At 38.9% G+C, this 144,179-nt stretch overlaps 2 protein-coding genes across 4 annotated transcripts; one reads left to right on the top strand and one right to left on the bottom strand.

Annotated features, from left to right (window-relative positions):
* Window positions 1-53,092: 53,092 nt before the first annotated feature.
* Window positions 53,093-134,706, bottom strand: ctnna1 (catenin (cadherin-associated protein), alpha 1). Of its 3 annotated transcripts, none has more exons than XM_041989502.1 (18): window positions 134,474-134,706; window positions 131,998-132,115; window positions 130,386-130,581; window positions 123,533-123,699; window positions 119,400-119,519; window positions 118,022-118,291; window positions 108,729-108,932; window positions 88,741-88,821; window positions 88,350-88,502; window positions 80,240-80,332; window positions 79,185-79,341; window positions 78,203-78,403; window positions 75,694-75,845; window positions 71,901-72,011; window positions 70,190-70,371; window positions 65,791-65,896; window positions 56,009-56,143; window positions 53,093-54,908 (listed from the first exon to the last, which is right to left on the bottom strand). In XM_041989502.1, the coding sequence occupies exons 2-18, from the start codon at window positions 132,100-132,102 to the stop codon at window positions 54,621-54,623; spliced, it is 2,721 nt and encodes a 906-aa protein (XP_041845436.1). In that variant the 5' UTR covers window positions 132,103-132,115; window positions 134,474-134,706; the 3' UTR covers window positions 53,093-54,620. The 3 variants fall into 3 exon arrangements, with proteins under 3 accessions (XP_041845436.1, XP_041845435.1, XP_041845437.1); XM_041989501.1 differs by having other exon boundaries at window positions 134,492-134,706; XM_041989503.1 differs by lacking the exon at window positions 134,474-134,706 and adding an exon at window positions 134,401-134,439.
* On the top strand, window positions 93,710-96,611 carry lrrtm2 (leucine rich repeat transmembrane neuronal 2). Its single transcript, XM_041989504.1, has 2 exons — window positions 93,710-94,315; window positions 94,975-96,611. Exons 1-2 carry the CDS (start codon window positions 94,312-94,314, stop codon window positions 96,609-96,611), a joined length of 1,641 nt encoding a protein of 546 aa, XP_041845438.1. The 5' UTR covers window positions 93,710-94,311.
* Window positions 134,707-144,179: the final 9,473 nt, after the last annotated feature.

The following is a 144,179-nucleotide window of genomic DNA, read 5'->3' as shown; positions in this document are numbered from 1 at the left end:
TGCAAATTGATTTTCTTGATTATGTATTCTTACACAACATGGACCATATAACATGGAAACAGGCATTTTTTACCCTGACTTCTGTTACAGGAAAGTAAGCAGAGTTTTACAGATAACGCTGCATTATTCAAGTGTCTCACACATTCCCAGTGTGACAGTGAGTCAGCATGGATGAAAGGGTAATTTATTTAAGTTTTAAAATGACCAAAAATATATATCCCATGGTAAAAGGTAATGAAAAAGGATGATCAGTGCACCTGCTGCAGTTGTGCATGAAGTAAGACACGTGTGTCAGTAGGTTAAAAACACAACAGGTTCTATGACATTTTAGGCATCAAAGCTATGAATAAATGTTTTTCATTTCTCTGAGTGTGAACTTTAGAAAACATCAAATATGTTATTTTTTTCATTATTAAATCTATAAATCAGAAATATTACTTTATGCTCAGTCTGGGGATCCTGGTTAGTATGCAGGTCCTACATCAGCTGATCTGGAGGCTGTTCTCTGTATGTGGATTGATGTATTTCTTTCAAACAGTTGATGGATTGTTTTTCACAGCTACATATCCATAAGGTCATACCCAATGAGGATTATGGTTAATTAATATAAAGAGGATTAGGTGATACCAGGTGCAGTTATTAAAAAAAAATCAGCCAGTCTGAGAAAAACGTCCTACCATCTATATCATCTATAGGAGGATGAATATTTAGCTGGATAGCTAGAACCTCAGCTGGGGTCAAGTCTGCCACAGCTGCTTCAAATTATTCCTTTGAGCTTTTAGAGGACGGAGCTTAGCACTTGTTTTATGGCACCATAAGCATTAGGTTACAAGATAAAAGGGCCATAACCATGGGTTGTGGATCAGTGGATTGAGTGGTCGTCCTCCAGTTGGAAGGTCCTCCAGATTGTCTATATGCTCATTGGTGTATGATTGTAGAGAAAAAGGACTGCATGAGTGAATGAGAAACGCAGTGTAAAGCACTCTGTACTGCTTAGACAAGGTTAAAGCGATGCTATTCCACTTCCGACCATTGAAAAGGATTTTTGTGTGTCTCTTTAACCTGTTAAGGGGTCCCTGGTGTGCTGGAGTTTGCTTTGAATGTTATGAGTAAAAATGATAAAAAATATGGAGATCTTTCACAGAGTGAACGCACGAAGGCTGCGATAGTGAACAACTTAAAAAGATAAACATTTGTCACTTCTCATTGCTTTTGGAATTTAATTCCCCTGCCCCATTTCTCTTAATCTGAGTCTCTTACTCAGATGTCTTCCTTAGTTTTATACAGTTCTTCATCTTGATTTATCTGGCAGGTTTTTTTCTTATGATGTATTCTTTCTCTTTTTCTGTTTTATAACTTTGTTTTCTGCGCTGTTGAGGAGAAGTTCACCATGAAAATATTGATTTTAGTAGAAGGAAGGGGTGTATTTATGTAATTTCCTGATCACTTAAAATGAAATCCACTTTCACTGTGTAGTGAGAACATTTGCTTTCTCTTCCATTATCCCTCAAAGGATAGAGGTTGTGACACTGACAAGGGATTCTATTTTTGGATTCTTGTGAATGTAGAAATGTAACTTTTTTTTTACAAGTTTGTCTTTGTATTGACCCTGAGATGGACTGGTGGCCTGTCCAGGAGCATGGGTTGTAGCCTAGTGGTTCCAGATGTGGGCTGAGGATCCAGGTTTAAGTCCCCAGTCAACAGAGGTGAACTGTGAGCCCTGGAGCAAGGCTTTTAATTCCTCCACCTGCTCCCCAGGAGCTGAAACATGTCAGCTCTCTTGTATAGAGATGGGTAAAATGCAGAGCCTTGTTTCCCAATCAGGATTAATAAAGTAAAAATTATAATTATTATCTATATGTGTCCCCCACCTCTACAACTCTAAATAAGACAAAGAAGGTGTGGAAAATGGCTGATCTATTGTGACACTTTCAATTAATTAATATTACAATTGTAAAGGCTAACAGACATGCAGCAATGCTGCTACATAAACACTTAGAGTTAGACCATGTTGTCCCAACTTAGCTATTATGTCAAAAACAAGGACTGAATCGAGACATTTTTCGGATTTGAATTAATGTGCACAATGAGGGCAAATTATTTGGAATTAATACCTGAGGTCTGTTAGCACTTTTATATCTGCTCCACTGAGTAGGAATATGAAAAGTCAAGACAATCCAATCATTTTATGGCTCCTGTGTGAATGAATTTATTGAGCAAATGTGTTTTGCTATGTTATATTTTATCAAAGGAAATAAGTCAAGAACTTTGAAACTGTACAATTAAAATGTGCTTTATATGAAATAAAGGTCAGACACTGAGAGGAACAATCACATGAACACAGTTAATATTTTGCTGGTGTAAAGGTAGTTTATAGGGTGGAAAATGTCTTTCTGCAGAGCAGCAACTAACTTGGTGAGTTACTAACAGTCCCATGTGATCAATGTCATTTAAGCTAAGCTGCTATTATTTGCATCATTAGAGTCCAATGACCTTACGACCAGGGTTAAAACGTTATTAGCCAAGAAACAAAGACACTAACGCACATGGTGGATGGACAGTCTTTAACCCCACAGAGGAGGCACCTTCAGCGCTATCAGCCCATTAAATGGACATTATCGCCTGTTATCACGGCATAGATATGCCAAGAAGGTGGCTTTCTGCTTCTCCCTGGAAGCTCAGACAGGCCTCATCATCTGTTGAGATCCGTGATAACTGGAGGGAATGTAAGCTGTCTTCTGTAGTGATACCGAGTATATGAGGGGACGATGTTCTTGAATTTAACCAGATGTGAATTTTTTCCAAATCTATATAGGAGGTTGTTTTCCAAATTAAACCAAACAGTGACTAAAAATATAAAAGAAAATGTCAGAGGCGGTGAGTTCAAAATGTTTCATTTATGTTTTTACGCAGTATAATTTCTCTTTTGTCTATTATTAAAAATTCTCGAGGGTTGTTTGTTTATTTGCAGCCTTTCATTGTTATAGGAAGGTTGGCTGCCCCTGGTGAGGTTCCTAAATTATGCATTTGATATGTCTCTGTTTGATGTGGGGATTACATGTACATCATGGGCTGCTCTGCTCTGTTGTTTGGTCTGCATCTCCCCAAGTGGAACTAACTCCCTATACGAATTGTAATCTTATGTTTTAGATGTTTTTGTATAAATTAAGAGTGTACATTTTATGGAGGTATTATCAGTTGTACTTGGAAAAAAAAAAGAATTTTATTTCTTTATTTGTTGTAATCATTTTGTTTGTGCAGTGTAAAAGGTTCCTGGTTTAAACCAAAAGTTTTCCTTGTGGCTGTGTGGGGTTTCTCCAGGTATTTGGGTTTGATGCCACAGTCCAAATAATTGAATTTGGTTTCTTGAGTCAAACTCCTGAAGCTTTCTTTATGCCACCATCATCTCTTCCACCTGCAAATGCCATCTTTATCGCTGCGCTCAGAGGTGATAATGACCTGAGCCTTCAGCGAGATGCACAATAGCCCCTCCTAGTCACATTTATGAGACTGACAAGAGCAAATGTCCATCTAATGGGTTAATAATATCTGAATCATGAGCAAATCCATGTGCAAACAGGTGGCACCAAAGCTGTTCCCCAGCCAGTCCCAGAAATGAGTGGCTCGGGTGGAAATGGGACTTTGAGAGAAAAATTCCTGCCGTGCCTCGAGGCTCTGACCACCTGCAGCCTTTATACACATCAAGGAGCTGATGAAGCTCTGCTATGACAAATCCTGCAGGCAGCAGGTATCCATCAAAGTGCTGGTGTCAGACATCTTTGTATCCTTTCCTATTTCCTAAGTTTAAATTATGGGACACTGTGGTGTAAAAAATCATTTCCAGACTCCCTCGGTAGCTAGAGTACAGAGTATGTATTGAGCTGTTATTCGACTTTCATATTATTTTATTTAATTAAACATTTTTTTTATCCCCCCCCCACAAGACGCATCTTATGATATGTAATTATATGAAAAATACTGTTACAACTTTGAATTTATTACAGTTGCAATGTTATTACAATTGCAAAAAAATGCAATGTTGGAAATTTATGAAAAAGTAAGAAGAACTGCAAACATCTACATAAGGTGTGTTGCTAAAAGCAATGTCCCTAAAAAGTAGAAGATGATGCATTAACCCCTTTATGAAAGAAACACAATGTCTCCTGTTGTCTTCATTGTATCACATTATCCTAATCCTGGAGATCTGAAAAAAAATCCTGCTAATGCTCTGCATAATGGGCACCAACAGAAAGCTCTTGTGTACTAGATAACCGCTGAAAATGGGGAAGACTGCATGTACTGAATTTGTCCCGAGCACTTCTCACTACAACTAAATGAGGTGAAATATTAAATAAACACCCTGTGTAGTTACTTATTTTCAATAGCATATTCTGAAGCGAGCTCTTTATTGCGAGCTGTGAAATATGTCTGCAGAATTTGAAATTCAAATTAGTATCCTTTGAAGATGAAAAAAAAAGAGAAAAAGATCCTCTTATGTTTGAAAGAAGTGGATGTGTCCCAGTGGGGACTGTGTGGTGCAATAGAGTGATTTTCTGTAGCCAGACAGCAATACTGGGTGAAACAGGTGCACCAAATATGCTCTGCAAGCGGATAATAATTACAGAGTTCAAGGAGAGCAAGTTACAATCCAGACCAATCGAACTGATGAGTGTCGGATATTGAAGATGCGGTCTTAGAAGCGGGCAGAGTTATCGGGAGGATGAAGACTTCTCGCTCTGATTGTGCTTTTGTCTGATAGAGTTGGCTCCAATGCCTCCAAAGGAAAACAAGATTAAAGCTAAGTCAATTTTGTTTTACAGCTGGCAGCATAGACACGTTTTCCTCTGGCCTGACACAAGTTGAGTCGCTTCTATAGAAAAGGAGCTATTTTCTGTGTGCTCATTTCGCATGGCTCCTGTGCTTGCACGGCGGGCAAGAGTAGAAGCTCAAAGTTACAGCGAACAGGAAGTTTATGAAGGTATATTACTGCCAACCATATCTGAATTTCCCTTACAGGTTTTATTCAGCCGTAGGGTTGAGCTCTGCCAGGATAAAAGATAAAGAAAACTTAATTTCCGGTGTGGAACTGCCATATCTTTATTAAAACATGGGATTTCAGTTGGAAATAGAAGGGAAAAACTAAAGTGAAAATTATACATGCAGGTTTCCATGTTACCAGTCTGTGAATACAATGGGCGTTTAATAAGAGGTTTGGGGATTTCTAGGCCAGATAGTGATTCATAATAGACTCCCATTTTTTTGTCACTCTGAAAAAAGGCACCCTCCTGACCTGAGATGTTCAAAGAAATATTTAGAGCCAGCAGAGGAACAATGCATGAGAGAACATAATAATTAGCTACTCAAATGTCACCATCGCAGAGGAGCAAGCAATTTAGCATGCAGACATAATGTCACAAACTCATTCTATCTGGAACCGAAGCAGAGAGAGAAAAAGATATGATATCCAAGTATCATCCTCCGAGAAACAGTCATGGAACAAAACAGTATCTGCAGGGGATGTGACCCCCTGTACAACCCTCCCGTGAGAGGTTCCCCAGCCTCTCTGCCTCCCAGAGGGCAGCAGTCTGTAGGCATGGCTAAGCTTTGACCGTTCTCCGGGGATCTTAGCCCCCTGCTGCTGCTGTACGAACACTCATCCACTGGAGAATTGCTGCCCTGTGAAGCAACAATCAGCCAGAAGCTCATTTACAATCAGAGCCACACAAGCAGTGACTCTATTACAAAAATATAGAGGATATAATGTTATTGGCATGTGTTAGCAGCGGGGCACTGCGTTCTCTGTTCCATGCAAATCACATGTTTAAAGTCAGGACTCAATGTCGACATGTGTGGCGTCTGTCCTGTGTGATGCAGAGTGCTATCTAATAGTACAGCTCAGCAAGCAGCACTTTAGTTTCCAAGCAGTGCTCTCTTAATTCAATTCTCCGAAGGATTCAGTAAAGATAATGTTTGCGATGATAAGCCTTTACATTGTGCGAAATGTGCTGTGTGTTGGTGTCTTTGTGTGTTTGTTGTTTGGAGTGGAGGAGAGGGGGTCGTACACCTTGCCTGGTGAGCTTGTAATGCTGTTGTCAAGGCCACAGACACCTCCACAGAGCACAGAGGATGAAGGCTGACGCCTCTCTCCCGCCATTTCTAAGCAGATTATTTCTCCTCTGTATTGAACTCTTCCTGTGTACTTGTTGAGCCGCCACCTGTGCGCACACGCAGATAAAAAGTCGCATCAATCTGTAAAATTCTAAGCAAGGTTAAAATGTCCCAGTCAACATTAAATGAAAGCCTGTTTCGTGTCCGCTGCTGAATCCAGGAGAGGCACTTTGTCACATCAAACCAGAGTCTTGGACATCAGACGATCACACTAACCATCGTTATCCCATTAATTGGCTACGCCATGAATGGCAGCCTCCGTTATTCCCCTCACGTATTAAGTAAGCAACAACACCAGATCCATAGGGATGGCCGTTACATTCTGTCTAGAAATGGGAAGACTTTACCACATTGGATTACAGTCTGTCAATCAAAATCCTCTTGCATGTTTATGCGAAAAACAGATAAGAACACAGCACTTAAGTGGATAGATTTTCCAGTGAAGGACCACAAGCAGATAAATCTGTCACAGTACTGTGAAATGATGCAGCCCTTTTGAGTGTAACAAGAGTAAAAGAAAATCTTTTTTTTTTTTAAATTGATTGAATGCCAGTTATGAGAGATGCACTTAGAGATATCCAATCAATATCTATTGTATTTTTACTAAGTACAAGCTGCCCCTCTACTTCTCCAACTATCATGGATGAGTCTTCTCACATTAACTCAAATTCAAAGACATTAATAGAGTCAGCCTCAGAATAGTACCTCAAGTAATTTTAATCAAAAAAGAGATCTGACTAACACTGAAAAGTTGCCTTCAGACTAAACAGCACGCTTAAAATAATTCCTCAAAAAGCTTATTTCTTTTATCTGTACAATGAAAAGCTGTGCTGCAATATTTCAATATGGTTCTAAAAAACCAATGAAGAGAGTTCTGAAGTGATGCTTTCTCTGGCTGTAGAAGTTTTGGTAACACTTCACTAGAGTTTGTCAGTTATTTATTTATAACAAGCTTACTCAATTGTTCAAATGGTGTCTTAACACATCCTTGACCTTTTGGGTATTATATAGCGAAATAGATGCGACCCTTGCATGCTCCAGTGGTTTAGGAGACCAGGGCTGGTACATCTATGCTCCCTACACGTCTCCATGCTGGGGCCCCAAGGCAGCAGTGTTAGCACCAAATTGACAAAGCAACTAGATGTGACAGGGGGAGTGATAAAATTGCATTTTGTAAGATCAGTGTTTTCCCCTCCTCTTGTGTCCCTCAGCACTTCAAAAAAAATTAGATCATTGCTCAATTTAAAGCAATATGATTGATCTTAGGCTGCACCCACGTTATCCACTGGTTGAGATGAGATGAAGGAGGATGAAACCTGGAGCCTCTGGGGACAGAATATGTAGGTCTGATGTGCTTGTAGCCACGGCTCGGCGATGCAATTTCTGTTGTATTTTTGAGAAAATTCACTTCATCTTTATGACTCGGTGATTGTAACGTGTGTCAGAAGAGTTTATGCTTTTATCTGTTTCTGTTCAGGTAATTTCTTGCTTTCAGGTGCAACATTTCCTTCTTTTACAGGTGATAACTACAGCAAAGCAATCCTGAGAGCAGGGAGCACAATCATTTTAAAAGAGACTGAAATGTTTGCTATCGGCATCAGATGGGTGCATAATCTGTGCAGCAGTCATGTGCTGCACCACAGTTATAGATGCATTCATTACAATGGAAAAAATGTGCTTTTGGGGGAATAGCCTATAAAACCCAATGGTTTTGCAGGGATTCATGGCTTTTTTTTTTTTTTTTTTTTTGTCTTTTTTTTCAGGACAGTGGCTCCTAGGACACATCTTTTTGATTGCACGAGAGATACAGCCCTTTGGCCAAAGATGAAATTTATCAATGCTCCTGTTTCTCCCTCCCATCCCTAATTTCTTGGGTGCTACAGCAGAGGATAGATTGCAGAAAGGGTCTGTGAAGCATGAAGCCCCTGCTGAATACTAGGTCACTTAACAAGCTCAGATCACACAGATACAGTGGCCTGGGGTTCATATGGGTGCACACCTACTGCTCAGCAACACAGGTTGAAATATATGTGAAAACACCTTCCCGTGCTGCCTCTGCAAACTGACACCCAAGTTTTTTTTTTCGGTTTTTTTTTTCCTTACCAACCATCCTGCAATTATTCTTTAACTAGAAGCTGCACTGGCACTTAAAAGGTGCCATGTTTTTGCATCGCTTAAATGTGTAATGATGTAAAAGGGCAAGAACCTCCTGCCTTCACTGATGAATTCTGGCAAAGTCTGATCATGTAAATTATCTGTTCCTTATGCAAATTCACATGTAGTTAATAGCTGCTGATTGCTGTGCTATTACTGATTGTTGGTGTTTAACATGATCGCAGTAAAATATTGCAGACTTCCATTTATTTTCTACCACAACTATGTTTGAATAATCACATACCAGCGCAATTGCTTTAATATCATGAGCCCTAATAAAAAAGAATAATGTGGTGAATATGATGTCCACACACTCGCCTTGCTCCAAGACAAAGAACAAGGCCATTTCCCTTTGCAGTCACATTTTCCATGACTGTGAGCATGCATGAGAAGGATGAAGTAGCATTTGGCTGCTCAATTAATTTTAAAGGTTTTTACACTATTAGGCACAATTTATCCAGCGGCTGTGACATTCTCCTCCTTTCTTTTTTGTTTTCTTTTTTGTTTGACTATTTTTTTAACTCCTTTTTTATGTACTTGCAAAATTCTTCTATTTTAATTTGTGCATTAAAATGCAGGTTGGTAATCTCATGGTATTAGTCGAGTCTGTTTTTTTTTATGAGAGCACAACTATAATTTTCCTGTGAGTCTTTAGAGAAGACCACAACATGGCCAGAGGTGTGTGTTCATTGTTTGCTCACTTGTTAAAATTTTAAAATTTCATTAAGGCACTGAATTTCATAAAAACCTGGTGCAGAAATGAAGAAAGAACAAAGAACTTCTTAGCGCTGTTAGAGTAAAGAACTGCTTTTGGAGGAAATTCTCTCCAAGCTAAATGGCCAAATGTTATCAATCCTGTTTGAATAAAAAACAATCGAGGCTTAAAAATAACTTTGGGTTCCGGTTAAACCCAAATAAATATCCATTTAAGTTGCCACAAACTACATGTATTTTATAATCTTAGCTTTTCTCACAGTTTCATGTTAGCTTTCACTAATCCACTTCAGTCATTTTTCCGTGCATAAACATTATCACACGGAACATTCTCATGTATTATGGAGCAGACATGGTGACAGTAGTATGTGAAGCATTTAAAATGCTACTTTGGTTTATTTAAAATAAGGTTGCAGGAAAACATATTAGTTGTCTGTGTTTAAACCAAGGGAAACTGTGGTCAAGAGCTAAGCTAACAGCTACTCAAAATGGGGCCACAGGCGCAAATGCCACCTAAAATAACTCCAATGAACACCATATTTTGGTTATTTACAACCTAACACTTTTGAATTAAAACAGTTTTCAGCTCAGGACCTGAAAGATTGGAAAACTGTCACTTTCTCTCTTTTTTGCTTTACTTCCTCTGACAATGTCCTGTCCGGTTTTTTTGCTGAATCAGACCTTGTGTGCATCCACAGTAGTTAGTGTGTTGAGATCCAGTTGCTGGCGGAGCCATAAAGCACAACGTAGCTGATACGTGATGCTCTGGATTGGAAAAACAAAGTTGTGAAGTTGGCTTTTTCAGCCTTGGGATGCTGCATGAGATGTGCTCAATAAATGTCAGTGTGACATCTAAACAAGTCAGAAACACAGATGTTTTAAGCTCAGAAATATATGTAGGATTGCTTTGATATTCCAGACGCAACAAAACAAAATGTGTGTCACATTCATATACAGAGGCGAAGAAGAATTATATAAAGTGAGACAGATTTTTTCGTTCTAACAACTTGTAAATTAAATCAGTTTGTGAATAACAACAAGTTGTTACAGACTTCCATCCAGGTGTGTCACTTTGCTTTCCATTCGGGTTTGGATTCAGGTCAGAGTAAAGTCTGGGTCAGGTTCCTGCTTTCAAATGATAGTAAGGCCCAGGTGGTTAAAGGTAGTATGCTTCATCTTTTGGGTTCATCTATGAATTTGTACGTGACTTCACCCCCCTGCCTCCAGTGTTGGCATGGTGGTTGGTAAGGCCATTGCTGTGCGTTGACTAACTTGTTTCTGTCAGTCTGCCCCAGGACTGCTGTGCCTACACATGTAGCTTACAATCACCAAGTATTCAATAAGGAGCGAATGAATATAATGCACATGCTTTGAGTGTCATCAACAGTAAAGGGCAATTTATTATTATTATTATCATTATTATTATTATTATTATTATTACTGGTAGCAGTAGTGGCAGTAGTCGTAGTATTTTAATTCTAGCACTCATACATGCAGGGTTATTCCTTACACAGACAGCTTAAGCCTGAGTATTATTATTGCACGGTGCCAAAGTCAAGAGAACAGAGGAAAACTAGACTGAATGTAGGAATGAATGTTTCAGTTTGTCTCTTTTTTGCAGGGTTCTGTAGCCAATAAATCCCTTATCCAGAAACTATCCAACCAATTATCTAACTAATATTACTGGCACAAAAAGAACAAACTTGTGGCAATGCTGCAGGACCTCAGGCTCACCCGTCATAGTCTTTAGCATGAGCAGCAAAGCCTCAGTGATTTAATTGATTTTCACTATGTAGCCTTAAAATTATTTTCACTGTGTTCTTTGGCTTCTGCAGCTGCAGCACAGCCCCCATGCGAGTATTTTCCTCCAAAGCAAAAGGATAGAATGAGTCATGACCGGGTTAATGAATGTCAGAGAGAGCAGTGATAAAACACGTGGTGTAAGCCCACCAATCCTTCTGCACAGCAAAATGTCTGTGGTTTAGGGTAATTACTGTACTTTCTATTAGTGTCAGTGTCATGCTTATATGGTAATTGATCCCTAAATTACAATTAAAGTAGCCAAATGTGTTATAAATCTCATTAGGTGAAACTAGATGATTAATAATCAATTTCTGACGCTTGTTATACAAAACAGCAAATGCTTGACTTGCTTTGCCTCTGAGTCAGAAATTGTACTTTTTTTACAGTAAGTCATTACCCAGTAAAGTAAAAAAGAAACTAAAACAAATTCATAATTGGATAAGCTCAGAGGTCTCTGCCACTCTTTGTTTTAGCTGTGTTATTCTGAGCAGTGTTCATCAGTCTCAACAGTATCAACAGTGTCATCAGTATCATCAGTATCATCAGTATCATCGGTATTATCGGCATCATTGTATCACCGGTATCATCGGTATCATTGGTAACATTAATATCATCTGTATCATCGGCATCATCAGTATCATCGATATTATCGGCATCATTGTATCACCGGTATCATTGGTATCATTGGTAACATTGGTATCATCGGTATCATCGGCATCATTGTCTCACCGGTATCATCGGTATCATTGGTAACATTGGTATCATCGGTATCATCGGCATCATTGGTATCATTGGTATCATCTGTATCATCAGCATCATTGGTATCATCGGTATCATATGTATCATTGTATCTTTGGCATCATTGGTATCATCGGTATCATCTGTATCATCTGTATCATCTGTATCATCGTATCTTTGGTATCATCGGTATCATTGGTATCATTGGTATCATTGGTATCATTGGTATCATTGGATCACCATTTTTCTTCTCTGTGGATTTTCTTTTTTTTTTTTTTTTTTTTTTTTTCAAAAAGTACAGTTGGGTCGACAGTTGAAAACTGGAGAATTTCAGGAGAAAGTCCGAACAATTTGTTCTGGTATTTTTGTGCAGTTGCTGTTCATACAGACTTCACCGCAGGAAGCTTTCTGCTGAGGATGCACTCTACCGACTGCAAATGTGAGGGAGGAGGTGTGGAGGAGGAGATGGTCTTTAAAGAATGCAGAAGGCATCACGTTATGCTGGATATACTCTGTGGAAATCTCTTTTTTTATACACATTGAGAATGGCAAATGAGGCTCCTTATTATGTTAATATGAGTTAATGTACATGTGTCTGTATGCATCCACAGCAGCAGAGAGCACTCGTAAAGCAACATCCAGGCCAGGAGAAAGGATCAACTCTGACATGCACAGTGACAATAAAAGAAAGACTTGTTGACACATCTGCACATTGGCTCACCTGCTGATCCTCCGGAGATTTTCCCAGGAGCCTGGATGGAAAATCTCCACTTATAATCCAGAACATCTCTAGCTTCTCAGCGCCACATTTTTTTCACATACAATATTTCAGTTCTTCAGACATGTACAGTGATACTTTTATCCCTTTTTAATATTATTTGACGTTTTATTTGGTTTATTTATTTTTATCTATTCTATAAAAATAGTTATAAAATAATATGTTGTCGTATTTATACTTTGTAATTAATATTGTCATTGTAGTGCTGATGGAGCTTTGTTGATGTTATTTTTGTGTTTCTTTTGGGACTTCAGATGGAAATTAGCATCTTGCTAAATCTGGCATATTTGCAGAATTACATTATACATTCATCAGTATGCACTGTCCCATGCAAATGTTTAAGCCATGTTTCTATGGTCTTTCCAGTCATATCCTAGATGTACCATCATTAACTTAAATATTTAACTGAGGCCTATGGAGTCTGTGATGTAGCTCGCTGGGTTTCATGCAGTTTGCTCTGACTACTGCAGGCTGACCTGGGAAGACCTCACTGGTATGTTCAATGCTGGGAAGATTGTCAACTGTCTTAAAGAGTTTCTGCTTGTGAAGAATTATTCTCACTGTAGATTGATGCATCAAGTTATTTTTTAAATGACTATCCCAGATTGATCAGCAGCAGCATATGCCACTTTAAGATCTTTGCCAATGCTTTTCCTATTTTGCATTGTGTTAACATAAGTCTGAATACTCCAGACCAGCAAACTGCCAACATTTTTTATTTTGCAGCGGTAACACCAGCTGATGATCAACTAAATAAGTGAATTTGAACAGGAAACGCCTGGCTGTGATTAATCCTCTTAATTCCTATAGAGGGAATAAGAGTTTACTTGAAGTAGAACTCTGTAACTTTAAGACCTTACAAATACATATTTCTGTATTGTTTGTGATGGCACAGTGACATTTCTTATGCACATTTCTGGAAGCAGGATTGCTCTGTGGTGTCCTGAGGCTGAGAAACCACATTTCACAACTTCTTACATCCGGGATGCTGCATCACTTGACAACAGAGTTTCGCTTTACGCACCACATCAAACGCTTGAAACTGGATATCAACTCACTGGCTGCACTGTGGCTGATTCATCAAATAAATGCAAGAGAAATGCATTGACATGAAAGAAAGAAATGGACAGAGCAAGAGAAAGACAAGAGTCGACATCGGACTGACTTTTACTAACTGGATGGGTCTCAGAGTGCAGGCAGGATGCAAGATGGATGCTGAATTAGGCGTCGAGCTTGCTGAGAATATTTGCCAAAGTTCAGTAGAGTTTGTTTGTCTGGGATTTTAATATAAATAATCAAAGGGTATAGTATGTAATGTGTTGTTATTCATCTTTGGATGGATTTACCAAATTTCCAGATTCTTATTTCCTCAAATGTAAAACCTTTGAACTAAAGAGGGTGTATTTTCCTCTCTGAATATCTCTATATAAACATTTCTGCTACACCATTATATGTTCATTTTTGTTGCTGTGTTCATGTGTTTGGTCATGCTTGCCTCACATTACAGCTTAAAGGACGAAAATAAAAATATATATATATAACAGCAAGATGGCCAGCACCTCGGGGTGAATTAACCGTTTGATTAAACCACTTTAGAAACAAAAATACTTTAAATGAACCCATTTAAAAGATGAGGTGCTGCGTTTCACCAGCTAGCCCTGGGGTTATAATGTCACAGCCATCAAAGAAGCAGCAAATGTGTAAAATTCACATCAAAATATAAAGAAAATGCTATCTATCAGCAGCACATGTGGGCATACCAAAAGAGGATACATATTATTTATCACATCTCATGCTGTTAGTGAAATAATAAAATCAAACGCAACATGCTTCAGCAGCAGGTACCACATTTCACCCACAGCTTTGGTTGATGCAGGGCAGCCGTTGCATTTGCAGTTGTGTCTTCCTGCTAGTTTTGCTTTTCGGGTCTGCAGGGAAGCAAATGCTACACTGATTCATGCTGTACCTGTCGCCAAGAACTGTGACAGCAGCGGGATGATTGCAAGGGTGATTTGGTTCCACAGAGTCTTGTTTATTCACAGCCATTTAGCCGAGCATGTCTTCAAAACCTCAAAAGGATAATTTAGCAGTTTATGTTGCTGTACGCTCATGGAGCGGCACTCCAGAGCAATAACGAATCTGTTGTTCTGGTGGCTGAAATGTCATGAGATTAGAGATATCTAGTCTGGTCTGATCTGGGCCCAACAAGTTTTCCTGAGGAAATGTTTTCATTTTAGTTAATTAAAAACTAAATTAGTGCATGCTTGCTGCAAAACTACAAGCCTTTCTTTTCTTAACTTCACTCATAAATTCTTTTTTCCTACTTACTTGAGATATCACATTTCATTAGCAAGAGCCTAAATCCTAACAGCTGAGCCTTATAATGGGAAATGGCCTCTGTCAAGTGATAATGCAATGAAGGGAAAGATTAAAGGATAAATCCAGCTTCTCTCTGTTATATTCACAGTTCTTTGCCTTGGTTAGTCTAAAGAACCAGTTACAACTGGAGTACCAGCAGCGACCTAAATGGAAATAAAATTGTTGTGATGCAGCTTTGCCAGGTGCTGTCAAATCAGCACACGGTGGCTTACATGACGCAGAGAAGCCGCATGTCACTGCCAAATATCCTCTTCATGTACATAATGTGAGGTGGTGGCTGGGTAAGAAGAAAAACACATTTCATTGTCATATAATGTCTCATTTCCAGAGAAAACATAACAATACGAACACACTGTGCAGTTATTTACAACGTGCTGCATGTTAATAATAATTTGGAAATGTTATATGGCTGAAAACAAAGAAAGTAAATATTCATCTTGCACACTATCTGTTCTCAGATTGTGGGCTTGGTGTCCAACCTCAGGGGAGCCCCAGAAACCCTCCCCACCCCTGACTCGACTAGTAGAGAGAAATGTTAAACAGAATGGAAATCTTAACACTCGCAGCCCTCCCAGATTGCTACTGGAAGCCTCTACAGTACACTGGGTAAGATATGCAACCATGCATTGATAATGAGGGAGAGGGTGAGACAGAAAGTGCAACATAGGCAGGCAAATACAAGACAAGAGATTCAACATTCATTCTTATTTAGCCCTCCAGAGGTTTGGGGCATCAGCTGTGGCCTCTGTTCGTTTGATGTAGCCATTGTGATGTAATAAATGACTGTCATCTGAGAAATTTTAAGTAGATCTAAGATGTGAGAAGTAAGAATAAGTGGACGCAATATGTGGGATCATTTTCCACAGAGAAGGAACTAAACAGAAGAGAGAGGAAAAGCTGAGTAGCATCCATAAAACAATTATCATAAACAGGCATGACATGCCTTGTAGAGCTGACTGACTCCACACTACTGGTAGCAGGGGGGTTTCAGAGGGAGTACGCTCCGCAGATGACTACATTATTTATAGATGAAAGAGGATCTAAAACAGAGTGATCAATGCACAGATGAGACCAGAAGCCAAATGGCTGCAACCTGGGTGGTTGAGCGAACAGCAGAATAAGATGTGAGAATAAGGCGGGCAGGTGCACGGCTGTTTTAATGCCCCCGTTTCTCCCTCCCTTTCCACTAAAACAAACCAGCTATTTAACAGCCACCTTTATCACTCCAGCCATGGCGGGAAAAAGAGTTCAGTCTTGTCCTCATTTAGCAGAACCACTAAATGAGCCGGCATGACCGCCGAGGAGTTACAACCATGTGGGAAGATCCATCAGGGCAGTTTGCCGCCGTGTTTCCGCATTTGAACACATTCCTGCACACAAGCACCCTCACAAATCTTTTGTTATCACCAACTGTGTTGCACTGTGAAACCAGCCCACCATGTGTGATACGGACCGCTCGTGCTAGCCAGGGTGGTCCAAAGGGATAGGAAGTGGGACCTTGGAGAGTACATTAACCCACACCGATCTGCCAAATACAGCAGCAATTTCACACCTGAGTGGATAAAAACATGACCATTCATTTAAGCTGGTGACAGGAAAAAAAAATAAAAAAATCTCTCGGCTTGAATTCAACCATAGAGTATGAGACATATGTTTGCCATCATTCAAGAGAGCAGCTGGAAAAGATAGTACATTTATTTCAATGTAATCATCTATCCAATCATTTAGTTGTTTTCTCCAACTACTTGTCTTCTAACAAATGTCTGCAGTGTTCAGTTGTCAATTCCCAGTTTAGAGTGATCAAACGGTATAATGATTTACTTTAAGTAGCCATGTCTGCTGTGGGAGCTAGTGAAGAATAAAATAAAAGGGATTACAGATAAAATTGATTCCTGATTGTGATCACAAAGCAGCTAACAGTTTAAAGAAAACGTCTGTAAATGAAGCCGAATGGTAGTTCTCGGGAGCCATGGTGATGATGTACAACTTAAACACACTGTTGTACCAACAACATTTCCTTAAGTGCAGCCGGGGAATCTTGTGTCAGTGAGAGTAAAGGGCAAGTGTCAAATCACATTGGAATAATATGTGATGCAGCTGTTTTGTTACCTTAAACCACCCTAACATGGCTCCATATTAAACATTCTTTTCCCAAGAAAACATGCAAATGCAATCATGGCATGCAACTGTTTCTCATGTAGCCATTTTCCTGCAGAAACTGCAGTGGGTGTGTTTAATGTGACAGCTTTTGGAGGGCTGGTAGATTTAATGCTGTGTCCAATGAACTAGAAATACAAAGCTGGATGGCTCCAATTTGTTGTTCTATCTTTTTCCTTTCCTCAAAATTTTGATGTGCAGCGCTTATCAGAACCTCAGCAATGTGAACTCCGAGTTGACACCACAGGGGAGGAGTTTTTAGATCCTTTGATGTGAGATTTCTGGTGAACAAGGGCGAATGTGATGTACATGCGAGAAAAGACACCAATTAAAGAAGGAGCCACACTCCCAGAGAAGTCACACCATTATTTCTTTGAGACCCACTCAAACTTTGACAAAGGGCATGAATCAAACCAAACCCTTAGGCAAGGGCAGGAAAGAAAAATTGTGTATGTGTTTGTGTGTACAAGTGTAGACTGTATCCGGCACAGCTGAGCTTTGAGGCTGGGCAGCAACAAACAAGATAAGACAGTCAGTGAAGGAAGAGAAGGGGAAATTTCAGGGATCTTCAGCAAGAAGAAGCTCTCGAGCCAGACAAGGTGATATTCTCTAAGCCATAAGGCATGAGGACAAGCTCACACTGAGGATTTTGTAGCTGTTTATCTAGTTTTTTTCCTCGTTACTGGTTGTTTGCAAAGGTGTCAACAGTGCCATGATTTAAGGTTTGACAAATAATTTACCTGAAAATTCTGTTTTTCATGATAAATCCAACCTGAACCTGCCATATAAAAAAACAGCTGCAACCTTTTTGATGCAATGAAAGCAAGATTATTTTATCAGTCTTTTCAGTGGGAAAGCTAAACATGCTAAAACCAAGAAAGGATGTTTTTAATGAATTTAGAACTTCTGTAAAGCACAGAGATGAACTGAGGCTCTGAGCCCATCAATAGGCCCTTCTCTATTCAAGGAACGCAGTGTTTGATTATTCTCAAAATTAGCTTATTGATCATTGAAGTGACTATTAAATGTGAGAGAACTTAGAGAGACTCCAATAAGATGGTCAGAACATTTTTTTTAGCAGTGCTTGTTACAATATCAAAGAATGAAGGAGGGAAGACAGTAGAAGCTGTAATAGTGGGGGCCAGGGTGCAGTATTGGGGGAGCCTTATTTTTGGGCGTCCATCATGGCTTTGCAAGTCATGTACATGCGTGTATTAGTACACAGCATGTCAAATAAAAAGTAACTGCCAAAAACATTCTGATACTACTGTATGCAGCTGATTCAGTCAGAAGCATCTCATTTACGGAAAGTTTTGTTAACAACAACGAAAAGTAGTCCTGACTTGGGATGCTCACAGCACACAACAAACCAACACAGTGATTAAATAAATGGACTAGATCACCTGCGTCGCTCTGAAAACTTTATGCATTAAATGAACAAACACACAACTCTGGCAAATAATGTTATTATTTTAACTGAAGAAATATCAGGATAAATAAATCTGATCAATTTGGCTACAGCAACAATACTAAGAAAAAAGATAATAAGTTTATTGTTATTTAATGTAGTTAATTTTGTTTGTGTCAAAAACAAATAAAAATTTTGAGACAATAGAATATAAAACTACAGATGTGATGATTATGAAAAGTTAAACCACCAGTAATGCTAGTACAACATTGATTAAAGGCAATGTGGGATTATCCACCTGTTACTGAAAAAAAAACATAACTGGATTTATTTCTTTTACAAAACTTGTTTTAGTTTTTACATTTTGACCTCTTAGTAATAATCAGTTAGTCTAAAATCTAGACCTTTTTTCTTTACTTATTCATGTACTCATAATGTCTAGTTAAGGTCTCATTTACATGTGGTACCTTTTAAACCTTTTGCAGATGCAGCCATGAGGATAGCGATTCTGGCTCTTACAGGAGCCAGAAGTGACCATGTATGAACCTTTTGTCATCTCTGTTATCTCGAGAAAACAAAGATTGTTTTCTCGAGATAACGATATAATTTATCTCAAGATAACAATTTAATTATTCTCAAAAGCTATGATAAAACAAAAGGAACTTTCTTTGTTAAACTTCAGGAACAGAAAAACAGATGCTCACGTCAACTTTACTCTCGTAGTTGCTAAAAAATTGTGACAAATATTAATTAAATTAGGTGCTAACTGCTCATTTTCAAGCGCACCTTGACCACGTCGTGATCTTGAGAAGACAAAACTCGTTATCTTGTAAAACTAATTACAGTACGTCATTATCTTGAGAAAACAACATTTTCTTGAGATAACAAGTAAATTAAATTTATCTTGAGAAAATTTGCTTCATTATCTTAAAACAATAGAATAATTAAATCTTGATCTTTAGATAATGGCATTAAAAATAAATGATAGCAGCAATGGCTGCTCTGGGCTTCCATAGATTTGACATATCTTTTGTTAGTTTGTTACCTCCGTGGTCAACACAGTATGAGATGAAAATAAGGTGGTTTTGGTGTAACTCAACCTTCAATCACCATGGCGCTGCACAAAACCATTGTGTCTTCTGATTGTCGTGACTCCCAAATTTCTTCTGTATATTGTAGTTTAAATGTAGTTTACATACAGGCTTAATTTGACTCTTCAGTCCATGATACATCTGATTCTTTGAGCTGTTGTGAAACCTTTCCAACAACAGTGGTCTCATGTTTCTATTTTATTCTCCACAAAACTATTTCACTTCTTCTTTATCTTGATATTCTTCTGTAATTTAAGTGAAAAGACAAAGTTATGCTACGTCTAGATTCCAGGGAAGATACATTTCCATGATGGGGGCAAAGCAGTTTGTTATCAGGTAGCTAGCGACATGGCATTTGTCAAATAAATGTACTTACTTACTTACCGTACTTCCTTAATACAGGGCGCTGGGGCACCACCACCATATATATATATATACATATATATATATATATATAATGGGGGGTGTATGTGAGACCTTAAACTTTTCATTCTGCGTGTTCATGTTCCATGCACCTCCTTTTGCTCCAAAGTAACCCACACTGTTTTGTAAGTTCCAAACTGCAGAGTTTATTGCTGGTTGCAATTAATGGAAAAGGAAACTCCAGAGTACAGATTTATAATAAACAGTTACTGCTGAAAATAAGCAGGCTCGTCTGCATCTCTTTTCATGAATCTCAAACATATTGGACAGTGTCGAACCTACGATGTCATGGCAGCACTACTTACTAATAGTGTTTGAGAGGATTTGATTTTTGTGGAAGTGGTGAGCAAACATAAAACATCTCTGTGAGACAGGCAATGTTGCAGCCTTATTGTACCACAAACTCCAATTCTGATGCCTGCCAGTGGAACAGCAGCTATTTTCAGTTTAAAAATATAACAATTCAATAGTTTTAGAACTTCTTCTGGAATAGTTTCAGAATGCTACCTCGATTATATTAAAACTCCATCCCAACAGGGCTATAAATATTGCTTCAGAAATCCGAGGCAGGCTCTGTCTGCCTCAGATATTATGTTGCAGTATATCAAACCTCAGCTTGTAAAACGCCAGTTTGTGCACACAACTTTAAAAAGCAGACTGGTTGAAAAAAAGGTTATTAACATACTCCACCTTGTCCTAATATCCACAATGTTTGATCTGTCAAAATGTGACAGTGATGTATATAATTAGTAGATATAAGTGTGATTATACTGCCTATGTAATAATGCTGATCAGACACTACAACAGCAAAAGTATTTGTTTTCATGAATGTAGTAACAGCATAAATAGCTGTAGAACAGGCTCTTATATCAATGAAAAGATGCTGATATTTACCTGTCACACTCCGGAATAAATTGTCACACTAGATGTGTGTGTAATGCTTTGTCTAATTCCAGTTTTGTGTGTGAAAGTGTCATGAGATGCATCAGCTGAAAGAGTGTCACTAGTTGTCAGAGAGCCCAGAAATCGTTGTGGCTTTCCTCCAGACGGTGCAGCGTGGTAGTGAAGGAAGTACAGCAGATATTGTGCATAAGTCACTTATTAAATTTTCATAGTCTACATCTTAATGAAGCGATGTTCTCTCTGTATATTGCATGACTTACAAGTCATTCAAGTCAATCTCCATGACTTAACCTCCCACGAAGGGGATTTTGTGGGTTAATGTTCAAGCAGAGGTGGCAGCAGAGAAATCATAGCTATATAAAAACTGCTTGTTTTACTTCATAATTAGTTACTTTAAAATGATAAACAGAAAAAATAATGACATTTTTCTGGAGCTCTCAAACGGAAGAGGTTTAGCAATTGCTAAGCTACGGTTGCTATGGTACAGAATAATTAGAGTGTGTGCATGAGAGTGTGACTCAGCACTATCAGTGTACGAATAGAAGCCAGTGAATAAACATTAAGAGGATGTGAAATAAAGCATTGTTTATGCAGCTGCTGCCTCCGTGGAGTAAGTGGTCTTTGCCAGCATCTTAATTCTATTCCCGTTCTTCAAGATTGTCCAAGGAAGAAGGAAGCAAAATGACCAGAAACCAGCTTTTATGGGTGCTTATATAAATGCAGATGAGGAATCCAGAGTCCTTAAATGTGTGTAAAAAAAAAAACGTTGAGTATACCCGCCAGATAAGATGCAGGGGTTTGTGCTTTGAGCTGTGAGAATGCAGTGCTCTCTTCACAGAGTTGGTATATTTAGCAGAGATTAAAAACCATGTGATGCAACAGTAACACAAATGGTTGAAAGATGCACTTTCTGTGTTGTGACATCGTAAGGTTCTGTGTGCATTTCATTCAAAGGACAACACACTGATTCTACACAGTGGCAGGTAAAATGAAAGGATGAGTCATTCGGCACTGATATGCCGATGCTCCCTCAAACCCACTTTTCTGCTAAATACTTTAGCATGAGCATCTATATAAAGACAGACAATGATTTCTTAAGCTACATCCTGCATTTCATTTTAGGATGAATTTCCTCTATAACATTACATTTCACTTAATGGTATGTTAGAATTTATGCCCCTGAGGATTATGTAATAACCACACAGTGAAATTGTGGCTCCAAACATCCATCATTCTCTGCAGTGCTGTGATCCAGTTTAAACACTACAGGGCTTTGGCAGCAAAGCAGCAATAAAAGCAACTTGACATTGTGCAGTCACATGATTCCCCATCTACAAAACTAGTTCTCTGTCAGCTCAGCACTAGAAGAATAAATCTCAATGAGCATGTGCAGAGATTTTAAAGTTTTACTGCATTTTTTTTCTCCTAACATGAAAATAACATGAGCACAGTAGAAAGAGGTGCACTGGTCAGTATCTATAAGGCTTCAGGATCATCTTCAAGAAAGAACCATGTACTTTAGCAGAGTCTAATGAAGATCCAGCGATGCATGACCCGATCGATAAGTGAGACACAGCCTCGACGTTGGAGTGTTACCGATTTCTTTGTATTTATCTATCTAATTTTGCTAGCAGCTACCAGTGTGTCAATGTCAATTTGCTACTGGAAGGCTTTTAAAAAAAGTAAGATTCAGCCAGTTTCTGGTCACATGGGGTGATGCTCTGGACTTCAAAACTCAGAGCAGCAAAAGTGAAAGATGCCTGAGGCAGTATGGTGCAAAGCTTCAGATTACATCTCAGTGAAGATGCAAATTGGCCAATGGGGTGTTTAACTCCTTTGTTGATTGGTTCTTGCTTGTTTGTGTCCACTGCAAATACAAGTGTAATGAATACATACCCTCAAAGAAAAAGAGGTGGAAATAAATTCATGTACTTCACAATGGACAGTGTTTCCAGATAAGCGGAGGAGGGAAGAACTGCAGAACTGTAACTTAACATGTGATACAGGAAATCAGAATTTGACCTCAAATTTGTGGAATTTTAAAAGTAGTCAGTTCCTGTAAAATACAGCTGTTCAGAGACTGAACAATATATGTTTTAGCAAAACATTTTAACCAAGTTATGGTTCAGTTAATATTTGATATACTAGAAATGGTATCAGGTTGTCATGACAACCATTAGAGCTCAGAAAAGCTAATTTATTTATATTTATTTATTTTTTCTAGTTATCATTTAGAGACACAATTCCCCTACAGAAATTTTTAATGGTGCACATAGAGTTGGATAATATTTTATAAACCTCATAATAATCAATTTTTCAACCAAAGTAAAAATAAAGGAAGAATCAGGGTAAAGAGTGTGTGTCTATTTATAAAAGCAAACATTTTGGAATATTTTTGAGATTTCCAACCACACACAGAATCAGAGATGGGCTGCTGGCTGAAGTTATTGCAGGTCAATTAACCCATGATTTTTGCAGGCATGAACACTGCACAACATCAGTTCGGATATGTGAGGATGGCAGCCAGTCCAGCTGTCACCAAACCCCTAAATTAACTTTTCTGATCACCAGCTAGTGTGTTTGGTAGATAAGTTACCAGTTAATCAGACAACCAACAAAAACCTGACTTTAATGCAATAATACATATGTTTGTGTGCAGAAAATGTAATTTATTTGAAGCCCTTGCAACAATCAGTTTCCAGTCTTTATTTTTTTTATTGTATTTCTTTTTATTTAATTGATTTGATTAATCTATGTTTATTTATTTACTATTATTCATGTAATTATTTTCAAATAATTTGTTTTATTTATTGTTTTTAATCTATTCAATATTTAATTATAGTCTATTTTATTTTTGTCTATTACTTTTAGTGATCTTTTAAACATTGGACTGATTCTTACTGACAGATCTCTGAGATCTCAGAGAAGAGACAGGACGCAACATGAATGCTGAATTAGCCATTGTTCGGGGGTTGGCAAAGTTAAGTAGTGCTGCTTGATATGCCACAGAATGTATTTAACCAACCCTGTTTTGGTAGTTATTATTGATGTTTTGTTTATGAAAATGCTAAACAACAACTACAACAATATTTTTTTAACACTTTTTTCAACAGGAATAAAAACCTCATTTTTGTTCTTAAAACATTTTAAATTATATGACAAATAATCAAAATGATTTGAATGATTATTTCTTCATCTGCTTAACTAGCCAGTTAGTTTTCAGTTATACCAAACAAAATGAATTTCAGCCCACATTTAGGAGTTTGCTATGGCAACCAGTGACCAGTTGATCTACATTGATGGTCAGTGTGACACCCATGGCTCTACCTTAAAAAAAAACCCCAAAACTGTTAAAAAAAAAAAAGATAAAGCACACATCACAGGAAGATCATTTAACACCCATAGATCCAGATTGTATAAAAGTAAATGTATTTAAAGTAACTCAAATGTTTACTGTTATACTGTCATACGGGTGTAAATCTGTCTAAAGCAAAGCATATTTCTCATTAATGCAACTGGTTCTTGTAATGTAGAAGTCAAATTAGTGCTTGTTTCCTTATCATATATGCGTAGAGCCACTCAGGAGGCTATGAAGTACTTGCATTAAGGCCTTTTGTAAAGCATGTTCCACGCTGGAGCACTTCAACTTAGCTGCACAGCCCGAGGCAAGAGCTGAAGAAGGATGCTTCTGCAGATGCCACATGCTCCCTAAAAAAGAAAAAGTCCAAAAATCAAAAAAAAAAAAACTGTGCTCTTCATTTTGCTGCACACCTATTACTTTGCACCGTCTGAACAGAATCTATAAGGGCAACAGAAATTACCCACACACAGATGTTTGAGTGTTTCCCCGAAGCGTTTAAGGCATGATGTATGCCATTATAAAAGCAGTGTGACGGTGGCTGCATTGTCAGCATTCTGCTGTTCCACGGGGCGATAGCGGACTGGGGCTGATTGAAAGCTGGCTGACTGAGGATATGACAAGATAAAGAATATTGAATTACACACTCCCAACAATAATTACGCTTTGAATTAGGCGGCGTATTAAGGGGATATCGGTTCATTTTAATGATGCTTAAGAGACAACTCTTATTTGACATGGTAATTATAGATTCTGTAAAGATCAAAAATAAGAAAGTTTTCAGGCATCTGTGAGATGATGGGCAAAATAAAAACAATCCATACTCTAAGTTCATGCTAAGGATGAAAGGCAGGCATAATATTCTCACGAGTATCCTGTTTCAGCTTCAAAATCCTACTGGTTGCCTTTAAATTTAAGATGTGTCTGCTGCAGCATCCATCAGCACATATGAAGATGGTCTAATGAGTATGAATCACGTTTTAATGCATGACTTCTCTGCTATTTTTTCAGTAAGATTAAGTCTCTTTCAGAGAAAACCAGAATAGGACTCTCTGTCTGTGTCTGCACAATGCCTTGATAAGTTCACTCAGCTTGTAGACAAATTAAACAGCACTCCCTCTGCTTTCATATTGAACTGCTATCCATGTTACAGAGCCTTCCAGAAACACAGAGCAATCAAGGAAGAAAGCAGACACTCCTGGGGCACTGTTCCAAAGCAGTCTGCTCTGCTCTCCGCATCACCAGATATACATACAATCACCCCCAATTCACTCACCCTGCACAGGGTAACCACTGGAAGGGAGGAAATTTTCCAATCAAAATTTATTGTTAGGGCTAGTTTTCATAGGAAACATCTCTTTCCAATAAATGCAGCTTCTCGAGCGTGCATGATGACTGAAATCAGGCGTGGAGAAGAGTACCAGGTCTGGCTGTAAGGCTGAGCCGGGTTCATGGCACCATCACCACAGAGAAATTATTTAACATCACTTTTAATTAAGTCAGCCTACAGAGCGGCTCATTACAATGGAAGGTTGATTTACTCAGTGTATTTCAAGCTCAGTTCAGTTCAGTGGCATTTATGCTGTCTCCACTCAAGCCCTACCCATAAAAACAAACACACACACACACACACACACACACGCGCACACACACACACACACACACACACTCTGGTGTCACTGCAGGCCTTCAAACATTACAACATACATGACAGCTGTAATATGGGAGCTGACAGCAGAATAAGAACAGCAGCAGTCTTTGGGATGCATTAGTCTAAATGACCTCTAAATAGATAGTAAGTAAAGGCAGGACAGGGATCTTATGCATGCATTTTTCTTTTTTCTGAAGGTTAAACCTGCCCTTCATGGAATTAATTCATTCTTAATGGACCGACTTGATCCTCTGGATGTTATTGAATAAGCATGATGCGTACCCAATGCATAAGTGAGAAACCTTTCCAAGCATGAAAGGACAAGTTGGAGTCAAAGTCCAAAACAAGAGTGTTGTGGTCCAAAATAAGTTTATATTCAACAACATAACTTGGATCCAACTGTAAGCTTGTGGTGAACAAATTTTTATTAATGAAATGATGTATTTATTAGGGGTGGGACTTTAACGGGTAATTACTATTAATTAATTACAAATAAAATAACACTTTAAAAATTAACGCATTTAAATTTAAGTTTGAATTCCGATCAATGCAAAACGTTTGTCAATGGACGAGTTCCTGGTACACCAATCGTACACATGTCAGAGCTTGGCTAGCAACTTAGCGACTTTGGCGCAATATTTAGCAAGTTTTCAGACCTCTCCAGCAACTCTATTTCAAATAAGCACCTAGAGACAAATCTAGCAAACTTTTCTGTTGATATTGGAGACTTTTGGAGACTGACGTGAAAGCATGTAATGTTTACTCTTCCCAATGAGCACTGGGTACTGCAGCAGGCCCCTCCCCCATCCAAAAGAACACACAAGAGGCAGGAAATGTTTACTTCTGCTTCATGACCTGACTGAAAGGGCACAGTTGTCACTGGCTGATCCCGTCCTGGCTTACTGTCAGATACTAATGCCTGTTAATGAAGAGTGTGGACAAAACATTTAAAAAGTTAAAAGTACTGTTGAAAGTACTATAGAACAGCCGGAGCTGCTAGTTAAAGTGCATAAACTAACATTTTAACTTTAAGTCTTTTAATTTTGGCCCGGTAGTTTTTCTATTTCTTTTTCTACTCTTTTAAATTGAATTTTTCCAGACATGATTAGAGCTTGAGTTTACAATATTAATGTCTGTGTCTAGTATTTGATTCAGTCGTCCACTAAAATCCATTTAAATTAAAAAAAATAAATAAATAAAAGTTGCTTTTTGGTGCAAATATTGTTCATCTCCAATACTAGATGAGATCAATTTATTTTCCAAAAAGTCTCTATTAATGTACAAATAGCCTATAGTAAGAGTTTTGTTTTATAATTTTAGAAAGGGCTCAAAGCTCCTATTTCACACACAGGGTTGCCAAATGTCTCATTGATACAAAGGACCATTTCTGATGCAAAAGAACTCTAAAGGGTAAAGAGTGCTACATAAGCAGTGATATTCCTCCTAATTGTTTCTAAAGCTTGTGAGCATGAGGTTTACAAGGGTTGCTGACAGTATATAGTCTGATTAATGACTCACAGCCAAATTACGTAACTTTACTGCACTGCATTTCCATCCTCATGTGATCAACAGCCCTCAAATTGATTCTTTTTTATGGTCATCATGTCCTGTCAGGAAGAGTATAACTCCAACAGGACATGATAGTCTGATTAGGTTGTATATATGTTTATATAATAAGACTGAGATCAAAAAACTCCCAATAACTTAAATGGATTGTTTCTTACTCTGAATATCAACAGCATATAGTTAAGGTAATTAGAAAAAGTATGTATACTTATTTAATTGGATAATACGGTTTTGGAATATTTCTGCACATATTTCAGTATTGATCCAATTAAACAATGAAGAATATCTAAAAAGAATTAATCAAACTTATGTAAAATGTCTTAAAAGTGGTAAATGTGGCATAATGGAGTGCTGAGTGTTGGGAACTGTTGCAATAAAAACAAAGCTGCAGTGAGTCGCATACTTTCATTAAAAAAAAACATATTTTAATTACTTCTTGTTGTTTTGTTTTTGTTTTTATCAAACACTGTTGTTCTGGTTTCCTGTTTGGGATTACTAACTCATATCTTCAGTTGACACACAGGTGAAAATAATTTTTCCTGTTTGTTATTGTCACAGTCCAACTTGCTTGATTCCTGTCAAAACATCAGAGCTCCTGCTTGTTTCACATAATTCCATTAGACTTATTTGGTGGCATTGCCATTTACTTCATTAAATATTGCACCTCACATAATGTATTAACTCCCCACCTGAGGGCTGCATTAGCTACTTGCATTTATATGCATATAAATAAGCCCAACACAGCAAAATAGATGTTTATACAGTTGGCCAGAAAGCTTGGTGAAAAAAAAAATGGTAATAAACAATTCCACTAGTGTAAAGGGAATGAGTTCATTGCAGATAAGTCTGAGAACTGTTTGGGATTAATAAGTGAAAAATGAGCAGAAGTGAAAAATGTTTTGCTGCTGTTCTGCAGTTGAATTCTCAGCCTTCACTGATGTTATTTAGCATGCAACACCAGCAATGCAGAGCATCACAGGGAAGGAACAGGCCGATTAGTGATTTATATCTTAATATCCCGCTCTATCACTCTTAATTCTGAATCCATCAAAACAACTCTAGACTAATAAATTGGACGTCATGCATATTCCTAGTTGAATGTCACTACTTTCACAGGTAACCATGGTGACAGAAGCAACTGTTCGACTGGTAAATCATCTCTTTCTAAGGGAGATCACAACGCCTCTATCCCCTCGGGTATAGTAATAACTACACTGCATGCTGGTCTTTTCATCTGCACTATGTTCTGTATTAGATTGTCTTAAAGTCGGAGGGAGACAGGCAGGTAAGTCGTGCTGTGTGGCCTTTGTTTCATCACTAGGAAGCTCATTGCCTCTGACCAAAAACACATTTTTGCGGTCCAACTAACTCTCAACCGAATTAGCCACGAATCATTAAGTACATTTGAAAATCGTCACTAATCTTACCTAAAAGGAAAACCAATAAAAATGAGCAGCCCTTCGATTAAAGCGTTTAAAGCTTATATGTAAAGTGGGGCAGCAGGGTACATTAAGTGATTGTAGTGGGTTTCTGTTCACATTATACTATGAAGAGAAAAGAAAGCACCCACCCACACATACACACACACAAATGCACACAGTACTGCATCCATGAACTATGAGGTTCATGATTTCTCTTTTATAAAGTGCTAGGATCGCTGCTTCTCAAAGTACTTTTTTTTTGTTACAGGGGGTATATCAGATGGTATATTTGTCCATTTAGTGAGTCATCCAGACTGCTGCTATATATATATATATATATATATATATATATATATATATGTATATATATATATATATATATATATATATATATATATCCATCCATCCATTTTTTGCTGCTTATCCGGAGTCGGGTCGTGGGGGCAGCTGCCTAAGCAGGGAAACCCAGACTTCCCTCTCCCCGGCCACATTCACCAGCTCATCCGGATAGGATCCCGATGCGTTCCCAGGCCAGCCGAGAGATGTAGTCCGTCCAGCGCATCCTGGGTCTTCCCCAGGGCTTCTTTCCTCCGGTCCCCCTTTTTGAAGAGGGTGACCACCACCCCAGTCTGCCAGTCCAGGGGAACTGTCTCCGATGTCCACGCGATGCTGCAGAGGTGTGTCAGCCAAGACAGAACCTACAGCATCCAGAGCCTTAAGGAACTCTGGGCGGACCTCATCCACCCTCGAGGTCTTGCCACCGAGGAGCTTTTTAACCACCTCAGCGACCTCAGCCCAGAGATTGGAGAGCCAGCACCAGCTACCCCAGACTCTGCTTCCTCATCGGAAGATATATATATCAGGAGCAGTCAACTATATATATATATATATATATATATACATATATAATATTATCACAAGTTTGTTTCTACACACAATAAATCCAAACACTCAATCTGGCTTCCTTTCAAAGCTCACTGAAATCCTCTTGTCCTCTCAAATCTGTATACAGTATGTGTGAGACACTTACTGAACAAATAAGAGTGCTGCTTCACAGCCTCTTAGCACAGAGGAAGACATGTAGGACACTTTCCCTCAATATCCAAATGCAGAAAATATGTCTGGCTATTTGATTAATGCTGCAGCCGGGAGCGAGATCTAATTGTAGGAGCAGGATAAACACTTACTCAGAGAAAGGAAACGGTGCAAATCAGACCACTCCCCAGAGTATTGAGGAAAGAAATTGGTTTAAGGATGAGACGCGGGCTTGCGTACCAATGTGGAGCCTGTCAGCCTTCTCTGACTCTCTCTATCTAACCCTCTTCACCCCTGCTGCGGCACCTTTGATTCAAATTTACACAGTGTGACACAGCTCTTTCTCTTCTTCCTCCTCTTTAGCTGTGCTTGTCCAGCGAGCACAAAGCCAAATCCTTGGATTTGACTGTAACTGATGACTTGAGAAGATATAAATCACACTTGAATTGCAGCCCTGAGATGTCAGCCATTAAAATACAGGGCTGGCTCAAGCAAGTAGCAAGAATACATATGAGATGATTGGTAGTCAGAGATGCTGTATGACACGACTGGATTACCTTATGCAAAGGTGCTGAAATGAATGTTTAATTTCAGGGTCTGTTTAAATAGCTGTCAGGATGTATTTTAAGTAAGAGTATCACTTCAAGTGAGGAATCTATATTTAAAGCAGTCATTCTGTGGTTATAGAAATGGCTCCCATACAAGAAAAAGCTGAAGGGCTGATCGAAGTCCGGCTCAAGACACTGGATTTAGGTGTTTGCAAATAATCCACTGCCCTTCACTGAGGACAATGGTGTGCCATGAGGGACGGCCTGATCGCCACAAATCACTCCACCCTAAAGTCAATTAAAGAACTAGGTGGGGAAAAAGCATTTTACATCTAATTACATCACACAAATCATCCCAGACAGCACACACATGTACACCAGGCCATTTATTTGTGACACACTGACAGCAGCCTTCACTGCTCGGATTACAGTATTAAGTTTTTTTTGTTTTTTTTTTATCCCAAAGCTTTTCATTGTGAAAGGAGTTTTTAACATAATTACCCATGTCTGTGCCACTGCTGATTCTATTACTTTTTTCTGCCTTTTTGTCATTCCTTGGGAGCTGATTATAAAAGTGACTTCAAATAAAAAGATAGTGCTCTTTCTAATGCTGCCAACATTTTACTGGATTACACAGCATCCAGCTCTGCAGTGCATTCAGGCCCACAACCAGGAGAATAAATACCCTCAAGTGAGCCGCACTCACTTTACAGAGGGGTGATTTTAGGATATACTGTTAGTCAAAGCAGTGGCAGAGATAGACTTTTATACACGGGTGTGTGTGTATGTATGTGTGTTGGGGGGGACAAGTAATTGTTAAGTAATAATTGTTTTCCTCTCTTAAACACCCATACTTGCATACACTGCTGTGATAACCGTGGTTACATTAGAGACATGAAAAATAAAACATCTTTACATTAATAATGTAAATAATAATGTCAGAGCTGCTGACACTCGGGCTGGGGTCTGTCTGGAGCTGACCTTTAAAAAAAAGTCAGGAATATCTCCCTTTTCCTTCATTTCTCTATTGTTCTATAGAAAATAAAACTAATTACAGTCTATATTACCCCACATTTTTAATGATGTAGCTTACTTTAAAATCAACTAGCAGCCTTGTTAGCCTCCTGTTTAAATTAAACTGATGTGGACTGCCTTGAGGATGTAAAACCCTGGATGGCTTTGAACTTCCTTCATTTTAATGATAAAAAGACAGGTTTTGTTCCTCGGTCCTGGTGTTACTAATGGGTCCCACTCTGTCGATTTTGGCCCTCTGGCACAATTTCTTAAACCTACTGTCACCAGTCTGGGTGTAAGAATGACAGTGATCAGTGCAGTGTTGTCAACTGGCCAAGGTCAAACATATCCTTTCAAAAAGAGATTATGAAACAGTGATCCATGCTTTTATTACCACATGGCTTGATTGTAATTTCCCTTTATGTTGATCTTTCCCAGTATTCCCTATCCCATCCCCTGCTGGAGCAAAACTCTGCTGCGCATCTTTTAATGGCAACATGGAAGAGAGGTCACGTTTTTCCTGTTTTCACTTCACTGCACTGGCTGCCTGCTCTGAATGGTCTCCCCCCGCCCTACCACTCTGAGCTGCTGCATGTTTATTTCTCTTCCCGGTGACTCAGGTCAACTGACCAGCTGCTCCTGGATTTGCCGAGGACGAAGGTGGAAGCTCCTCGGTTGTGGAACACGCTGCCACTGCATGTTGGATGGGCCTCTTCACCTGTCCACCTCTTCTCACTGGCCTTTGATCCAACTTGAGAGTTGACTTTATTTAAATTTTTTTTTTGTTGTTGTTGTTGTTAATTGCATTTATTTTTATTTCTTAATTTTGTCATATTTTAGTTTTTACATTGCTTCATTGTATTATACTGCTAGATTTATTTTATGTTTTATAATGTTTTATGTATCCTCAGTGTTCAGGCATTTGGACAATACCTAAACTGGATCATGTAGCTCTAGCTTAGTCAGCACTAGCTAGGTAACTTGAGCACTATATAAAGTTTATTTTCAGCTCCAATGTGAAAACCTTTTTTTTTTTTTTTTTTTTTTTTTTTCACTTGTCTTGTCCAGCATCGTTGCAAACAGAATGATTGTCTGGCTGCTGTCTGGTGCTGGGCAATTTTACTCTATCAAGCAGGGATTTATACTACATGTATAAAGTCCCTCTTGATGACATGAAAAACTTTATTAAATCAGACTCTTAATGCTGGACTCGACCGGAGGGGACAGAGAGAGAGAGAGATAGAAAAGAAAGTAGAGAGAAGAGGGAGGGGAGAGAGAGGGACAGAAAGGGTGTGGGGAGTGCGGGTGGGGACTTAAAACATTATACAGAAAACCATGTAATCCATACTACTTGCAACATATATAGCTAAGATCATCCTGGCCAGTAGGTCATTACACAACTAGTTGATAATAGTAACAATAATAATAATCACAATAATAGTAATAATAATAATAGTAGTAGTAATAATAATAAGAGTAAGAGTAATAATAATAATAAGAACAGAAATAATAAAAAAAAAGAAAAAAAAATATGATAATAGATATAAGTGAAACTGCTGTATTCAAGAACACGCGCAGAGAAACCTGTGTGGATATGCTGGAGAACTCGGCCACATGGCGACGCAAAGACTGTGTGGAGACGTTCAGGAAGGAGTGACCATGCAGAGTGATCATGCAGATGCCACCTCACTTGAACAGAGGCCAGAGTCAGGCCAGCGGTCCCGAGACCCAGGCCACCAGCCCCCCCGTAGGCTACAGATCCCGACCGGTCCACAGAGACGACCACTCGCCCGCCCAGGAAGGCAGCAGCAGGAGACCCCAGCAGGAGCCGCCCCGCGGACACAGGGCACCGGCCCCGGCAGGCCGAGGCCAGCAGTCCCCGACCCCCCCGGGCACCGGCCGCCCGGGACAGACGGGGCAGAGGGCCCGGGCCCAGGAGCGCAGGGACACCCCCCACCCCCTCAGGCCAAGGGCCAGCACGCCACCCGGGGGGACCCGGCCCGCCCAGACGGCCACCGCCAGAGGCCAGCCCCACACCCCAGCGCCCAGCCGCACACCCCGAGAACCAGTCCTGCCCCCCCCCCCAGACCAACACACACAAACACACACACTCTCCTTCCACTCCTCCATTCATCCTCCCACACATACACCATCCAACCCTTACATACTCTGTCCTCCCACACACACACACCATCCTTCCACCATCCATCCTTCCACACACACACCATCCTTCCACCATCCATCCTCCCACACACTCACCATCCTTCCACCATACACTCTCCCACACCTACCCCATCCTCCCACACACACATCATCCCTCCACCACTCATCCTCCCACACATACACCATCCTCCACCTTCACACCTCCCACACACACACACACACACCATCCTTCCACTACCCATCCTCCCACACATACATCATTCTCCTACACATACACCGTCCTCCCTCTCCTACACCAAACATCCACCTTCACGTACCCCATCCTCCCACACACACACACACCACCCCTCCATCACCCACTCTCCCAAACATACACCACTCCCCCACACACACACCATCCTCCCTCCCATACACCATCCATCCTCCTGCACACACACCATTCTTCCACCATCCATCCTCCCACACACTCCCCCTCCCTGCACCATACATTCTCCCACACATACCCCATCCTCCCCCACATACATCATCCCTCCACCATTCATCCTCCCACACCCACACCACCCCCCCTCCCACACACCACACATCCACCTCCACACACCCCACCCTCCCACACACACACACCATCCCTCCACCACCCATCCCCCCACACACACACCACTCCCCCCCCCCCCCCCCCCCACATACACACACACACACAAACAAACACCATCCCCCCACCACCATCCTCCCGCCACCCCACGCCGCGGGGGGACAGCCCCAGCCAGGAGGCGAGGAGACACGAGCCAGGCCCCCACCCCCCCCACCCCGCCCCAGTCCCCCACTCCCCACCCCCAAAACAGCACCTTCCCCCCAGGGCCAGCAGCCAAACCCCCCGGGACAGCCCGCCCACGCCCCGGGCCAACGCGACAGGCCACCCGGCCCACCCCGCCCCCGGGCCATCCATGGAGACAGGGGCGCTTGAAGACCCCATCGCCCCTCCCTCCCCCACTAGTGAGGGAATATATTATGTGCTGTTTGCAATTAAAAAAAGAGGGTTAAAATTGGGGGGCAGTAACTGCATTGAGGAGGGGGTGGGGCCACCTGAGCAGTCCCACCCACCTGACCTCGCATGTTCCACCCCCCAAAACGTGTTTGTATGTTGCAAATGTTATTTGTGCTCAGTGACTAAGTGGAATTAAAAGCTGGGAGGCATGCTGCCGCTCGGCGAAGCAACGGGGCCACTATGATGACCCCCCCTGCCCCGCCCAGCGCAACAAGCACACCCCCCACGGCCCTACCTGTGTATGTAGTGAAGAGTGGGGAGGGGAGGGGTCAGGAGATGTAGGTCCAGAGGGGGGTAAGCCTCCCCCCTGGAAGACGACCCGCCAGTGGCTTAGGGCGCCCCCGTCCCCCGCCGGCCCCGAAGGGCGTCACAGGCCCAGAGCAGGCACCCCAACCCAGGCACGCCACGAACCCCCCCAGGGGCCAGCCACCAGCCCAAGGGGCCACTTTCCTCTTTCTGAGTGGGAGGGGGGCGAGGCGAAGGAAGGGAACCCCAGGCCCCCGCCCCCAACACCCAGCCAGGGCGCCCCCCAGAGGACACGTCCTAACCCCCTGCAAACGCACACACTCCCTTTTTTTTTTTTTTTTTTTTTTCTCCCCAGCCACTCACACACACTCTCACACACCTCTATATACCAACACCTCAATACGTGCACATACCTCCACACACACACGTCACGCACATACCTATAAACACACACACCGGTGCCCACATACACACACACTCTCATACCCCTCCATACACATACACCACTACACACACACTCACATACATACCTGCATATACACACAAGCACCTCCATACATACTCACGCCTCCACCCACTCCTTCACTCCTCCACACACACCTCGACCTCCACGTGCACACACTCATATATACATACCTTCACACACACCCACATCCCACATAGACCTCCACACACACACCCGCACACTACTCACACACACACATACACGCACACACCCAGACCTTCATACACACCCACACACACATACGGCACACACGTCCCTCTACACCCACCCACACACCAGCATACCCACAGACACACACACACACACACCCACACACAAACACACCCCCACCCAGGTTCCGGGGCTGCGACCAAGCACCAGGGCACGGACCAACCCCCGGCACGGCACATCCGGACGGGCCCAGCCCCCCCCAGCAGCGGCAGACCCCCCACCCCCAGGAGCGGGGGGAGACCCGACGCCCCAGAGCCCGGGGCCCCCACCCGGCCCACCCCGGGCCCGACCGGCCACCCGGCCAGGGGCCGACGGACACCGACCCAGGCACCCCGGCAGCCACCCCCCACCGCCACGAGGCAGCCCCACCCCGGGGCCCACCCAATGCCGCCCGCCCAGACCGGAACCCCCAGCCGACCCAGCAGCGGAGCAGCCTAGATCCCCACCCAGGAGACAACCGGAGACCTGAAGCCACCAGGGACCCCCCACCCACATCCGCCCCCATCCCAGCGAAGCCGCAATCCTCCACCTACATTAAGTGATGTAGCCAGTCACAGGGGACCAGAGGGAATGAAAGTCATCTGACTGGTTCCTGGAGGAGGCAGACATTGTCTCAATGCTGATGTGATCTAACAGGAGATTTCTAAACTGCTGGATAGACAAATTATTCTTATCTTTCCAGTTCACAAGAATAGTTTTCTTTGCGATGCATAAGACTGCGAGGACCAAGTTTATGGAGTGTATTCCTATGTTGGTGTCACCCAGGTCGCCCAGTAGGCAAAGTGTGGGGTTTGCAGGAAAACTAGTTTTAAACCATTTTGAGAGATCTTCACACACCTTAATCCAGAACCTTTGGACAGGTGTGCAGGACCACAGCGCATGGATGTAGCTATCAGAGGTGTTCTCAGAGCAGTGTGGGCAGATATCTGATGGTGAAAGGCCCATCCTGAACATCCTGTGTCCTGTATAATGAGTTCTATGGAGAATTTTGAATTGTATTAGTTGTATATTTGAATTCTGAGTCATTTTAAACGTGTTTAAACATATTTGCGACCATCTTTTCTGATCAAAGTTATTAGATAAATCATCTTCCCATTTTGAAGTCGGGAGAGATATCCTGTCTTCTAGCTTTGCAAGTAATCTATATATTTTTGATAATAATTTTGGAGTATTATGATTCAGGAATTCTGCTATTCTGACAGGAAGCTGCAAGTCTAACTGTACAGGGGTATACTTCTTACATATAATTGATTTTAGTTGGTGGTACTCTAAGAATTTATTGCTGTTGATTCCATACTGTGAGACAATTGTGTTGAAAGATACAAAGTTTCCATTTTCTATTATCTGTCCTAACTGTTGTATTCCTTTAGTCTTCCATTGAGTGAAGTTTATCATCTTTTTGTTCTGCAGGATGTCAGGGTTGTTCCAGATGGGTGTAAGTCTACATGGAAAGAGGGAAGATCTGGTTATCTTACAGAATTCCCACCAAGCCATTAAGGAAAAACGGATGTTAAGGCTTTTAAAGCACTTATATGGTTTAATGGTTGAGCTGATGAACGGCAGGTCAGAGATGACTAAGTCCTCACACAAAGCCTGCTCCACATCTAGCCACGGCTCATCCAGATAACTGGGTTTGAGCCACTTGGAGATGTACTGCAGCCTGTTAGCTATAAAGTAGTTATTAAAGTTTGGTAGGTCCAGTCCTCCTCTATCTTTAGTCTGCTGTAAGGTTTTAAGACTGATACGTGACGGCTTGTTTTTCCAAAGAAACTTGGATATGAAAGAGTCCAGAGATTTAAACCAACTGGTGGAGGGTTTAGTGGGTATCATTGAAAATAAATAATTAACTTTAGGTAGGATCATCATCTTAATGGTGGCAACTCTCCCCATTATTGAGATGGGTAAGCGCCTCCACCGTAAGAGATCATCTTCTATTGTTTTTAGTAGCTGAACATAGTTTAATTTTGTTAAATCTGATAATCTGGGGGAAATATTTATACCTAAATATCTAATGTTTCCTGTCTGTATTTTGATATTAGGGATGTTTTGTAGGTCACAGTTGATGGACATGGCTGTAGTCTTAGACCAGTTAATAGAATAATCAGATATTGATGAGAACTTATTAATAACCGTGATTGTCTGAGAGAGTGATGTTTGTGAGTTCTGAAGGAAGAGTAATACATCATCTGCATAAAGACTTATTTTATGTTCTATATTTTTGCCCTGGATTCCTTTAATTTCTATATTTTGTCTAATAGCAGCTGCTAACGGCTCTATGAAAATGGCAAAAAGTGAGGGGGAGAGTGGGCAGCCCTGTCTGGTGCCTCTCTGTAAGCGGAAGCTTGGAGAAGTTTGATCGTTGGTTTTCACACATGCATTTGGGTTATTATATAATATTTTAATCCACTCTATGAAAGAAGGTCCAAACCCAAATTTGTCTAGTGTTGCAAATAGAAACTTCCAGTTTACCCTGTCGAAGGCTTTTTCTGCATCTAGAGAAATGATTGTGGATTCTAGATTATGTAAAGTAGAGTAATCAATGAGGTTAATTAGTCTACGTGTGTTAGTAGATGAATGTCGACCTTTTATAAAACCTGTCTGGTCCGGATGTATTATAAGAGGGGTTATTTTTTCTATCCTTCTGGCAAGAGCTTTACTAATTATTTTCAGGTCTACATTTATTAAAGATATGGGACGGTAACTGGATGGAAGTGTGGGGTCTTTGCCTGGTTTTAGCAATAGTGTTATATTAGCTAAGTTCATATTTTGCGGTATTTTTTGTTTTTCCTGTATTTCTAACAACATATTATAAAATGTAGGAGCTAGCGTTGTCCAGAATTCCTTGTAAAATTCTGCTGAGTAACCATCTGGACCCGGGGCTTTATTGTTGGGCATATGTTGGAGAGCTTCGTGGAGTTCATCTACAGTAATAGGTGCATCTAAATTTATTTTATTTTCATTTTTTAGTTTTGGTAGATTAATGTTGTTTAAAAATTGTTCAATATGTTCATCTGTTGGATTAATCTGTGATTCATATAATGTTTTATAGAAGCTTCTAAACGTGTCATTTATCTTGTCTGGGTCATGGCTGATGTTTCCGTCTTGATCTTTAACAGAGGAGATTGTTGTTTTCTCCTTGTTTGTTTTTAGTTGATTTGCTAAAAACTTTCCAGATTTGTTACTGTGTTCAAAGTTCTCCAAGCGAAGTCTTTGCACTAAAAACTGTGTTTTTTTATCTATAATTTCTTTAAGCTGCAATTTAGTTTTCCTTATATTATTCATTGTGTGCTCTTCGGGGGAAATGCGGTAAGCCTCCTCCAATGATTTAATCCTGAGTTCTAATTCTAAAACTCTTGCTGTTTCCTTCTTCTTCTTATGTGAGGAGAAGGAAATTATTTTCCCTCGCATTACTGCTTTTCCTGCTTCCCATAGGAGACACGCTGAAGTTTCAGGCATGTCATTTTTTTCTATATAAATTGACCATTCTTTTTTAAAATAATCAATGAACTCAGGATCTTTCAATAAAGAGGTGTTGAATCTCCAGCTTTTACCAATCGGTTTATTATTTTTGTTTCTCAGAGTGAATGAAACTGGTGCGTGATCGCTAATGCTGATTGGATGTATCTGAGTCTCTGAAATGTCGCCCATTAGTGAGTTACTATTTAATATATAATCTATTCTAGAGAAGGAGTGGTGAACTGAAGAGAAGAAGGTGTATTCTCTTAGTTTAGGATGGTGAGAGCGCCAAGCATCGCAAAGACCAAAATCCTTCATGTACTGTTTGATAGTTTCTGACGACTGCCAGACTCGATGACTACCTGATGTGCTGCAGCGATCTTGTTCAGTCAAGACTACATTAAAATCACCAGCTAGCACTATTCTGTTATCTGAATAATTCTGGAGTGTAGCAAACAGGGAGTGGAAAAAGGAGGGATCATCTGCATTGGGGCCGTACACATTGGTAATACATAATTTGATATTACAAATAGATAATAAAGTTATCAGAAATCTGCCTTCCGGATCCGCTACTGTGCTATCTATGTCAAAATTTAGTCTCTTATTAATAAGAGTAGCTACTCCTCTTTGCCTAGAATTGTAACAAGCTGAGTAAACATGAGGAAACTGAGCTGTTTGAAGAAGGTCTATGGTTGAGTTTGTTAAATGAGTCTCTTGTAGTAAGACAATGTCAGCCTGCAGCTCCTGTAATTTATTAAAGATCTTCAACCTCTTCTCCCTGGAACCGGCTCCATGTACATTCCAACAGACGATTTTTAACATGGTTATTGTGAACGGTTTAATGCTTCATGCGTGTTACTGACGCGTGTGTCTTTGTGCGCCCCTCTTGCGTGTTCGCGCGTGTTTGCATGCAGCCTGATTGCGCGCGTTTGTCCGTATGTTAAATGTCCGTATATGTACCTTAATGCGTGTTCTCTCATACATAAAACGCGAGTGTTTATATTTATCATGTATGGTGCGGCTGTGCGTCCTGACGGTTTTTCGACCGGCCGCGTGCGCTGCTGATATTACGAGCTGGATTACAATTAACAGTGAAAGCGTGAAAGATAGTGAAAAGTGAGAAAAGTATTTGTGTGAAATATAAAAACAAAACAGAAAAAAATACATCGATCTAGGTGTCGAGGCTGTGGTGAGACGAGCAGTGTGTTCTACTGTCAGTGATCTATAATGGCGAGTTAAGAGTGATCATTTGGAGAGATTGACATACAGCACCTGGGATCAGAAGAGCCACGGAGTGACGTCCGGGTCGCGGTACAGTTGTCCATTAATAAACAGTTTATCCACCGCGATGACAGCGCGAGCGCCATTAGCCATAGATTTCCTTCTGATGGGAAACAGGACTCTCCGTCGGTCCAGAATCTCTCTCGGATATTGGTCGTTTACTCCGAAGTTGGTCCCCTTCAGTTCGCGGCCCTGGTTCTTCACCTGCTCCTTCTGTTTGAAGCTGACGAACTTCGCTACGATGGGTCTTGGTCTGCTGGACCCGGGTTTCCTCCCGCCGAGCCGATGGACTCTGTGAAAGGAGATGTTTTTCACCGTTTCCTCCGGGAGCTTCAGGTGGGTTTTGATGAAGTTTTTCACCGTGGTCTCGGGGTCCTCCTCCGTCTGCTCTGGAATCCCTGCAAATACCAGGTTCTCTCTCATGCTCCGCGCCTGCAGATCGATCACCGTTTCCTTAATCTTCTTATTTTCATCTGAGAGACGGGTCAAGCCCTCGGTGAGGGATTTTACTGTCTCTCTGAGACCGGCATTTTCTGCAGCCAGACTTTCCACCTGCTTCTGGCTGAATTCTAATGATTCACGTAGCGCCTGGAACTCTTTGTGGAGAATTTCTACCAGACTCAAACGCGCATCAAAACTACTGAGTTTCTTATCTATGGAGATCAGAACATCTGTTGAGTCGTTCCCCGGTGGTGAAATAGCTCCAGGTGAATCCTCATTTCGCTGTCTCTTGGACTTAGATGCGGTGGAGGGGGTGGAGGTGTTGTTTGGTTTCCCCATGACGATTCTGTCGTAACAACGATCTATAAAATCTGTCAGGCTGGCCAAATCCTCCCCGCTGTGCTCCAGAGTGTACCTTTTAAAGACACTATAGTCCTACTTTAAAGAATATTTTTTGATTAAGTTGGCACAAAATACAATCGAATGAAAGTAGAAATGTTTGGGCGCGCCTAGTTTGAATCTGCCGTCTCCCCCGGAACTACGTCACCTACAGCATTAGCGTCACTTACCTGCCACCAGCGACACCTACCTGCCTCTCCTCTTCCTCTTCCAATGTGAAAACCTTAATTGACTGAGTTGATGTGTAGTCTCTAAAAACACTGATTTCCCTCCATTATTTCAAAATTAATCTAGTGCTACCATAACTACATTAGCACTGCTACATACCTCCATGCTAACATGAGGTAAACAGCCTGATATTAGCATGGAGCTATGTAGCTGTACCACTGTGCTTGAAAAGGGACAAAAGGTCTTCTAGAAATGTGCAGCTTAAAGCCGATATTTTTAAAAGTGACTAATAACAAAACCACTTTAAATTTTACTTTGAACTGGTGTGGTGATACCAGTGAACCATGCTTGTCTGGAAAAAAGTTTCTATCCTCCTCCTCCTCCATTAACCTGTCAATTACCTGAAATAGCATCTGGAGTGTCCAATCAGATTTCAGCGGTGGCCTGGCCACCTCTCTGTCTCTGCTCCCTCTGGGTGGATTTCAGAGCTGAAAGATAACAAAAGGTTTTTGTCAAAACTTCTCATGTTGGAGTCAAAGTTTGCTGTTCGTAATCACTGCAGATTTCAACATTAAGGAACACTACTGAAGATGTCAAAATGAATATTTGATGTTGTATTTAAACAGACTTAAGAGCCTTGTGCCTGTGATGCTGAAGCTCTTCTTGTCTTTAGCTAACCGGCTCACCATTTGCAGACTCGTGCCGACAATGAGACCCAGCAGTCACGATAAGAATATCTATTAGATAAATGCTGAGGAGATTGAAAGCTCCACGCTACATCACTAATTACAATTAGATGAACAAAAGCTAAACGAAATTCCCCAGAGGAGAATATTTAAATTACACATGATAAGTGGCTTACTGCGCCACTTCTAACCTGACATGGCAGGCTAATATACAATTCAGCAACTTACAACCGCTACCATTTCTACTGCTGATAATAAATATTCCCCCCAAATTCCTTCCTCTCCGCCTGTGGCTTCAGAGGGCGTCTGGAACAATTTACCCCTGACAAAATTAGTTATTAATGTGAGTATATCATTATTAATGACACTCTATAAAGGTTAAACCTATGAGTTTCGGACAGCTGATGGAAGACCTTGAAACTGGATTAAATACGTCCCATTTACTTCCAAGTTTTGACTTTGCTGAGCAACCTTTTATTGTCTGCACTGTAAAATCAGTCCTCTGATTAAACAGACAATGATCTAATGCTTTAGTATTGTACATGTAAAATTTTCACATGTCAAATTACTTCACTACAAAGTTGTCCGGCGCCAAAAGATGCACCTCTTTGTGTGTTTGTAGTCACTGGAGAGTATCAGAAATCCAGAATAATTGACAGCGTCTGTCCGTATCCTGCTGGACTCTTAGATCCAGTATAAAGCCACTGACATTTTAGGAAGCACTACTTTATTTGACATGACTGAACTCTGGCATCTGTGTAGCGTGCTTCACCGGTCCTTTCAACCAGTTGTATTTAACATTTATACACTCCAGATAACAGAGCTAAATCTGAAACTCCCCCTGACAGTCTGACGCTCCAGCAGCCTGTCTTTACATGCAGTTCTCACCCACTTGGTTCAGGGATAATACTTCAGAAGCCCATCTATTCCTCTGATTATCTACAACATCACTTGGCAGCTAGAAGTTCAACCCTTCCCTTTCCCTGAAAAACCACCCTCCACTCCCCTTCTCTCCTCCCTACCCCAGCTCTGCTCTTCCTGTTTAAATATAACACGCATCTCTGGGAAAACTTACCCTATTGATTAAACTGTCATACTTAACCACTGTGATTGATAAAACTTCATTCAAACATGTCAGACAATGACAGCAGTTTGAGTGATACAGCACAACACAAATAGAGCAGGGGGTGGTGGGGGGGGACTACTGGCTGGGTTTGAGACACGAGGAGCTGCTCCTTGTTGTCACCTCTCATATCCACATTCAAAAGCCTCACACAAGCACATGGTTTTGTTTTACCCTACAAGGCCTCAGCGGATTTAAGTCCCCAGTTTCACATCAGAGGGGAATCCATCCTCTTATTAACTGTCAGCACTTGTTGTCTCCCCTGGACAGCCTTATTTAGAGATATATGGGCCTGGAGACAACTGTGGTGGATCCTGGCTTCAACCTGAGGTGCTATGAGAGAAATTAAATAGTTTTACGTTTGTAGATATACTTTTTTTTCTGTAAACTTTTTGTATCACATTATATGAACTGGGTACACCCTAAAAAAATAAATCATATCTTAATATGATGATTTAATATCAAATGAACTTTCTCACCAGGTCTTATATGTGTCTTACAGTAAAATGTATAAAAGCTGTAACCTTTGATAATTTTGAAGAACTGAAAGTAGAATTTTGCAATACTAGAAAAAATGTGGTTTATACTTTCCTAAATTTAAATTAGTAGTTTAGTTGCCCAAACATACAGGTAGTGAAAGCCCTCGGTGATGGAGAGAGGAAACTAAACCATAATATTTCAATTTATTTATTCATTTTGGTTCCTGTTTGGCATGTTTGCTAATCTTGGGTCCCTTTTGATTAAACTTCCCATGTCTCCACTGCCTCCAAGTACTGTATTTTGTGTCCATCATTCAATTCCTTTCAATCAAACTTTATTTGTTTGGATTCACTACAGACAATAATCAATTCATTCCAGAGCTGTCTTACCTCCATTGAGCCTGTTGGTGGTAATAACTTTGAATGGCTTACGGTAGCAGAGTTTGTATTTAGAAGGCTTCAGATCTAAAACCAGATGCTTCTGGACCGGTGCGATGACCTCAGGAATTCCAAGGAGATCTAATCTCATTGAGCGAAGGCAGTGAGGATGCTAAAGATCCTGTACAGTTCATACACAAACACCCACACCTGTACCGTTTTCATATGGAAACATATATTTATGTACAAACTAGGCAGAATGTTTACAAGCCTAAAAAATACTCTGATGATGTCATATCTTAATATGATGATTTAATACCAGATGAATGTTGATACCAGGGCTTACATATGACTTATAGTAACACGTTTTAAAGCCACAACTGTAACCCTTGACAATTTTGGAGAACTGAAAGGAGCCACCCAGGCATAAATATTAAGAGAATGAACTACGAGAAGATTTTAGCGCAGTGTTTGGCTGGCAGCTTGCCTCGGGGAGAGGGACAAGTATAGGCTTAGTTCTGGTTTTGTGTTTAGACAGGGTTAAGATTAGGGATAAGGAAAGGGCACCACCACACTTTTACAGCACAGGATCTCGTTTTTCATTTAAGAGAACACAACTGGTTCTATTTTGCTTTTCCTTTTCATTCTTTTTTCTCTAATTAAACATGATGTATGGTACTGATGCAAGAGGGGCTGCTGTACATCTCATTAGTTGGGGTGTGAAAGGTTTAAATGGGCCTATTAATAGAGCCAGGATATTTAATCAGCTTAAACATTTAAAATGTGATGTAGCATGTCTGCAGAAAACCCACCTACTGGTTAAAGACCAAGTCAGACTTACAGGTAGCATATTTCATTCTAATCTTAATATAAAAACTTGTGGAACATCCATGTTGATTCATACAAAGATTCAGTTTCATGTGACCACTTTTATCTCAGACCATCAAGGATGACTTGTGTGGGCTGGACCACCCTTTTATAAGCCTGTGGGTTTGGTAAACATACATGCCCCAAATTGGGATTATGGGAAAATTTCTGGGACAATTTCTGGGTATAATGATCTAATTTATTCCAGATTTGGATCCAAACCAACTGATTTTTAGTTAAAACCTAAACTGTGGTAATAAATCCATCACTTGGCTATACATTTTCTACAAAGGCCAAACTGCTATCAGATTTTATGGACGAGATAGGAGGTGTTTTTTTATTCCTACAGAGAAAGTCCTTTTCTTTTTTCTCCTCCGTACATTACTCATATAGTCGAACAGACTTTTTCTCCATTGACCAGAACCTTCTCGCCTTTGTCACAAAAGTTATATACTTGTCTATGATTGAATCAGATCAAGCCCCTGTATTACTAGATTTTGCATTCCCTCTTTATAAGTTAGAACGCCCCTCTTGGAAAATAGACCCCAATCCTTTGGCTGATGACAGCTTTTTGTGAAATGAAATCCCAAAATATAGATGACTTCATAGAACGAAAAAATTACATCTCCCTTTCTCTCCTTTGGGAAATATTACAAGCTGTAATCAGGGGTGAGATTATACCATATTCAGCTAAAACGAATAAAATTAAAAAATTAAACAAGAGGAGTTCATTAAATCAAAATCTATGGTGGATGTTCAGTCTCCCTCTGAGCTTTATAAAAAGAAGCTGGATGATATAATTTGATATCAACTGAAAACTCTTGTTAAAATCACACGGATATTTCTATGAGCATGGCGACAAAGCTGGACGCTTATTAGCACACCAAATTAATTCATGTTGAGAAGCTCAGCTTCCCAAATATTGAAAGATGATGGTGAGTTTACTATTAACCCAGTAGAAATGAATGAAAATGAATAAAACATTCACCTCATTTTATTCAATCCTGTATATGTCATGAGAGACGATAAAAGATTGCTCTGATGTGGAACATTTTTTTCAATGACCTCCAAGCCCCTTTAAGACTGAGCTTCTGAGGTATAGATAACACAGAATGTGGCTCATATCAACCCGTCACCCTCCTAAACAGTGATGTGAAGATCTTGAGCCTAGAAGCCACAATGCATGAAGTAATCTCTGGTGACCAAACTGGTTTCATTTCAGGGCATCTTTATTTATAAATATCCGCCGACTTTTAAATGTGATTTACTCTCCTGCATCCAGTGTGGTAGCCGAGGTGGTTGCTGTGCTTGACGCAGAGAAAGCGTTTCATAGGGTAGAACAAGCATAGCCTACTTATTTGCATGTTTAAAGAAATTTGGTTATGGCCCAAATTTTATTTCATGGATTAAACCTTCATATACAGTACCTCCCCCTCTGTAATTACAAATGGAAAGTACTCACTAGGGCTGCCCAATCAATCCACTGCTATTTGCCTTGTCCATAGACCCCTTATCAATTACACTCAACACCTTAACTTTCAATTAGTGGAATTCATATGGGTATGGGACATAGAGAATCTCTGTACACAGATGATTTATTACCTCTGCCATTGTCTGTCTGAAACATAGCTCAAAAAGTTATAAACAGATTTAGAACAAATTTTCAGGAAATTTCAGAAATCGAATAAGAAACGAGTGATCAGATTTTGGGAGGTGGTCCGGATCACTAGCTGGATCTAGGAACTTTTTAAAGGATTCTTCACTATGGAGAGATTGGGATAATTGGGATAAAAACCCATGCCTTGAGGAAATTTGGGGCTTTTTCTGGATAAAAATTGAACTTCAGTAAAAGTGAATGCTATCCTGTTAATAACCTGCTTTTCCAAATACAAGATGATGTTCAACCATTCAAAATGTCTAAAGATTGCTTTAAATACTTATTTGAAAAAAAAAAAACAACTAAATTAGACCTAAAAAAAAAAAAACAAAGGAAAGCCCTCCACCTGTCCTTAGTAGGAAAGTGAACTGTATCAAAACGAATGTGCTTTTCCTGTTTTAGTGTTATCCTGATTTACCTCCCTAAATATTTCTTTAAATCTTTTGATAAGGCTTTTATTTATTTAAATGGGATGGAAAAAAGCCTAGAATTGCTACAGAGGTCTAAAAATCAACATAGCTTTGCTGTTCCAAAAATTGTTTTATTATTATTGGGCCTCAGCTGTTCAAAAAACCATGCATTGGCTCCATAACGCAGACACAGACTGGTGCCTCTTTGAAGCTGCATCTTGCATCTCAACCTCTGTTAAGAGTCCTGGCCACCTCCAGCCCAACCCTCCCTTTCTTGAAATACAATCCACAAATCATGAATACTCTCGAAACATCGTTTCAGCTTAGACAGAACTTCAGATTTGAAATTCCTCTTCATTTAAGTCCCATACACAATAATCACCTTTTCCCCCAGTTAAGGTTAGACTCTGAATTCACTCTGGCAAAAGCGAGACATTCATCATTTTAAAGACATGTACATAAACTCTTTTTTGTGTGTGTGTGTGTATGAGCTTTGACCATTTGTTACATAAGTTCAGTCCATTTTGTTTCTTACAAATCTGCTACTTTCTTCAGCATGAGTCTAACTTTCCATACATATCATCACTCTATTCAACTCTAATTTTAAGAATAAATAACTGTATGTCCTCGTTAAAAGACGCAAACCTTGCAAAGGTCAGAGCACATTGGGTAGGTGACACAGCAATGGCCATATTTGGTACAACAGAAAGAAGACACTCTACTATGAGGAAAAGTTATAAAAACATAATTGCTTTTACAATATCACCTGCATGCAGAAGGATATTATTACACTGGATGTTAAATAATCCACCTCTGAGGTTTAGTAACCTAATGCAATTCATACAGTTAGAGAAGATAAAATAAAGGGACCAAATTTGTCCAGAAATGGTCCAGGGACCAATTTTTTTTCCATCTTGGACCCTGTTCTGTTACACTTAAAACTTTGTCTGCTTTGTACCATTTAGCAGCTCCTCTTCCATATGCACTTGTGATTTATTTATCCATGTGAACCATATGTCCCGTACACAGTCTTAGTGATGTTAGGTTTTGTTCTTATGTTTTCTTGATTTTTCTGATTTAATTTATCTATTAATTTATTTATCTTTAATCTTATTCTGGAAGGATGTCTCACATGTTCCCGGGGAGTTAGGGATGGGAGCGTGTTATCATTGGAAAATACTGATATGAGCATTTTTTCATAGATCCAAACCTTGTCATGTTCAGCATCATGACGGCAGAATGAAGGTCTGGCTGCTGTGTTGTGCTATGCAAATTTGCTTTGCCAAGAGGAGCCTTAAGGATATGGTTATAATGATATAAGGCTTCCCAAGATAATTATGTATTTTTCTTTGTTTTTAATTTGTCTGTTGTTGAATTTATATATTAATGACCTGACAGGAGGGAACAAAAGAAAGAAGCATAAATATAAGAAAAGGATAGTGAAGCAAGGACAAAGGAGACATCTTTGTTGTTGTATTTTTCTTTTATATATACAAAAGAAAAGAACCACAACAACTGTAGGCTACAGTTAAACAGTTAAAAAAAAAAAGACATCAGCAGTTACACATGTAAAGAAACAGAAAAACATCCTGTGGCCTTGTTCCGAAAACACAGCAGACAATCATCAAGAGCAGCCAGCCCCAGCTGCCACCATGGAGCACAGAACCAGGCAGCCAACCACAGGGAGGACCATGCACCCACCCAGAAGGAGGCAGAGGAAGGCCGCAGTCAGAACCCCCACAGACATCAAGCACAGGCCAAAGGTGAATAAGGACATGAGCTCGTTGGCCTCGCCAAGCACCAGCCCCCCATGCGCGACCCAAGAGCAGGATCTAGGGCCTTGTGAGCTGGAGAGCCATCCACCTCCTTGAGAGAGGCCCAGCCCAGCACCCTGGAGGGCGGTGCCGCTCCAAACAACCATCCATCACCTGCACCTGCCCCAGTGCCCCATTGATGTCTTTGAGGACCATGACAGGCCCCCACCTCGCCCTCTCTAGGACCTGAGTTGGCTACAAACAATCCTTTTTATTATTTCTTAATATTTCCTCATGGTGTTTTGCTTTCTAGATACTACTCATTGATTTACACATTGGATGAGTCCATCACACTAACTCACAGACCTTTTTTTTTATTTCTTTATCTGTGAACTGCAGTAACTCTCGAAATATGTTATTTCCTTCCTTCCTGCATCAAACTCCAGTGACTTTTACCACCACTACCCCTCCTGCCTCCTAATACAACTATGTGTTGTTTCACTTCTGCAGCAATGAAATAAAAAGATAAAATAACAGGAACTGTAACTATGTCACAATCTAACAACCTTTGCTCTTAAGTTCTTGTGCTTTGTGCTGTTCACCTTCTTAGATATTGCACATGTTGTTATGAGACAAGGTTACATTTTACACTTGCTGCACAGTAGCAGTAAAAGAGATGTCTTTTATTTTCCTCTCTGAACATCCACTCTAATACACAAGGTGAGGTCAACTAGCTGTAGCTGTATAATTTAATCAGGATGTTCAACAATACAGTAAATTTTATGTACAATTTTATGGACAAACTAAAAAACTGGACAAAAAGTCACACAGTTACGTCTGTTTATTGCTACTCCAGTAAAACAAATGTGACAAAACTCAGACAAATCCAATACTGTCGCATTTTCAGATAGTAAATGCTTTGATGGTAAACGTGACCTTTCCTGGACATCTGCAGCGAACACCACTTACAATTATCCAACACTGTACAGCAGTAACTAACTAGACTAACTAAACAAGTTACAACAAATGTGTTAACAACCTCTATTTACAATGGAGTTAACCAAACATGCTGTCAGGTTGCTGTCATAAGGAACAATAAACTTATGTTATTAGTTCTCCATATTATTTCCCTAATTAGTTTGTTTTGTTTTTTTTATCAATAACATGGCAAAAAGTAGAAAAAAGAATTATTCATCCCTGGTTCCTTGAACCCAAGTAGACTTTACTTGGGAAAGACTAAACAAGCCACATTTAGTCTGAATTTTTGTTATACGGAAGTTTAAGTAAATAACATTTTAACAATACTTCTCTGTTTAAGTGAAATTACATCACTCAGGTAATACAGTATTAAAAGGTCCAGTTATTTTAGCTTAATTTAAATTTACCAGTTTACTGATGTAAAATATCAAAAATCACAAAAAAAAAGAAAAAAAAATCTTTCTCATTTTAGAAGCAGGGAATTACATTTTTTTCCTTTTTTTTTTGTAAACAGCTATACTATAAAGACCAGGATTAAAGGTCACATATTATGTAAAATTCACTTTTTAAAGGTTTTCTAAAAGTCATATTTGTCCTCATAGCCTGTGTATGAGGCCCAAAAATGAAAAAAAATTCTGTCACCTCTCTCACTTGCTTGCTCTGCTTTTTAGCAAATGTGTGACCTCACAAAGGGAAATAATCAGTCATTGACCCGCCCCCCTGGCTAGCTGAGCCTGCCCTCTTAAATCACCAAGCGGGCGCCAGCGAAAGCCGGATCCTCTCCCAGGGAGGGCGTGGACAAGCACCACTCATGAATATTTAAAAGTTTAGACACAGCATTTGGAATGGCTGAAATTAAGGACCAAGGCTGAATTAGGGGTAATACCCTTTGAAAACAATGTTGTTGGATCTCTGACACCCATATGAAATTGTTAAAAAAAATGTATGATATGGGACCTTTAAGGTGTTGTTTGGTGTTCTATATGTGGGATGTTGGAAACCTTGCATTTCCTTCCATGTCTAGGGGAAGGGCAGGACAGACCTGCCTGCCCAGCGTCAAGATGTCAGATTCCTGACAGTTATAAGCACAAATAAATTCACCTTGGTTGCTTGAACTTTAGCACAGACACATACAGTCTGACAGGCATGCAGTACATCTCAGATTATGTCTGTGTGTATTAGGATTAACCTATTTTGTGCTCTCCTTTTAAAGTTTCATATGTTTTGGGTCAGATTTTAGCTCTAAGTGGATCACATAAATTGCAGTTAAAAATGCATCTTTTTGCTTTAGTGCAAAGTATAATTAAGCCTCAACTTTTCCTCAACCCTAATGCTCCTAGTTAACATGCAACACATCGCTCACAGTGCGATAATGACACTCATGGTGTTCTCTCAGTCAGACTCACCTGAACTAATTTTCAGTTTTGATGGATTTTTTTTTTTTTCTAATTTTATTTCACTCTGGTCCAACTCAAACCAAACCATCTTACCTTAGCTTTTCTTAGTTGCACATTTATTGAAATCTTACACTTGGATGCATATTAAAAGCCTCTTCAGACCTCCGACTAAAATCCATCCCGGGTGAGCAGATCAGTTTGACAGATGCGAACCCAGTTTAGACCAGACTAAAAATGCATTTAGATCTGCTTCAGACTGGGGTTTTTCTGTTTGGCTCCCTTGGGTTGCTTTGGTGGGTCACTGAGACTGTCTACTAAAAAAACAAAAAACAGAACAGACTACTACTCAGCGAGGTCCTTCAAAATTTCTGCATGACATTACACATTATCTCTAAGAAGATAGCGTAACCTGCTTTGTAGATGTGTACGAGCAGTGGCATCAGAATCTTAAAGAATCTGAATAAACTGATGAAGAAAGCAGGCTCTGTGCTGAGGACAAATCTGGAGCCCCTGAAGCAAATAACACACAGAAGAATAATACAACCTTTTTCAGTGTCTTCAGTCAGAGGCTTCTTCAGCTTCATTACAACAATAAAATGGTACAGGGCATTCCTGCCCACAGAAACAGACCTGTGTTATGACTGTTTATAATAAGTAATGACTGTTATTTATTTTGCACCATTATAACTTCCCTTTTACGATTAATGAAGTATAATTTAATTAAGTCCATTTAATCCAGTCAGGGTGTGTTATTACTTTGTGTGTACTTGATCCACACAAACATTTAGTGTATTAACTCATTAAAGCTCAACCCAAGAAAAAATGGAGAAAATTTGTTTTTTTTTTTTTTTTAATTCTGAAGTCTTTATTTGGCCTTCTAATAAAATTAGAAAAAATAAACCATTTTTTTATATATTCACCATTTATTACCATTTGAAACATCAAAATTATAGTTTATTATTGCATTATTGTTGTATCCATCAGGAAGCAGAAGACAAGCATCAGATTGTGTACAACAGGGTTTTGTGCCAAGTTTTTACCGTACAATGATGCAAAAGGTCTCAGAAACTGTATTGTTCCACCCAGGTTTTTCCTGCTTCGAGGTCAAAAAGTCTGTTTCTGTGGCTGCCTTCCACATATGGAGTAATGACCCATTTAATTGGGTGCTCCTGGTTTGTTATGATTCACCACAACTTTGGATCATGTCACACTTGAGCAGATTTTATTGCATATAATCTTCCCTAAGGGTTCTCCAATATAGTCCTAAAAACCTTGTGTTTCCATACCATGTGGACAAATGTGGGCCAAGTCAGCCAACCATACCCATCAGGAGATGACAAAAAACTAATAAAATGAAGGTGACTGTACCTTCCCATTGTTACAGGGATGGCATTTCATAACCACCCCTGCTAGCATCTATAATGAGCCTGTTTTCTGTAAATGTCTGTATTCTCATTAGGGTAAATGCAGTCAGAGTTGACATTAGGGAAAAAGAAAAATCTCCAAATCACTTAATTCTTTCAATAAAGCAGCTTTCAGGAATGGTTCATTTAATTAAGCCATACATAGGATGCAAATCTTACATTATCCATTTTGTTGTGGGTTTCTCTTGGAGATTCTGGGAAGCTTATATGCAGATGAGGAAGAATACGTGGTCTGTTTAACCAGGTCAGTAAACAATACCCACAAAACACTTTCCTTAAATGAATACACATGTGTAAAAGGATGAAAAGGTGGATTTGTCTTTTAAAAGAAAACTGACTAATGTGTCATTACGGCACTTTTTGCTGCTGCACACACGGCAAGTCTGTCACAAGCTGCTGTTTAAAGATCACCCTGAGACTAAAACATGAGTTTGTTAAAATCTGACATTTTTATGAGTGATGATAAACCAGAGCGATTCAATTACATGTCACAACAGGATTTTATATACAGCGTTTAGGTTAGGCATAAAGACTATATGGAGTTCTATATAAATTGTTGTGCACTTCAGCATATGGTGCAATGTGCTAAAATTAATTTATAAGGGTGTGTTGCAACATGGGTGGGGTTTAATGGCAAAACAACACATTCAAAGAGCAAATGCTCAAAAGATGAGAGAAAACTTCAGCAAGCTGCAGTACAGAGAAAAAACAAAACAGTGGACTGGACTAATTGTTTATTTAAGATATAAATCAGGCACATTATTAATAAGAATGGTGTGCACTAATAAAGTCAACTCTCAATAAAAAAGAAAAAAAATACACAGCAAAATAGTGTGATGTCACTCAAGATCCAAATCAAAACAGAAGGAAAGATGAAGACTGAGGAGAGGAAATAATGCTACCTTATAAAAATCCACTTGTCAAATAAACAAACACTCATCCTGCAAGAGTTCACAGATGTTAGCCTAGAAAACAAGGTGTCATCTCCAAGACCAAAGCAGCAGGATTTCAAAGCCTTGTTGTAGACCAATGTACCACTCTGGTTCTGAAGCACAGTGTGTGTGCATGAGTAGAAAACACGCTACACAGAACAACTCCATCCCGCTGATTTTACTTGAAGTAAAAACAAAACAGAAACCAAAGACATTTTCTTCTTTAAAGCATGAACATCTAAAGGCTGTTTCTGGGTTTTATATTAAGAATATGACTGACATAAAATTCTGATTAGTGTTCAGGCTCAACGACAAGTAATACAAACAATAAGCATTTAATGGCAGTTAAATTGCATCTCCAAAGTCTAAGCTGCGAAGAGAAAATGATATTGATCGTCTAAATTGAACGGCTTTAGAATGTGGAGGTGCTTGCTTTCACTGATGCTAATGAAGCTTGTCGGCTTGGGACGTACAGACTCATTCTGTAGTTCACTGGGTTCTCCCAGACACAGTTTAGGCTAATTTACAAATTGTGACTAAACTGGTGTGTGTGCCCTTAGTGTTGGATCAAACTCGCATACCACTTACAAAGAAAAAAAGAAAAGAAAAAGAAAGGACAATTTGTCACCTTTGGTTTAGCAGATATCAAAACATGATTTGAGATGATAAATTTATAAATAAATGACATTTAACAGGCCGAATGCAAAAAGGAGACAAATCAAAGAAGTGAAAATAACATCGGGGTTAGTTTCGTTTCATTTGAGCTGTTTATAGCGGCGTGACGAACAAAACGTGTATGAAGTTTTAAAAATGCAGGCACACATGGAAACAGCCTGAGGCCGGTTTGTTACGAGGAACCAAAACATGTTTAAAATTCACCAGTTTAACTCAGAACATCCAGAATAACTACAGTTATCGCTCAAGATAAATGCAAGGCAGATGATATTTTGCATAGCTGATATTTGCAGTACAGGAAACAGTTTGCCAAAATAAAAAAAATAATGGAAAACCATCGACCCAATAGTTTTACTATAAAACTGGTTAGAACACAAAATTATCAAAAGCCTCTTGGAATTAGTTTCTACATGAATTAAATCCACTCTATGTCCTCCAGAACACGTGAAAGGAAAAAGCCTGGTCCAGTTGTTAATGCTAACATTTAGAGCAAAATCCAAACTTATGGAATGGGAAGGAGGCAGTGCGGGAATATAGTGGATCAAACAGAGACAACAGGCCTTCTCTTTGATACAATAAACAGCTCTAGTTTAAATTCATTGGTCACAAACTTGTGTTTTCTTAAATCAGTGAAGTGTGTCTAGATGCTATCCATGGCTTTGAATTCGCTCAGAGCCTGCACAGGGTTGACATGCTTCTTGTGGGAGGATCTCTTGACTTTGGCCTGCCCGTCGTCCTGCTTCTCCCTCTTCACCAGAGGCTTCTTCTCAGGCGCTTTCATCCTCCAGGAGACTGCAGGCATATTCAGGGCCTCCATGCCTCTGTTCTTCTGGTACTTGGTAGAGGCGACGTAGGAGGCCTTGACGGTGGATACCACAGCATTCATCAGGTTCTTTGCAGCCTGAATGAGGGACATGGCGCTGTCCAACTGATTACATGAAGAGACATGAGAAAAGGTAGAGGGGGTTGTTAGTCTTGTCAAATACTAGAAACAACTCTGCGTATTTCTAATAGGTCCAGTTTTTAATTCAAACCGAAGGGAAAATGGCACCAATCTCTCATGTCTTCTGGTTTTGCACTGCAGGTTCTCTGAATATTAACAACCATTTCCTTGTCTGGCATACAAACGGGTAAATTTTAGAATAAGTAAAAAGGTCACACTAATTTAATCTGCTCACTTTAATAGCCCCAGAGACACTAGTGACACTTGAGTGGAAGTGTCGGAAGCAGACTTGCATTTCAGTCCTTCAGAAAGGAGGGGCAAATTCATTATTTCCTACAGACCCAACCAACAGATTTTTAATTATTTTAAACTGGCAAGTAAGTGGTTAATTAATGCTTTAAGGGGCCTGTGAGCAATGGTCTTGAACAGTACTGTTAGGTGGCAAAAAGGTCAGAAAACATTTGCACATTGGCTCAGAGAGGCATTTATTCTGCTTATTCAATTTCAAACAAAACCTGCTAATTGCATAGCTAGAGAATGACCCACCCTACCCTGTGTGATCAAACCATCATTTTCATGTATTTAAACAACAATTAATAATGAACCTTTATAAAGTAGCCAGTGAGTGTTACTGACTCATCTTTTGAAGCCAGAAATTCATGGCATCCTGTTGAGATTTCATAGAAATAAACACAGTTCTGTTTACATCGATTGTTTCTCACCAAAACACAGAATGTGAAGTCGTGAAGTTACGGACAAAAAGACTGAATGTTCTACTTTTCTCTGAAACTTTCCATGTTTGCAGTAGTTTTCAGTCTTTCTGCTCTACTCTTACTTGCTACACTAAAAACAGCATTATTTACAGCCACTGCAACTACTTCAGCTACGTTAAAGCACAACACCTCTTTATTTCATTTTAAGGACCATGTGCAGGTACTTTATTTGTGGAAAATGAAAAAAATGGCTGCACCAGATTTAGCATTATGCTAATTTCCACTTTTAGTCTCTGCTGATCTTTAGGTACTTTTGGCTTTAATATAAGACAGGATAAAGAGTGGACAGGATTAAAAAGAAGCTGGACTTACCCCAGAGACAACCAGCTCTCCTCCCAGGTTCTGAACTTCAGCCTTGACTTTGCTGCAGATGTTGAGCTGGTGGCAATACAAGGAAATCCGCTGCAGGTAGGCGAGCAGGTCCTGCTTACAGGAAGAGTCAGGGCACTGCAAGACAAACAAGTATACATGTAAACACTTAACACGTTCAGAGTTGTAATAATGACTGGTGCTGCTTTTGTAGAATTTTTATACTTAACAACGACATCACACTAAGATATGAGGGTAACAGAGTGACAGCCAACGTTAAAGAAGGTATACACTCAGAGCCAACATGACACACACCCACAACTTGGTCTCTCATCTTCACAAGATGAAGTGTGAACACGTCACCAGCAACGCAAATTCAACTAGAAGGCAACCAGTGCTGCCAGTCAAATGCTGGTGGGAGTAATCCGCTGTGAAATCTTTTTGGCAACAAAACTAAGAAGAAATGAGGCAGTAGTAAAAAAAAAAAAAAAATGTCCAGAATCTCCACATCTGTCAAAAGCTCCCAATAATCTGAGCCATGCTGATGTGTGTTTAGAAGGAAGATTAAAATAGGCCGTGCATCATTGTTTTCTAGATAAAGACATGAAACTGGGAAAGGGGGGAGTCATGCACCTCATCTGTGTGTAAGTAAGAGCCAACATGGCGGATTATGCTGCACTTGATGCTGAAGCTGCTGCTACGACTCTGCTCATTAATGGCACCATTTGCGAGTTAAAACAGGGATGGTGCTGTTTGGTTAGCAGTGAGTAATGAATATGTCCTTTGTGGCATCACATTGAAATCTGGTGAAAAGGACTTCAAAATACCATTTAGTCTAATAAAAAGCTCAAAATGTCTGGCAAAAAAAGTTTTGACTCTTAGAATTTAATATAAAATTTAAAAGCCTTTTGCTTCTGCTTATAGACATGTCATTGTCAAAATACAGCCAAGAAGCACAGAAATCACTGCATTAGGTAGAAAAAAAATCCATTAACTTCAAGAAACCAAATTCATTATCATAAAATCCACTTGAATGTGGCAGCATGTGAAGAACCCCACAAATGCATCTCATTTAAACATTGGCAATCTCTCTGAATCATTTCATCTCATCGTAATTAGACTCGGGCTCTACCTTGGAACACCATTTCCAATCTCTTTCCTGTTTTGCTAAACAAGCCCCCTGCCAGCACAGTAATTAGGCCACAGTGCTCTTCTTAGCTGCTCATCAAGTGAAGGATGTAAACACCTTGACGGGGGCTCTGACGCTTTACATCAGATCATCAGAATGACCTAAGTCACAAATGGTTCATCAATAGACTGACTTTGTTCCAAATAAGAGGCTGGCAGCTTTCCACATCATCTACTAAACAAGAACTGGGATGGTCATGTATGTGAACAAGTCAAAAGGAAACACTGACAGACACCTGTATTTTCAAGAAGTCGTAAATTATAAGTGCAGGGAGAAGGTGAAGGAGACTTTAGAGCAGCTAATCTAGTAACTGATGAAACCTCTGCAGGGAAGAAACCGACGAGATCAGCGCTGAGGAACTTGAGCCTGAAAATGTTTCTGGATGTTTCTAGAAGAAAAGAAGAAGTCCAGCTAAAAGTCAACAAATGACGCAGAGTTTGCATAATTTCTACCTGTCAATAACAGTCTTTACAGATACTTAAGTAAGCTCATCTAACAGCAGGTGAAAAGTCATTTTCTTCTATGCAAAGACAGTAAGACGAAACATCACAGGGATCATGAATTTTTGGACACGTCAAACAGACTACAACTCATGATGGATCTAATCCTGCTGAGCACATCAGTATCCCTGGTGGGAGTAAAGAGTGCACCACTGAATATAGTGCACTCACTCCCAGATATACAGCTGTGCATGCATTTATACTGCCAGCACTACTGTGCTCATTCATACACAATGTACATCAAAGTGATGGGACACTATAGCAGAGCAAGGACACAAAATATTCAACCAGCACACCCTTTCGCCACAATCAAAGAAAGCCTCCATCTAAATACGTAAATCCACAAACAAGTAAATCCATTTAAATCCCAACTTCAATTATTGATAATTGTACCAATATCACATGAAAATTTAAATAGTTATCCAAGTCTTCTTTATCACAGACATCCAGTAATGATTCATTCACAGAGTGGCTATGAAGTGAGAAAAAAGATGTAAGAGTTGACATTCTATTAAAGAAAGGTATGTGGGGGGGAGATGAAGGGGCAGAAGAGCTGGAGGGGATGATCATCTAACAGGAAAGGACTAATACATGGCTGCTGGACTGGTGAATATGTGGGGTGGGGAGGCAGAAAGGTTTTACAAAGAACGGGAAAGAACCGGAGAAAAATCAGCGGAAAAGACAAGGATGAAGAGAGAGCCGGAGGGGGAACAGTGTGGAGGAGTAAATAAGGGAGAAATTCAGCTGGGGAAAAGGAAACGCGGACGAGAGGATTCAACTGAAGTTGGGAGAGGCGTTTAAGTCAGAGTGAGACAGCGAGTGTGCGAAAGAGTGCGTGCACAAAGACACACATGCAACTGCAAAGACCTGGAATGAGGCTGAATGCAGCAGCCATGCTAATGAAGGCTTGGGGAAGTATTCAGACGGCTGAGAGCAGGGCACTGTGAAAGCATCACTTGTGCTCATACTCCGCTCAGCTGCTGGCTTCCCTCAGCACTCAGGAAACTCTGCAAGGCTGCTCAGACTGTGACATGTGAATACATAAGCTGCACCGAGAGGGGAGACAAGAACACCTTGGATTGTTTTGGCAAAGCAAATGAAGTCTGTGCCTGTAATTAATGTGATGGTCATAATTACATGATTAAAACCTGAAACTGAAGTGCCTCACAAACACACCTTCATTTTGCCAAGAAACCAGATCAATAGGCAAGATACCAAGAGAATTTTTAGGTTTCTGCTTTTAAAGGCTATGAACAATTGATGAGGCGAGTGGCATAATTCAGGTAAGCCTACTCAGCATGCGTGTTTTGTCTGTGGGCTGTGAAAACACCATAATTCTGCAGCTAAGTGTAACCCAGCTGCTGAAACAATCAAGTTCCATTTCACAAAATGTACCATGCTAGATCCCCCCACCACCTTTGGTCTTTGCACAAAAAAAAAAAAAAAATGCCCTTCAAGACTTTTGCTGTGGCCAGCTATAGATAGTGATGGCAAAGCAGAAAGATGTGCAGTGGAAACTTCATGGCATGATGCTTTTCAAGGCAAACTAATAGAAAAGGTGAGTCACCATCTTTCAAAAGGACTCAGCAGTGGAGCCAGAAATGTCAACGAATCTTGTGTAACTATTCCTAACCCCTCCACTGTGCTGATGTAGATTTTTGGAAATGAGAAAAGTCATCAAAAGGTGAAGCTGGGTCATAACATAGAAGAAGATTAAGATTTACTAAATGAATCTCTCAAAAATGCCTAATATGACTAGAGTATGGACCATTCTCAGCTTTCATCACTGATCACGTGACTTGCACGTTGGAAACGTTCGTAGGTGGCAAAAAGATAAACAAAGTTAGCGTACTGCTACTGCTCAGCTACTACAACTAGCTTTCTGCATCAAAAAACACTAATGGCACACCCGTGTTGTGTCTTTGGATGTTCCAATCAACATCTCAAGAATGGGATTTTAATTTCCAGACTGCCTGCTGACCCTGAACGACGGGCTAAACATGTTGCTGCCGTCAAATGAGTTACCTGGAAACTGTCAGAAAGCTCTCAGCTGTGTAGCTAGCACTTTGTTGGTGGTAAGTTTCTTTTGCTTTGCAAGTCTACTTATGGTTAGCTGTTCTAATTTTGAATATATTTACTTACGAAAAATTAAGGCAATGCATTGCTGAAATGCAGCAAACTGCAGTGGTTTAACGTCACTGCGCCCCGGGACCAGACCCTTCACATTAGTCTGTTGCTAATGGACGTGTGATTGAGGCTAATTTCCCCAGCCTATGTCCGGGACCATCTTCGTGATCCTCTGCACTCCTGGGAAAAGAAGGCAAAAAGGATGATCTGGAAAAGTCTGAAAGACGACAGCAAGCAAAAATAAATAAATAAATAAAAGAGAGCACAAACTACATTTCAGTTTTTAAAAATGGTCTTGTTCAGATATTCTTGTTCATTCAACAAGAAATACAAAAGCGTTCATGTGTAACCGGAAGGACAGTCAATACGTTTATTTGTAGGTCATGTTTTATGTATTTATGTATGTGGAGTTTGACATGTATTTTCCTTTGTGGTCTCAATAAATGAAACAGTCTTTAAATAGCAATGTTTTCTCACGGTAATCGCTAGTAACGTTAACTCCTGAATATATCATCAGAACATCCCTAATTTTCCATCATGTTGACGTCATCTGCCGTTTTCTTACTCAGCTTTGCCATGAAGAGGAAATACTTTGGGGAACATTCCACAGCTGAAGGTCTGATATCCATCCTGCCACAAAATATTTACAAGCCTCTAAACTGACTTGTATGCTTGTTAATTCTGGTGTGAAGTGCGACTGTCGATTGTCAAGGAAAGGTAAATCGGGTAGCAATATCTGTCTTTTTTTTTTTTTTTTTTTTACCAGGAATTTGGAAAATCATACAGATTTTGAGCACCAACAAGCGCATGTTTTTTTTCTCCAAAATATCCTTGTCTGACTTGACCAAGTGCTGAACTGGTTGTTTGGCAAGTGTGAAGTCCACTAGCACCATCCCTGATGAGAAACAGTTAATCATCATTATAGTGGGAGCGGGGTCCCAACGTGGTGGCATAAACGAACAGTGGGAATGGTCCATTGGCCAAACTTTTAAAGTTATTTTGTATTTTACGACATATGAGCTGTTCCTGCAGGGGGAGGAGCTCAGAGAGTATCGCAAACAAAAACAAAAATCTATAATGTTCACTTAATAACCTACAAAAACAGCCTCCCAGTGCTGCGTGTAAAAGTAACAATCTATAACATGAATGATGAACAGGATAGTCACATCTCATCACAGCAAATGCCATTCAGTTTCACTGAATTCCATTACAGAGCAGAAGCAACGCCGCAGAGCTGCCACCAGCCAGCACTGACCTTTCCGGACGCATCACCCAGCGGAAATGCCAATTTCCAATATTTACCGACAAGGCAGCATCCTAATGTGCTGCCAGTGGCAACCTGTTGCAGTGCCAGCGGCAGTGGACCTAAGAAGTGTTTTGACTTGTTTTTCAGTCACTTCCTGCTATAATAACTACACTCCTGTTATCAGATCTTAGTGAGGTGAGTGTTTCTGTTGACTGTATTTACAAGAAAAGATTGTTGCTTCATCCTGCGGCTTTGACCTGTAAAAGCTATGCAAGAAGCAGCAATAACCTAAATGAACCCTCATCATTATTACCGTTACCTTGGTAATACTTTATTACACACTGGTAAAACTTTAATAAAAACCTGATACAACAAGTGTATCTCAGTCAATGTTCTCAGAGAGTTAAGAAAAGATAAGGTAAAGGTAAAGACTTTGATACCATCACACTGCCTGTAATAACAGACGGATATAAAAGCATTAAGGTGAGTTTGACTTTATGTGTTGAGGATGGACTGCAAAAGTTCTGAATGGAAGGAGAGAAATCCAAAATCAGATCAGCTGTCACCCTCCCCATGCAGCTTTATTTACATAGTTGTACAGCCAGGTATGAGCATCCTCGTTGGCTGTTCGATGTTTTACAACCTCTGCAGCAAATGAATGTTAACCATATCTCTATAAAATTTTTGCATTAGCTCATGAATTCTTGAAATACATCATCCTTTGACCACCCCTTTCTAATTAGTTCATCATCGAGTACAAGAGAACTTTTGCACCAATTTTGTAGCCATTCCCTCAAGGCACTCCAGCAATTCATGAGACCGAGAAAAGACATTACAACATAACTTTAGCACATAGCTGAAAAACATCTTGTAAGGGGACAGGGTTTTTGGGTCTGAATATGGTATGGGGTCTTGCATAATTAAAAAAGGCCTCACATGAAAAAGAACGTTTAACACAACCAACTACTGGGCCCTTCTATTTGGGAATACACTGAAAAACTGTCATGGAGACTGTAGAGGTGCAGTGATCAAAGAGATACAGAGCACACTTGGTGCCATGGGGAAATATTGTTTGAGATCTGTGCTAAAGTTTAAGCAGAACAGAAACCAAAGCAGAGCAAATACCATTTTGTTTCTGTAGGTAAAGCCACAATATGAGATATGGCCACACAGGGACAGGACAAGATCAATCTCAGGCTGTGGCCTGTAGACACTTGAAGTTAAATGCAGTTACGTGAAAAATGTTTACCACACAACTGGAGTTTAAAGGCTGTTAGAACAAAGGCGAAGGGACATTTAGCGCAGTGGTGGGGGCTTTTAAAGCACAGAGGAAAGTGTAATTTTATGAAAGCCTGCACTAAGAAAATTACTGATATACCATTTAAGTAAAATCTTAAAGTAGATGTCCCATTTAGAGATCTGATGAACGTTAAGTGAGCCAGTGCTTTCTGCATAAAATTAACAAGCTTTACAGTTAGTGTTTTGGTCATTTAATGCCTGTTCCTTTGTCAGCCTGGTGCCGATTGTTTAGTTATTCTTCTTTATTGTAATAGACACCATTTAGGCCTTAAAAAATAATAAAATCTGCTTTGGCCATAACCAAATGCCAATTCTGACATATGGTTATGTCCCTGACTGTTTAAATGCTCTGAGTACAGTGTTGAGTTTAGATTTTTGACAAATCTAGCCATCATGTATTATCATTGAAGAGGAAAACGACTGAAACATCACAGATACAGAAAAAAATGGAAGGCCTCCCTTGCTTAGGTTATGCCGCAGCACCTGAGGGCTGACCCTTGAACTGCTAAGCTGAGAATTTGTGGACCTCCTGAGTGATTTTACTTGCTCTGCAGTAGGTAATTTACAGGCCGTCTGCTGTGGCGCAGACCTGAAATTAGATTGTGACCACCAACAGAACCCATAAATCACCATAAATCTTTACTGATTGAATGCAAATTGTAAAAGTACACTATCTATTGTCAGTATACATCATGAAAATAAAGCTGGCACAACAAACACACAAGCATTGTGAGACCATGTCTGTTCTCTAAATATGCAAGCCTTTATGTGTTTGTGTCCATTCAAGTGTATATGTGGTGGGGAGGCAAACGGCATGAATTTATGGGCTACATGCTGACTAACACATTTGTATTATAAATCTCAATTACAAAGCATTATTTGTTTACCAGCCCAGTCGGATAAAATTCTCATAAGGTGCCCTGCAGAGAAGGGTCATAAATTGTTAATAAACTGCAGTGCAGACCTTTGTACAGCAATGACCTAAATCCTGCAGCTCGTCTCTGCACTACATACACTCAATTCTTTAAATTTTAATAAGGCTCCATTACACATATTTAACTGTTTTACAGAAATTCTGAACTAAACCGGGTCCACCTGCATGTTTCAGGTGGAGGCAATATGCTTGGATCACAACACACCATGACAGCACCTTACAAATGAAATTGTGGGGTGAGATGGTGTGTTATCAGCCTGGGACCATCTGCCAATGTGTTTCATATGAGGAGCAAACCCTCACAAGCCCTGCAGGCCAGAGGCACAGAACGCAAGTGATTAATATGCCTAGGTTAATGAGCAGTCCCAGCATCGCCTTTGCTCCTCTGACTCTGTAAGTATGTGTGCAGCTTGGTAATGATTCACTTAACTACTGCTGCTAGATTATGTAGACCCTACCAACACACCATGCTTTGCTGGAAGTGGGCCTGTGGCATCTCCTGCTTCGTTAGAGGTATGGCCCTAAATATAAACAGCAAACATAAAAAAAAAAAGATATATAAATTAAGAAAAAAATACTGCCACCTGGCAATTATGCTGCTAATTAAAAGGCAAAGCACTCTTAATGGATTCATTTCTCAGGAGGGATGTACACCTCACCACACAAATGTGCTGCTCCTTTTTTCTACCTCACCTATCTCTCCATCATTCACCCCCCACCCCAAGCCCAACTATAGAAGTCCTTGTTGATGCATCAGGACCAAATGTCACCTGGTCTGCAAGTGTTTTAGTTTTGTTGAGAAAGAAATACTTAGAGGGACAGCTGGATGGTCTCAGATGCTGATGGGCTTCTCACTCTTGGCTTAGAATGTCTGTTTCAACAGCCAAAGCTCTTCATTTATTTATACTTTGAGTGCTTCAAACCCCAAACCCTCTTATAATATGTGCATGCACACACAAACTACACACGTACAGAAAAGATAAACAAGTTCCTACAAATTGTTGAGGATGAAAGATAAAATAGTCACCCAAATCTGAGACATCCGAACACATGTGCCTACAGAGAGCTGACGCAAATCAACAGTGTTCCGTATGCAGGCATGCACAGAGATGCACACTCGCACACCTGCACAGTTGCCCATCTGTTTTCTTTGGGGGATAACACTGTTTTCATTAAAGCGAATATGCATCCTCAAAAGCTGCAGTGAGGCATAGAAGAGTGACTTTCAGGGGCGGCTTATTCCCTATTCAGATGATTCAAATGCAATTAGGTCAGCACAGGTAAGACTATTACTTTGTGATAGACTTTGTTCTGTAATATTAGGGATCTGAGGGCACCTTAAATAAAATATCAGACATGCAGGGCTCTAGCAGGCCAGCAGCTCATTATGTCAGACAATGACATGAAAGAAATCTGCTGAGAGCTAAATGCAGATGTTTCTGTAATATGATGGAATGACTGAAACCTCTGCTTGGGTAGCAGACTAGAAAAATGAAAAATACCTGATATGATATGCAACTCTGACACATTTGATTTAAGTTAACCTGTCCCATAATAAACAGACTTGGATCGCCCTAATACTCTATTCTTTAATAAACAGTCTCTATACCATTACTGATCAGCTAAAAGTAAACACAGAAGAGAGAAAAAGCCAACTAAAGTTATGTGAACAGAAATGTTCAGCAAGTATCTGAAGTCAGTGTGTTTTCTTAGGTGACTTATCGTGTATGAGTGGAAGGAACCCAGATCAGGTACATCTCAACCACAGGAGTGAACAACATGTTTACAGGAGACGGGCTTGATGTGACAATCATGTCTTGTTGCAAACATCACAGCTGAACTTTTCAATGATATAACAACATGTATACATATTGCAGACACAGAAGCAATAAGTCTGTGTCTAAGAGATGGTACATGAATAAGTTGGAAGATAAATCATGTACAGTGTCTCCCACAGGACTGGTACAGTGCAAGTATTTAAGTGAAATATGAGGCCATGGATAATTGAATGTGTGTTTCCTTATGTCAAGGACCATAGTCTCTAGTGTAAGTTATAGATGTGGGAAGATGATGAAACTGGGAGCTGGGGAGTGGGAGATGGAAGACCGAGTATATGATGCTGAAAAAAATGGATAAGAACTAGTAAGGGTCACAAAACTAAAAGTAAAAAAATATATGCTTTCCCAGTTTCTTGGATGAGCAAATAAAACACCAGAAAATGAAAAGTGAATGTAGTTTTGTTAGTTTTACAAACTTTGTGCAAAAAGAAACATTTGCCTCCTATTTCCTAGTATATATTAATAGTGATAGAGTAAATTAATAATTGTATGTGAAAAGCTAGACCCCAGCAGTATGACTTGCATGTTTATATAAGCAACTACAATATGAGGGTAGTTGAATATATCCCACTGCAACTTTATATTGGGGGTCGGTGGCACAGAGGAGTAGTTTACATCACTCCTTTGGGGACAGAGTCCCATTATGACTAACCTGGTCAGCAATGGTGCGGCCCAGCTTGTCCATTCTTGATCCAGCTTCTGCAATTTTCTTGGCAGCACTGATGACATCAGATGTATTCTTCAGTGGTCCTTTACCCCTGGAGAGAAAACATGAAGGGATCAGTCACAGCTTTTCCTCTACTGCAGACTCATTTTGTTTGCAGAAGCAAAATCCCAGTCATGGCGCTCCTGTTTGTTGTGGAAGGTTGTTTTTCGGTCAGAAGCAGGAGTGTTTGATGAACCATGGGAACAGTTCAGGCAAACACCAGAGAAAATAAAACTGTATGCTGGTGCACAGTCAATTCCACACATAACACACTAATGCACGCTGGCATAATATCGTTTAGTCTGCGCTGAGATTGTTTTCTAATCCTTTGAATGCAAAGACGAGGATTTCACTGTGGAAATTTGTCTTTAAAGGACAACACTGTACCTGCAGATTCCTTTGTAGCCTCATAATCACTCTTATGATAAAGGGTGTTTTTGCTATTTTAAAAAAAGTAAATAAATAAAATAAAAAACAAATACAGATATAATATCTTGATATCTTAACACAAACTGGCACTACTGACTCTGAAGTACTTCCGAGGATTAAAATGCTGTCATCTTCCTGCGTATATTTTTATAAAAAGAACAAAAAGAAAAATTCTCATTTGACCATCCGCTTTTAGTTCAGGTTTGATCCACATGAGATGGCAGGAAAAATAGAAAAAACACACAGCTTAAAGTAAAGAAAACAGGTCAAATTCAGTGTAAATTCTATAGCAATTGACCCAATATTACAAGTCAATCCTTGACCCCTCCAAAGCCCATCCCCACACAGGTCAGTCCAGCCTTGACCTGACCCACTGTAAAGCTTGTCAGCCATTTGCCATTTTTCAGGCCCCCTCAAGGGACTGTGGGACACAGTTGGCAAGAGGCATAAATTGGATTCAAAGCTGCTCTCTTCAGGCTAAAAAAATAAGCCATCCAACCCAGAACAGATGGAATTTTGTGTTCTGTTCTGTTCTCTTGCTTCCTCTTCCCTCCCTTCCCATTTCATCTCTAACCCTTCCTGTCTCCTGCTCTGCCTCTGCTACTCTGATGTAAAGCGAGCCAGGGTCCTGGTGGAAAAGGCCATGCATCATAGCACATACTGGAAGTTCTCCTGGGACAAGTCAACCCCTGGAGACGGAGCTAAAGGTATTGTGATGGTTTCTAGCGAGGAAAGGAAAGCAACAAGCACAAAGGCAGCTGATAGAATAATGTCATGGTTACACACAGATAAAATAGAGCAAAACTATTTAATTTTTTTTAATAAACCTGGGGAAATTTTAAAATTATCCTCTCCAATTGTGCCGATGTGTCCAAGAAACAGCTGGAACATCATACAGACCACAAAGAGGAGACAACAGAACTGACAACGGTTTTTCAGAGAGGATTTGGTAATTATTAAGTTCTTCAACAGCTGCAGGCCTCCTGATGTGTGCAAGCCAAGTACTCTCTAGAATTGTGGCAGGTGGCTCCCAAATATGTTGTATGTATCCAAGCTACACATGTCTTATTTATGAGAGCTGCCATATAGCCATAAGCAATGCAGGAGTCAACAAGAGTCTCACTCTCACACTGCAGATTTGTCAGGACAAGTTAAGATCAATTACCTAATACAGCATTAACCTTGGCTGAGCTTTATGCCAACTCAAGGTTGAGGGGCAATAATTTGGGTGCAGGTTGAATTAGCCGGCTCTTGACCTTCTGTGTTCCATTGCCACATATGAAAGTCAAGATACTATATATTGTATAGATACAGTATATATGCTGGCAGAAAAACGCTGGTCTGTTTCCTCTGGAACACACAAATACACACAACATACACAGAATCCAGTTGGAACTCTGGGGAACAGAAAGCAAACACAAAGGAAATTACAACTCCTACAACTTCAAAGCACAATCAAATTTACAGAATATAACGTGCTTATAAGGATTTGTAATAAGTGTTTATTACTGGTCATGTTGGTGCTAATAAAAGCTTTGCTAATAAATCTCTAAATGCATTACTAGCAAAAATAGTTTCACACTTCCACCCCAGAATAAAAATAAATTTTTCCTCTATTATCGTGCATTTTATAACTGACACCATTCTGAGAACAAATAAAGTAACTGCACAAAAACCCTGATAATCACACAGCTGGCTACAGGTTCAACTGTAATCTAAAAGAGGAGAATATTTCTACAAATGACCTTTCTGTCCAACTTTACCAAGATGTTTAGTAGTTTGGACATGTTTAGACTTTCAAAGTTATGAAGACGTCTGTTGTGATTCTCTAAACTATATTAATTAAGCTCACATGTTTTCTGCCTGTCTTGCTTTGTCTTTGATTAGAAACAATGATTTTAAACTACTTCTACAAAACATCTATTTGATAAGAAGCAAAAACTGGCTTGTGATGGTAGTAACTGTACAAAACGTAAACTGTATAAAAAATAAAAAGACTTCATCTCAAGTCCATATGCTCGACTTTAGTTTAAAACTGAGGCAGCCTTTCTGTAATTTAAAGATGTCACTGCAGTCGATAACCTCATCCATTTATCCATCCAACCATCTGTCCATCTATTATTCAGTGAACTGTAGCATCCCCCCAATCCTTCAGATGATTAAGAAGCAAATATAAACCAGTGGTCTCTGTGCAGCCTCAGTCAGATCACAACAGCTTCCCACTATTTTACATCTTAAAGCAGGACGTTTGACCCACTCAGAAGACGAGGATAACGAGTGTTGTGTCATCACGGATGTGACTCATGATAAGTCAACAAAATGTCCAGACTCACTGGTTTTAAAAAAAATGAAAAAGCACAGTCATAAAAACAGTCGACCATACAGGCTGACAGTCCAAATGTCTCTTTGTATAAAACATGCAAGTTTGACAGTAATGTAGAGATGGAAACAGCATCTCATTTGCAGGGTGTATACATGTTGAGTAAACTGCCTGATTAATAAGTTCCCACTGTTTACATATTAAGCATGGGCGACAGTTCGTCACACTTTTCTGTCAATTCAATCACTTTACAGACCGCAAACATTTAACAATGAAATTGCACACCACATATATTTGAGCGTTCTTTGAGTTGGCTACACAAAAATCTAATTCTGTGAGCAATTCAAAATCTAAAAATAAAGGGGATGAAAAGTCGTAAGCAGAAAGTTTGGAATGACTCATAATCCAAACCAACATTATTAAAATAAGTGCATGCATGAACCTTAATGGCAATGGGTCCCTAGTGTTTATTACTGATGTGATAGAAGCAGCTGGATGAATGCTGAGGTGCACAGTGTTATACTGCTTGCTCAGATTCAGTTAATGCAACAATACTGATTGGACTGCTCTTCCTAATAAAAAGGGACAATGACCCAAAACATACTGCAAAAATAATCTAAGATTTTTATTAAAAAGAAGATTACTTTGCAATGACTACAACGCCTCATCTCAACTAGATCAAGCTGTATTTCAACAAAAGGATGCTATAAAATCCAAGTAAAGCATAACAGAGGAGGAAATCCATTCTTTGGTGACATCCACAGACTGAAAACATCTTGCAGTTGCTGCCTGCAGAGCACTCTAAACAAAGTATGAACTGGATTAGACTCTAAAACTGATATCCCAAGTCCCTATCCAATTAATAAATATTCAATTAGTTTAAGCAAGCTCTACCATCTTTACTACTTCGACAATCCACTGTTAACGCGGCCCATAGCAGCTCTGCTGAGGGAGACTGTCCATTTAAATTTTCCCAATGCACACACAGCTTATCCATACACCAGGGGAGAAGAAGATTTGATGCTCTGCTTACAGTTCTGCAAATTAAGATTACAGGAGGATGGAAAATAATAAAGAGGAAATCCTAGCTACCCTGCTGCTTAAGTAAAATGAAGAGCTCGAATGCATGAGCAGTAGAGCTAAAGTCCACGTAAAGAATTGTGCAAATATGGGTGAATGTTAGGAAACAAGTGTAGGCTTACTGGGTGATTGTATTTGACATGGACTTAACTTGAGTCTGTGCATTCTGTCTAACACATTTTCTCAGAGATGTTTTGGTCTAAGTGGAAAAACTTCTGGAATACTAATGTGAGGAAACTGCAGGATAATATATTTACAGTAATAGTCAGAAGTTTGTAAACACCTGCTTATTCATATTGAATAAATGAGGACTGTTATGTGATAAAAATAAAGCACTGCTGAGACTCAAAGTCAAACACAGGAAAATTCTGACACCAATCATCAAGGATTATTTACAATGTGCAGCAACATGACAGTTCATTTATTATGTCGCCTTGTGAACTCAGAAAAGAAAAAAAAACAGATGATTATGAAATACAAAGAAAGAAAAGTGAGCCAAGCCTTTAGTCCACTCACCTGGTGAAGTCTGTCATTTCCATCATGATCATGCACATCTGCTTAGCCAACACAATGATGTCATTGCCGCTGTCATCCCACTTGGACACCTCTGCATCCAGCTTGCTCTTCTCTTCCTGGAAGCTAGCCACCTGCTCTGCAATCTTTGCCTTCTGTTCCTGGGGCAACTGGGCCATGATAGCCTGCAAGAGAATTATGGAAAGAGTAGGGGTTAGCAAACTAGACTTTGACATACCGTTGCAATGCACAAACGTTTTCTTGGCAGGGCAGAACAAGATGTCATTTGACATCACATCAGAGGGTACTGATGTGTAATGGTGTACTACACTAATGCGACTTGTATTATACATGTTTTATTAAAGTCATCGAAATATACAAAAATCATGCTAGAATAAGTCTAAAAACTGAAAGAAAAAGAAATATACTTGCAGTTTTGTATGAATGAATATTGTATACTGGATAACCTTGTTAGTTCTGAAGATGATTATAAAGGCATCTGTTTATTCGGGTTTCTTGTCGTGCTAATATTGTGTTTCACACCCTTTCTTTACATCCTCTTTAACTGGACAGTTAACGGGCAGCTTTCAAAAAGGCAATCAGACAAGCAGCGAATGAGTGTCGGGTCAGGGTAGGCAGACGCTTAAGAGGAGGAAATCAAATATCATTGTCAAAGTCTTCATTCCATTACTGGTAAATAAGACTGTCTCTCTGGAGTCATCTAAGCTTGAATAAAGCTGTTTAGGCTGTGCAAAGATGAATAAAGTCCCTAAAAACAAAAACATTCAGATAATCTTTGTTGAACCAAACAAATCGCTTAGAAATATACTGATGGATCATTCTGCCATGAGGGATTCCTGAGATTAAGTTATTACTGTGCATTCTTTAAATTATTAATGCACTTAGTGTCTAAATTTACAATTATGTTTGAAGTAAGTAAAATGAACTAAAGTTAATTGCAGAGCAACTGCCTACACAATGGCAACACAGGCGTACCTAGTTGACTTTTGTGTGGCATAATTACTCAAGACAAAAGGACACTCAGAGCAGTAATCCAATCTCTCTCACATCCTCTAGTAACAGGATAAGAAATGCAAGAGTCTTCACAGGTTGCTTAGAAGCTTAAAGCTTACCTGATTATCCGACAAACCATATAAAAATTCACTTGTTTATTGGAAGACTGAACTGTATTTCAAACAATATTAACCCTTTGAGTTATGGGTAGCAATAGCAAAACAAATAAGATTCAGTTGTGTGCAAGAAAGGCACAAAAACTTGGGTCACACTAGCCGTTATGGTGCCAAGCCAACTGTGCATAAACAATCGACAGTAAGTATGGGGGTGGAGTGTTTGAAAGAACAGTGGCTCAGATGGCATCAACTTGTGAACAAAGCTGCAAAGCACCTCAAACTGAGTTTTTACAAATTGTAACAAAATGGCTAAACAAACTGTTTTTTGCCACATAAATTTACTCATGTTTGATGGACTATTCAACTCAAAGCAAAGTCAAAATTCAACCACCCACAAATGCACCTCTGTTTTGAGGGAGCATGGCAAAGCCAAATTCCTGCTTGGATATATAAAATCTTGCAGTTCAATGTGCATGTTTTGTTTTTTTAAATCATGTTTCTCACAATTTTTCATGCAAAAAAAAAAAAAAGGACCTTTGACATACAAGTTTGGACTCAAGTCAGAATGAACATGTACAACTTACACGTGCACTCTGGCCGGCAATAAGCTGGTCGTCCTCCGTCTGGACGCTTGTCCTGCTGCGTGCATCGTTGTCATCAGTCTCAAAGTCGGAGTCATCCAATTCTTCAGGGGTCTGTAATAAGCCAAACAGAATAATAGAGATCAAAAACCCATGGGAAAAAGAAATAGTTTATAAAGCTGAATAAGGTTAGAAAAAGCACCTTGTAATTAAGTGGAGAACATAAAACCAAAAAATTTGCTATAATACAGCATTGTGAGCACCATTGAATAATAAACCCGCTTACTATCTGTGAGAAATGCCTCAGTGCTGCCAGCCTGGGCAGCATCAGATAAATGTCTCCTTCCCCGCAGCTTGGTACAGAAACTGAAAACTCCAAATGAATTTGTAAATCAAATGTAATGTGCTGCCTGTGCATTTTGAGAGGGGAAAGGAAGGTACGTGCTAGTATGAAACATATTGGGAGCAAAACACTTCAGAGGCCCATCTGTCGCTGCTATCTGAGAAGTGGCAGAAGAGGCATGAATTGTGCTCTTCTGGAATTTGGATCCTTCGTCTCTGATCTCTTACCTCTCTCCTTAAATACAAAATAATCCATGGGCTCTTTTGTCCATAAATAATATTTAAAGAAAATTTAATCTCAAAAAAATATAGCACTGACTGGCATGAAAATGAATTAGATGGAGATATAGGCACAGGGAAAATGATGTGGAATGATAAAGGTGCATTATCACGCTTGTGCCTCTACTTGTGCTTATCCAACTGTCTCAATTCCTCCCTACTGTAATGTATTTGGAGCCCTTGCATCTAAAAATATCTGAGGGTCTCTGAACAACTTCATACTGCTTTATGAAATGTTGAGATGCTCTTGTTCTCAAGGGAAATGGGTTTGGCTTCAGACACAAAGCTGTACTGACTCACAGACATGTCTTTCAACCCAGACAATACTGTTCAGCGGGGCAAACATATCACCTGCTGGCCTGTGCAACAGATAACCTGAAAATGAGGGGGTTATGCTCAGAAATGACAGTTCATGGTGGGTATCCAGTGGGACGCTATGACAGCATGGCAATAATAACCTGCTGTTTGATAGTAATAATAAAAGGCACACTGAAATTGATGCTGTTACAGTAATTTTAAAGGGGACTTCTGTGCTTATGAGCAAATATTTAGGTGTCCGAAGTGACTACCAATTCCAAAATTCATAAAACACATCTTTGGCTTTTTATTTTAGACCTCATACATCTGACAATGTGACATTTAGTAAGGCGTTAATTTGCATGGTGAAGTTATGTCCCTCTATGAAGTGAACCAGCCTCCTTCCTCTGTATCTCTGCTTAACTTCCACTTTAGATGATACAGGATTTGCCTCAGAAGTGGAAGCTCATTTCTCCAGCTGTAATAAGGTGCTCCAAGAGTTATTTAGAACTACAGATCTCTGAAGAGGCAGATCCTGGGGAAGAAAGGGGCAGAGTGAAGTCATGGGTTACTCCACATCTATTCCAAAATAATCCCCTTAAAAAAAGGTGTAAATTGGTGGAAGAAAAAACGGAGAAACTAAAGCTTACTAAAGCATGTCACAGAAGACCTTGGTAAATTGTGTCAGTTTGTAAAAAATGAAATATTTTTATGCCATGGTAAAATCTACTCATTACATTTAATTAAGGTTTGCATCATCACTGTGCATCTGAAGGAGAAATGCTCTGTTTATCCGTGTCAGTTACCTATGAGGCATTTATGACCAGATGGCATGTGAAGAGCAATTATTAAAAGACAGAGAAGTGAAATAGTAGTATTATGACAAAGCCAGAAATTAGGCCAACATAGTATTATTGTGCGCTCTGGTAAATATAAAAAAATATTACCCAGTGTTACTCTTTTTCTAAAGTTCTACTGATGGCTTCAGTGGGATCTTTTTTTTAGTTTTTAGTCTTTTTGTTTGTTTTAGGACGGAGGCAGCAAAATCACCCTGGGCTCTGATGCACTGCACAAATCATAAGGTAATGACAGCTGCCCTCTGTATCCAACTGTCAGCAGCTCCCTGACTTGGAGTCAGTTTCATGGCTGTGAGGCATACTCTCTGATGTCGCTGTAGGTGGGAAGAGGGCTCTGTCCACTTGTCAAATATCCAAGGGAGGCCCAGCATAGACTGTCTGTGCACACTTAGAGGTTAAAGACATGCCCATCTTCACGAGCCCTGATCACACACTTGTCTGTTTTGATTTAAAACTAGGTGGTGTTGTGCATCCATGTGGGGGTTTATAGAAAGATGGTGTGCGTGTTTGTGCATGTAAGTGGATATGCCCCCTAGACAAGTTGTTTCACAGCCACCTTAACCTAGCTGATTGCAATTATTTCCTTTTCATTTGACAGCACTAAAATGTCTTTTCACAAGTAAACTACACCCCTGAACGACTGCCCAGCCTGCAAAGATTTCCTCTTTATAAAACAAATATTTTTAATGCACTTCTAACCTTGTTACATAGCAAAGTTGAGAGTGAGCCGAGGACACTGCTGTGTAGATGCTGCTGGAAATACGATAACAGCAAGGATGAAAAACTAAGCCATTTCCTGCTGAATAATCGCTGCTAAAGCTGTGATGATCACCCCTCAGTCCTGCTTGTAAAATCCTGGCTCATTCATAGGAATTCAGTCCTTTTTCTTTTGGTTATGTATTTATTTACTTTCCTTTTTTTTTAAGATGTTGCATAGAGTTTAACATGTTTCTCATCGCTTTCTCCAGCTGGTTGCTAATGACAGAGTAAGCAAGGTTTTTCACTAATCCTCTGTTAGTTTTAACACACACGCACGTGTACACACACTCATCCTCTATGTAGTGTTCAGCCAACCTCAAAGGCCCAAATGTTAATAGCTTAATCTGGATGACGAGAGCAGAGCAGGCAGATAGAAATTGAACGTAGTTCTCAGGCTTGAAATAAAACTAAAGAAGGGCAATTAAAACAGCCCATCTTAAATCAGCTGCTTATTATAATGCAAATGCAAAATACATTATGGTCTGCGTATCATTTGGGTGTTTGCCAGAGTGAGCGGCATTATTAATAAAGGCACAGCCTCAATTTTGGAGCAAAACTGTCAACACAAAACATGTAATTAAAAGACGAAAGTGGTTAATAAAATAAATTGCATTAAAGAACCAATCAGCACATTATGTTAATTGTGTTACATATGGAACGTAATTTATTCCAGTATATGAGAAATCAAATTTGGCAGTTTTTGTAGTAAAACCAGTTAAAGATTTAAAGATTTTACAACCATCCCTTTCCCTCTTTACAGCTACAGTGGGTTTTGGTGTCAGCTTCTTGTCAGTCAATAAAATAGTGCTTCAATGGCTCTCTACTACCATCTGTCTCAGTTATGGTTCTACTCAAGCAAAAGCTATTAACCCACAGACAACCAAGCCTGTAGTTACACTAGATTGCATCGGCCGTTGCCTGAGACAAGGTAATCACTGGCTTCTACAACTCTACAGTGAAAGTTTCCCACTTACTACTAAAAATAGCATGTAGTGTAGAGACCATTAACCATGCATCACGATGCAATATCTAAGGTTTCCTACCATGATATAGATTGTGTCACTTCTGTTCAACTGTTTAATAGAAAATGTCTATTAATGGTTAATTATTTCTAAACTTTACACAGGATCTGTAAAGCTTATTAGGTCACAAGGGGGTTTTAGGTCTCTTCATTTTGATTCAAAAGAAAACTTACCACATAAAAGCAAATTCTTACAATACAGAGCTGCGGGGAAAACAAAGGAGAAGTCTGCGAAACTTACTCTGATCATGAGGACAGCCTTGCGTATGTCGCGAATGCCATCATACACCAGACGGGACGCATCAATGAATTCGTTCTCCTCCACAGGTAGTGAGGGGTTTGCACTCAAGGCCTCCACCGCGGACTCCACTTGCTCTGTGAACCGTGGCATGACTGAGAAAGAGAGAGATAAAGGATGGAAAGAAGAATGGGAGGGGGGGGGAGTGGGTAAACATTATGAATATCCAGCTTAAAAATACAGAACGGGAACATAACTACAGACATAACGGAGTAAACATTGCACCGCATCAATATTTGAAAGACATAACATGTTGTAGCACCTCCATCACACAAACACAACAGCAACAATAGATTTGTGGAAACATTTGCAGGGAGGTGAGAAGTCGTAGTTCCCTTGGCCTTGTTTTTTTCTTTTCCTCACAGCTGTGACATTTCTCCAGAGATTGCAAGGTATGAAAAGCTACTCGACTTTATTGACTGCCAGCACAAGGGCTCATTTTTGAGATTTTTATTAATGCTCTCAAAAATACAAATAAGGACAAATTTTATTCTGTTGCAAAAATTCTGAACTGCAACAGAGAATAACCAACAGAGTTAATAATAAGAAAAGTGTAGTGACTCTGATGGATGGGTTTTTGCACTTTTGACTTGCTGCCTTTAATGTTTGCATGTGTAATACGGGAACAAACGCTTCAAGGAACAGATCTGATTTAGCATAGAGAGTTTTTTCCAGAGAAAGCTTCATAAAGCTGTCCCAGTGGGCATGTATTTGCCCGAATGACAACTTAATAATTGCTCTGGAGGCCTTTACGCATATTTGGATTGGTAATATTTCAACTTCTTTTTTTTTTTTTTTTTGTAAGAAATGGCTGCTTCCTCATGAGGCATGGATGTCCAGATGTAAATGGAGAGGGAGGGAGCAACAGCGTCAAACATTCAGTTTTATAGCGTACAAACAGTTGACAGCTTGCAGGCTGCTGTGTGGAAATGTTCAAAAGAAATGGGAAAATCTGGGCAAAATAACATTTTTACAGTCACTGCTTTCCTCAAAAATCTCTTTTAAAGTCATACATATGAAAAAGTCAAATAGGAGGAAAATGTCTTTAAAAACTAAGTGTAGGAAGTGGCCTTAAAAAAAAACAAACAGAATTAAAGAAAAAAAAACTAAAAAATGGTGACAAAATGCTACTTAATACACTACAGAGGTGGAGGGAAAAATATAGATGCCGATAAAAATGTAAAAAAAAAATTGCATTCAGTACTGAGCAGAAAGCTTTCCAATGTGTTTAACAATAGATTAATATAATTCAAAATCATTTAGTAAACTTAATTAAGTTGAATCACATCACTTAATGTAAAATGGCAAAAGAAAAACTGACCACCGCTCCCAGCCTCAGCTGTAATCCTCAGATAACAATCAGCCTGCATTTCCTGACTGTTAATGGGCCCACTCTCAAGAGGCTGAGCCATTTCCAAATCTGACAAGCGAAAAATTGTTCTGTCATGTTAGCTTGCTAGTGATGGAGGCTAACACATCTCATACATGCTGGATGGCTAATGATATACCACATTATTTGGACAAAATTACTTCTATGATGCATTTTGGGTTAAGATATTCAATTCCATCTGACAAGTGAATAGAGGCTGCTGTGCAGACGATGTCTGCTGAGTCAGAGGATGAATCACACGATGTGGAACACTGAAAAACACTTCAGCTTTACTCAATATTATTTAGCTTTTTGCAAAGTACTTGTTACATGTCAAAAATTTAGTTTTTTTTCCAATGGCAATAATATTCCTATAGGCGGGGGTGGGGCAGGTTTCAGGGGGGTTGTGGAGAGGACAGTCAAGCATTTGACATAAATGCAGTGCTACACCAATCAAGGCAGATGGTTACAGGTAATTTCATGCTGTATTCTAGTGATGCGCTGCTCATGTTTCATTTATTTATTGACCTTTTTTCAATACCCAACCAAACTGTACAGAGAAAACCAGCAGAACATTTCTGATTGGCTGGCTGAGTTACAGGTGAACCCTTGCATTGCAGGTATGTTTAACCCTGCTGCACTGAAAGAGATATTTGACCCCATTCTCATCGCACTGGGTAATACTAACATATCCTAGTTTTATGCGACATGATTTTTAAAATAAAGAGAATGAGCAATAGCTTAGAATTCCCTCTTTTGAAGGCTTCTATGCACAAGTGTGTGGCCACATCAAAGTCTAACAACTTAATAAAATGGTGGTTCTGGGGTTTGTTTTTTTCCCTATATTTATTTTTAATGATTCTTGATTCTTTAATGATTATTGTGAATTTTAATTTTATTGTTGTATTGTGTTGACCTGCCAACAGCCTAAAGATGGAAATTAGCTTTGATATAATCCTGCGTATTTATGTTTGCTGTTTATTAATATGTACTGTCCCCTTTTAAAAATAAAATTTAGTTTGAGTGAATCCAGTGAAATCATTAGGAATAACTGTTCTTCAGTCAGTTACGTTTCTGTCATACCTATGTCAGTGAGGAGCCTAGTGGCCTCCAAAACCTTCTCAGTGTAGACACCAGGTTCGTAATTGTCCATTTCAGAAGTGACCACATGGACAACTCTGGCAGCCCGGCCTCGGATTGCTCCAGCTGTACGATCCAAGCCATCAACATCCTTCTCTTGTAGCGCGATGACACACTTATTCACATCCTCTAGGATGTGGTTCTCTGCAGACAGAAAATAAGGTAGAATTAGTAGTTTTTACTTTTTAACTTGTCTACTGTGTTGGTAAGATGGTATAACACCACTTTGATTTACCCCCTCCACTAATCACACACCTAAATCAAGGATGGTGCATGTTTATCTTTATAAACAAGAAAAAAACATTGCAATATTATCAATTTCAATATCTGAATTTCAAAGCGGCCACTGGGAAGTTCAGTCCAGAGGACAGGACAAATTCTGTGCTTGTTAATGGGAGAGGGGGGCTGTAAAATGTAAATGTCCAGTCTGTAAATTACTGTCTGTCCTTGGCTGGAGGTGAGTGAAGTCACTCTACTCAATGCTTAATGACAACTCTTTAAGGGCACACCTGCCTAACCATTTGTGTGCTTTGACACATGACAGGTTGTCAATTTCAGACGTAGTTCTACTGACGCTTCTATGCTTTTTCTGTAGAGCCCAGTCATCTTTGGTACATATAATCTGCTGCAAAATGATTCAATCTTCATTGCATGGGGAATTCTGTGCAATGGGAGCTGAATAATTCATTTGCCAACTGTATGATTCTTGTCAGAAAATATGAATCCCACAGATCTTGTGAAGCTATTTTACAGTCCTTCGAGCCAGCATAATCTATGTAATAATCTATGTGTTCTGAAATAATCTATGTAATCTATGTAAATAATCCATGTAAACCGGTTTTGACATTAAAAGCAGATCATTCCAGTAGCATGAAGCATTAGTTTCACTTTGTATTGATAGGACATGCAAATTAACACTACTTACCGGACACACAAAGGAAGTCATCAATTGATGTTATGTCATCAACAGCATCAGTCAGGACGCGGACCTGCTTCTCCCACTGATCCTTGAACAAATCCATATTGTCCTGGGCCACCTTACTGTTGGGCTTGGCAGCGAGGGCCAGTGCTGCATTAATCACCTGTAATCACCAAATTACAACCATTAAAGCTCAATTACAGAACAGCCCTCAGCCACAACATTAGCATAGGCTGATTGCACAACGCCCCCACCTCCGTGTTCAAATAATATCAGGACGCCGATTCATCCCTTAAGAGTGATGAGGATTTTGAAGGACAGAATGAGACAAAACCATGAGATGCATGTTCTAGGGAAACATTTGTGTGCAGATTTTAAAGGTCAGAATAATGAGGAGCACTGGGTGCAGTGACACTAAAATGGTGTACTAAATTGGGAAATTAATATCAAATTTGTGAATGTGTTCTAAACATTGTGCATTTTAAATGTAAAAATTGCAAGTGCGGATTTAGTAAAGTAAAGTTCTGCTGCTGGTCTATAAAGCTCTGAATGGTTTAGGACCAAAATACATCAGTAACCTTATGAGCCAGTATGAACCTGCCAGAACCCTCAGGTCATCTGGATCCAGTTTCTCATCAGTTCCCAGAGTCAGAACCAGACATTCAGCTTCTATGCTCCACATGTCTGGAACAAACTCCCAGAAAGCCTCAGATCAGCTCAGTTTATTTAAATCAAGGTTGAAAACCCACCTGTTCTCTGCTGCATTTCAATAGTTTTTATTTAAAAGTCAAAATCTACATCTGGTTCTTTTAGCACTTTGAATCGTCTTGTACATGAAATGTGCTATACAAATAAATTTGCCTTGCCTTAGTAAAGCAGGCATGCTAAATGCTTAATCTTATTCTGATCTTCACTTGATAATTCAGTTAAGGTATAATAGCTGTGGCGTTTATTTGAATAAGAAGCAGAACAGTAAAACAAACAATGCTGGACAATCGTACAGGTTCTGAAAGATGTGCACAATCATCACAGTGAAGTACAAAAAAGAAAAAAAACAGTACCTGGGGGCATAGAGTTTCCAGTTGAGAAGCTGCCATGCGGACCAGCTTTACTCCCTCCTCGTTGTTGGAAATGGAGCATGCCAGGTTGGCCACCTGAGCAGAGAACACATTTGTATTTGAGCAAGACAGTGTCTGATGCATATATTTATATTTGGAGGTAAAAGCAATGAAAATATAAATACACTACTCATAAGAAGTTAGAGATATTTAGCTTGTTAAATGTCAGAATGAACCCAAAACTTTGCAGGTGAATGTAATTAGACTTTATCTAAAAATCTAAATGCAAGTGTACAACTGTTCAATGTTTAAGTACTAAAAGCACAGCATGCTGCTCTCTGACGAGGTGGTTCACCACACAAAAAAATACTCAAGTGTCTAAACGACTAAATGTTTTGATTTCATTACAGCTTGTGTCTAAACATGTTTCTTCATCATGCTGTTCACATTTAGACATCATCAGACCAAGACAGCACCTAACATATGACAAGGTATTGAGACGGTGACATTTTGATGTTGTGGTTTACCCACCATAGTTTTTGGTTTTTGGTTTAATAAATTGTCTGAAATGAAGGAACTACAATTAAATGATTCTACTTAAACGTCCTACATTCCTGATATTATATCAGTGTCCCATCAACTTCTTACATTTTCTGTATATTCCACCTGAAAGTTGAATATTACCAACTTTTTGTGAGTAGTGAAATTAAACTAAACTTTATGATGATAGCCTGGTTTACTGATTCTTGTTGACCAGAAACTGAGCTGCTCTGAAATACAGCTAATCCCTGTGGAATAGCAGCTCACAGCTGAGGATTAATTCATAAAGCTGCTGAAATGATACAATATGATGGCACAGAGGAGGAACCAGAAGAATGGGAGAGAAACAAACTGAGCCATAGAATGAACGAATAAGACTTTTGCAAAAAAAAAGTAGTAGCAAGTTTCACAAAGTGCAAATGTGAGTTGTAACTGTTAACTGAAAGATATGGTTATTCTCAGTGACTAAATCACCAGGCTGCCATCACACCAGGAGGCAAACGTTCTTGACACTTAAAAAACTGAGCAGCAGAATGTGAACTGGAGAGCTGAGCTCAGCAGGTCTCGCTTGCACCTGCCAACATTTATGGTTAGAAAGTATATTTTCAGGTACTGACCAACAAATCAAGCTCCACTATAATTATTTTTAAATATTCTTGCATCATCTAGAGTAAAGTTTTGCATCTACTCACATAAATTTAGGTCAGGGAGTTTAAAGATTCCCATTTGTTGGTGATGCTGGCAACAATGCTGCAGCAGAACGCCTGAGATATGAAAAACTGTGCCAAAATGGGAGGATCCAATGGACACAGATTATGCTAAAGCATGATCGGGTTCAAAGGCAAAAACCAAATCATGACTGCACCATCACAGAAACTATAAATATTTTAATTAGTAGTCAATATTTTCCTTAGTATTTACTATCCTATGATGTTCAGAAAGTAAAACTGGGCATGAGAGACTGTGACATACATTTGAAATAAACCCTGGTTTAAATCTCAATACCCAAAGTTAATTGTAAAGATGCTGTGTACGGCCTTAAAACCAATCACAACCATACAAATACCGTTGGAAAAAACCAAATGAAAGTGCTGCATTTAAAAAACTAAACAGAAATATTTCTACTGATAGTCATGAAACTGATTTTAACTCATTTTGTTTTTCTGAGAATTACTTGTGTGATATTCTGATTGCTCATGGCTTAAACAACTATAGGGGCATTGGGGATGACCTAAACTACTAACTAAACTTTATAAAAACAGAAATGTGGGACAAAGCTTTGGAAATTAGAAAAATAAATATCCACATAAATAATGGCATTTGAGAGGGTCTCTATGGTAGAAAGAACAGCTGAGACAATCAGATTATGAAAAACCCACTGCTCCCTCAGTCTTCTCAGGTCTTAAGAAACCCTTAAATTCCAGACTTTTTTTTCCTGATGAGAAGCACTTTTTCTAACTGCACTTGTAAAGAACTAAAATATTGATATAAACATGTCCTATATCATTATCCAAACACAATCAGAAACCACACGCTGACCACTCAGAAATCCACCAGGAAGGGTGAGAGTGATTACATAAGGAAAAACCACCACTTTATGGGGAGATCTGCATTTACACTTTCATGATCTTTCACATCAGATTTGACTAACTCCTGCTGAAAGCCACTAGGAAAGAAGCTATTTCAGCATAAAGACACAGTGGAATTGATGCACATCTAAGAGTAGAATGACGGATCTAATGTAGGCTCTAAATTGACATGGCAGGACGTGACTATAGATGCTAATTATGTTTTGGTAATTCCAACATTATGCATTTTCAATAAAGTAAACTGAACTAAACATCATTCAAAATGATCCGTATTCCTCCAAAAATCAAAGTAACTAAAAGCTAAGAAAAAAAAAATGCAAAGACAGAAAGCTACACAAGGTAAAGCTTAAGATCCCACAGTGTAAATATTTATTTTGGCTGCCAGGAGTGGAGAGCAGAAAGGATTAGAAAAGATGAGAGTAAGTTTGTAGCCAAAGTGCAGTCTCATCTCCATACATAAACAGAGAAAGTAAGGTAAAATTATAAATCTACTTTTCTTTTTTATTAGTTGTACTCTTGGTAAAGAAAGACTGTAAAGTTGATTAAATGTGGCTTTTAAAAAATCTGGTAAGAAATAATTGTTCTTATCTAGAAAAAAACAATTTTATTAATTCATGAATAACTTAATACTTAAATTCATCATGAATTTGAACTTTAAATTTTCCAATATTAGCGTACAAAAATTGTGTCGAAATGTTTAAAGAAAGGAGCTTTGGAACAGGATAATCATCCTAAAAACTAGAAAGAAAAAAATAAAGAGAAGGGCTGTTTCATTAAATTCAGGCATTTTACAATTCCATTAAATCACTGATGCTTGGAAGTATTTCACTTGTTATATTATTGTCTGATTTAGTAGATTTTCACTCTTTACCTCATAATTAAAACAAAAAGTCCTCTCAAAGCAAACATCAGTTTACCCTAAGCAACATGCGCTAACCTGCCATCTAATGTCAGTACCATCCCGCTGCTTCGTTGAGCGCCTCGAAGCTTGGTGCATGTCAAATTGAATCCATTTCTTTTTTTCCCCGTCATTCTCTGAATATAGGTCAGTCATAATGTGGCTCTTGAATGTGTGTGAACTAATAGGCCATTTGCCTTTGGGCTGCCTACACTTGATGCAGCTCTTGATGTCATACAGAGCCTAAAATTGGTGGATCTTTGCTGTTCCTGCTTCTGAATAGAAGACATGCTGCACTTACCACATATTCACTTTTCCCTGATAAAGAACTAAAAATACTTTTCTCTGGCATTCCGACTTAGTTCATTCATAAGTGTTGCGTTTGGATAAAGCTCCATCCCAAGCAACATGACGTAGCACTCAATACCTATGAGAAGCTAATTTGTAAAGATCTGTCAATCACATTCAGTCAGCCGGCAGTGAAGGCAGGAGCTGCTGAGATTTCCTCAGCCGACTCAGTGTTGCTTGGCTTGCTCTACAGCAGGCATGTCAAACTGGTCCAGCAAAGGGCCGTGTGGCTGCAGGTTTTTGTTCCAGCCAGCCAAGAGCACACAGTTTGACCAATCAGCTGTCTGAAGACTGAGATCAGTTGATTGAATCAGTCAAATCTGGTGTGCTGCTGCTTGGTTGGAACAAAAACCTGCAGCCACACGGCCCTTTGCTGGACCAGTTTGACATGCCTGCTCTACAGGAACGCTTTGACTGGAAAATGACGCATTCTTTGATGCTGTGTACTTTCTGCTGTGTATCATACTGGGTCAAGTTGAAAAATAAGTTAACATATGAGAAAACCAATTTTTTTTTTTCTAAAAATGAAGAGCACTGAAAAATGTAAACTTCGGGATATTTCAGTGCTAAAGGTGAGACACTACAGTTTAAATATATAACAGCTTTCACCTTAAATCTTTCCTGGTTTATTCCTCACATTAGGACTATCTTTTTTTTTCTGTATTGCAAGTTTTCTAAAATTTTATGTTTAAATACATGAACTTTTAGCCAAAAATGCACTACTGTGCATACGTTTCTAAGAAAAACACTGAAATAAGCCTGACTCCAAGTTCTTTTTGAATTTTGTTCGTTTTGTTTAAAGGAGGGGATTTTGGATCTCTATTTTTTAACAATTCACAACTTAAAGATAAAAACAAACAAACCCTATTTTCACCAAGTTTTGGGATGAAATGTTCAATTAATCAGGCTGTGAAAGATTTTTAAAAAAAAAACCTGTGTAAAAACTAAGAATACAAACAGGAACATAACTGGATATTTTTGTTCTAAAACACTTTTACAGACATTATATCCAATCAAATTATTAAAAACAACAAAGTAGAGCATTTATAACACATCAAAGCTGACAAATGGACAACACAGCATGTGTAGGAGCTTCATCTGGAAACAAACCCAGTAAAGCAGTTCATACATCTGCTACTGGCAGACTTCCTGAGAAATTTAACTTTAGATACTTGGATTACAAAATTCAACACAGATTTGTTATAAAACACTATTTGCAGACATCAGATCCAACTAAATTCACACAAACATCTCTGGAGAACATCTATAACACATTAAAGCTGCCAAGATGGAGAGATTTATTTCCTCATACTGTGCTATTGTGTTTCTGGTAGGTTTTAGGTGAATTGCAAGAATTCCAAAAGTTTGTCCCTTTTCTTTCTTTTCCTGCTCATCTGAGGCAAATTAAGTGGCTGATCATTTCATTCAAATGTGCAGCATGAGCTGTGAGTTGCCGCAGTGCTGCGCGTTGATCAGCTGTCATTACGCTATTTTAAGTGACAGACATTTTATCAGCTGATCTCTACATTTTTGTCGTCCTGTCATCTCTTACAGATGAACATTACTGTCGTCTTCTCTAAGATTTTATACTTTAAGTCCTACAAAAACCCAAACAGGAAATCAAGGGACTGTGTCACATGACCAATAAGAACCAATGATATTGTCCAAAACTGAGATAGCCAATGAGAGTTCACACTCATAAAACCATCCCTTTCACAATAATTTTTAATTCCTAATACCGGGAGAAATGTCAAGTTTGGATGAGAGCCCACCATTCAAACAATACCAAATATGACAGGGTGCAGATAAACTAACCCCCGTGCTTCGTGCAAAAGGACAAACTTTAGACGAATTTTGAAGAGATTTGGGTGCGCATGCAGACGAAGTTTCATGAACTAAACATCTAAAATGTTTATTTTTGACATGTTCTTTACACTAGTCTAAAAAAAGGCATGTTAAGGAAGAAAAAAAACTCAACATCTTAAAATTGACCAGGTGATGGAGAAAACTTTTTTGCCTACTGAGTCTCTCCAGTAAAAGGTGCTATTGAGTTATACAATGAACAACTGTCAAACCTGGAATTTCTACCAGCCAGTTTGGGTGGTGATGGGGTGACTGATCTGGTGGCAAAATTTAAGTTTCATCTACGAAAACACAAGTTTAACTGATGCAGTGATAAGCGAAACCTTGGTATGCTCTTCATTTTTCCCTTTGTGTATTTTCTCTGTGAATCTTTACATACTGAATAATGATTTAACTGAGATTCTTGTCATCAAACCTGACACTAAAATTAAAATGATTTGATCAGTGTAAAAGGGAACCAATCAGAATCCTTTTAAGTTCATAACATGAAAAAAAAAAATATATATATGGTATTGTTACTTTTTGTTATTGTTACTTGAAAATTTTTCAGAATTTTGCAAATCAGTGTTAATCAATAGCAATAAATATTTTTACTGAAAAAAAATTTGCAAATTCAGATATGAAATCAGATTTTAAAAATTGGGCTAAATATCAATTTAAACATAAAATTGCCACATCCTTTGCTGAAATAGTTTACAGCTTATAATTACCGTGTTCTCTCCCTTATATGACAAATGTGAGTCTTCATACTAAACATTTTATAAAATAAACATAAAATGTCACGTATTGTAAGCTAAACATACACGTGTATACTACTTAAAAATGTGAGAATTACTCTAAATGCTGCAGCGTGTGCAGTAACTTTGGCACTGATGTGTTTAGCAAGGAGAACCAGCGCTTTAAACCGAGGCTTCTTTAGAATAACGTACGACTGCTGAGCTACAGCTTTCTATATGATTAAAAACAAAAACTAAAAACCAAGAGTAGGCATAGGTCTTCAGAGATGAAATGAGAATTAATTCAGAATTCAGTGGGAGTTTGGGAAAGTGACGCAATATGTATTTGTCAGCAGCTAGAATCTCAAGTTTTAACTCAACTTTTTTCAACTGTGGGTCTTGGTGGATGTGAGCCCAGATGTGGGTCCAGATATTTGTGTATATTAAATAAGTCTTGCTCCTTTATCCTTCAAAACACAGTAGAATCCAGTGAGCCCAACACTTGCCCTGGATGAAAATGAAACTGCGTGTATCATCTGCTTAATTTTTTTCATATCAGTTAAACAAAAGTGGCTGCTAACTTTAGCAGCAACATCCATTTATCCTACCATTTCCTCAATAATGCAAACAAGTTTAGCAGCATTCCTACTTTATGCATGAGAATTAAGACATTAACTATGAATTTTAGAACAAGTTTTAAGAAGTTATGTTCCGCTCAAATGACAGATTATGGAGGCAGAACATTTTGGTTTAAGAGGCTAAAGCTAAACTGAGCAGGCATTAGGGCAGGAATCGCCAACTCCAGTCCTACTACTACTAGAACTACTGTCCTGCAGCTTTTACAACACACCTCACTCTAAATGAAATGTTTTGCACAAGTCTATTAATGACCCACTGATTTGAATCAGGTGTTTTACAGCAGGGAATTATCAAAAACCTGCCAGATAGCAGCTCTCAAGGACTGGAGTTGAAGATCCCTGCATTAGGATAACTGTGGTAGCTTTTCTTGATGAGAAAGATTTTGTAGTTTATTTCTGAAATGCTGCTGTAATGTAATTTTAAGACCACTGCACACAGATGCACGTCAAACAATATGCACATCCAAATGTTCATTCATTAACAGCAACATTAACATACAAATTTTAGTGATGACATTTATCTGTGGCAGAACTTATTAGCCAAATCTAGGATGTCGTTTGTGCAGTCCATTTAAATGTGTCACTAGAAGTGGTACACAAGCATTAGCTTAGTCCACCTATGTCATGATCTAATGCCACATCTGACACAGAGACCCTCAGGACTTACCTTCGGGGTCTACTCCCCAGCGTGGACTGTATTTCCGCCGATGCTTGAGTGGTTTCCCCTGGTGAATGAGCATGCCACCCGGCCCTGACTGGACTTACTGATCTAGCTACACTCGTGGCTGTTTACCCAGGGAAGAAGGCACTTCTAAATGTCAGTAAATGATGTTCTGACATAGGAATTGGAGAACACACGAGTGACTGAAGAAAATATTTAAAGGTTGGCTTTGTTTTCAACTGGGAAACCTCGTGTTGCTCTTTTGAGTCAGAGTGAGAGCAAAGATGTTGGATTGAGAATGTTTTGGAGACAGCTCACTAAGTAAAGGAAAACAATTCTGAGGATGTGAGTAGAAACCAACAAATGAAGAATGCATTTGCTGGCAGCAGTAACATGTTTATATAATGCTGAGCATGTCCAGTTGATTTCAATTTATTAATCAAGATGATGACAACTAAGGACCAAAATTACTGAAAAATCATTGAGATGAGTGTCCCAATAGGCTCAGTGACAACACAATGTTTATAAAAGACATCAATATATGATGAAAACTAAGTTGGAAGCATGCATTCGATTATCCAGCAGCTCATGTATAAATACAGCACAGGGAGGGATAGATTTTAATCCAAGTGAGCATCGGTTGGAGCCTGGACAGATGTGTTACAGTTTCCCTATACCACCATTAAATCTGTAAATGATTGAATATATTTAGGAGAAATGATGACGAAAACCTTATTACAACACTTTGTTGGTTTTCTTTTCATTTTTTGTACCAAAATAAGAAAAAAAAAAATCTACTATTTCCAACCCTGCTGAGAAGGAAAAATATAAATATGCAATAATAAAAAATAACACTTTACCTCAATCAACTTGTTGGCATGCTCGCGGAACACCTGTGCATATTCCTTGACTTCTTTCTCGTTGCCATTCTTGGCAGCTTCGATCAGGACCAGGAGGGGGACATTGGTCTCCAAGAAAGAGTCAGAGACATGGTCCATCACAGCCTTACGCAGCTGTGAAGAATTTTTTTTTGCAAAAACAAAACAGGCACTGTTCAAATAACAACCACCCTGAGCACATAGTAAAAAACCTTTTAATGATACAACTTCCCACCAAATACAGTAAAAACACCAGCATCACGGATTGCTCGTCAACTACATTATATGAAACACAAACACAATCTTTGTTTTAATGAAAATCTTTGAATGAACAACTGAGTTGACACACACATACACAAAGAAAAAAACAAACCTGTCTGCGAAGGTCTCTGGTCTTCTTTGTCATCCTGTCAATGGCAGTGTTCAGAGCATCGCTTCGGTCTTTCCTTCCCGCCTGAAACAGAGAGAAGAACTAGTGAGTTCACTGTGCACTGATGACTACACTTCCAGCTAATTCATATGAAAAATAAGACTAATTCAAAAGGCTTCCACTGAAAAGATTAAAAACTCCAATGACCAACTGAACCCTCCTTCCTTCTTTCTTGTCATGACAAAAACGCACATAAATGTAAACTATTCACATAGACATAATTCTGGTGAGAAATAAAGTGATCAGCTTGTGTTTGGCAGCTACCCAGTGTGATCCATTTGTTATCTTTTTATTTACTGTAAACCACTGTAGCCTATGTAGACCAGCTGTCAAAAGCTCCCTGTTGCCCTCCAATAAACACTGAAATCATTTCTGAACTCACAGCATTACAAGTGATCCATGGAGCACAATGCAGTGGCTAACAGCTTTAATACATTTTCACAATACAGTGGAAACATACATTTGAAAAAGTCATTGGGTTGGTCTTAAAAACTCCTTTTTTTCACCCACAGTTCAGGAAGCTTATAAAAACTGTGTACAGAGAACTGAAGTACATTTCAATGATGTGCTAAAAACATCCTGAGATAAATGTGAGACAGCTGAGCTGTCAAACATGTAGAGGTGATTTGTTTTCAAGTCCACACAAACCAGCCTTTTAGTGTTTTATGGGGTTTTTCCATCTGCTGGATGGCAATTTTTAAGAGCTGGAAAATCACCTTGCACTTAGGGGTTTAATTTCTGTGTCCAATAAAACACTTTCCCAAACATTTCCAACACACTTTGAGAGCATAGCCAGGCACCTGCTCTCATCTATTTACTTATTAACACAATCTGTCAGATTGTAATGGTCACACTGTAATGGGCCTACATTCTGTTGTGCCATGTTCACACACAGCAGGAAAGAAAATAAGCTTCAGATTTAAAAAAAAAAAAAAAAAAGAAATCTGCTTAATCTTTATTTTTCTTAAGTTGTTGCTGTCCGCTTCAGATCCTCCGTATGATAACTTAGTTTTTGTAAAGAAAACGTGAGCTGTGCCCTGACCACAGCACCTGCAGTGAAAACAAACACGTGCACCCAAGACTTATGTTCCCATCAATGCTCATATGAGTGGAAGCTGATCAAAGCCCCACCAATTACTGAATGATTTTACACAGAACAGTGTCAATTAAACACTTTCACGCTGCAATTAAAAGCCAGATGTTAGAAGGGACTGGTGGTTTGTTTTTATTGTTTTTTGACCAGAGGAAAAAGGGCTTAAGAATTCTGAAGGGTTGTCATACACCAACCTGATAACTGCCCATGAGGAGTGTTAGTGATCGTCTGTCTCTTGTCTTTTTGCTGTGTATTACAGCATTTACACTTTTAAAGGCTGGTGAGAGTCTTTAGAGCTATTTAGAGAACCAGGGTCAGGAATGTCAGTGACAGAAATATCTGATGGGTGTGATGAATGAACGCAATATAAAAATGTAAAAATGACAAATATTCCAGTGCATGTGGCTTAAAGAATTAATATTAAGAAATAAATGTACAGCTGTTCATATTTCATCCAAGACGGAAGTTAGTTGTGGTCTCTGTGATGTGATTCATTTATTCATTTTTACCTATATATGTGAGAAATCACGTAGGGAGCCTTTTGTTGCTGCCAGTTCTTGACGTTGGTTTGTTGTATAGAACCTTTACAGAACGGCACCTGGGTGCCTACTCTAACATGACATCCGATTAATGGAAAGCAGCGCATGTCTGAAAGGGATGTGATAGAGGTGACTTTGGAGCACCGTTGCTAAGTAAAAGCACACTGACAATGTTTGGAAAAGCCAGACAGGCCGACAATCATGGCAGCATTTTCAAAATGATGTGCTCTCTCCATGAGATGCTACAGGTCAAGGCCAGTATTTTCACATGTCTATTTTTGGAGTTGAAACGGTAGCTTGCATACAGTTTCTAAATAAAAAATGGAAATGGATTAACATTTATAATAAATTACAATGTATTTAGATGTATTGACATGAATATGGAGATGCTTTATTGTTTGATGATACATAAAAGCAGCTACAAAAAGGTTGAGTACAACTGGTCCCTGGTGAAACGCATCACTGAAAATATTTCAATCCCCACCCTGCAGGTGTAGTTCTTGTCATCTTCAAAGAGAATGCGTGTTAAATAAAAATGAACCATTAAATACAAATAGTTAAGTGTGTATAGGAAGCAGTTGCACAACTAAGTGAAACACAGCAGTGGAGGCCCAAACCACAGCACCCCACTGAGAGCACAGAAATGCTCAGTCACATTCTTTGAACTGCTCAAGCATAACTTGGAAAACGTAAAACTTTCAGGAAGGACAGAGTGAAAGATGCACTGGTAACTGGAAAATCATCAAATCAGATTAAAATGATATGAACATGACAGGGCAGCAGAGGAAGAGGCAAAGAACCAGCTGGACTTTGGGCTGTTCATCTGCCTTATAAACCTTAAATCAGCTGTGCCATAACACCATGGATGATGGTGGCATGGCCTACCCCATCCCCCACAGAAAGGGGGGGGGGGGGGGCATAGTTAGGGGCCAGGGAGCGCCAACGGCACAAATCCCCTGTGATTTCGCATTGGCTGGATGCAGTGCTCTGATGGGGTTTAGCCGGCTCTGCCCCTACTCTTTCAATCCCATTTCATCCATGCCCAGCCTATATTGCATTTCTAAGGCAGAAGCTTCTAAAGCACTTCTTCAGGTGCTTAGGTTAGGTTGGGTTCTTTTCATTTCATTTTCAGCAAACAGACTAAATTAAAAGCCAATTACATATAATAAAATTAAAAGAAAGTCAATAAACTGAATTAGTGAAAAAGAGCAGAAAGAAGAAAAACTTAAATCTGCAATTTTATCACATTTACATTTTTTCATTAACAATTTTATCATATATTCATAAGAAAATCCCAATTTATTTAAGTGCTGCAGCACATCCAAGAACCCAGCTTACTGGTGGTAAACATGCTATTAAACTAATACAGTTAATTTCTTTTTTGCAGTTATTGATTTGTTAAATACAATGGCAGTTTCTACTGTTTTGATTTCGTTATTCAAGTTATTTTACACTTTGACCCCTGAAACACAGTGTTCCCTCAATTTTGTCCTAAATATTGGTTTTTCAAATATCTATGTTCCATTAAAATTGAAACAACTTTCCTTTAGTTTTTTTTTTGTTTTTTTAACCTCATTTGCAGTTTTTTGAACAGGATTTTCAAAATGCAACATTAAACTAATTCTTGAACTTCTAACCGTTTTAATGTGCAAAATAAAGGATTTGTTGGCTCCATATACACTTTCCACTAATGACTCTAATGGCTCTCTTTTGTAAAATAAAAACTGATTGTATGACTGTTTTACCTGCATTTCCCCAGACTTGAGTACAATAGGTGAGACTTGGAACGATCAGACTGTTATACAACATCAACATCACCTGGTCATTTAACAAGTTCTTCACTTTATATAACCAAGATTGTGTTTGACATTTTCACTTCTATATTTTCTTATCTGCTCTAGGTCCTCATTATAGAAGCAGTTTCTATGCCACATCTTTTACAAAACTCAGGTGAGTCTCTAGCCATAGAGGACAGATGTAGGTACATCTTTTAAACAAAATATTACTGTCTTTGACAATTTGAAAAATCCATTAGTGTCAACACAACTCTACATTACTGCTTTAAATTTCTTAAGCTCAATTCATTTAACTTCTATTGATAATTTTGTATATATTTTTTTCCTCATCTGCCTTTATACATGCTGAATCTCAGGACAACACACAAATAGAGGAAATATCCCCTTAAAGGTCAAGTTTTTTCACATGGGATATGTAATCTACCACAATACATGTGGAGAATAGCTACAGCATGCACATCATCTGACCCAGAAAGTCACAGCCAGATGGGTGTTTTGTGTTATGGAATAACTGTAATAGAATTTTATTAAAATAAATATATATATATATATATCTATATATATCTATATATATATATATATATATATATATCTCAAGATTCACTGCAGCCCTGCTCAGGAGTCAAACGTAGTTGGATTAAGCAGGGAGGGTGGATGAAGCCTAAATAAGCCGAAGGTTGTACTTCAATAGAGGATGCCTTATAAAGCAAAGAATAACATTGTCAAAGTAAAAGAAAAAAAAAGAAACAAACAAACCGAACAGTATCGGAATATATTACTCACTAGGATTCTTGCTGTTAGACACAGTTCTGAAAATGTCCTCTTTCAAAACGAGTCAAATCTGTTTAAAAGTCAAAAGGTTAATACTACTGGACGTGTAGACAATTTGGTCTATCCCTGTGTTTTACATCCTGTATTAACATTTTAAAAGATAGCCTTAATTTAACTAAGCATCTGGTTATACTTTACATTGCATAATGAAATAACTAAATTCAAGACATGGGTATTTTAGCTATAGTTTACTTACTTCTGTCCTGTAAAAAGACACTTTGCTGGCTTTGTTTTCCAGAGGCACAACTTACAAATTATATTTTGCTTTATTTTATTTTTGTTTACATCTCCACAACACATTCATTCATAGCATCTGCAGAACAGCAGCAAGGCGAGGCTGAGATTTACAGCTGTGGTTAATTTCAACAGCAAGCTGCCGCAACACGTTCAAGATATCAATATTCTGATGGTGACGAGCCAGTGGGAGGGAAGGGGGAAGCAAGAGGGAGGTGGAGGAAGACTAAGGTGCACAAGAACTGTGCATGAAGCAGAGAGCAAGTGACTGAGAAAGAGAGTGAGAGGCTGTTCGTGTGTGTGGGAGAGAAAAGGAGAGAGAGAGAGAGAGAAACAGTGGTGATGATCGACGCCAGGCTGCCACCACTCTGTAGCAGCGAGTGGCTGCAACAAAAAGCACAGAATAACATCCCTGACTCTCTGCTCTGCTTTTTTCCTCTCCCTGCGTCTCAGCTATCAGACGAGGGCTCCGCTCACAGCTCTGCAGAGGTTATGCCGAGACTGAGCCGGCATCGGAAGCTGAATCTCTGGTTGCCATCAACAAGTTAGGGTTGGACGATCACAGACATGAAAGAGAAACACTTGATCTTCAATTAACCGTCTGAGGTAACATCATTGCGGTGGAGAGGAAACAAAACGGTAAAAAAAAGAAGAAGAAGAAAAAGGGAGAGGGGGGGTCTGTGCGCTGGAGTCGCTCTGGATGCAACTGATCAACTTAAGAAAATATATAAATATTTATTTCAAGGATTCCTGGATTGAAAGAAGAAAATTTAACCTCTTTTTTTAAGCTTGGATTTTAAGAGACTCAAGCAAGATAACGGGAATAACTGTCATCTTGGGACATGGAATTTTACATTTTGTTTCAATTGGGTGGGTTCACAACTGCTTCATTTCCAAAGAGGCTGATTCCTTTTGTGCGTACTCAAAAGGGCTTTTTCCCTTTGGATTTTTCTTCCATCTGGTTGCTCCAAGAGTCTGCGGAAAAGGACAGTTGAATGCAGCCTCCGATGTGCACAAAAGAATGGGTAAGTTAGCCCTTTATATGACAGGTCTGGACCTGAATAGGGAATAAAACTAACAGTGAGAAAGGTTCAGGACTAAAAGCTCTTCTGCCTGCCTCATTATTTTACTGCAATGGTCCTTCATTTTTCTCTTCTTCACCAGCACGAGTTAGGATCAGATTAATTTTAATCGAGTCCATTTGTATTTCAGAAGATCTCCAACATGGTGAGAAAATAAAAGTACATAAATTTTTTTATTCTAAGGATGATGGCATATTGGAGTGTCTAAAATTAATAAGACAAAGCCCTCCAGCAACAACTGACAAATGAATGACAGTAATGAGGAGGGAATTTGCATTCAAGCCCAACTGCGCAGCACAAAATGTGAACAAAATGAGCTGAACACAATATGTAGGGGAAAATAAGTAAAGTCCAGGTCATGCATGTAATCAGTCACTAGATGCCTAACTAAATGACGTCTTGATTAAACCTGTGATCAAAGGTAACATGCTGATGTGTATTCTGAAAGTTGCAAATGAAAACTGCTTTTTCTGCTTTACGTTTGGGTAAGACGGAGAGAATACACAAACAGCACGATTGCTTCCATGAATTAGTAATAGATTCTCTGCAGAGATTAGCTTTCCCGCCCCTCAGTTCATTTTCTTGTCTTTGAACCCACCCAGGTTTCCATTCAAGGTGGCCATTGGTGGGACCTGCACCAGTGGCTCTGAGTGTGATCAGCATGCTCCTAGCGTGCCTGCTGTCTCCCGCATCATGCACAACCTGCCCTCAAAAATGCCGCTGTGAGGACCTGCAGTTCTACTGCGACACCCAGGGGCTTACAGCACCGCCAGACGGTGTGGACAAGGGCGCCCTGGGGTTGTCACTACGCCACAACAGCATCATTGAACTCAGCCCTGATCAATTCTATGGTTTCAGTCAGCTCACGTGGCTACATCTAGACCACAACCAGATCACAACAGTACAAGAAGACGCCTTTCAAGGGCTCTATAAACTGAAGGACCTTAATCTGAGCTCCAATCGTATCACCAAGTTGCCCAACACAACCTTCATCCACCTCATCAATCTTCAGATACTGGATCTGTCCTTTAATCAGATGACATCATTGGAACCAGAGTTGTTCCATGGACTTCGGAAGCTCCAGATACTTCACCTTCGCTCCAATTTACTTCGCACTACACCTGTTCGGGCATTCTGGGACTGTCGCAGCCTGGAATATTTGGGCCTAAGCAGCAACCGTCTACGGAGTCTGGCCCGGAATGGATTTGCTGGGCTTATTAAACTTAAAGAGCTCCACTTGGAGCACAATCAGCTGACTAAGATTAACTTGGCTCATTTCCCTCGCCTTGTTGCCCTCCAGTTTCTGTATCTGCAGTGGAATAAGATCAGCAACCTGACATGTGGCATGGAGTGGACCTGGACTACTTTAGAGAAACTGGACCTCACAGGAAATGAAATACGCTTCCTGACATCTGACGTGTTTCAAACCCTGCCAAATTTAAAAATTTTGCTGCTGGATAACAACAAACTAAGCAGTCTGGATGCTCAAGTCATGGATATGTGGCAGTCTTTGGGTACAGTTGGTCTGTCTAGCAACCTTTGGGAATGTACCAAAAGGATTTGCTCTCTGGCCACTTGGCTAAGCACTTTCAGGGGAAGGTGGGAACACTCTATTCTCTGCCATAGCCCTGAGTATGCCCAAGGTGAGGAGATACTTGATGCCGTTTATGGATTCCAGCTTTGCCAGAATTTTTCAGCACCAGTCATTCAGACCATTAGTACAACCACAGACGCTACTACAGCTGCAGAAATCACAAGCTCCTTGTTTGGAATTATGCAGCCAACCCCCACACAGGACTATGCAGAGGATTTTGGGAGCTTTACCATAATCACCACTACCACAACCACAACACAAACACAAAGCACTGCTCAAGCAACTACTGCTTTGCTGGAAGAGGTAGCTGTAACAGATGACTTCTCCGCTATGGACAACACTGTCATGACTCATAGGGTTATAATAGGAACTATGGCCCTTCTTTTTTCATTCTTTTTCATCATTTTCGTTGTGTACATCTCACGAAAGTGCTGCCCTCCAACCCTGCGGCGGATAAGACACTGTTCAGCTATTCAGAACCGCAGACAGATGAGGACCCAGCAACGACAGCCAATGGCAGACCTAGCCACACAGGTACCCTATAATGAATATGAGCCCAGCCACGAAGAAGGGGCGCTTGTGATCATCAATGGCTATGGGCAGTGCAAGTGTCAGCAACTGCCTTACAAAGAGTGTGAAGTATAAACTCTTATTTATTCCCAGACCACATGGTTTGTCATTTGACCATTTCAGATGATACAGGGTTTGCTTTTTTGATTTTTTTTTTCCAGTATATGTAAAAAGCATAATTTCTACAAGTGAGATTTAAAAATATGTGTTAAATATTGAATGCTACAAAGTCAGAGGTTGAACAGTTAAGGGATGATGTAGAGATAGTCACAAATTTATTTTTCTATGAGAGCAAGGTTGTTCTATCAGCCAGGGGCAATCATTTTAAAGAAGAAAATTGTAAACTGTGAGATTTGTCTCTACATTGTGTAAACTCTCCAGCACAGTTAAACTACTTTGCCAAATGGCCCTTTGCTAACAGAACACAGTAAGCGAGGACATATGATTTATGCCATATTTCTTCCAAAAGGTAAATATTTAAAATATTTTTAACTGCATCAGAAGCACTGAAGGTCAATCACTCAAACACTGGGGTAACTAAATTTGATGAATTATCAGTGTTCCTTTTTTTTTTTATATAGTTTTTTTGGAATTTTTTTTTACATTACAAAAGGGTAAGAAGATTAAACTTAAATCTTATCTAATATAAATGTTACCATTACAAATTTTGTAAAAAGAGTACTTAAGCTTCATACAGAAAACACTCAAGACATAACTTTTACCAAATCCGTGATGATGCAATTTAATGAACAAGCTTCCACCAGATTAAAAAGGGAGAAAATATATGTTTTTCCATAAATTTGGATTTCTCCCAAAATGTCCTCTGTGTGGGAAAGTGTGTAGTTAGAAACAGAAAATTTATATTCAATTATATTAATTGGGAAACTAACCTCTCTAATCAGACATTAGGTCATAAGTACAATGTGATTTGCAGCTGACATAAGGTATTGGATGTTTGAGCGATTGCCCACAAGGGCAAACCACAACAAATACATTCTTAACTTGTGGGACACTATAAGCAGTGTTCAGCTGTGGTTAATCTGCAGTCTACACTGGTATGTAAAAACTCTTGGATGTCAGATTCATATCTGACATACAGTACAAACTCATAAGACCTTTAATGTAAAAAGATCTCTATATGGATTACCTGTTCCCAAATGCCATACAAACTGTGACCATATTTCTGTCTGTTTAACCTAGTTAAGAATAATTTTATAAATTGCCATACCAAGACTGATACATAGACAAACTACTGTGATATGCGAGCAGCAAGAAAGAGAAATGAGCAGTGCAAATGTCTGATAGTACACATTTAATTCTAAAAATAAAACCTTTCCCAGTAGCCCATGCTCTTTACCACTCGCACACTAATCAGGACTGACAGGCTCAAGATTGAACCAATTAAGACAACGCAAAAAGAATCTAATATTCTGTCACCCACACCAGTGATCCAGACACATTTAGCTTTTCCATCGCTCAAAAACAGTTATATAATTATCCACCACACCAAAACACCACTAAACCTTTTATTTTAGGACCCCTTTCTTTACGGAATTGTCATTTACAGCCTGAAAAATTAATTTCTAGTGAATAATAAATATGTCGGCTGCTGGGTTTGGACTAAAAAGTGCCAAACTAAACTGCAGTCAATACCCTGAGAGCAAATGGAGATTCAATGATAAGCAAACAGCAAGCTTGGGTCAAGACACATTTGTATGCAGGAGGGAGTGGATGTGCATTAGCATCAGACTGAAGCTGCTGCCGCAGCTTCGCACTTCTTTGTGCTCAATTTGGTAGTGGGGGCAGGGTGAAACTGAGAGGGATTGAGAGAAACTGATACCATGGAGAGGAGGTACGACTATGGGGTAAAAACTTAAAACAATGGGAATCCCTTTAACAGTATAAGAATAATATAGAATGGAATACATGAAAGACATTTGGGCTTTAAAATTAGCACTCCCCACAAATTAGCAACAACTTTGCTACTTGTCAGCTAATAAAACTACCCAATGTTTGCAGCCTGTAAAATAATATAAATTCTTAAAAGGTAAATAAAATATTAGGATGCATTTCTTTGTCTGAAAGCCCCCTGAAAGAAGGCAGCAGGTACCATTTGTGACTTTGACTATTGAGTTTATCAAAATGTGGTTTCAGACTCCTACATGAATGCTTGTGTGTCCGTGTGTCTCAGCAAATTATAACATGATGCCTACAAAAACAAAGTGCATATGTAAACCAAAAACTGTTACACCTAATGTTTAGATTCAACAAAAACCATTGCATTTACTGATCATATTTCCAAAGCTAAGCACCTCCACTTTCTAATTTAAAGTTTCCTCCAGCTTCGCAATGCTTTTACTACTGCCCTACTAATCTGTCTTGCATGTTCAAATTTCAAAATTGAGTTGAGCTTTTCTTAATGTCATTCAGCAAACATCAGGAGACCTCGTTTTTGATAAAAGTGAGGATGTATATGGAATTCCAGGAGTTCTGTCAATCATTTGACATTTCACTGTTTAAAACTACAGTTATACCAAGTGACTGATAATCCACAAAATTTGTAGACTGATGCATCCCTTTGCACTTTGGCTCTTTGTAAACTGTTTTTGTTTCCTGTTGTCATCCTCAAGCCTATATCCCTACCCTGCCTCAAAATAAAAAGCTGAAAATGAACAAAAAAAAGAAAAAAAAAGGAAAAGAGAAAAAAAAAATGAACCAATCCCTACTCTCAACCTCTTTGTGCAAAATGAATGCTTTTCTCTTCCCATTTTCCTTTTGTATTGTAATATGTACAATTTCATATCTGTATAGTGGATAAAATGTGCCAAACTTAAAAAAAAGACATTGTCCCCTCAAAACATATATTTTTTAAATAAAATGGTTATAATTTACAAAGTGTTTGCAAACTGATATACGCTGACAATTTGGTGTGGTCTTTCATTACAGCTTGCTGCAATGTGTACATTTTAAGCATGGAAGCATCCAACCGTTTATTACGTTTACATGCTAAATGATCATTTCAATCACAAATTACATACATAGATAATAGTTGAATAGACAGAATTATAATTATACAGATGGAAATCTATGCTGTTAACTGCCACTTCTAACTTTTTTTTCTTTAACTGATTAATAATTTAGCAAATGAAGTAGTTAATGTTTTTCCCTTAATTGAAGAAGATTTTTTTTTTCTTGTGGCTACACTGAATAATTAACCGATACAGCATTAAACCTGTTTTTCATACTTTATATAAGGAAAATGTCGAATGAGTTCACTAGAAAGTTTACTGTTAATATTTCACATTTACCATTTGACACTTCAGTTATTTATTTTCCATTTAATGCTCATTAAAATGTTTGAATGTTTAAACAATTTCAAAGCAGATTTGCTGAATCTAATTACTGTGAAACATTTGCAGTAAACAACTTTAAATTTTCAAATCCTGCAGTATTTACTTGTCACCACAGTTCTATCATGTACAAGTTTTACTAACTTAAGCTGATTGATATCCAACAGGAACATCATGGGAAATCTGTTTTTTCACAACACTCACATAGATTTGTATAACTGCATAAATGCCATTGTACCGGATATTATTGTACCTCTTTACAGATGTCAAAGATGAAGACATGTTTAATTATAGATACAGGTGGAAAGGAAGCAACATGTTTACATTAACTGGTGAGACATACTAAAAACTTTTGGTTTTAGGGTCTTGCAGTAGACAATTCATAGACATTTAAAGGAAAATTGAGCAGCTTTCTATTCCATGAGCCTGAACTATAATGGTAACTGGAGTGACAGACCTAGTAAAACTTTTCAAAATTAGGTTAACCTTAACTAATTATAGCTGAGATCATTTTAAACACTTTTATTATTTCTTCACAAAAGCAGCCCTGATTATATTTCAGTGAGTCTCTAATTCACACAAAATGCCATATTAATAAAATGTAAAAAATATGGTAAAGCAAGGAAAATGAACTTTGCATCCTTTATGAGACAGTTTAAATTTAACACAATTTTTCCGCTTTTTCCTCACTCTTGATCTATTAAGTCAACTACAAACAGGGATGCAAACAGATGCATGCAGGGAAAAAAAAGACTATTCAAGGTCAAATGGCTGTGCTAAATGCTTTGCTTGATAGGGAAGTATTGATTTACACCCTTTTTTGTCTAAATCCATTTCCTTTTAATTTTCAAGATTAGAAAATGACTAAATTCACAATTGGGAGCAGTTTTAATGTGATGTAGTTTAATTCTGATCTCAGTAGACACACAAACTCTTCTTTATGTGGGCAAAATAGGCTTTTGTAAAAGGATTATTGAAATGGTGGCTTAAAGCAGGACGAGTTATGCTTTTACAAGCTCCTACTGTGTCTCAGTCTATGAGGAGCATGCTGCTTTAAGTTCAACCTAAAGGTTATAAAAATGTGTCAGAAGAACTGAAACGAATCTTAAGGGTTTTTCTGACTGAAGGCAAGAAATTTACATTGAGCTTGAAGTGTCTTACAATGTATCCCTTTCAAATTTACTACCATACTGGAAATGTGTCAGTCTATGTAAGATGGAAAATTCAAAGTCATAACGTGTAACAGGAGCTACTCTGGCATAGAGAAGCGAGCTAAACAGACATGACAGAAAACCTGCAGTAAGACAGCAGGGTGCTCAACCTGCTGACCATGTGTTGCAGTGTTTGAGTCGCTCCAGCAAGAATGTGAATGTGAGGTCTCCTCAAGTTGACAAACTATTTTTTGCTCTTTTTTGCTCTTAGACGTACACTAAAAATCATTAAGGACTATCATCCCTACACTTGTCATCCATTTGTCAGACCTACTCTGTCTGGATATCTGGTAAAGGCAGTTTCAGAGGATTTGATGACTACGGTGGGGCCACAAGGCAACAATTAAATCTTGTACCCAACATGTTTTAGCTGGCCCAAGACGGTCATGACCATGTACACAAGGAGAGGTAAGTTTACTTTTAAGGCTTTACAAGTTTCTTGTGTATACAGTAGTTTTGAGAACTCTATGTGAGGGCAGATTTAGTTGAAGGCAACACTTTTGAAAGTGAAATAAAATCAAATGGATCCAACTGCTTCTTGTAAACTTCTTCACAATAGCCCATTAATTTCAATCAGGTGTGTTAGATCAGGGAAACGATGAAAACCTGCAGGATACCGGCCCTCGAGAACCGGAGTTTGACACCCATGGTCTAAATTAAATCTAGCCTAACAAATAATGCAAGGATGGATTTCTTAAGAAGTCCATAAGTGGAACATAAATTCAGCAAAAACAGAGGAATAACTGGATAAATATCAGTATGTTACCCTATACAAACACCAGAGCTTGCCTTTGTTTTCATAGTTTTTTTTATTGAAATCCAGGCTGAGACTTTGCGAGCATCCTCCTGTCTGCTAAGGTTTTCTGCAGTGCCTTGGTTCTACTTTGGCTTCAAGAAATGTAAGTCAGGTGAACTGGAAACAACTGCAGCCTGCAGGTGTTAACGTGGGTGTGAAACTGTATATTTGAGCGTTAGCCTTGTGATAAAAGGGTAACTTGTCTACAGAGAGAGCTGCATTTTGTTTTTAAACTGGTCTTTAAACATTCAGTCCTGTATTTAAAAAAATCTTAGTCCACTGACATTGAAAAACACATGAAATCACTGAGTTTTAAAGAAAGTCTTGGCTTTTTAATTAAATGAAGTGAAACAATCCTCCTTTAATTCTTTCATTTAAAACAGGAATGTGAACGTGGTGATTTTCTGTTGCTATATAAAGCTTTTTTTTGCATGAGGAAAAAAAACAAAGGGACGTGAAACAGCTTAGTGTCTGAATGTTTGGACATGTGTTTCATGCACACAGAGAAATTAGGAAAAAAGAAAATTAGGAAAATTTGTCAATGTGTCAAGTTGGACACTTGTCAAGCTGAGATTCTGGAGCTGGCTGCTGGTCTGTCCTTATCTCGGCTAGTCAACTTTACTGGAAGATGCTAGGGGTGTCCATGGTGGAGGAACGATTCCTCTACACTGTGGAGGATATGGACCATTGGCTTGTTGTGAGTGCACAGATGAAAACCCAGCATTTATGATGTATATACACTGAACTCTTTTATGTAGCCTCATCAGGGATGAACAATATATAATTTTGGACCAACATATGGTGGGAAAAAAAAAGAAAATCAGGGAATGGATTGAGAGCAGTCAAATTAAGTTCAGAGCTTTTGGGGCAACAATCTGGGAAAGCTTAGAGAAAACAATTTTCCCAAACAGTCACTAATGAAATTTTCCACTACAAAAAGGCAGAGAGCAAATGAAAACAACAAACCTGCACAAACTGTGGAAATAGATGTGTTAGACTACAGTTGTCAAATCACAAATTTTTCCTTTGTGAAGCCCTGGTGTTCTTTTTCCTGATAGGCTGCTGAGAAAAACGGTGCATCTCGTGTTCCTGCAGTCAAAGTCCAACAAAGCCCCTAGAATACACCAGCAAAAGATCAAGGGCTGAGAAATGTTGCCTGACGAGCTCTTACTGACAGACCAGTGTTTTATGGAGGCTGTAAATATACGTTAAGCCATGGGGACACTAAATCTTTTCCCTGTTACACTATGTAGTGTGTAATTAGTTTTAATTAAATATTTAAATGAAATTACAAATAGATGAATTGAAATATTTTGACTCTTGTCATAGGTCTTGCATCTTTGAAATGTCATCCTGTGTTTCCAACAGAATGGGCTTAAGAGGGAAGAAATATAAGAAAAATTACAACAGTCCACTACTTGGTTAGTTCCCAGGTCTTAAGACACTATATCATCCTGTGCAAACTTCAGCTTAACTTAATACAAGTTTTCCTTTAGATTACGGTCATCAGCATCAGGCGAGCAGGAGAGAACTCCAGCAACCTGTTTTTATGCAATCTCAATTGATTATTCCTGATTTTAAAATAAACCAGCATTTCATCATTTCTGCCAACTCTATACATAATACACTTATCAAAACATTCAACAGTAATGAAATTAGATTTTTTTTTTGCACAATCATTTTTGTATGTCTGATTGAATTAGTTTCTCATTTTCTTTCCCCCCCAATACCTGTTTTTGGGGACAATTTAAAAATCTCTTTGTAATTCTGGCCTCTTCTCAGACAGATCAGTCAGTTTGTGCCTTCTGATACGGAAAGCAGACGTGCTGGCTGCATCTGTCCCTGGATAGTCACTGCTTCATGTCATTGTGTTTTATCTGCGTTCTGTGATTTAAGTTTGCGGTTAAGCCATATTGAGAGCAGCTAAACACAACAAGATGTTTCCTTCTTCAGAATATCTCAACCATAAAGGTTGTGTGGGGCTCAGCCTTTTCCAGAAGAAAATCTACTCTTGATTCTTTCCTCAGAATTCTGGACCCTGGTGGCCTGAGAGGGTCTAAATGATCTCTTCTTTTGGAAAAGGAAACATTTGTTTAAAGGGACAAGCAAGAGCACAAGTAGAGTACTTAGGTCAGACATAGGTAGATGAAAGCCTGCAGGGTACAAGAGTTTTACAAGAGTCTCTCACCAACACACTGAGATTCACACAAACAGATTCTTCCTTCTTTCTAGACATTCACATTATATATTATTAATATTAAAAATAGTCATTAAAAGACAACACACTGTATTTATAAGACACATTTGGGGCTTCTGGTTATAAGATCAAGGCACACATCTTCAAGTATGGTTGTCACAAAGTGTGACAAAATGTAGTAGACTGAAAATCCAACCAAGAATATATTTTTAAAAATCTCATTGTAATTTTGTGTAGGCACAAAGAAAACTGGATTGAGCTAAGTAAATATGCCACTCACTTTAGATGCCCAAGGCAAAAAGTCAGCGCTGTCAAGAGAGAAAGGGACAAACAGAAGACTGCAAAGGAAGAAACAGGAAATATAGATTCTGCACAAAGTCAAAGTGTATAAAAAAATGTTGAGTGGCAAGTGGGAAGACTGCTTTGAGCATCACACACACACACACAAAAAAAAAAAAAAAAAAAAAAGAAGTGAAAGGACCTGAGGTCCCACAGCAGTTGCCAGGTCTGTCCTCTTCAAGCAGGTGAAAACGATCATGTATCGTTTTGAGTAAAAGAAATTTAAATGTCAGTATCTGTATACGTCAATGCAACCAAGCATCACTCTGTGATGCGAGACGAACCCCTGACAGATGCTGAGAACAAGATATGCATTATTAATAAAAAGTGGCGGAAAGCGTTACACTCAACACGTGGTATCCTAAACTGTCATGACAACGTAGAATAATTGAGGAAATGCTGTGTGGCAGTGCTGGGGCATCATTACTCCTCCCATCTACCTTTCCACTACACTAGCTGAGTAGACAAGCTTCAGTCCCGTTAAATGATCATCATAAACAATGTACAATTTCCACTCTAGGAAGAATGGTGGTGGAGGGATTCAGTAACAGAATGTTTTCTATGCATTTCCATATTTTCCACATTTCTGCTTTATAAAATAATTATAAAAAAAAAAAAAAGAAAATTCTATTTTTAAAAAAAATTGCTGGAGAGTAACAATATTGTACACATGCAAACTGCTGTTATTTTTCACAACTGCCTTCCACTTCCACTCAGTGATGCTGGTCACTATTACTGTTTTCTTTGTCTACAAGGGGTCTAATATAGAGATTTTCAAACAAACTCTAATATTCCACTTCTGCTTCAACACACAGACTGAAAGTGCATTGACCCCTCTGATGTGGAATGTGTAATACATAGGTTGAAAAGTTCAAGATGAAGAACACATGAATAACTAAAGGCCATGTGGGAAAAAAGTTATGTTAAGTAAAAACCAGGCCATCTTGGCTCTAAAACATTATGGGGGATGCTCTTATGGTCTATTAAACTAAAACTGAGCCATTATATCAACTTATAATTATTTCAATCCCCCAGTGCGTGTGTGTAAAACCATATGGACAAAATTTGTTTTAGAGGATTCAGAAGTACTTCCCTTTAAGAATTAGTTTAACTTTCTGCTTAGATTTTTACACTTCATTAGGATACACAAACTTTGATTAACTTAAGGGTTTTCAAAGATGCATGCAGCCAACTCTGTTTTTCATGTAACATTTTCAGTCAAAAACCTAATTTTTTTTGGATTTGGATGCTAGAAGAGATATTTAGAAACTAGGCCATCAGGTCAAAACCTTCAACTGTTATGTGCCGTATGATTACACAACATAATATTGCGCATATATAATAAAAATGTAGGATTCGAGAATTTACATTTACATTTTTATTTGTGTAAAAAAGCAACTGAAACAATTTTGTCAAAGGCCTTAAAGTAATCGCAAATGCCATCATAAAGCATGAATTTAAGCTGAGCAGGAGTTCTGAGTGGAGCATCATGCTGGAAGAATCTGACTGCAAATCACAGAAAAAGACTGTTTTTTTTATGTTCTGCAGCAGTGGAAATTTTAAGTTACAGACGGACTGTATTTGAAACAGTCTTTTCGCAGAGGTCACCCACCCAGGAAAATACCTGAGTGACACCATTGGTGAAAATACCACTGCCACCATAAAATAAGTAAATAATAAAAACCCCCAGGCGCTACTGTAGACTTCCTCCACCCCCCAAATAAAACACTTTATTTTTGTTTTGTTTGCTTTAAATCTATTTTTCAAACAAAGAATAACGTTTCCTTATTAAGTAGCGACCTTCGTAGGTCATTCTTGCTGTGCCGTACCCAAAACAGTGCAACAGCAACCTAAAGGCCCATTAAAGCTCCTTTACATACATAATAAGTACGCCCATTTCAATGGTTTTCATGCGTTACCACCTTTTATACTTCCGTGGGTCTTTTACGATGCCATGGTTAAGTCACTAGTGGGCAGTGCGGAGTTCAAAGTTCACTTCTGTGTTCAGTTTTGGGCACCAGTTGGTGGTGGTAAAGCACCGCTATAAAGTTGTTTGTAACTGCTTAACATGCCCAACACACTCGAACAGAAGCTCCTGCTAACTCTACAGCTCTCTTCCTCTTCTTCTCCTTTCTCTTCTTCTTCTTCCTCCTCCAGTAGTATTGCTCTTTTTGCTGCATCAATCAATGGACCCCAAGGCCCCAGAAAATGCACCAATTGCGCACGTAGAAAACACAGGAGATGAACCAAAGTGTCAGTACGTCTGCATTTCCTTCTTCTGCATCGAGCATAAATGCGCCTTAAGAGTAAAGTATGGTAATGTAGCATAAAGTTTATATTTTTTCAACTACATGAAACATGTTTCATTGCACTTCCTAAACTACGCCAGGATAACAGCACACACATCATCATCAAGCAGATTCGAGGTTGTTCAAACCGTCAAGATTAATAATGGACAGGGTCAGGTTACCCGTCACACTCTATATCATCGCTTTAAGGTACCAGGTTGAGACACTACCTCTCTCACTATGCTAACTGCACGTCACATGTCGCAGCTCTCACATATTACGCTATTAAAGGCACATGACAGACAATGACATATTATGCTTGTTATGTGTTTTCTTCATCTGGTCAAATGAGTAGTCATATTCCTGTCATCCCCACTTATCATCACTGTGCTGATGAGGTGTGTTGCTCTGCAATTCTAAGTTTTGAAGTGATAAAGGAGACATGAGGGTCATGCCAGAGTCCAGTGAAGTAGAAAACTTGTTCTGAAGTAAGCCAGAGATTTCGCTTGAATGGCTGAACCTTCAAATAACCTGGCTGAGTTCTGAGAGGGTAATGACAAAAAATTGTGGCTCTAATGCCTGAGCAGAGTTATTAACTACTGAGAGAAGACTGCATGTAAACCACCAAAAATACCAAAAACAAAACAATGTCAACATAGTTCTGAATTAAAGAGAGTACACAAAACCAATTTAATATATAATAGAAAAAACAAACCATACCGCCTCATCTGTACGTCTTCAGAAGGGGGAGATTTGGTTGCACTTCTCAAAGGCTCAAATTTGAAAATGTTCAATGCTAGCAAGAATTCAAGTTTTAAAAGTTCTGAAAGTAAATCTGATCATCTACAGCTTGAGGATTTTGCACACTGTGTGTATGTATATCCCTCCATCCACCCATCCCTCCATAGTAGTCTTTAGGCTTCACCTCAACTAACAACTCTGACAGAATATAAATAATATAAGCAGATTTGCCCCAAAAAATTCAGTAGGGGTGTCACGATTACCTAATTTTACAATTAATCACAATATTAAATGCCATGATTAAATCAATCATCAAGATCCCACAACATCAGCATTTTACATAAAAGATGATGTCCAAACCATACAGGTTTAAGTAATAAAAACAAAGTTACACAACATCCATGTGTTACCGCTTGTGTTGAAGGATTGTCTCCAATCAAACGGATCAAATCCTCCTTGTTGGATTTGTTTTTGGTTAAAGAAAAAAAATGATCTAAAGTGTAGTTACAGAGGACGGCCCGCCAACCTGTATGTTGCAGTGAAAAGAGGAAATATGGCCAATACCACCTGCAGAATAACAACTGCAGGTAAGTGTGGTATTGGTAAGCTTTGTAAGACAAAGTTAAGGTAACTGGGTTACATGATGTATTTTATGGACATTTTGTTAACGTTTGGTGAGAGCCCTAGTTTTTTCACACTGGTATCGGGTTCTTTTCTATCAGAACACTTGTATGAAGCTTATCAGAACCGGTACATCCCTGTACAAAGAAAATCTTTAATTGTGACATCCCCTAATATCCAGCTGCACACCAACTAAATATGTAAAACTGCCACAAATGCTGGCACCCACCAACCAGTTTAAGCATATGTCACTTTAGAAATTGACCAGATAAAAGCATGTACCAGTCTACATCAAAACCACTCAAGTTCAAGTCAAAAAGGTAGATAACAACAGAGGAGGGGCACTCTGAGTCTAGCTCATCTCAAAATTTTGTGTTTATCTCTCTGCAACGTTATAGGCTAAATGTTAAGTGTAAACCATATTTCATCACACAAAATATATGAAAACTTTGATTTATGATCTTAATGTGATGATCTTAACACAGTTTTTTAATACATAAACAAAACATCAGTTCTAAGTAGTTAACTAAATTCTTTTTAATGACTTAAAATGAAGCACATTTGCAGATTTTGAACTTGTGAAACTTGCTACCAACAGAGCTGGAGAGATTGTGGTAAGAGAAAGGAAATTGAAAAGTTGGACCCTTACATTGCCCATATACTCAGAAAGGAGGTCCTGGAGAGCCTGGCGCACAGAATTGCATTCAGCCACGATCCGCTCCCTGCGGTCATCACGTGTGCATGAAGAGTCAGCCATGAGGGCAGCCCCACTGATGATGCTTTCAAGGCGCTCCTCCAGAGAAGGACGAAAGCGCTCCTCGCTGAACGCCAGAGGATCCACAATTATTTGTTTCTGTAAGGAAATGATGGAAAAGGACATTTTAAAATGAGTAAAAAAGGAAAATAAATCTAAAAGGTCACATCGGTACACTGATAGGTTCTTCTCCAAGCCCGAACAGAAAAACATGGCAGGAAATTGACAGCTGTAGGACTGATAGATCAGTGGAGGGGAAGAATGCTACAGTTCTCTTTTTTTGTGTTACTAAGCTCTAACACAGGGCTACTCAATTCGGTCCTACGAGGGCCGCAATCCAGCAGGTTTTCCATGTATTCCTGTACCAACACACCTGAGTCAAATTAATGAGTTATTGTGTAGAACCTGATTGGCTGTTAGAGCCACCTAATTTGACTCAGGTGTGTTGGTGCAGGGATACATGGAAAACCTGCTGGATTGCGGCCCTCGTAGGACCGAATTGAGTAGCCCTGCTCTAACATATGTAGCAGTTGTTATTGTCTTAACATAGAGAACCTTTAAATATCTTCGTTACAGGTTTAAAATAGTACATGGACAACAATGGCCTGTACTTTACACATAGTGAACAAATATAGTTACAAATCTGTTCAAAAGATGACAAATTGTAAAAGTGAAGGGGAAAAAAAAATGACAGCCTACTGTTAATCTCACTGTGAGGGGCTGGCTTCAGCAATCCAGTCAAATATAATAAAACTAGCTTGAGTATCTGAAAATGTCATGCTTCTTAGAGATCGTAGTTTAACACAAATGTAGGGTACAGAGTAACATAGAGCCTTCATGCTGACACAACAGGTTTGTCTTCTGAAAAGGAACCAAAGTTGCTGGATTAACACTAGAAGTCCCAGGAATTTTGATGTCTCCCTAAAGTCCCAGAGAAGGGTCGAAAGACCTTTAGTCCAAACTGACGACTCTGCTGGCAAAAATTAGCATCTCTTCATTTGTAAATGCAGCCATTACCTGAGGAATGCACCCATTGCATCCAGCCCCTCCTTGTTACCTTGAAACGTCTGGTAAATTCTGTGGCAGTGGGGGATGGTGGGCTGAGGGGGATAAATAGTAGCTAGCTTCACCTCGAACAAATAGAAGGAAGCAAAATGCAGAGGCGGCTTACAACTCAGCAGGCATTGGACCTGATCCTCAGCGATACAAACCCTTGTGACTCAGATGGAGAAGAGATACAAATTCAGCTGGATTCGGACTCTGACTCTGAGCAGTCTTCAGGTAAGATTTGAAACTATTATTGAACTTTTTGGTATGACAAATTTCTTTCTTTCTGCTTTGTCCTGTACTGTGAGTTGCAACACTGGAATTTCTCCATTTTGGTACAAATAAAGGATTTTTTTAATCTTATTTCCAAAACATCCTATTTTCGTCCTCTGAAATTGTGAAATTGTTTACCTTGCAGATGATGAGACTGCTCCACTGCCAGAAAAGAGGGCTCGGTTGGGAAGTGAGAGGACAGAGATGGCTAAAGATGGCACAGTGTGGCATGAAGAACAGCTGGGGACATGTCTCAATTTCACCCCAATAGAACCATACGGCACAGATGGAGAGCCAACTGCTAAGGCCAGAAGAAGTATCCGGACTCGTCTTCAAAGCTTCTTCTGTTTTATAACACTTGAAATGCTTCGTAGCATTCAAGAATGGACCATTCAGCATGCACGGCAAAAGGAGCAGGCAGATTGGTTCATGAACCTCCCAGAACTAATGGCATTTATTGCAATTATTATCTTGCGGGGGGTGAAGAAAGTTCCATCACTACGTGACAATTGGTCAGCAGAGCTGGGAAACCCACGAATCATTGCTACTATGGCCCGAAAGCGCTTCCAAAACATCATGCAACACCTACGCTTTGATAACATGTTCACACGCAGTGAGCGAGTGGAGACAAATAAGTTTGCTGCAATTTCTAATCTGTGGGAATCTTTTGTCAATAACTGCATCAGATCTTATAACCCTGGTCGACACATCACTATTGATGAACAGCTTTTCCCGACAAAGACTCGCTGCAGTTTTCTGCAGTACATTGCAACAAAACCGGACAAATTTGGCATTAAGTTTTGGCTGGCTTGTGACTTGAAATCAAAGTACATTTGCAATATCCTGCCATATCTTGGCAAGGACCCCAGTCGTCCCAGTGGAGAGAGACTCTCTGAGAGTGTAGTGATGAGGCTGATGGAGCCGTTCATGGATAAGGGCAGAACTGTAACAACAGACAATTTTTTTACATCGCTGTCCCTTGCGCAACGACTGCTTAGCCGGAAAACCACCATCCTTGGCACAGTCAACAAGATTCGCCGGGAAATTCCTCAGTCAACTAGACTGAAGGACCACACTAAATTCACCACTCGAGTGTTTTCCACCACTGGTGCAACACTCACAGTATATGCGCCGAAACGGAAAAAGACTGTCTATCTTCTCAGCAGCATGCACAATGTGGTTGAGACTGAGAATACCACCAAAAGGAAGCCAAACACTGTCACACAATACAACACCACAAAGTGTGGTGTGGATGTGATGGACCAGATGGTGCGGGAGTACAGCGTGCGTGCAGGAACACGGAGATGGCCAGTCGCCGTGTTCTACAACATGATCGACATGGCGGCACGGAACGCTCATGTTCTTCATAAGGAATGCACCGGAGTGCAGGAGAGAAGAGTGGACTTCCTGGTTGAGCTCGCGAAAGAGTTGGCCAACTCTCATGTGAGTCAGAAGAAGGCACATAAGGAGCAACTGCTTCAGCAGCAACCTCCCACACCTAGCCCTGGGAAAAGGGCAAAATGTCAGGTCAACCATCGATGCAAGAACAATTGCGCAACTGTAAGATGTGTTGACTGCTACAAATACACATGTGGCAAATGCAGGATGGAGATACCATGGAAGTGCCAAGCATGTTTGGACTTAGCACAGACGGACTGCTGAAAGAGCAGAAAAGCCATTCACACAAGGGCATGCCACTGTAGCCTTGTGTAAATATTTGTGAAATTGTTTCATTACTTGCATTATTTTAACTGTTTTGTTGTTTTTTTTATGACAAAAATAAAAAGCATTGGAAAAAATTCACAGTTGTTCTTTTATATCTTTGTCATGTTGACATTTATGCCCTCTTGACTTAGACACTAATGCTTCTGGACATTTTACTCACAGACCCTGCCTGTACCACCACAATCAAAAAATGTTCATTTTAAATATTCAAAATTGTTCATTGCTTGGGCTTTTTGGACATATGAACATTGGGTTAGAAAGTTTGAAAAATTGGTAAAAAATTCTGAAAAATTTGTATTTTTTCATTTGTATGAAAAGAGGAGAGCTGGACCTTTTAAAGTGATTTTTTAAAAAAATATGAATTCATCATTTTGTCATATCATTCTAAATTGTTTGCTTTTTTATTGAAGGCCCACAATGATTATCTTTTTTTTTTTCTTCTAAAAGCACACAAATGTGTCGAGGAGGTATATATCATATATCATATCAAATATATTTTTAATTATTTGAAATATACTAGAATGCAGGAAAACCTTTCTGAATCTGTTTGAGGTCTACTCCAATCTCATACTCAGGGGACCAAGCAGTGTCTCAAGCCAAGCTTTGGGCAAAAGTTGACAGTCCAGTTTCAAGAGTCTACAGTGTCTCCCCTAAGTATGCGCCCTCCTGGGGTGTGCCAGTAATTGACTCGTCTACAAACAAAAGAAGCTGTTCGCAGCTTAAGACAGGATTTTAGCTAAAATCCTACTGGTCAATCGACCCATCTCTGGGTTGTAAAGGTAGAAAGGTCAATTGACCCCTCTCTGGGACTTCTAGTGTTAAGAAACAAAAATTTTGTTTTAGTAAAAGAATTAAATGAAAACACTTATTCATTTTGTCTGAACTCCTCTAGTAAATTGTGCTAAAAGGAATGAGAAAGGTTTCAACACAACAGCTTATTGTTGAGGGACCTAATTTAAATCCACAAGGAGCTAACGATAGTGTGCTTTGTAAACATAGCGTGAAGCCCTGCCATAAAATGCTGTTAATGTCATTAATTGTGTCTTTAAATCAACCCTGAAACACACTACTAGTTGGTATAAAGATGCTAAAAAAGAAAATATGTTAACACATACATAAAAATCTACCACGTTACTCAAAGTACCAGAGGCCAAAACTTTTAAAAACAGCCATCCTAGTCGTCCGACTTCATTATTAAGTAAAACTTTTAGGAAGATTTAAAATAGGACTTGCATCCAAGACAACCTACAATAATCTCATCACTTGAACTGATCTGCCAGTATGAGGGACAGAAAAAAAAACAGCAACACAACATGCGGTGACAGGAAAACATCCTTCACTGCAGAGGCACAGAAACATAAACATATTTGAATTCCATCAAGTAAAAATACATTACCACTAAAATGAAAACGATACAGGGAAATTCATAAATTTTGACTGTAAAACTGAAAAATGACTATAAAAGTATTTGCTTTCACAGCCTTCAGTCACCTTTTTATTTGCTTAATAGAGCTGCATTAGCCCATCCCCTAAATCTGCAGGATGAGGCAGATCACCTAAATGTCTCATTTCACTCAGCCTCTTGCCGAGAGGCAACTAGTTGTGATGCTGGTGAGGAACTACAGAGGGCTGGGGTATAAGCATGACGTCTGTAGCAGCCAAAGAAAGAAAAGCAACTTCCCAGATGACGAATGAATTCCGCACTTCCACAGATGCCTTCGTGCTACAAAATATTTAAAAATTCAGCTTTTAGAGTTGTGGTTTATTAGGCAGTCCGCCCTCTGTCAAAGCCACCTCCAGCCCCCTCTACTCTGTCTCATCTGACCTCCTCTGCTTGCGTGTCATATCTCCATGGCAACAGGCACACGACAGAGTCATGAAGGAAACAGAGAGAAGGAGAAAGGGAAGGGGGGTTGGCTCATTTGCTAATTTTGCCAAGCACTTAAAGATGGAATAAGACTGATGGTATACTGGAAAATGTCCATTTTTAACACCCCCCCCTCCCAACCCCTCTGTAATATCTGAGTAATGCAACACTTCGAATAATTTCACACAATTTTTCATCACCAGTTTCTGAATACAAAAATGTGTGTCATCACAAAGAGGAATATTTAATGAGTCATGATGACAACTAGAATATGTACACAGTGTCTTTGCCTTGGAGGTGATGGCAGCCTTCAGCCTACTTATCCTAAATGTGATGCATCAGAAGCCGCTACTCACTGGTGGTGCTAAATATAAAGAGAAAAACTTTAAGAGATATGTTTATAGAACCATATGTTCCATATTAAAAACTTGTTTAAATAACATTTCTCATTGGAAAACAACAGCTCGACACTAAAACAGCATAGCAAGTGAAGTCACTTTCATCAGCTCAGGAGAAGGGAGATAAGCGTACCGTATGTGCGTCATCACGACAGGACAAGGGAACGAGCATGCACAGAACAACCAGAATTAATTTAGAAGGGAATGAACATGATCAAGGAATTATTCAATTCAGATTTAAAATCAGAATAAGCCAGCCCCTTACTCCGGATTTATGTTTAATTTGGAATGGTCATTTTCATTCGGAATTATGTTCTTAAAAGGGCATTTTTAATCTTCTTAAAAAGAATTAAATTTTTATTCTGTATTAAAAGGGGAATTAAAACTCATGTAAACGTGGCCAGTGTCTCGTGCTGTCGGAACTCAGAGATGACCTCTGCCCTGCCCTCTGGTTGATATATTGGCTAACAAACATGCTAACGTAAGAGAGATGAAAGTATGAAGGCAGTGGTGTTTAAAATTGATGTACCCGTTTAGGTACGTAAAGGGAGCATAAATGAGCCTCAAAGCCCCTTAAAGGGGCCTATTATCTCACCCCCCACCCACCATTATTCCAGTACAAAACATCACTTCACCACCACCTTGCTGATGTGGCAGTCTTGTAGGGACATGGCAGCCATCCAGAACTCCGTCTATCTGGACAAACCAGCGTCGCATTTAACAAGATGACATTAAAATCAGCTTCCTCATCATCTACACTCCAGAAATTTCTAATCAGGGGCAAGAATCTATAGCAGAACTACAGAATCCACTGGAATGGGAAATGTCACATTTTTCTATAAAAAATAATGCTGAAATTTGCTTTGTCATATAATTTCAGTTTGCACCTCTATAATTTATGATTTATGTTTCTGCTTAGATTTTTAAGCTAGGTTTATGCACACTCTGGCAACTTCATGGAATAGGGTGTCATGAAAAATGTTTATGCCTCAGATGCTGCTCCTTTTCACCTGTAGATTGTTCCAAATATACTAAGGAGACTCTAAATTTGATGGTTTAGTTGACTAAAGTCACTGTTGACAGGATGTTGCTCTAATTTACATCTATCAGCCTTGTCCAATGTGCTATTCAAGGGGGTGCAACATTTTTTTTCCATTAAAAGGCTGAAGCTCACTGACAGGTCACATGCAGCTATGACACTTTGTAATCCATGTAGGCAGAATGTCCCACATCTAGTCATATAAGGGCAACATATTTGATATAGAGCTTGTGCCTATATTATTGATTTAGCAACACTGTTGCCTAGTAACAGATGACTTCTGACCACTTACAGTATAAAATAAATATACAGTTTTTAAATATTTTTTCAATACTTTTATGCTTACTTCTAATGTGTGTGTATACATTTATGTATATAAATGTATAAATTTATGTATATAAATTTGGACAGCACTGGGGGGTGGGGGGGTGAACTAGGATAACACAATACTCTGTGCACATCTTGGAGGTTTATTATGGGGAGAATTGCTTGAGTGGACCCTGTCTTGAAAATTATTCTCAAACAGTGTGAACATAGATAACGTTTAATGCTGCACAAGCGTGAAGCCAAACTCCTGTTTTGCGTTAGCATTCCTGTGATTGTTTTTTATTATCAACGGATTTAGCTGAGCATAAGAAATTAAACCTTTCTAAGCCGCTTTCTTTCTGTATGCAGGGGTTAAAAATAAATCAAATAATTTTACCCCTACGATTCTCTAGTCTAACTTCAAACAAATCATTCAATATTGTTTCCTTTTTTAAATTGCAGACCGTTTCATAGCGACCTAGCTGTCATAGACTTGACAGACTACAGAGTTGGCAAAGCAGTCTCAAGCAGTAACGCCACGAATAGACAGTAAGTGGCTGAAGTACTCAATCTTTATAATCTAATCTTAAAAGGACCTGGTCTAATGTGGTCTAGATAATAAAATCAATTAAAAAAAACATCCTTTAGGGCTGCTCGATTATGGGAAAAATGATAATTACGATTATTTTGATTTAAATTGAGATCTCGATTATTTAACACAATTAGAGAAAGGGAAAGTGTGCGGGTCGGGGTGGGGGGTCTGTTTGTTTATAACGTTTATCTCTCTGTGTCTCTGGATTATTTAGTCGCTCACAAAATTTCTATTTCTATTTTCTTGTGTCGCCTTCCGTATGTCCAGCCCATAACTGGTGAGGTGTTTGCAACTCGCGCTGAATAAAACTAAAGCAGGCGGGGTTGTGGGAGGAGTCTGCAGCAGAGCGCTGCAATGCCTGCTGCGCTCGATTTGCAAATGAAAACAGCACAAGAGGAAACTGCAAAGGACAAAAACAATCGGATCCTTTTATTTTTATGATCGTTGAAAATCCAGATCGTAATTGCGATTAAAATTGGATTAGTCGCCCAGCCCTAACATCCTTAGAGCATTTCTATGCTCTGTAAAATAATTCAGTCTTGACTTGAACATGCCAAGTCTTGTAGTTTTTCAGCAGGACTAATCAGGTCAAGAACACATGTGAAAAACTGCTACTTGTTAACTGACTGAAAAATGTGTAATGCATTTAACACGAGACAGGACTAAATGAAAATGTTTTCAATTTTTCACAGTAGACCTGCTGAGTGTCTGAAGTCTGAGTATGAGCAAACTTCCTGTAAATAATAAGGTGCAATGAATATCTGACAGAAGTTTGTAACAACTGAGAGGAAAGAAAATTATCTAATCATTCTTGCATTTATCACCCCAGGTAGTATTAGGATGATAGGCTTCTTGTTTACCTCATCTATTATTTTGATATTTTGTTTCATGTCAACATTATGAGGGGTGTGCATCACATTTGATATTCATTTTTAGTTTCTTTAATTCATAATAACATTTATCAGAAATTGCTCAAGTTTTTTAAAACCTAATTATATGTGCTAAAAAAATGAACACTAAATCACCTGTGGATTTAGGAGACATCGTCTTAGCCCATCAAATAAATAAATAAACTGAGAGCATGATGGGGTTTTAGCATCAATGAGACTCTTGAATGACAAAAAAATGAGACGGTTAGGGGTGTTTGCCATGCTATATGGCAAAAAGAAAAAAAAAAATAAGCATAGTAATAAGAATAAGCACAGCATATTTCAGATTTCTCTGCTTATCTAAAAACAGATTATATACATCACTTTGAAATCTTGGATCCCTAAAACCATCATTCAAAAGGGCTATCAATTATAATTGGTCTTTCAGATAATATTTGACTGTTATTTGCATTCCTTTAAATGTTTATCGTTGTGTACTGCTCCTTTCCAAAATGAATATAAAACTGCTAAGAACTACAAATGTACAACATTTTAAGCTGAATTCTTCACAAATAATGAGGCACACCTCTGCAGCAACAAGTAGAGAAGTCTGTAATCTGTTTTTGTTAATGAAAGCAATTAAAAACATGTGCTTCCAAGTGCAATCCAATATATGACTTTATATCAGAGTCACAGTAGAGTATCTGAAACAGAAGCAAATTAAGGGATAAAATAGAAGTGACTCAAGAGTACAGCCAATGTACCCCAAAGCCATGTCCCACATTGTCCACATATCTCGTCCCACTTTCCACCTTGAGTTCATAACCCCTCAAGGGTTTTTGGTCACTTTATGAATCATTTCAGATTATAATCTCCCTGACTTCTTGAGTATTTTCTTAATAAATAAATAAATAAAAGTTTTTCTAGCCTTTGGAACTAAGACTTTGAAGGGGAGAACATGACAAAGTTACTGACTGGACATATAATGTAACATCTTGCTAAACACAGGGAGGGGAGGGGAAAAAAAGGAGAAGAAATAGGCTGTGACTTGTACATCACTCATTTGCCTTACATCAAAATTGTTGAGGGCATAAGCAAGCTCTCCACCTCCAGCTGGCTGATTGAGTGCTGAGTCTTCGGTGGATGTGGCCTGGGCAGCGTTGGAGATTCCGGAGACTGCATGCTGCAGCTGTTTGTAGATCAGGTCACGGTTAGCCTTGTAGGCTGCCACGTCAGGATGCTGCAGGCAGGCACGGGATGCTGTGTACAGCATGGGGATGTTCCTTTGTAGCACTCCGCGCGCAGCAGCCATTTGGTCCTTGTGATGGACATCTTTTAGCTCCTAGCAGGATAAAAAGAAAAGGACGGTAAAAGTGTTAAACAGAGAGATGGGATACTTACAGGGGCGATGTACTTTCAATTGAAAATGGGCCTGCCATGCCCTTACAGAGACAGTAAGAGTTTGTTATGGATGACCCAGATTTATTTCTGTCCCCTGCGGTAACACAACACAGTCATAATCAGGCCATTATAAAGTGCCTTTGCAATTTAATGCATTGCTACTCAGACTTCTGCAGTGTAGTGCAATTATATCTTCATATAAAGGAAGGGTGCAGATAGAGATCACTGGTACAGATTTATGGTGTTAAAAAAAAAAAAAAAAGTTTGCAAGTACAAAATGAAGGCCTTGCCACCAAATGGAATGGTTCCAGCCCCCTCACTGCCAGTAACTGTTGAGCTCCATTACTTCCTGCATTCACTTAGATTAAAACACATTTTCAGTCCATTAATAAAAAAAAAGTACAAGCAAATTTCAAAGAAAATGAGTAATGTTTTCATCATGTTCAGTGATCATTTAACAAGTCATCGTTTAACAAAAGTACCCAACACAAAAGGTTGTGTACACATGTTTTCTCACCATTTCTTTCTTTTTCTTATGAATAAGATCAGAGATGTGTGGATCCCAGTTCCACTACCCACCTGCTTTGAGTAATCTAATATAACTAACAATTCCCAGCACCTATGTATCTGCCACTTGGTGGAAAAAATTAAATAAAATTAGAATTTAAAATATGAATAGAATATAACTGTTCCCTTCTGGACAGCTACTTAAACCAAAACTGCTCTTTCTTCTTTTTTCCTTTCTTCTTCCTCACCCAAACCTGACTGTACAAAACTGCCACGGTGTAGTTACTCCATCAGTTATCCATTTTCTGACTATCATATAGATGTGCTAAATGTTTTAAACTTAATGACCAGAATTCTTCATAATCTTCAAAAAATATTAATGCTCCTTGTCATCTATAGTAATAATAAAAATACTATGCTTGCTTACTTTAATGCCCCAACTGAAGCACAAGGCACTGCTCCTGTTTATTCTAGCCCACTTGTTTAATTACCATTTGATTTGTTTCAAGTCCATCTACTCAGTCTGACTAACGGTGCTTTACCTGCTGTCTCTTTGCAGCCATCATGTTCAGCTTGTCCACCTCTGGTTTCAAGGCCTTATACTGGATTCCTAAGTCCTGTTCTGTTGCTGCATTGCGCACTTTGACCAGACTGTCCTCCACCTGAGCAAAGGAGATGAATAAAGTTAAATACAGAAGTGAAAATTATATTTACAAATCTTTAAAACAAGGTAATAAATCAAAGTTATTAAAAAGAAGAAATAATTATCTAAAAATCTGAAGAAGCCATTCGATTCCTTGCCAAAAGTTCCAATATCTAAAAGTGGATGTTGGGTAGAAAAATAATGTTTAAGGCCAAGTGTAAGTAATGAAGCAGGGCTCTGCCACCATTTTGGCCACACATGTAATCAAATATTTGTTGACTAACTTTTTTTCTTGGTTGCACCGGTGCACCTAACATTTCACAGATCTAGGTGAAGGACTTTTATTATCTCTGACTGTCTGTTTGTGTATACTGTGCTCATTCCCTCCTTAAATGAGCTCAGAGAAGAATGACACTGATCAAAAGCCCAGAGAAGGGTGGGTCTGATTGGCTCCGATCCAGAGTTGTACACCATGTTGTGTGCTGGTTTAAAAATAATACCGGCGCACATAAAAGAACCGGTACAGCAAAAAAAGGCACAAATGAGAATCTCGGAAATTGGAATTCATTGTGAAAACATAGAATATGGTGGAATTTGCTCATATGTGATTTATTTATTATCTTCACTAATTTAAGATTTTTTCCGCAGTGCCCGAACAAAATGAACCAGAAAAGCTGAATGAGAGTTAAATGTGACCACTGCAGCACCTCGTTTCTGTGTCGTCACCTGCACTTAACGGGATCAAGTATCCCCCAGAAGTTCAGCGGCGACTAAGAGGTCTTTGAAGAAAAGAAAAAAGAAATACAATGCTAGGCAGCTCTAGAAGAAATTGAAAAAGCTGCACCAGTTTCTGTTGAAGCATTAGAGCGAGAATATACTGGCTGATAAATCTTGCCAGAAAATGAAAGCAGCCTCCATCAAACTCACTCCATGTGTTAGAGCTGCACCTGGAGGCTGTCCAGGAGAAGATCCGTAGAAAATAAGTAGTAATCGTGTTTGATAAAAACTACTTATATGAATTCTTACACGTAGTATAAACACTGAATAACAAAAACCCCAGATGTTTTCAGGCTGTCTGAGCAGACATAAACATTGTAAAAAAATGTATGAAATAGCCAAAGATGAGCTGTATTTCATAAAATTCCAAATCCAAGTAGATTAATATCAAAAAGATTAAACAGAAATCCACAAGAAGGGAAATTTTTCTAGACGCAGCACAGCCTCATGAGCTATTTTAATGTTTTAAATGTTTAGTTTCCATTCAGTTCAGAAAAGCTAATTTTATTATTACTTATTCATTTTACTTAATTTTATCTTTCAAAATGTTTATCTACTTAACACTCGTGCTACACATAAAGAAACATTTTCATAAACCCCATTCTTTTCACAGTAATTTAAATAATCATTAGTGTGTATGGGTAAAGATCAAAAAGCAATCCTTAAAATCTAATGAAATGAGCTGCTGAGAGCGACGCTGTACACCGAAACGTTTTGCTGGTGCACCCAAATAAAAAAGTTAGGCACAACAGTGCAACCAATGAAAAGTCTGGAGCTCTGTGAAGTCACTAAAGTTGTGAAGTTCATATCAAACAAGCTGTGATGTTAATTAGCGGTAGTGGTCATTTGAGGATTTGAGTGGGGTGGTGGGTCATGATGGGTGGGTTATTTTACCAAGGGTTCCACAAGTGGCATTTAAAGTCATTAAAGCTGTAATTGCAAGGGCTTGAAGAAAGGCTACATACTGTGACAGTTTAGTGCACTTTACAACCAGTTTTTGACACATTCAAATAAAATTTTTAAATCAGTTGCACCGGTGCATCTTGGAAATAAGACCAAAGGGCTTTTTCCCCCCTCAACCTTATGCAACAGTAAGAGGGAATAAGAACTTGTGTCTTTAGTTTTCTTTATCTTTCATGAGTAAAGACCTGTACCCACCCTTGCTGTCATAACATGGGGTGGGAATAAAGTTGTACTGGGTGTGCTCTACCAGTTCCCAGTCGGAAAACAGCACACTGTCACTCTCGCTTTATTTGGCCCTTTAAATGATCAATTTATTTTCCCCATTTACAACTTCTTGTTACACAAAGGTTCTCAATTTCTGGCCATAATCAGTTTCTGGATCTGCAAGTGACTTTGGTTTTAAAAAGGTATAAAGCTCTAACGATTAAGACATTTTAAAGATACTACAAAGAAAGGAAATGCAAGTTTTATGTGCCAATCTTGGTGTAGCACAACATTTATGAAAATAACTAGCTCGTCAACTGGACTACAAACTTTAAAAATTGAACACTCGTGAAGTTCAACAACAGTGTGATAAATTATGCAGCAGCTGATGCTCTGATGGGACGGCAACATGTCTGTCAAGAGACATTTTAAAGGTATAGATCAAATAATCCTTCAGTGGGGGAGAGATTACATTTAAATTACATAAATCACACCACATTGTAAACAAAGAGCAGGTATTCACTACTTTCATGGGTCACGTTTAAAATATTTTAAAGAAAAAAAACCTTAGAAATGACAGTATGTGCAGCTCATTGGTAGCGACTATGATGTGCCATTGTGTTAACGTGCAACTCAACACATTAATATTTATTCTATCTTAACAGCATCTCTGATAAAAAAATTTGGTAATGAACAGACAATTAAGCCTTGAGAAATAGAAAACTATTGTTTCTGTTTAGACTCTGTTATTAAAAGGATTCGTTTATTTGGTCCCTATCGGAAAATAAAAGCGCTTTTATGAATTGTTTTAAACATTAAAAACATTCATTTACTTTTTAACTTTTTTTGTTTAACATAAAAGAGTAACTTGTGTAATTTCTGTATATTGTCCTTTCAAAACCAAATCATTATTAGTAATGTACTCAAAATGAAAGAAAATATGAAAGTCTGTTGTTTAAACCGATTTAAGCTGATTTAAGTGGCATTCCTAAATTTTGGGGTGGTGATCTCAAAGTCTTTAGTGGGGAGTACTGGTTTTACTTGTGGAAAATGTCTATCAGGAGCCTGGGCACCAACATTTTAAAGCCATTTCAAATATCAGACCCACTTCTGTTTTGTTTCATATTAAAACTTTGGAAATGCCTCTGACCAACTAACAAGCCTCACTATAACACCAATGGACTTTACTTGGGAGGGCCACAGACCCATCCATTCATTTTCCATACCTGCTTATTCTAATGCAGGGTCGTGGGGGGCTGGAGCCTATCCCAGCAGCTACTAGGCGAGAGGCAGGGTACACACTGGACAGGTTACTGGTAAAGCCACAAACATTTAACTGAATTTATTACTTTTTAAAACAAATTTGTTCCAGAGAATCCTCCATTAGTACCAATTCCCAAACATGTATTTATTTGTGGCCTCAAATCAGTTTTTTTTTATTGTTAAAAGGTAAAACAGCATTAGGAAGCCCCACGCTGTCCTGATCCATTTCCTGAAATGGAGTCTGCAGGCTGACTGAGTTGCAAGTAATTCTTTAGTACTCCACTGCTTCTCTGGTCAATCTCCCCAGCAGCAGACTAAACTACTCTCTTGGGCTGCAGCTGTATGAACAGTCCTTGTTCTGCTCTTCTCAAGGGTCAATACAGGTTTTAACTATCAGGTGGAGAGCTGTTTCATGTGCCTCCTTACCAAGCTGCTACAGAGAAGAGCAGTGTTACAATAAGGCCTCCAATGAAGATTTGTTTTTTGTTTTTTTTTCCCCTATTTTCTTACAAGATGAAAGTTTTATCAAAAGTAGTAATTAATTTTGTTACTTGGTTATTTGTCAAATGTCTTTAAAAAAATATGCTGGTGTAGATTCTCAGCCATCCACGTCGTTGTAATCCTAAGAGCTTGAATCAAAGGCAGCTGGTTAAACAAGGTGGTCAGCTGCTTTTGATTCAAGCTTTTAGGAGTCCCTGGGAAATAAAAACCTACACATTTGAACTGGATAATGCCACCATCAATGTGTCGCTAAGGTAAATAGTTGCCTTTTCTGATCATTTACCTTCTTTGTAAATCAATAACGCAGAAAATAAATCATCTCACCAGTTTAAGCTGCAGTAGTAGTTTGTAGACATCAGACATGTCTGCCAGCACCAACAGATGTGTAACAGCTGAAAGGAGGGCCCTGGCAGCACGGACCATATTGCCCCTCTTTACAGAAGAGCATGGGTCTTCTGCAAATTCTCCAGAAGCCAGTCGCATTGACTCACCTGGGAATAAGTGACAAATCAACACACATGCACACACATAGTTTACATTAAATCTAATGTACAAACAGACTTCTGAATTAATATCCAACCAGCAAACCAATGAGAACTTTCAGTTTCAAAATTTCAAACCTTAAATTTGTGGTCTGAAAGTTTGAGGAGAGCAAATGTATAGCAATCTTTCAGAGACATGGCAAACTATTTTAAGTGTAAAAAATCTGTTATAAAACCTCGGGATATACTGAAGCCTGCAAATCATGTGCACAAAAACTGTTGGCTGTCGTTGTAGTATTGGCTTGTCTTTGTATTACCAGTAATCTACAAGAGATGACATGACAGAAATCATTCACAGTTGATCCCCCGCATGTTTACCGTGTTAGTGGTCATTTGAGATTTACAGGAGTGTGTACAAGAGGCAGGAGTTAGATGCATTTTCTCTGCATGGCTAGTGCGGTCATAAGGCTCACCGTCTGGTGTGTACAGCACCATGCTTTGTCTTACAGCGGATGGGTCTGCACAGTTGACTTGCCACATAAATTGCCTTCTTAGTCTTATATCATGACCAAGTCAGTAAATATTAATTCACTTCTGAAGAGGCAACAGTAGAACTTAAAATCTATAAAAAAAAATGTAAAAAAAACTTACAACACGACTGCACTGTAAAATCCACGGGGACAAGTACTTATCGTATTTTCTTATAATTTGGTGGAGTTCTATTAGAGTGGAGCAAGGGAGCAGATCAGTGGGAAAAAATATGTGCTTAAAACAGAGATTCTTCAAAATTCTGTTGTGCTTGCATAATGACAATAAAGATCTTGAACATTTGAACTTGAACAGTGGAAGCATGGGGTGAGTGGGTAAACAGACAGACCGAGCAGAAAACCAACTTTGAAGATCAAGTCTATGCTTTGCACCATCTTGCCAATTGGTTTTGTCTGTGACAAAGTTTCTGCTAGAAGCCCTTTATTTTCTGCAGGAGTCCAAACAGAAAGAAAATGGACATAACTGCAGAAAAGTAAAAGACCACTAGCAGCATGTGTGAGCAAATGACTGGACCTACTTTTAATGCCATTCACCAATGAACTAAAACAAAACTGAACAAACAATGAAATTCAAATAAAATGTGTGGTATTTTCTTGTTTTGTCAAGTAGGCTGTTATATTCATTCAGTCAGGTTAGAGGCACTGTAGGGTGACTATTCACATGGGAAGTGACTCAAATTTATTATTTTTTTAATTAAATACACTCATGTGATGGTTCATTCATTCATTCTCTGTACCGCTTAGTCCATTACAGGTCATGGGTAAGCTGGAGCCTATCCCAGCATTTTAACAGGTGAGAGGCAGGTACACCCTGGACAGGTCACCAGTCCATCGCAGGGCCAACACAGAGACAAACAACCATTCACACTAGCACACACTCCTAGGGAGAATTTAGTGACCTAACATGCATGTCTTTGGACGGTGGGAGGAAGCCCGATAACCCGGAGAGAACATGCAAACTCCACACAGAAAGGCCACCGCCCCCCAGGTTCAAACCTCCCCCCAGCCGAGGCTTATAACCAGCGACCTTAGAAGAGAAATGAACAGCTCAGATTTGACATATATAAAGTCATATAGTGTAATAAATGTACTGTATATAATGGAGAAAAAAGCTAGGAGAAGTCATTCAAAGTCGCACTGTACTGCACCATATAATGGAAAAACACCATAAGAGTAAAGTCAGGGCACTCTATCTGCCCAAGATAATGAGCAGGCTGTATTTGGATGCAAAGTGAAGTCACTTCTTGGCTTCAGCTTCAGGAATGTGTTTTAAGTAGGCTCTTGCCACTAGCTTTCAACAAGTTCCCCAAATAACTGAGTGAGTGATGTCTGCATGTATAAGAGCTTATTCAGTCTGAATCCCAGACTTATCAGGAACTTCTTGTCCGATTTTCCTTCAGATGTTCTCTCTCCTCATCTCTGTAACTTCACAGAGTCATACAACTCAGAATAATCGTGTTCTCACTCCAAATTAAACATTTTAGATTCAGATCATTTCTCCCATCTCACTGTTCGTGTTTGGCTGGTTGTCAGGCCAACCACGTCCCTGCAAGGCCGAAAAAACTTTCAGTCACGTTTGTTTTTATTTTCTCTTCTGTTAAGTGAAAATGATTATACCAGAGTGGACAGCAAATTATGTTTTTGTAAGAGCAAGAAAAGATTACAACCCATTCAATCCATCTTGAAGCCAAAAGGAACAAAAGTTGCCAAAAGGTCTGAAGGAAAATTTTAAATCAATAGTGGCTACATTGTTATAATGATGTAGCTCTGATGCTGATATGAAGGAAGTTGGTTCTGAGCTCGTTTTTGTTCTTTTTAACCTGCTGGAAAAAGTTTGCAATATTATAAAGATCCAGATTTACGGACCTAAATTCTATTTTAGGAATTTCATCTTTTTTAAATTTATATACCAAATTTGATGACAAGTTTGTGTTTAATCATTTTTTATTTTGTTAAACATCTGGAAAATTTAAATAAAGTGTTGATAATGGGGTGCTAGTCATTCAGAATGGAAGCGGTTTGATACCCAACTCCTCCAGCACACGTTAAAAGACATTTTCACAGCGGCACTGCAGCGAGGCTGCATGCAAGAATGCAAATGTCTTACATCTGCTCTGCACTTTGTGTAGATTACCCAGCTGAGAATAAGTCCACTAAATCAGCAAGTGAAACAATGTGCGAATACAGCAGTAAATACTACAGTATTCTAGAGAGACAAGGTATGTGCTGGGAAGTTGCTGCTTCATAATCTTTTTGTTGATCTAATTTCTTTATTCTCACTAAATACTGTCCGTACTTTTACATAAATACGATACCCAGAAAGCATAAAACAGTCCTCTTTAAAGATGTTTACCCATTAAGATTGATGAGGCACAGAAAGCCTAAAACAGACACTTGTACTCTAAAAATAATAAGATGACCGTCACTTTCTCACAGGTTTCTCACTTTTTGAGTTATGTCTCAAACAGACAGACAACTATCACAGCTGAATACATGACCTCTACCTTGGCAGAGGTTAAATATATACATGTGAAAATGTATTTAAATATAGATAAAATACATGTAAAATGTAAACAGGTTACAAACAAATAATTACAAAACAACTTTGACCTAAAGTCTTGCTCTTTGACCAGTGGTTCCCAAACTTTTTCTGCAGGGTCCCTTTTTCATTAAGAAAAATAATGTCAAGCCCCCCTGGTTTCTAACTTGTTTGGCTTCATACAGTCAGATGCTGATATTTTGAGACATACAACACACTGTGGTCTCTCTTCATTACCCACCATTGGCAATTACCACTACTTGACCAATATGTGGTCGTGCCCAGGACAAGATATGTCTCATCCTATTTTCTTGTCATTTTTGGTAGCTGAAATGTCTGTTAATTCATCAACTTTCATAAATATGTCAATATTTCCTATAGTTCCTAGCAGTACAAAAACTATACTTTTTATTTAAAATTGCTCCCAACCCCAAGTATATGGATGTGCATGGCAATTCCTTTGTGTTTATTATTATTATTATTATTATTATTATTATTATTATTATTATTATTATTATGATGCTGTTGTTTGGGTCATTTTTAGATGCACTTTTTTTTGTTGCTATTGCTGCTGTGTTTGTAGTGCCGAGTTGCACGCTAAGTGATGATTCTTTTAACCAATCAATGGACTGCAGTGTGCCCAGCTCCATCCTGTAGGGGTTGATTGGTAAGATTGGCTTCCTAAGAGAAGGGTTCCAAAAAAGAAGGATCAAATCTAATATTCTGGCACCCTTCCCAGTTTTTGGCTGTGGAAAGGCAAAATAAAGTACACCGACCCAAACTCATTGGTAGAAACAGGGCTTTAGTCATTACCAAGGACCAAGCCTCTTCTGGGTGGTTTTAGACGAGGGTAGGGGTCTGCGCAGCAACCCCTCCTCACTGAGAAGAGTAAACTACGTTCATTTACGTCAGTCAAATAAAGTTTCCAATAATACAAGAAAAAGTTGCTAGATCTGTCACTAGTCGCTTAAAAGTCGCTAGAGGGGAGTGAAAACACGCTAAATATAGCGACAAAGTCGCTAAGTTCGCAACACTGAGCCAAACCACTTAGTAATGGCATTAGTCTTTCCTCTCTTATCAACTATTCCGTCTGCTTTCTCTTTGATTGTAGAAGCTTGTTCAGTCATGTTTGCATTACAGTCATGAGCACTCATTTTGTAGCTAAAAGTTGCTGCGTTGGAGCTTAGCCTAGCCTAGCAGTCAACCTCGCGCTGAGCACAGCCAACTGCTGCTGGGCTTGGTCGGGCTCATAGGTCGGCTCCGTGTCTGTGGTGTACGTCATCGCTTACGTAGTCAGTGTGTTGCGGTAATGTTGCGCTGTAATCATATACTGTATGTACATCGAACTATCGGAAATGTGTTCTAAACTCATTTCATCGTTATTGAATAAAAGTATATTGTGATATATATTGATATTGAATTATTGTCCAGCCCTAGGTCCTGAATAAATCTACCATTTATTTCACCATAATTTATCCCAAGAAACTACTAATGTTAATCTGAAGATTCAACCCTAATTCAGCTAAGAGCTGTTCTGTTGAGAGAAAGGACAAATGTTGAATTAAAGCTGAAGAAAACCGACTCATGCAGATTCGCTCATTTTCCCTGATGGGTTGAACCAAAGCAGTTTGTGCAAATGATCAACAACACAGACCTCAAAGAGAGTCTGTGCCCTCAGGCTGTTATTCCCTTCATGAAGAAAATCAATAAGGCCATTTTCGGGGGGGGGGGGGGGGGGGGCTGATAGTGATCAGTGCTTCATTAATAAACTTCCACTTATCTAGCGTTCACCTGCAGTCCACCATGTGCATGATGAAATGATTAAAATGTATAGTACACAATAAGCCCTCAAAACAGCAGGACAACAATGAGACATGTGGGCAGGGCAAGGACAGGAGAAGAGAGAAACAGCTGCGTAAAGAAAAGGTCAAACAGAAAGAGATGCCTGTTTTTTTGTGATTCACCATTATATAAGTGTTACAAATGGTTAAAATAAATGTTATTGAGAAATATAACCGACAAACTTTAGACAGTTAAAAAAAAAAACGCAATTTCAAAAGCCTTTAAACTGATATCAAGTTCATTTTCCCCTTCATTTTAAAACAGCTGGTGAACCACAGCTGGTTGGAAAGGGTCTCTAAAATCCAGGGTGGTACTGGGAGTGTTACCCTACTCAATGGCCATATTATCAGTCTGGGCACGCTCTACTGAGCAGCATGGCATAGCTGACAGCCAGGCCTAAGCACCAACTACACAGTTACTGAATTCCAGCCCAGTGACAGCTTCTCCCAACTACAATAACATTCCTGGGCACTGAGCAATGTACATGGTATCTAGCGACATGTCTTATACCTCCCACAACTCAGAGCAGAGCCCAAGCAGAGAACATCTAACTCAATGGGCATCTGGGAAAGAAAAGACACAGTGACACAGATGTCACTTCAGAGGGTGATAACAGCCACCCTCAAGTCATAGCTCCCTAGTCTCAGTGGTCTGCTAGTGTTTAAAAGGCAGCAAAAACACTGTGAAAAAAGGCAGTGAATGAAACTTGCTTGTGAGGTTATTAGATGATGGAACATGCTATGGCAAGACAAATTTTAATTTCATCGGCTGGTGATCCTATGGTGGACTCCTGTTTATAGACTTGTGAGGCTGATGTCATTGAAGTGGAAGAATGTATGTGCGCACTCCTACAACGTGGGTGGATATAACCATTTAAATAAATTCATCATCAGGGACAGCTGCAAACTATTTTCCTTTTATCACTTCATGCACCGTGCTGCTCTGATCTCTGTGGCAACAGCTAAAAGTGAGGCGTCTTGGTTAAAAAGCAGAAAGAGTGGCGAATAGCTTGTGCGTCATTTCTGCTGCAAAACGAGCAGGGAGTCTACTATCCAAGCCAATAGATAACCTTTTACACAAGGCAGGCAAATTCGCTGCTAAAAATCAATCTCCATAGACGGGACACACTTTGGATTGTTTTGAGAAGCAATTTTCACACTTTTCATTAACACTGAAAAAGTTTAAAGAAAAAAACCCCTTTTTTTTTGCTACAGATTTGTACAGGATGGCTCTTCTAAATCAGACATACACTCATGCTCCTGATGGCAAAAAGAAAAAGCCTGACATTGCACAAAAGACATGTCAGACTCTTGGTTTACCATGCCTTATATCAGAGAAACTCCTCAAACAAGTAAACCAATAAAAATCTATGCAATAAATATTTTTAGCAATTAGAAGCCATTAGCTATATTTATTTTTAGTCAGTCACTGAAATTCAAGCTGTGATTGTCTTCTATGCACATTATATGTCAGTCCTACATCAGTGGCAGTATGCTGTAGATTCTGAGGTGAGGCCATGACCACGTCTACCTAGAAATGATGGTGAACCGTATGCATGCTTTAATGAAGAATCTATAAATAGTCTCCCTGAAAACCTCATAGCAAAAAGAAATCCATCTTGTTTAAAGCACATTCTTATTTCAAGGTCTTCTGCTAGGAGAGATGATACATACGTAGTTCATGATTTATTTATCACTCAACCTATCTTAAGAGGCACTCTGTATGAGAAATAAACCACATAGTGAAGATATGTGTATTCAATATACCTTGCTTGCGGACATCCTCCACTGCAGCAGTCAGCTCATCCTTAAGGAACTGGCTTTCCTTTGCAATCTTTTCTCCTTTCTCAAGGAAGTTCTGAGTAGCCGTCTCTACTGACGCAGCCAAAACATGAGCCTTCTTAGAACGTCCTTTCTTCTTGTTAGATGGACCTTTGTTGCTGGAATTAACCAAGGTGGTGACCTTTGGATGGGGTACAAAGATTTTAAAATCAAAAACATGTGTAGAAGGATCACTGAAGTATCACTACAATTGTGTAAATAGCTGCTGTAAAACATAAAATCTTTGGCACTGCTGTATTCACTCTAGGAAACACTACTCTTATTTTCTTCATTGGAATGATTTTATGTGAAATGTGCTGATGCAAAATCATTTTGAGTAAGTAAAAGGCTGAGAAAATGTTTTACTGCCGCCATATTGTGTATTTACTTACTTATTTAACTATATCAGTGATGACTACATTATAGAGCCAGACCGATATGGATTTTTTTTAGGCCAATGTCAATTCCGATATTACGTAGAAAAAAATTGATTAATTTTAAAAAATATTCATAAAATAACTATTTTATTTATTTCATTTTAAATTCGCATTGTGAATTTTTTTTCTATGGAGCATGCATTAATATAGCTACCAGTTGCACTAATAAATTTATCTTTAGAGTTAGACTAGGTGTATTCTATATATAAGCAATATAACGAGTGAAGTTACTGGCAAAACATTATTTTTCTGATCCCCTTTAACTTTAAGTGACATTTTTTCTACTCCATTATGTTCTTGGTCATAAAGTCATAACTTCTATTAAACAAAATAAAAACTAGACACATCATTTTTAACAGAGTTGCATTTTAAACATATAATCGTCACAAACAGTCTGGCACTTATGTTACTCCACAACGACCCACACAGTTAGTTGCTGTTACAGCCTGAATCAAGTTATAGTATTTTCTGACAAAGTAAAACTAGGAGTGCCAGGACATGATGACAGTTACTGAAGACAGAGTAATGTTCATCACTCTAACTTTTTCCTTCCTCGCTGCATTCACATCGTTCCTCCTTAAATGCATCTCAACAAGCAGCTGGCGGAGTGATGAACGCACGTTCTTTACTAGCTTTTAAGCTGTTAACTAACGTAATGCTTGGTTGGGATGGTCACAGCGATGTTATTGGTAACATAAACAGACAGGGAGTAACTTAAGTTAGGTTAGCAAAACTTTAGCAATGCAAAGTAAATGAAAAGCATGGCCAAAGCAACAAAGCAGGGGCAGTCAGAGCTCCATCTAGTGGACAAACAGAGCAGCAACATCATTCTGCAAGACTTGACAATGAACGGCATTTAGTGTTTTATGAGAAATTAAGAATATATGTGTTTAATCTGCAAAACTCTGTCCGATTATGGTTCTTTAAAAAGGGCTATAATCGCCCAATTTAATCAGCTGGCTAATCAATTGGTCGGGCTCTACTGCATTATACCAAAAGTGTCATTCAAATCTACTAAATTTGTTCTGTATTTTCAAGCATTTTGCCAAAAAAAAAAAAAAAAAAATAAAACCTGCGCACATTTTTACACATATCTCCAACAGACAATGAATTTGTTATACCTGGGTGACAAGAGGCTCCAGTAGCCTCTCCACTGCCAGAGTACGAATCTCTAGACTCTTAGGGTCCCATTTGAAGTTGATGTTAGCTGTGTTGATGCTCGTCATTGTGTCTTGTTTTCTATAGTTTAAAAAAGAAAAAGTTGATTAATTTTAAGAAAAACAGTAGAAACACGTTTAAAATAAGGGGAAAAAAAACAAACATTTTGTCATCCAAAACAATGCATGTGTACAGGTTTTTATAGCCAGGAGGAATTTTGGCTTTCCCTCCCAAACAGGTTTTAGCAAGTGACAAATTTATATTAGTGCCAAAACTGCAAGTCTAAGCAATTCAAATTATTTTCTCAATAAAGTTAAAAGGAATTTGTCAAATAACATCTGACAAACATAACAAAAGAATAAAGGTTTTTAAAAAAAGCACACATAGCATCCTTGGCCTCCAGCAGTCAACTCTCATCCAGTCACCTCATTTATCACAAGAAGTTGAAACTGAATAAACCTGCTAAAGAGTAATCTAGCCTCAATATTCCACCATGAATCTCATGCACATCAGATTCACTTTGTGATTTTACCCACAGCATTTAATCAGTTCTCAATGCTGATTTGTTTTTTTCTTTGTTTTGTTAACACAACGCTCTAAGAAAAACTGCAGACACAAAACAGCAGCACACTGCAAAACCATAAGCACACAGTTACAGCATGTGACAGTAATGTATAGAAAACAGAAACACTGATGTGAGGTAAGTTTGGAAGTAAAAAAAAAAATTGTGAATGTAATGATGTGTTGTTAAACTATGTGCTCACTGATGACTGCATTAATTAGCTAAATACATATGTACTGGCAAAAATGTATTCAGAAAGAATGTAGTAGCAGTGGTGAAGTGCATCAGAATAATGTTTTCATGAAATGTGATCAAAGTGATCCTTTCTACGATCTGTAAAATTGTTTTTTCTGCGACTCTCACTCTCAAACCCACACCATTTCCTCATTTCAATGTCGCTTTTATTTTTAAACACTGATGCATAATTGTTATCTTTGTCACAGTGTTAGCAATAATGAGAAATGAGGCATTGTAAACTCAATGTTTTTACTGTACATGAACTTGTCATGCTTCCTCACATATTTTGTCATCCATCCCTCCCTCCCTCAGCATCTTCTGTACACGGGAAAAAAATGTTAGAGGTTAAGCTTGCATCCACCAGAGGCGAATAAAATACAAAATAAAGCACATGAAGTAGACATTTGTTTGATACATTACATGTCCTTTAAGATTTTAAGATCAGCCGCCAAATGTCTGAGCAAATTCCAAATATTAAGACTTTTCCTCTTACTGAATGACTGCCAAAGGCACCACACAGTAACACTGTGGCCCACTTTCGATTTCTCTTTTCAAACTGTGACTGCAACACCATTGATTAGCCATCAAACATGAAGCAGGCAAGGATAATCAGCAGGCCCTGAGGGCTGAGGGCCTAGAACTGAAATGTTGGTCAGCTGTAATATCAGAACAATGCTGTCGCTAGACATTGGCCCACATAATTATGAGAGCACATGTGAGGGATGCCTATCATTTTTATCAACGAAAGGCAGTTAGAATACATGTAATTACAATCAGATGTTTCTTCGCTTAAACTACACAAACAGACGCTTTAAATGGGCAAGTACTCTAAAACATTAGAGCGGCAGGTGCTTTTACTTTCTTAATATGGGTGTGGCACTTGAGCTCCAAAGTCCATTATTTCGAAATCTGGCAAGCCTAAACCCGTCAGCCGAACAGGCTTGATAAAAACTAAAAGTATGTGTGTGATTTGTTAAATTATGTTTTAAACACATCAAACATATCAAGAGACACCAACAAACGTATTAAAGGGAGTGTGAAATTAAGTAAAGAAAAAAGAAACATCTTAAAACAAACAAAAATGTCAACAAAATGTAATTACTGGTGAAAGGTACAACAGGGGGATGAAACACTGGGAGCTAAACTGCTAACGTTAGGTGCTAACATACTATAAGGAGCTTAAGTTACACCTGTTGTCACGACCAACCTCAACAACCGTCGGTTTTACGCAGTAATAGAAAGGTCATTTGGAAGTATAACAACTTTAACATAACCTTAACATAACTTATATAGAACATTTATTCACTTTACAAGAGGCACGTCATAATTTCAGCCAACCTAACCTAACGTTTGTTCTTACCTGCTACCATTTAACGTAGTGTTACACACACCGCCCTGCTACTGCTAATGCTAGCCTCCCATCAACAAACAACCACGTTAGCTTTTAGCCCGCTATCCTGCGGAAAATTAACTTAATCTGTCGTGTTAGCAAGCTGTCCAGATAACTAATCCACTTTATACCCATTTAAATTTTCACCATCAAAGAAACGTTGAGGCCAGAACTCACCGAAAACAACCCGCTAGATAAACTGGAGTTTAAAAGTTCAAAATGGAGGAATGGGAAGTATGGAATTCCTTGCCTCAAAAGTTTTCCTCACCTCACGCGCTCCGTTCAGTTGTGCTCTTGTCTGCCGACACTACGGCGAAGTTCTTTCCACTTGAGAAACAATCCCAAAAGTCAATACCAAATATGTTAAAAGATTCTCTAGCACTATCTAACTGTAGAGTTTCGGTTAAGACTGTTTCGATGAGACAGACTATTCCCCAAACAACGGATAAAGCGGAGGGGGGCTGGGGCGGTGACCGAGTTCCTGAACTTCCTGGCAGCGGGGCAGGGCGACCACAGGCCACAGCAAGCCCGACAAAAAGGAGGTGTTTGGGGCGTGGCGTGCACTGTAAGTGTCCATATATGGATTAATTATTGCTTACATAAAACCAGCCTAGGATAAGGCCAAGCCGTGGGATGCCAGTTTTATTTTCCCCCACGGAGACTCAAGAGGGAATTTAACTTTTTTTTTTTTAATTAAAAAAGAAAAGACAACCTTGTCTTACAGTAGCAGTTAACAGATTTCCATGAAATGTTTTCATATCGGTTGAAGATAGGATAGGATAAGATTGGCTCAACCTTTTATGATAGGAGTTCAGTCCCCAAAGGTTTTCACCTCAGACTTATCCATCTTGGAAAGTGGCATATTCAGGAAATTTTTAATGGGGTGGCCAAGATAAGACACAGCTTAGTGTGGGATGGCTCAATCAAAAGATAACTTTAGTTAGAATCAGTGAGTGAAATACAAAGATTTTTGGGTGTCTGCTTAATCTTTAAATAACAACTTGGAGCCCATTCTGTAAAAATAAATAAATCAACCTGTTTACACACACACACACACACACACACACACATATATATATATATATATATATATATATATATGTATGCTAAGCTAATATACATCTGTGACTAATATACAATTAACCGTTAGATCTTAAAATTGTAGAATAATTGAAAATCTGAGCATCATTCTATTGTAAGAAGAATTGTAAGGCGAAAAATTTAATCAAAACTTCATTTCATCTTTCTTTATGTCCATAAAACTTGAAATCTAGTTTCTTGTTCAGAAAAATGACCCTGGTAAAATAAGCATGAAAAAGAAATATATAAAAAGTGATCTGTGCTCATAGTTCTATTCAAAAATATGAAAAAATTCCATATATTTTTTATTTTGATTAATTGTTATACATTACTTGAATCTGTACAACATGTTTCCTTCTTATATTTTTTCTTCAAGTCCTTCTGCTTGGAACCACCTCTCTGACAGAGCTGCATAGTTTTAGATTTTCACAGAAACTATCTGTGCCACCCCATCCTTTGTTTGTTTCTGTTTTTAAGTAACAGAAGCCCCCAGAGAGATAGCGCTCCACCAGTGCTGATGTTTTAGATCACAATTTTAATTGAGGCAACTAGAAATAGCTTGTTCTTGTTAAAAAATTCACAACTTCAAGGTCAAAACAAACTATATATGCCATTATGTGTATGCTGTGGTCATATTTTTAGCTTTTAGGTATTAGCTGTGGCTGATTACATTTTGGAATTTAATAAACATATTCAGTGTCAGGTGTTTTGATTTGGGCTTAATGAAGTGTGACAGACATAAATAGATTATCGTAAGAGGCAAGGGCCAACCCTCTCCACCTCACTTTCCCAGTTTTCTCACATACAGCACATGCATAAACACCACACGCATGTGATGACAGTACACACTCTTTCAGTTCTTTCAGTACATATATATATATATATATATATTTCTGTGCACCTTCTTTGCAACTCATCTGTGGATTTCTGTTGTGACTGAAAACCACACACAAAGGAGAGAGCTCACAAAACTCCTGGATGTCTGCCATTCTCCACCTTTGTTGCAGTGTCACGTTTCGTTTTCATTATAATTCAATGAAGACGATGCAGTACTTTGACGTCACACTATTAAAACGTTGAAGCATCTGTTGCTATCCGGCCAACACAGTGCCTACCAGGTAAAGGTACAGTTGGCTGTGGAAATGCAACAGAGATCAGCATTTACTGACTAAACTACACCAATCTTCATGCACACTTGCCCCGCCCACCCACACCCCATTTTGCACAAACATGAACTCCCATTACTAATAACTGTCTCTGAACTTAAAGTAAGTATAAAAGTAGTAATAAAATGCAATCATCTTACCACATGTTACCACAGTTATGCTGATGACACACAAATCTACATAACCATCTCAACAGGAGACTACAGTCCAATCCAAACTCTGATCAACTACATTGATCAAATTAAAGATTGGATGTGCCAGAACTTCCTTCAGTTAAATGAAGACAAAACTAAAATAATAGTTTTTGGAACCAAGGAAGAAAGATTAAAAGTCAGCACTCAGCTTCAAACATGCAATTTCAAAACTAAAAACCAAGCAAGAAATCTGGGAGTAGTCATGGACTCATATCTGGATTTTAGCAGTTATATTAATACAGCTGTGAAGCCTAATATCACTTAAAGAACATATCGAGGATTAAAGGACTGATGACTCAGCAGGATTTAGAAAAAACCTGTCCATGCATTTATCTTTAGTAGACTGGACTACTGTAATGCTGTCCTCACAGGTCTCCCTCAAAAGTCCATCAGGCAGCTACAGTCAGTCCAGAACGCTGCTGCTCGAGTCCTCACTAAGACCAAGAAAGTAGATCATATAACTCCAATCCTCAGATCTTTACACTGGCTTCCTGTCTGTCAAAGAACTGACTTCAAAATCCGGCTGTTAGTTTACAAAGCACTGAATGGTTCAGGACCAAAATACATTCAGGATCTTCTGGTTCATTATGAACCAACCAGATCCCTCAGATCATCAGGGTCAGGTCTACTTTCTGTTCCCAGAGTCAGACTTAAACGTGGAAAGGCAGCGTTCAGCTTTTATGCTCCTCACATGTGGAACAAACCCCCATAAAACTGCAGGTCTGCTAAAACTCCCAGCAGTGTTAAAAACTTTTCTAATTGCTGCCTACTATCAAAACAACAGTTAAATTCCCCACACTGGAACTTTATTTCTTGAAATTTATCTATTTTATTTTAGCTTTTTTTTCTTTCTGTTCTTATTTAATTTCTTTTATTTCTTTTAAAGTTTGTTTTAATGCACTTATTGCTTCCTGCACCCCGCTGTAATGCTTTTAATGTTTTATGTAAAGCACTTTGAATTGTCTTGTACATGAAATGTGCCATACAAATAACTTTGCCTTGCCTAGTGTTTACTTGCATATTTCAGCTCTTGAATGAGAATATTTCTGAGGATGTGCACAAAAGATGCCTAAAATAAGTGCAAAATACAAGAGGCAGCCATGATAATCATGTGTAAGTGTAATTAAAGCAAGTATATTTCCAGCCTAAGAGTTAATTTATGCTCAACGTTAAATATGCACAATGAGGGAGCCTTCTGTCCAATGTCTGTGTTCTTTTCATGTGTATTTCAGTCTGTTTTCAGATAACTTGTTAATGCGGAGCAAGCAAAACACTACAACCTAAATTCTGGGGATAGTGTTGTGTAGTTTAACGTATGTGCAACCAGCAAAACAAACAAAGAAGGAGATAGAATACCTATTTATGTACATAAATGGAGCAGTAAAATACCCAGCCCCAGATGCTGCCAAACTTGCCCAAATCATTAGCCATCCTCTGCCATGCTTGACAGTGGGCATGAGGCTTTCATATTTCTATACTGTTTAGTTATTGCCATGGCACTGTGCATTGTGGCCAGACATGTCCACTTTGGTCTTCTCTGACATAGATCCAGAGAATTTTTTTGCCCCCACTTCCCCCAAACCTAAGCTGTCCATCGCCTGAAATGTTCCATGTTCCTTTAAAAGAGAAAAAAATTTCTCAAGCCAATCCTTCCAAACAAGCCATATCTATTAAGTCGATTATAACTGCCTTGATCTTTAATATTGAAGATGCTAAGTGAGCCCTGAAGAGTCTTAGATGGACCCAAACTCAAGGCCTTATGACTTAAGTAATCCCCTGAAAGCAATCAGACTTGCAAGTTGAGTTGCATCCCATGTATATTAAAAAAACTTAAGCCACAGCTGCCCTAGTTGGTAATTTGGTAATGAAATTTCAACAACAATTATCCTCCTGCTGCTTTGTGTGTTAAGTCACCCTCATTCATGCATACGACCAAAACAAATCTAAAAACAAATATAACAATGTAGAGGAAACTGTCATGCCATAATCCCAACTGTTAGGAGGAAGAAAAATGGAGGAGAGGCCATGGGCTATTCAAAGCAGTGGACACAGACAACATTGCAAACAACAATGGTGTTTTGTTCTGCAGGGAAGTACAACAAACACCCTTCCATTTGCTGGCTTGAGTAGGTGTTAATTAAGAAGCTCCACCAGTGCAGCATGAATTACAGTCCTGGAGAGAATGAGCTAACGAAAGTAGCTCTTAATGAAGGCCATAGAATATAATTATCTTCTTCAAATATGCTACTGAACTTTTTTTTTTTTTTTTTTTTTTTGGTGTTGTTTTGTTTTGTATGTGTGTGTGTGTGTACTGTAGTAATTTGTGGATTAACTGTTTGCTATAGAGAGTTTGATCATGCTAAAACTTAAGGGCCATACATCAAACTGGGATATTAAATACTGGAAGGCAGAGATATATCAGTAAACGGTTTTGCGTGTCATTAATGTGAGTGAAGAACAGAGGGGACTGGCTTAAACACAGTGTAACAAACATTTGTTTATCCAATTAATACTCTATAAAGAAGACGGATTAGGTGTGGTGTAATTGTGTGCTTGAATGATGAATGTTTGTCTAAGTAACAGCTTGCTGGGAGGACAAGTTTGGGAGTCCTTGAACTTCATCTTTTTGTACCTGTTGGGCCCGACAAATGATAAGAGCACAGCATGCTATAAATAATTCTTTCTCATTATAAGGAAGTGCACATGTTTGTCACACGCTGAATGTATAATTGAGCACATGCAAATACCCTGTGTTTGCCACTTGAAAAACTGAAAATGACATGTGTATTGTTTTGCACTTGTATTGTTTTTATAAAAAACACAAAACAAAACAAAACAAAAAACGAGCTTTCAGTGATGCTATAGATACGATTTACTTTTTGTTTAGGTAACAAAGCATCTTATTGAATGGCAGTCCTGTTACTGTTGTTGCTGATAAGAAAAGCCTCCATACTCATCCACACTTTAGCATCTTTTGCAATCTATTGGTCTCCAGACGTGGAAGTTAGTGTGTTATGGCTTCCTGTCATAGTTACTCATACTTTGATGATGACTGAAGTGGAAGCCACCTCAGGAAGCTTTTGTTGCCTGACATAAGGAACACAGCGGCTTTCAGTCTACCCACATTCACCTGACTCATGCTGACAGCTGTCCATGGAGCTGCATGATGTCATCTGTAGGCTTTCCCTGCCTTGGTTTGACCTCGTACTGCTGTGACTAGAAATGAGTGCATCGAGTTGAACAGGTGTCACTCCTCCACAGCAATACTCGAGGGGTGGAGAGCGAAGTCAACAGCCTGGTACCAGTAATGATAATCCTTGATAGTAGTCGTTCTCTGTGACTTTCCTGCAGAGGTGAAAGGAAACAAACATTATCACTGTGTTTTAACAAAAACTCCCCTAGGAGGACTAATCAGACATGTTTACAGTTAGGTGTTGGGGATGTCATAAAAACAAATGGGTGCTTTGCTGCCTGATTGGACTGTTGAAAAGGCCAGAGTTGCATGACTCAGTTGAGTCCAGACTTTTGTTGACAGTCTTTTGAGCTCCACCTGCTGGTTTATGCTACAGTATTAGGCTTCTGTTCTGTTCTGGTGTATCCACCTGATAAGAAGCTTTTATTGATCATAATTGAAAAAATAAACTGACTGAGGTTGTCACCTGATGGTGGACTACTCAGAAAGCTTTGATACGCTGACAGAATTGTAATAGGTGTTAAATCAGATGGTCTGCTTACCTAGGTGGTCCATTAATTCCCATCTTAAGCTTTGCATTTAGTCTGGAGGAGGTTTCAAAGCCACTGGTTTCAGAAGAAGAAATGTTGATATTACTTCAAAAAGAGCACTGCTGGCAACATTTAAGAGGAGTCTATTACCTTTATTACCACATATGTTCTGCAAATTGGGAGAAAACAGTGTGTTTATTATCATTTTTACACTAGTGGTGGCTGACTGAAATGTTACTACCAGCAGACCACCAACCACAAAAAAGAAAACCAAACCAAAAAAATCACTTGTTATTCACAATACGTTGTACTATTGCAGAAACCTTTTTTTTTCCAAAACTGTCTTGGGAGCTGCTGCCCTAATTTCTAGCTTTCCAAATGGGATTCAGGCTAAAAGGAAGGTGAAAACTGTGGAGGCAGCCACATAATGAAACATAATGCTTTTCAAAGCTATAATGAGTCACAGTCACATGCAACCTCCAAAGTGATTGAACCAAACGTATCTGTAAGCTTCACATATTCGCTAAGTAGAGCAGGCATTGATTTGACTAAGCATAAACATGTATATGACCATAGATTACTGGTGCTGGAATAAATTATGAAAGAATAATTGGGGGGGGGGGGGGACAGAGTAAAAGAAACTGACTCCTTGAAACTGGCTAATTAAAATTTTATATGTGACTTTTGAAAACTCATTTTTATAAACACACTGATGAGATGTGAGTCGAATAAACAAATGGTTTTATTTTTAGTTTCTTTTTTTAAATTCATTTTAGCCTTTCTATTTCTTTATAGCTTCTAACATGTTAATGGGGATTTACTATGGAAGTGGGAAAAAAGGGATGCCCAAATACATTGATGGCTGGTTAAAAATAAGACTTCTTTTAGGTTTAAAAGATTAAGCACAATCATAAAAATAGCAGCATACAGATGGTGGTTCCTATTGGAATATGAAGAAGCAGTAAAGTCACTTCTTATGTGTGCACGGTGATAGACTGGTCCTGTCCAGGGTGTACCCTGCCTGCTTAATAATTGCTGGAACAGGCTCCAGTTTCCCCGCGACCCTAAATTAGACGTCTAACGCACATTATGTTGCCAATGCAATAAAAAATTGTTCAAGCAACAAATTAATGTTCTTTTTACTTTAATTAATTTTGATACATGTTCATATTATTAATATTATTATTATTCTTATTCTTATTCTTATTCTTATTCTTATTCTTATTCTTATTATTATTATTATTATTATTATTATTATTATTAATTGGGGATAAAATATGTTTACAGACATGCCCAATAACAGGGATCCATCTACATTACCAGCATTTGGGATTGATCATATTCCCTCTTTCTACTACTCTCTTTTTTTTCAAAACTAAAACATTAGTCTCTTTCAATCCATTCATTTTCCATCCCTCTTTGGTCCTAATGACGAGCACTTACGGCTACAGTACCTGGAGAGAACCACACTTACACAGGATAACATGCAAACTCCAACCAGAAAGGCCACTTCTGAGATTTGAACCTGGAACCTTCTTTTTGTGTGGTACCATTAATGAAGCAACCTGCAGAGGTGAATGGGATCTACCTCAAATGTTTCATGCTACATACTGTATGAAACATAATCATCCAATCTGGGCGGTCTATTTTAGCTGCACACTTCCTACTTTGCTCTTTCCCTCATGCTTACTGCCACTACTGCTGCTGCCCCTGAGAACTGCACATTGTTTGCTTTTTTTTGACTCTCTCTGAAAATCTTTCTAGGCAACAACAAAAATATTGTTCAGTATTCCCTCCTTTAATTGGTTGATCGATTGGGAAAGTGTGTCCAAACATTTGACTGGTTCTGCTTTAAGTGATGGGATCAGAGATTAACTGCTGATCTACAATTATTTCTAATAAAGCTTTTATTCATCAGCCTGCAAGTTGTCTGACTGAACTACTGTTTTGGGCTAAAATGATGCTATTCCTGTTATATTTGTATTTATATACACATTATTTCTTAATTTTCTACATAAAGAACTTACTGATGCATCAGGGCTTTACAAATTAACACGAATATGCCATGAAAACAAGGGTACATTTAAATTCTGTGGAGAATTGGAAGTTGAAACTATAGAGATGATGTTCAGGAGTCGACACTTCAACATCTTTCAGTTAAAATATCAGATTCAATACTGTTTTTAATATCGTGATACCACTATACTAATATAAAACATGCTATTTCTTTTCATCTCTGAGAGTTTTAGGCAATAAAATTACATGTGAAACTCAGCCACAGTGTCTTCCTTCTCTATTTCTGTGTCACATGATTACAGTAGCCTATCTGATGTCATGATGATGATGATGTTTTAATATTTTACTGGTGTAAAGCAGGTTCTAGAGTATTATGTTTTATTATATTTATTATATTACTATTATATATTATATTTTTATTATATTAAATTCAAGAAATGTAAATAAATAAAATGAAAGAAATTTAAATAATTACTATTTTTATTTTCATCTTATTTTTTCAGTTTACTTTTGAACATATTTTATGATTTGAAAGCATGTGTTTTATTCATATTTCATATTGCTCCAGCAATAAACATAATGCAGATTCTAAAATCGTGTGATTTTCTTTTAAGGGGTAAAAACTGTTGGTATCAGCATTAATGAATAATTACCATAAACTCATGGTATCATATCGACAAGAAAAATTGAAGTTAATAGCCATCCTGAAACCAGCCTGTGAGGGACATGACTTCCAAGTAGGAAAAATGGCCTTTTAATGGCAATGATGCAAGGAGCCCTGACATCATTAGGACCTGACTGCATCCGTGTGATTCAAAGGCAATAAACGGATGTGCCTGTATGAGAACACCAGCTCACCCATAGCTCCATTCACACCATATTTACTCTAATAAAAATCTATCAAGCCAACTGCCATGCTCCATGGAGGCTCGAGTCACTCCTTACTCAATGTAGCGGTAGAAGTGCAGTAACTCAGTCAGCACTTCATGCCACTTTCCACACAGCTGATAATAAGTCAGATGATGTCATGTCAAAATGCACTTGCTTTTTGTCCCCTTATCTCCAGCTCCAGCAAGTAGAACTAAAAAGCATTTTTGTTTCTTTGTCTACTGGCCAGCTTAGAGAGAATATTACCCATTGTGGTGTAAAATCTCATTTTCTCCAAATTTAATAAATGCAGTCGCCTTCACAGATGAACAGAAGTGCTCCATAGGTAGTAAAGCAGCGATAAAGGGGGAAGCAATGTTGCTCTTTCTGTTTACTCGGCCGTGCCTTGTTTTTGCTACACTACAAAGCACGGGTCACTGGAAACATGAAATTCTCACACATCGCAGAAAAGGCAGAGATGCTCCGCCGGCCTGACGTTGATCCTTTCCGATGTAAGGACTCATGGTGGGTGGATGTCACCAGCATCTTTGTTTATCTGTGTTTTCCATCCTGAGCTGTTGTCAGTCACTTCCTCATGTGCCACTGCGATTTCAATAGATAAAGAGCTGCAGAAGGGAATCCAAGTTTTTAGCAGCACCTGTTAGAAATCTTCCAGATAGAAAAAACCCACAAATGTGACTGCAATCATTGTGCCTAGAATGTTTTACAAGTCTTGCATTTCCCAATACTAACAGCAGTTTTCAATCCCTCTAAGAAAACTTACAAACTGAAGAAAAATATGATGATCATCAGATTGAGAAATGGATAATCATAGTCAATAAATCATCCAGAGTGACAGTAACTGTAATAAACCTGCAGGTCAAAACACTGTTTGAGGAAGGGATGGCAA

Source organism: Melanotaenia boesemani, chromosome 7, assembly GCF_017639745.1.
Source record: "Melanotaenia boesemani isolate fMelBoe1 chromosome 7, fMelBoe1.pri, whole genome shotgun sequence".
NCBI classification, from domain to species: Eukaryota; Metazoa; Chordata; class Actinopteri; order Atheriniformes; family Melanotaeniidae; genus Melanotaenia; species Melanotaenia boesemani.
Note: the sequence above shows the minus strand (reverse complement) of the source record. Positions and strands in the feature narration are given on the sequence as shown.

Bases quoted from the DNA above. Each gene is read 5' to 3' on its own strand.
- ctnna1 (XM_041989502.1), bottom strand. From the start codon at position 132,102: ATGACGAGCATCAACACAGCTAACATCAACTTCAAATGGGACCCTAAG. The intron at 108,933-118,021 runs GTAAGGCAAATG...ATTTCCTTACAG, and splicing joins ATGCCCTCAACAATTTTGAT to AAACAAATAATTGTGGATCC. The intron at 70,372-71,900 runs GTAAGTTGTACA...ATTCTCTTGCAG, and splicing joins TTGCCGGCCAGAGTGCACGT to GCTATCATGGCCCAGTTGCC.